The sequence below is a fragment of the Meleagris gallopavo genome, chromosome 2 (assembly GCF_905368555.1).
Source record: "Meleagris gallopavo chromosome 2, MGAL_WU_HG_1.1, whole genome shotgun sequence".
Taxonomy (NCBI): Eukaryota; Metazoa; Chordata; class Aves; order Galliformes; family Phasianidae; genus Meleagris; species Meleagris gallopavo.
The window spans coordinates 49,288,293-49,394,039 of NC_139405.1; the positions used below are offsets into that span (position 1 = coordinate 49,288,293).

The 105,747-nt window shown below is 37.9% G+C and overlaps 2 protein-coding genes across 8 annotated transcripts in view; one reads left to right on the top strand and one right to left on the bottom strand.

Moving 5' to 3' along the window:
- Nucleotides 1-12,698, top strand: part of OPRM1 (opioid receptor mu 1) — a 23,745-nt gene extending 11,047 nt beyond the window's left edge. The window contains exons 2-4 of one of the 2 annotated variants that reach the window (XM_085217065.1): nt 2,951-3,303; nt 4,360-4,880; nt 10,850-12,698. In XM_085217065.1, coding sequence (XP_085073191.1) covers nt 2,951-3,303; nt 4,360-4,880; nt 10,850-10,987 — 1,012 coding nt within the window. In that variant the 3' untranslated portion in view covers nt 10,988-12,698. Of the gene's footprint in view, nt 1-2,950; nt 3,304-4,359; nt 4,881-10,338 lie in introns of both variants that reach the window. The other variant, XM_010707220.4, reaches the window with a different exon arrangement.
- A 10,507-nt stretch (nt 12,699-23,205) lies between these two features.
- IPCEF1 (interaction protein for cytohesin exchange factors 1) lies at nt 23,206-95,844 on the bottom strand. 6 transcript variants are annotated; one of them, XM_085217061.1, is made up of 13 exons: nt 94,145-95,844; nt 91,059-91,796; nt 64,024-64,074; nt 60,609-60,645; nt 59,769-59,938; nt 52,864-52,937; nt 50,190-50,261; nt 47,304-47,365; nt 45,445-45,533; nt 40,593-40,658; nt 39,971-40,322; nt 29,368-29,558; nt 23,206-26,332 (listed from the first exon to the last, which is right to left on the bottom strand). In XM_085217061.1, exons 3-13 carry the CDS (start codon nt 64,045-64,047, stop codon nt 26,132-26,134), a joined length of 1,338 nt encoding a protein of 445 aa, XP_085073187.1. In that variant the 5' UTR covers nt 64,048-64,074; nt 91,059-91,796; nt 94,145-95,844; the 3' UTR covers nt 23,206-26,131. The 6 variants fall into 6 exon arrangements, with proteins under 6 accessions (XP_085073187.1, XP_085073189.1, XP_085073188.1 ...); XM_085217063.1 differs by lacking the exon at nt 64,024-64,074 and having other exon boundaries at nt 94,145-95,843; XM_085217062.1 differs by lacking the exons at nt 64,024-64,074; nt 91,059-91,796; nt 94,145-95,844 and adding an exon at nt 84,139-84,522.
- Nucleotides 95,845-105,747: the final 9,903 nt, after the last annotated feature.

A 105,747-nucleotide genomic window follows, 5' to 3' on the forward strand; every position in this document is an offset into this window, starting at 1 on the left:
CCTGAAGTATATTTCATCACATACACAGCTGTGTTCATATGATGGAAATGTTTGCTCTGCTTCTTTAAATAGATAGACTGATAACTTAGCAAAAGGTAAAATAAAAGCTAAGATCAAGACTTTGAAGAGCTTCATTTTCAGGACTGTTATTTTTCATGCTGTTAAAACCAGTTCTGTCAATATTTATTTTTTCATAAAAAAGAAAAAAATCCTAGTGACACTAATAATCTACTTATTTGGAGAAATACACCTTCAACAAAATGTACTTTTTAGCAATAATGTCTTTATAAAATCTTGAAATATTTAGTACAGAGAAATACCCAGGTCCCATAAAAGTCACTGAAAAGAATATTGTGAACTTCAATAGGCTTTTGTTCATGAAGCAATTGTGGAGGTAAATACTTTGTAGCACCACAAAAGCTCTACTTCCTTTCTCTGTAAGAAGAGAAAAGATGATTATAAATATGTAGGTTACAAGAGTACATCAAGCAGGATTTTTCATTAATAGTCTCCAGAGCCTATTATGTGAAATTACTACATGATACTTCTAAGCTTAAATTTGTGTAGCCATTAAGTGGAGCCCATGGTAGTATCAGCGAAGAAATGCTATTCCATTTTTTCAGAGCTTTTCTCTGCCTTTCCTCTAGCACGCTAAACTGAAAGTGATTTACCTATTGGCTGATGTATTTTATTTATTTTTTTTGCTATGTCAAGCATTGTCTTTAAAGCATTGAAATGGCTTTAATTGCAGATAAAAAATCATTCTTATGAGTTGATGATGATGTGCTTTCTAGACAGAATTTCTACTGAATCAGATATGATGGCAGTGACACTGAGCTGCATACCTAAGCTTGTATATTCTTCTCCAGCCGTGAAGACAGTGATCACTACAGAGCTCAGAATGGTCCAGTAGCATGGGTGAGGGTGCTGAGTCTGTATTTGTCTTTTCTCAGCTTCTGAGGGTTCAGAGCCATTGCCAGTCCTCAGCCATCCTTGCTATTGCTGTCTGAGCCGATCAGGCTGGAGGAAGCGTGTCTGCTCACACTGGCATCAAACATCCAAGTATACTCTCTGGATGGAGCATTAGCTAATCTAGGAACTGTTGTAAGACCTGTAGAGAACACATTCGTTTTTGATAAACAGCAAGAGAGATAACAGGGCTTAGTGCATCTTTTTTTTTTCCTTAGTAAAGTCACTATTGAAATATTCATATTTTCATTATCCTCTCCAAGATTCTTCAACAGATTGCCCACCAAATATTTTCTCCACCTTCCTAAATCACTTTTAGAGCTGTAGCTCATTGTGCCTCTCCCACACTGCAATCCTTTGCATTTTTTTTCTAAATCATTCCCAGCAAATAGAGGCACAGATGCTTGTAGCAACTATGTCTTCCTAAATTGCTGTTACAGTCTGTTGGATAAAGGGAGTAGTCCCCTAAGAAAAGTTTTCAAGGTACATTAACTTCAAAGAATAGATTTGATTTAAACTTGTAAGATCATAGTTCTCAACACAGCAGTCAAGTAGCAGATCAGGTCTACTCAAAAAATGTTTAAAAGAACACCTTGGTTGTTATTTGTATCCTCATGCACAGTGCGATGAGAGAATAAAAACAGTATGAACTTAATCAGATGTTCATTATAAAAGTTATCTAGTTGTATTCAGGATGAAATCTGCATTCCTCCACTCCTGACAAAAGTTCCAAAGATGTGCTCCATTTGTAGCCCTGTCATGAGCTCTTTGCAGCTGACTTGCGTTCTGAAGAGATCAGAGAGAAAAAAAAAAAAAAGTTTTAAATACTGTATTTTACACTTTGTCTTCTCCAACAAATTGCCCAAAAGGTCTTTTTAAAGGACTGTTCCACTTGCAAATCTGTCTATACAATATAAAATGTCTGATCAAATATTGTACTTGTTACTTTGCAGAATCTAAGAGGAATTTCATCAAAAGAGCAAACCATCTAACCCCCCAAATTCTGGCCTCAGTGCCTAGCAACTTCAGCAGCAATCAGGACAAACTAGCCAGGAGTGATTACTTGGAATGAAATGTTCATAGTGCCACTGGAAAATATATCATCCTCACAAATAGTGGATGTCAGGTGCTACTGATGTGACAAGGGCTTGAAATTGTAAAGGACTCTTGAAAAGAAAAAATGGATGAAACAAAGGAATAATTTTAATTCCATGTTTAGGAATGCAAACACAGAGCATATAAAGTTTCCCTGCTCAGCTGTGGTTGGTGTGACATATTTAAAGTTCAGAAAGTGTTTTTTGTGTTAGTGCCACAGACTTAAGAAAAGAAGGGAGTTCAAAATAGTTTGAAGTCTCACCTGTCAAAATCAACACTGTGGAGCAGAGCATTGCATGCATACCTACTTTAAGCAACGAGGCTAAGTATCCACACAGGGCTGGTGGTTTTGTTGATATGCTTAGTTCATGTGGTCGATAGCATCTGTCTTCTCATTCAGTTGGAATATCTATCCAATTTGTAGGGGACCCTGAGATTGGTAATAGTAGTAACCATAATAGTCGTAATCGTAACTGTAGACTACAGTTCTGATTCTTGACATGTCATGAGAAGATGCACAAAATCTGTTCATTTAGTACAGTGACCAGTGTGTACAAACATTTTTTCCCAGCTTCATTAGTGGTTCTTTAGCAATCATAATATTGTTTCTTCTATGTATGTCCTTTCTGCACAAATTAATTTAGTGTTTTCTTATCCTTCTTATACCTGTTAGGTAATGTCTGACTGATTTATAAAACATAAACATTATTGTAGATAAGCCAGAGCAAGGTAATTTGATTTAAAGGTGAACAGTAGAAGAGATGATCTTTAATACCATTTAGCATGTTATTTCATGGAAGTAACTTATAGATGGTGCACTGGCCTCAATTTTGTTTAATGTTGTTAGTTGTAGTCATTCACTTTCTTTGCTGATTTTTTTTTCTAGATACACAAAAATGAAGACTGCCACCAATATCTATATTTTCAATCTTGCATTGGCAGATGCACTAGCAACAAGTACTTTGCCATTCCAGAGTGTGAATTACTTGATGGGAACATGGCCATTTGGTACGATCCTTTGTAAGATTGTTATATCCATAGACTACTACAATATGTTCACCAGTATCTTTACGCTCTGCACGATGAGTGTGGATCGCTACGTAGCTGTTTGCCACCCAGTCAAGGCCCTTGATTTCCGTACCCCCAGAAATGCCAAAATTGTCAATATCTGCAACTGGATTCTTTCTTCTGCCATTGGTCTCCCAGTTATGTTTATGGCAACAACTAAATACAGGCATGGTAAGTCTTGTTTTTCATTCTCAAATTGAATATTTCAATGTTTTAAGTCCTTTCTGCATTGTTTCTTTTTATTGTAGAGGTGTTGAACTAATTTCATACCTGCAGGCTGTATAAAGTTATGCCAAAAGCCATCTTTAACAATTTTGCAGCTAGCCCTACTTGACCAGACACAGCATTGCATGTGATCAGTCTTTGATGACTGGCAGGTCCAGCAGGATCCATGAGGCTCCTGCTCCACACAATTACTTCAGTGTTTGGAAAAGCATCTGTGCCCACCCTTCTGGACAAGAGGGCCAGTGGTATCCTGGCATGCGTTAAAAAAAGTGTGGCCAGTGGATCAAGAGATCCTCTTCCTCTCCTCTTCCTTGGTATGGCTGCATCTGGAGTACTATATCAGTACTGCACAGAAGGCATTGTTTTACCCAAATTCCTGCTGAATTTGGCAGTCGCAGATAATGGTTATATGTTTTCAACTTTTCCTGGCAGGGTATAATACAGAACTCAGAGCATGTTCTGGAGTTCTAGTGCTCAGAGATCTTCCTTTAAATGACAGCATTTCAACGTGTATCAAAAACACTCCATAGTGCATGGTTACCAAGTGTCGTACCATCTTCTTCCCCTTTGCCCTGAAATGCCCAAATTTGCTGCAGATATGGTGGTTAAATCATCACCACGTTATATATCAGAAGTGAGCCAAAGTTTAGACATTTATGACAATTCAGCTCTTTTTCTTCTGAAATTCTACACAGAATTCCAAGCGATATAATGCAAAGGAGAGCATGTTACTTTTCAGGTTTTTTTTCTAACGGAAGCTTCCTACATGTTTTGCAACACTGTGTCCTATCACTGTTTGTCCCAATGACAGATATCAAATTGTTTTGTTTTAGTTATTTACATAATAAAAATGTAATAATTAATAATAATAATACATAAAAATAATGTAATAAAATAATAATAAAAAATTACATAAATAAAAATCTATTTGCTTACAGTATTTAAAGGAAAGCAAATATAAAACTGACCGTCTTGTTCTCTGCTGTTTTCTTCTTTCCCTAGGCTCTATTGACTGCACGCTTACATTCTCTCACCCTGCTTGGTACTGGGAAAACCTCCTGAAAATCTGTGTGTTCATCTTTGCCTTCATCATGCCAGTCCTGATCATTACTGTGTGCTATGGGCTGATGATTTTACGCCTAAAGAGTGTCCGCATGTTATCTGGCTCTAAAGAGAAGGACAGGAACCTGCGGAGGATCACAAGGATGGTTCTTGTAGTGGTGGCAGTGTTCATCATCTGCTGGACTCCTATCCACATTTATGTCATCATTAAAGCCCTGGTCAACATCCCAGAAACTACTTTCCAGACTGTGTCCTGGCACTTTTGTATTGCTCTAGGGTATATAAATAGCTGCCTCAATCCAGTCCTGTATGCATTTCTAGATGAGAATTTCAAAAGGTGTTTCAGAGAGTTCTGCATCCCCACCTCCTCAACCATTGAGCAGCAAAACTCCACAAGGGTCCGACAAAATACTCGTGACCATGCTTCCACTGCCAACACTGTGGACAGGACTAACCATCAGGTATGACTAGCAGTGGAGATGTCATCTCTGGATCCGGGCCTCCCGCTTGGAGATGACATGTATTCTGAAGTTACGGTTTATACTGATTTGTAGCTATTTAAAGGCCTGAACACCTTCGAGGCTACATTTGAAGCCAGTGTATTCATACACAGAGACCCCAGTCATGCATTGTGTTGGTTCCTTTCTAGTCTAGCTGATGTCCAGAAACTGAGCATTTTGCTTTCAAAGGTACTTTGCGTGGTTGGGTCCAGTGTGCATGTGTACACACAACATCCAAAACAGAGTGTTTCATTTGCAGAATGTTTACAACAGGTGAATGTTTTGAACAAGTTAGAGAATAATCACAGATTTCTCTATTCATAGTTGTTTGCTTCTATAAGATGGCTACGTCTGTGTCCTGCTGTTTCATCAGTGAATTGAAAAGAGAAAAAGCTGTGCATATACATTTTTTGATTGATACAGAAGGAAGGCCTACAAGGCCCTATTTCTGCTGGAAAGATATAAGAAGTAGACAAAAGTCTTCTGCATGCAGTTCTTTTGCTAGATCATTATCTGTGTTGACTAGTGTGGGTTTTGATATATATCTATATATATACATATATATAAAAATATGCATTCATGTTAAGGAGTGTTGTACCATTTTGCCATTTAAGGTGTACAGAGCATTCCTTTTCTATGTAGAAAAAGCCGTTGAGGAGTGGACATTTTGTAGCACAGCAGATACCAAGAGAAAAATATCAAAAATCTCATTTTAATTCAAACTGCATTTTCTTAGCTTTTGCAAAAATGTTCTGTTGTTACATATTTATCATCCATGATCCTGTGATGATTCCCAAGTTGCCAAACCACATTCTTCAGTGAACATCAAGCAAAACATAAAAGCAAATTATAGCATTCTATCAAAGCATGTACTAGAAAGTGTTTTAATCTTCTCTGGAATTCACTGAAGAGAAGAAAGGCACAAGCCTAGTTCATTCCTTGCCACATCACCTTTTTCTTGGAACATCAGCAATATACTTCAGTTGCTCCTACATGAGCTTCTTGTTTGCCCCTTCAGCCACAAGCTAAGCACCTTTTTGAGGTGCAGAAGTCAGTGGCTTCTTGTATGAGAAATAGCTTATTTACCAAACACGGGCCATCGGGAAGCCAGTAATCCAGTAGTAATTACACCAGAAAAGAGGAAGAAGCAGGCTGTAGGGAGAAGGATAAGGTGTATTAAGCATCTGCAGTTGTTGATGTCATTCACAAGCACCTGATTCGTACATGCTAAGCTGTGGCCTGTGAAGTCAGTTAGCACCTGCTTGGTCTTTCACAGAAAATATTAAGACTTCACCTTCATCATCCAAAGAACTGATCCAGTTTCAGACTTGTGCTTTTTCTCACACAGAACAGGTTATCACTTGGAAATGGGGGTGATCTCACAAGGGAAAGCTGTGATTGTGTTATCAGTCTTACCCACACTTCAGTGCTAGAGCAGTATGGCCAAATATGTCATGGGCCAATACATGTATGTATGTATGTACATAGTATTCATTATATGAAGCAAAAGTTTATTTGATAGATTCAGCTCTCAGTAGTGCATACGTGATCCTCAGTGGAGTCAATTTTGTGCACGTCTGACAACAGAATTCAGACTTTACCTAGTAAGTGTCCATCATTCTACAGTGCAGGTTAGAGGCATGTATCTTCAACGTTTACATAGAAATCTTTCTATAGATTTTAGAAGAGCTGTAACCTTCTAATTTTCTACCCTTAGCAAAAATTATTATGGTACTGGCAAAGGCTGATTAAAATAAAGCCTATTTTTCTGTGCACAGAGCAAACACAGAACAGGAGATGATCCTTCCCAGAAAAATATTACAATCTACACCAGGGAAGGGTGACACCTGAGGTAGGGACAGAAGTTAGCTTTTTAATGGCAATAGGAAGCAAGCTAATCACACAGTTGGAATTTTGGCTGATTGGTTTTACTCATTTGCTTCAGTGAGTAGCGGTGGAATTAGTTAAGAAGAGATAAAACATATGGAAGAGAAGTGAAAGGGAAGGTGCTGAAGGGAAATGGAGCTGACAGGAAGAACGCAGAAGAGAAAGGGGAACGTCAGGAATAACATCAGAGGCAGAGAAGAAGGAAACTGAGGCAAAGAGATAATGTTCATGTAACAAAAGTGTGCTTGCAACGTAAGAAACCATGTGACTTCACAGCTTTCACTGCCTCTCTAACCCTTCCTAGAAACTTGCTAGCAGGTTTCACTGAGGCCATGAAGAAGAAGACTTACTTGGAAACTCCTGTCCTCATAGATTTGTTTGCACAGTCTCGTATTTGAGAGAATTTGAAGTGGCCATAAACGGGCCCAATCATTCCCCTCACTACCACCCAGCAGTTCTTGCTTTGGCAGATGCTGCCACTGATTTCTTTCTGCCACACACACTCTCTGGATCGGACCTGAATCTTCTTACTGTGGTATTCCCTGAGCAGCACACCAGCTAGCAGCAGCAATATTTCTCATCCTCCACAGAGGCGATGGAATACATTCACAGCAAGCCATGTTCACAGCTGAATATAAAACTTCATTTTTATATTTTCTTCCATAACGAACTTTTAAATAAGAGACAAAATTTTTGGTGTCTCTTATCATCAAAATGACAGAAAGATTGTAGGACTTCTATTATGAGGAGATTCTCTGAGTAGTACTGACAAATGTGACATTGTATTTATTTATTTCAGACAGAAAAAGCACTAGGGTGAATGCAGCTTTTTCTCTCAGAAAATGTAAAAAAGCACTTTGCTCAAACAGTTGGTGAGCTTCTGTAAATTCTATTGACAGGACATTCTTTTCACAGGTAAGTGCTTTCTGTATAGGCAAGCCTAGCCAGCATATCTGTATTGATCTAAGTATACTGACAAGCTCTCTCTTGTATATATAAGGCCTTGGAGAGCATTTGCTATGAATTCTATTTGTACAACTGTATAGTTGTGGACACAGTTCAAGTTATTTTCAAAGAAACAGCTGTTCTGCAAGCTGCTTTTTTTGCCAAGTGAGAATTCTTACTCTTGCTAAAGGTAATGAGAATTGCAGGCACTCAATTGCAGAAAAGCTTGGGGCCTCACACTCTTAAAGCACTTAAAATAAGCATTCACTTGTGGAAATAACAGTTGTGTTTTCTATCAGTGCAAAAGCAGGAACAGCAAACACAAATGTTCATATTACTCTGAGTTTAGATATTTTCCTTTGACTTATTTCATGGGTCTTTTAGATTGCTGAAAGATTTTTCTGGATCAAGAATTTCATTACTGTTTTATCAGCATTTAGGGAAAGTACAAAACAAGTTCTGACATCCTCCAGAAACACAGCACTGATGGTATGAGCATTTATGAAAATTGTACGTGCTCAGTGGAGCAACTTGTTCGTGAGGGAGAAAAGACTGGTGGCTAGTCAAACATTTAGATATAGAAATATAAAGGATATTGGGGTAAAGAAAAACTATTTCTAGATTGAAACAAGAAAAAATTAAAAGCTGGTTTAACTAACTGAAAAAAAAGGACTCACTTACACGTTAGTTTTCTTAGCATTCAGTGACAGCTTACAAACAAATAAGGGGAGTACTGGTGAGTCCTGTGCAGAAACCTGGTAAAAGCTGTACAGATTCTATAACTTCAATCTTTATCAGGTTTCACATCTACCTGTTTTAATGAAGGACATTTCTATGTGTTATTAGAAAGTTGGCATATGTCCATTGTATATAATATGGTGCTCAGTGATAAAACACTGATTTCTTATAAAAAACATTTCTGTCAAGAATTCTACAAGGTTGTATTAATTTAGCAGATTCTTAAAAACTAGGCATTCTTTCATATCTGATTTGCACTGGCATGGGACCCTTAAAAATCTTCTACGTAGCAGAGAAAAAAGAATGTTTTCCACACAATTTAATTAAAGGAGTTTACAAGTATAAACAATGCTATGAGGACTGAAACCAATTAAGTCAATCCTAAGGCTGCATATTTTTGTGATGCATTCCTTGAACTGAAAGTCAGAATAAATGGACAGCACAACATTTCATTTTTTCCATAAGAGCTGAATATTTTATTACAGTATCACAGAATTGTAGTGGTTGGAAGGCATCACTGGACATCACCTAGTCCTCCAGCCCCCTACTAAAGCAAGGTCACACAGAAAAGCATCCAAGAAGGTTTTGAATGTCTCCAGAGGAGACTCCACAATATCTCTGGACAACCTGTTCCAGTACTCTATCACCATCACAGTAAAGAAGTTCTTCCTCATGTTCATATGAAACTTCCTGTGTTCCAGTTTGTGCCCTTTGCCCCTTGTCCTATCACTGGGCAATTAAAAGTCTGGCCCCATCCACTTGACTCCCACCCATTAGATATTTATAAGCATTTATAAGATCCCATCTCAGGGCTTTTCCAGACTGAACAGTCCCAGCTTCTTAGCCTTTCCTCATATTGGATTCAAAATCAAGTCATTTTCTAAAGTTGATGAGGAAGAACATTCTCAATGTAGAATAAAGAAAGCCCCTAAGTATATTATGCTGAATTGAACAAGAATTTAAGTTATGTTTTGGCTTTGGATAAATTTATCTCCAATTAGTATTCCTAACAGATGTCACTTCTGAAAGTGCCTGGAAAACAGAGCAGTTAGAAAATAAACTCTCCTCACTCCAAAATCCCTAAGCAGATGCAACACGTTGCCCTCTCTTCACAGTTCATCTGTGAGTCTGCTTCCCATAAATAAACACCTTACTTACAATATCTCCCTATTTTTGACAATTTCTGATTGCTGAGCAGTAAAAAGGGTTGCAGGTTTTCAGGATGTGATGTATAGTAAGCAGATTTTCTTGGTGAAAATTTCTGTATTGATATCATGCCTGTACATGAATAGGCATGGATACTATGGGCACCAAGGGCAGAGGGACGGTTGTGATTAATTCCTGATGTAACTCCATCTCACAGAGAATGTAAACTGGATTTTTAAATTCAAATCCAGGAGTTAACCAATTCACTGATGTGAAAACAGAAAGCATGCTAACATAGCATCTAAAATACCAGCTTCCCTGCAATTGCTACAAAAGAATACAGGGAGTGAATAAAATCCTTCTCTACAAGTGAAGCTCACAGAGCGTTCCCATCTAGAAGGAAAACAGCTATGAAACAGACTCTCATGCAAACATGACAGCACTGAAGATCAGTTTCTGTGTCGTTAAAGGTCAGACACAAAATTTTTCTCTTACCATTCTCTCTACCTTGGTGTATTATGACAAAGACTCATCCTCACCCTGCTGCCTGGGCTACTAGCTCAGCTTTATAGGGCAGGGTAATAGCTGCAAATGAGATGTAAACACCTCTTAAAAAAATACACACTGTAAACACAAACTGGTGGGGGGTCGGGGGCATAAATCAAGTAATTGCTCATTGTATTTGCAATTTCTTTCCTTTCAGTTGGAACTCCAAGAAGCTGAAACCACTCCACTGCCGTGACAGGGTCTGCTGCAGTATAGCTCTCAAAGCAATTACAAACCAGTGTTTCTGTGCAGTCCGCTATGGGAAGGTATAGGATACGCTTTCCCTCAAAAAAGAAATAAAAACAATGATAAAAGAATTAACATAGAGGAAAGTGCCTGCTTTTCCAGTCTGTCAAAAACTGCTTCTGCAGCACTTCTACATTGCTCGTAACAGAAGCATGAAACTCAGTGGCAAGCAGAGCCAAGAGGTATGGGGGCTTTCCAAGCTCCATTGTTCAAAACAGTCATATTAACCAGGAATACGTCTGTTAATCTAAAAGCAAAGCTATCTGATATGCTCTGGCAAGTTACAATGGCATTAAACAGGTCGGAAACAAAAGTTCAAAAGACAGACAACTTTTGGAAAAAAAAGTTGTCAAACTTTTAAGGAGAGAATATAATGGGAAATGAAGTTGGGTACTTGATTTACACATAAAAATTTTTTCTAGAGGTGTTTTCTATGTAGGTTGTTTGTGTGCCAAAGTCTCACAGGATCATCTAGAACAACACGTCGGAAATTCAGGAGTTCTTCACTTATAAAGATTGCATGTTCCATAAATTCAAAGGGAAAATATTTCCTTCAGTGATCATTTACAGAAAAAAAAAAAACTACCTTTCTCTTCTACTTCTCACATAAGAACTAGACTTTTATAATCAAAACGATGAGGTATCGGTTCACCTAATAGAGTAAATGAAAGTATCCCATGCTGTTATTGGTAGAATTATCCCCAAAAAAGCATTGACTCTATTATTGTAAACTCCAGTGCAAATAGATGTACAGCCACAAGCTTGTCAGAGCTGGCACAGGCAACCAATGAATTCTCTTTAGATTCCCAAATTTCAACTGCCCCGTCAGCAATATCTCAAACTTGGAAGTCAACAACAGTCCTTGTGTGAAGCGTTTGGAAGAGTTAGGACATCAGAGCTGCTTTAAAAAAAAAGAGTTACATTTTGATAGAAATAATTTTTTTCTTAACCAAACACATATATTTGTTTTTCTAACTAACTTAATAGAGTCTGCATTTCCATTTTGTGTTACCTAGTAAAACACATGAAGATTTATGAAAGAAACATCATACTGAAGTAAATATCGTCCTAGTAAATGTCATCCTATCTGGTTTTTTAGTATGGAAAATAGAGATATCCATGTAGATAACTTGTGGTGCAATAGTATTTCCTAGCCATTGTTTGTTACTTGCTTTGTAAATAAACCATCAGTAGTTAAGTGGGGGGTGGGGCAGTATACTTAAGTGTACTCTAAAATACAACTCTATGGAACAGGGTTTTCTTCTTTTTATTTCTTATTTATTTCTTACTTTCACTGTTAAAATCTGTGTAATGGAATATGCTTTTAGTGTGAAATCATTTGTCTCTACCTTGGACTATGTAATAAAGACTGAAGGCGAAATCCTTGTGAGTTGTAAATTGAAGTAATACTACTCTTGTCTCATTAGTGTGATCTGGCTAAATATGTATATCAGCATAATATGAAACTAGACATAGCAGAAGTGCCTTTTTTCCATTTTCTGTTGAAAATTTTGCCATGCTGTCATAGAGATTCCATATTTAATTTTGTATTAGTCTAACAAGATTTCCTCATGGTCATTATTAAAGTTTAAACCAGATCTGTCATCATCTAACTTTAAAAAAGCATGGGATAGGAACTTGAAAAAAAATTGGATGTGTTCTTTTGCACTACACAGCAGTATTATTTAACTAATAAGAACATAAACTGAAGAAGAGATGCAGATTAATTAGAACTGTCCAACAGCACTGATTCTAGCAAGATCTGAACAGTCTATCATGCTAACATACAGTAAGCTGAAATACAGTGAACAAGTATTGGAAAAGCCTTTAGCAGTAAATCAGGAAGAAAACTAAGGTCATAGTTTAATGTCTAGTTTGAAGTACCTTAGCTGTTACAGAATTTGCATAATGAGCTGAAAACATTTCTGTATTAGGAATGTAACAGCTCATGGGTAAAATCCCTTGACTTGCCAAAAGCCTAAAATTTGAAAAGATATTTTAGGTTCTACAGTCCAATAATTAATTGAGCAACCTGACTGTAAATATTTTTAGTAGGACTAATGTTGTTGTAGGCATAATGGTCTAAGGATATGAGGAAGCAAATTTTATTAGCAGAACATTAGCAAAAATAAGTTAAATGCCCTGTTTATTTATCAAAAGACATGGATGTTCGCTGGCAGTGCTGTGGAGAAAGTATCAAGTTGTTACGCAATCTGTGTATCTTCATTGTAATCCTTTAATAAAAATGCTTGTGTTTCTTGTGTACTTGCACATACTGTATTCACATCACAGTACACGTTGATCATCATGCCCTTTTTTAATAGCTCAACTCTAGAAAATGCTGTGCTATCAACCAATACCAACACATCACCTTGGAGTTTCTCAGATTAATTATGTGACTGCATTAAAGAACACCTACCTAAAAAAAGGAACACATGCAGATAGTTCATTTCTTTTTAATAAGAGGCATACATATCCATTCCTATGATTCTGTAATGCATGCACACAGAATGCATAGTACGCACACAGGGCTCAGTGAAGTTTTACATGTAGAAAAAAGCAAATAAATCTTCAATGTTAATGGCCCTTCTGTGTGTCCCTTATGCATACAAATTTCTTGATGAGCCAGTAGCTGTTCCCAGCCTAGGCAAGTCCCTAGAAAACTCTGTTGTCCTCAAGGAATGTATCTGCTGCCACCAGTAGTCCTACTAGCCCAATGACACAAGGCAACAGAATCCCAAAGCAATCCCCATGTTCCACTTGTCTCATAGACACCATCAAGCCACAAAAGAATTGAGCTTAGCAAAACACAAGTTGATGTCAGGAAAAGACTGGGAGGTAATGTGAGCATACCACAGTACGTTCACTTCCCAATGACATATTTGGTTGTAGAAGACATTCTTAATAAGTCAGTTCACTGTGTCTGAACTGTGGAGGCTGACCTGAACTGTGATGGACAGTACTGGCAACTCAGCCAGCTTTCAATCTTGCTGTGATTTTGTCTGCTAGGAAGAAAAATGAAACCTCACAATACCAACTTAGAACTTCCCTGATGCACTATTTACATCTCAGACAGACAGCAGGGCTAATTCTACTTATGATCCTAGATACAGTGTAAGAGCACTGCACGGATCCCCAGTAAGACATAGCTGACCTCTGGGATGTAGAGACCACATGCAGTCCCCAAAATGCCACAGCAAAATGACTCATCAGATTAAGGGCAGGACCTGATGTTTTTCTAAGCACAGGAATCTTTGCAGCCATTCCATACTCCTACTCTCTTTGTTATACTTCGCAGTAAGGATCAGCACAACTATAGTTAGACCTGCATTCAGCTTCTGGATTCAACATCAAAATAATTTCTCAGAAACAAATGCAGTTTTGGAGTGATGTGAATTGGCAAATTAAATCCCTAAATACTGCCTCTGTGAGAACTATAAATGTAGCATGAAGATAAAAGAAAGACATTTATTGTGCATTACTCCAATTAATCACTTCTAATTCAACATCCTTTTCTGGAGTGCACACAAATTTGCACATACCCACAGATGCTTGAATGAAAGTGCATTATTGAATGTTTACAGTATCTTTTGCTGTATGATACTTTTTAGATAATGTTTTACTTCACTGTTATTTTCATCATTGTTACAAAGGGAAAAACAATACTTCTCTTTTCACTTATCGAAATCCCAAAAATGAGCATCAGCTACATTAGTAGAAACCATGCATTTAAGAAGAATAATCTGGAAAAAAACACAAATGGGAAAAAAAAAAAAAAGATTATGCAATAAGCAGAAGATTGTTGTTATGTTGGGCAAGAAAGAGCAGTAGGGTCACTGAGTTTTCACCAGACAGCAGGTAATACAGCAACTACAAAGCAAAGGCAGAAATTTTAAAGAAAAAAACAGGGAGAACATAGGAAGTGTTGGAGGAGAGGGAGGAACTTAGTTACAGCAGCCTGTGGAGGTAACCCCATACATGACTGCTAAAAATTTCCATGATGGGTTTTATTCAATTGTAGGTATTTCTGAATTTCCATACACTGCTCTGGTTGTTCTGTGGGTTTCTGTGGTTTTGTTTTGTTTCTTTTAATTTATTTTGGTTTTTGTTTGTTTGTTTGTTTGTTGTTTGTTTGCTTGTTTTGTCTTTTTTTCCCAGTCACTTCTAAGTTATATCATACCGTTGATGTTTATTTGTTCAGGACCTGTAAGAGATTTGCTGAAGTTTTACATGATTATATAAAATTTACCTGCTATTAGTACTATTTCCTTAAAACAAAAACACTCTGAAGATTTTTCAAGCAGGGTTTTGCTCATCCGTTACAGGTAGATTCATCAATCCATAGATGTGAAGGCAAAAAACAAATGCTATGATCTTCTGTTATGACTTTTTACATAACCACTCTGCTAGATGATATAATCTAGATGATATAATCTAGATCACTGTGTAATGTAATGAAAACAAGCAAATGATGTAGTCTTGCTAATTTTATTTATTTTTTTAAATTTTATATTTTATTCTAGGGATAGGAGGGGTGGTGTTCCTGGTTTAATGAGTTTAAAGTTCAAAAATCCTATTACATCCTCATGATACTTTGGTTCAAAACATATATCTGCTACATATGTTTTAAAACGGAAGCTGCTTGAACTAGGCAGTTCTTCACTTCCTATCTGTTCTGACAATTTTTGTGGGAGTTCAAGGACTGTTAGAAACCACTTCCATGCATATGGGATTTTTTTTTTTAGTTTGAGCTTGTAAAATACAGTTCTTACAGGGATTAATTTGATCTTTTTCCTTGAGCAAAGTCAAGGCAGAGAGGCAGTCTCCTTCAGGGCAATCCAGAGCATTTACCAGCTGGGTACTTCATCTGAATCAGGATGACATTCAACATCATTAGGAAAAAAAGAGATCATATCAAAACCTCCCTAATTCTCTGAAGAAATTAAATGAGACATTTTGAATTTCTCAGTATTGTCCATATAAGGCACAGTTTTCACATTTCTACTCATGGTCCATTAATTACTGCCAGCTAGCCATCTTTTCAGTGTTGGTGTAGAGAACCAAAGTTCCAGACACATGAATGTTATTTCACTAATGTATTCATATACTGACCACTATCCTTCCTGAAAAACACATATTTATGGGGGCAATGTTCATCCAAGGGTCATATTCTCCAAGGGCTTTATTTACATTACCAGCATAATCCCAGTAGCTCCTACTCATTTAATTGTTTGCTGTTATCTATGAAGGTGTCACAGTTACCTTCCTTAAGCATATATTTTTGTTCCCAAATCCATGACTTGGTATCTATATATGTTAAGACATACACAGATGAATTCAAGGAGCATTCAAACATGAGTTTGAACATGAAGTTGAAACAAACTCTCCAATCTCTTTAAAACTATCCTACTATTAAATAGTAAGAAGATATATATTTTAATAAAAAACACCTCCGTTAGCTATTCACACTCAAATTTAAAACTTCCACCGCAGCACATCTAGTAGACAAAAACACAGACAGTGTGTCTGTGAATGTGTAATTATGCAGCTAATTCTCCTAAAGATACATTATACAGTGAACACAGACGGTCTATACCACCTTTACAGCATAGTTTGTTTAGGAGATAGCCTAAACAAAGCCTTCCCACATCTGAATTTCCAATGACAGAGATAATGATGGCAATATTAAAGACAATGTAAATGCTATATCAAGTACTTAAAAAAAATTAGTCTTGCATTGCTTTGTAATGAGCTGTATTATTCCAGAGGCCATAAACACAGAGGGAGATTACAGTTATTAGTGTCAGCAATAGAAGGGCTCCTGTTCAGAATTCATTTATGTCCTCTCTATTAACAAGAAATTCACGTTAATACATGAAATTCTGATCCATCACAAGTTAATGCCATCATTCCCCATTCCTTAATTTGTACATCTTTCAGAGCATGAGAGTTTGACTGTCCTAGACACCAGACACCCGACAGATGTTGATCCACCAAGACCTTCTTATCCCTGGGAGGAACTGAGAGGAATGTTTTTTTCAAATGCTTCTTACTAACAGCACTACAATAGAAAAGTAGAGATTTACACAAAAAGAGACAGAGAAAACAGAAATGCAGAAACAAATGTGAATTAGTGCATACCTTGAACCCTCTTGTTTCATATTCTTTTATCTTCTGCGTCTTTGAAAAGACAGCTAAAAGAAAATACTCCAAATAAAGCATACAAACAATTAAATTTTAAGAGCATGCATCATGTCTGCACTATTGACAAAGCCAAGCAAATATTCAGTAAGAAGGTTTAGTATGTAAGTTCATAAACCCGTTGAACAATTATATAGAATTGCAAGAAAACTCAAGGAGGAGGGGAGTTGAAAATTATGGTTCTGTACTTGGTTAAAATTCAGTGAAAACATATGAAAGTACAAGTAGTTTCACCTTCATTCTATTTGCAAGAAACAGATTGAAAAAGAAAATATTTTGATGTTTGATGATGATGAAATAATTGAGTCAAATTAGAAGCTGCATACCAAAGGAGGGTATATTGTTCACCTTGTTTTCTTGATTGGAGACTTCAGTGTTGACAATGTCATATATAATACAGTATAGTATGTAATGCATTTTCCAATCAGTTGTCAGTCTTGCCACAAGAGCAATCAGTTTGATCCTAGATAATGTAGGTAAAAGTTTTTTTTAATAAAAAACAAATATTGAAAGGAAGCTTGTTAGCTTGTAGGAGAAGGCTCTCAAGAGAACTCAGCGGAACATTAATATCACAGTTCTGAGAAAATCAAATAACTTAGATGTGAGTCACCAGTAAAATTATTGAATTGCCTTTGGATAACTTTTCATATTATTTTTTTAAAACACAGGCCCTGTTTTAAAAAACTAAATTTTTTGTTGTTGTTCAAAAAGCAATAGATGACAAGTAGCAAGAGGGACAGAAATACCCCTTAGGGGACTGTGGCTGCAGGCAACCTCCATTTGGGCAAAGAAACAACCAAGGTTACCAAGGTCCAAGAGTATTTGGACCACTGTGGTTGTAGATTATTTCCAGAAAACCTGAATCCCAGTGGGTAAATTTGCAATGAAGTAAGCAAAGTATTCCTGAGACTGGACTGGTTTACGTTCATATGGTTGCATGGTTTGTGCAAATTCATCTCTGATTGCACACAGCTATATTTTGGTTTGAGAAAAGACAAAGTCATTCAAGCAATATCTGGTTTATGGAATCTAACTCTTCAGTTAGTAAACGGTGGTTATCATCATGTCTAGGATGAAATTCCTCTTGACAGAAGGGATGCTTGAAAAGGAAATTTCTATCTTTCCTCTTGCTGTAGACACTTTTCCCCAGCAAATCATCATCAGTCCTCAAAATATGAAATATCACCAATGTCACCATTGGTTGTCACAGTCTACACTGGCAACCCCATGTCATCACCTGTTTGATTAGTAGAGTGGAATGCTGGAATTAATTCACAAAGAAGCTCTCAGCAGTAAGAACTTCTCATCACCATGTTACAAATGGGGTTGAATCACTGGATAGGAATGATTTAATCAAAATTGTATTATCATCTGTGAATGGAAAACAAGTTAGGTACCTCAAATGTACATTCAAACTACCTCTAAACTTTGTCATAGGATAATAATATAGATCAAGGATAAGAAGGATATTAAGAGGATAATAATACAGATAAAGATACAGATAATAATCTGCACCTTTAGCTCTCATTATGCCAAACCAAAACCAACTGTAGGGACAAATTTCACTCTACTCTGGACTTCCTACCTGGAATTGACCCCATTTAGTCATGGAGGACCTATAATAGAGATCCTAAATTATTTTTCTCCTGAATCCTGATATTTTGTAAGCCTGCATTCAATCACAAGTGCCTTCTTAGTAGACACCAAGTTTTGCTAGAAGCATAGAAGCAAAGGAAAGATAGGTGCACGATGCAGTACTTTCTGACATCTGTGACCTCTTATACATCCATTATTAACTCAAACATTCTCATCTTAACTTTAAAACTGTCGCCAAAACCAGCCAACATGAGGTACCTGATATATTTCTATATCTGGACTTTGTTCCCAGGGGTTATTTCGTGCTCAAATTTTTATATGGTTAGTGCTGCCACACAAATTCTATCTTCATCACTCCTCTGAATCCCCAGGTTCAAGAACAAAGAAAGGGTTCTTTGTTTAATAAGTGGGATGTCTGCCCCTATTTTCAAGACACTTGTGCCTCCAAAGTGCAGATGTTTTCTTTCTGCGTCAGCCCTGAGTACTCTCACCTGCTTCTTCCAGCCAGTGTCAGCATCATAATTCATACTTTTTCTTGTATTAGAAACCTATTTTGGAACATAAGGTGTAGCCACCTGCAATTCTTCAATTTGTCATCAACGAGTTTACTAGAATAAATAATTTCACAGCAAATAAATAATGCTCTTGATGAAATATCACATCAATCTGGAAAGGTGATATTTGTGTTTTACAGCAGTATGGAATTTTATTCATGGCTCCTTCTGGCATTTGTAGAGTGAAATTCTTAAATCACACAGAAAAGAACACCACCACCTGGGCCATTTTCACCACTGCTATAATTTATGAACTTAAGTGCTAGCCAAGAATTTACTGCCTGTATTATAAATAGGAGTTAAGAAAATGCACACCTTAGAAATGTACCCTATACTTTAGCAGCAGATCGTAAGAACACAAATAATCCAGTAGATGATTGGAAGATGGTTTCCTTTGCAAGGACAATGACAGTGGAGATGCCTCTAAATTTTAATCTGTCTTTGTGTGCCATATCATCATGGCTACGGTTTTGGGTTTTACAAGACTGCACAGATATTATATGCCATTGTCCTTAACATCACCATATGAACATTTTTTGACAAAGCAACCTATGACTTTTCAACTCTGATTTTTTAGGGTGGTCTACAGAGCTAGCTGAAATTCACTGAAGTTAAATAACTAGATAATAAAAATCATCCACTCTGAGATATGACTTTAATGACATGTTTTGTCTCCCATTCTGAACGCAATCATTTCCTTTCCCCACCCAGAAATATCTTCCCTCTCTTTCTGACATCCACTTCTGCATGAAACGTTTAGACTGCACTTTGCTTGAATTTACTGCTATTATTTCAGATCTACAGTGGGCTGGTATGCCAGACAGCATCTCCACTTTCCCACCTGCAGTAACCACTCCCACCTCATCTAGAACTTGCTCTACAGGAAAGTGAGACCATCACACCTACAACAGTAATACAATCACTTCCCCTCTCATGTGTAATTGTGTACATTTATATTTTGCTTGCTGTCTCACTGACAGCCAGCAGGCTGTGCCAAGAGATCACTTTTCTCTATCAGAAAAAAATGCTGAGAACTGTTTGCAGGGCAACGTATTTTCCCAAAGGCGCAGGAGAGAACCTGCATGTCTACCAGAGGAAGGCACCTGTCTGCCCAGGATTGAGAAGAGGAAAGATGTACATTTCCACACAAAATAAAAGAGCAGCTTGTTACCATGGACATTATTCCATGTACTATCAGAATTTGTATCACAAAATTTTATATACCTCTAGTAGCAACAACTAAAAAATTTCTTGAACACAAAATGATAATATAGATATTTTCCCCTTAATAGCCAGCAGTAAGTACTTACTTATTTCTAGCCTATGATAATGTCAGAAGAATTACAAGCCCTTTCCAAAAAATGAAATGATCAAACGCGACAAGTCAGATGCCAGGAATGGAACTAGATGGCCACGTCCTCTCTTTGTCACTGGTAAACATATCAACTTCAATCCCACTGAGAAAGTCTGAATGCCAAAAAAAGCCCAGTTTTTATATTTTTAAGCTGATATAAAACAAGTACCTGAATCATAATGAGAAATTTTATTTCTCTTTTTATAAAGCTTCAGAAACTATTATATATTTTGTGCTACAAGAGAAGGGTTCTCTCATATGCCTGCATATCAGAATTCCTCTCATATCAGAATTCCTGCAGCAAGTATGCAAGGAAAGATCCTAAGGAAACAGTACTAGTTTTTGTAGGATTTTGGCTTACATACCCAGAAATAAAAGAGGTAGCAGAAACACTTGGCTCTGTGTGAAGCAGGGAAGGTAAAAGTACAGGCTGACATCATATTAAATCTCACTTGGAATTTGGTGCCTTGGGTTGTTTTCACAACCACATGTTGCAAAGTAAAAGAAAAACAAAGTTGTCACTTGGTGAAAGTAAAGCTTTGTGGGAGGTAGCATCAAGATAATGCTCTCCTTCTAAGAGGAAGAGGTCCCCTTCTTTTCTCCCACTTACTCAGCTCCCTCTTCCTTCTTCGCCTGCCCACACAATACATCTTCCTTCCTTATAACAGCTCTGGTAGGTACTGAACTTCTCTGTAAGTCAATGTTACTCAGTATTGCCATAGAATATTTTCCATCTTGCTGAGTCTGTTCCTTGCTGCCTGACACTACTGAGCTAACAGAGGTGCCAAGAGATGAGCAGAGCAACATGAGGCAAAAAATGGGAGCATGCAGGATGCTGCAGGAAGAGAAGGACAGGGTGCACTTCTTTCTGTGCAGCTGTAGAGATGAGCTCACTTCGTAGGAAACACACCTCTGTGGTGTTCTGTCTGCTTGGCCTGGCCAGCTAAACTGAAACTTTTGACAAAGATCCTAGTTCCTTCTTAATTGAAACTGGCTGCACTAAAAGTTGAAAAAATCCAACCATGTCTCACACCCTTCAGAAGAAAGCATAAAGCATGAAATATCCTTCCTTAGTGGTAGTTACAGCAAGCAATGGAAGAGAATTAGCTAATTTAAAAACAGAACTCCCAAAACTGCATTGCCAGCCAGTGGAAAGCATTTCTCACTCAAACCACTCCTTGATTCTTCCTGGCTCCAAATTACTCAGTTAACTATTAATAATAGTCCCAAGGAGAATTTACTTGTTTTTAGGTACCAGCAGGTCCTATCTTATTGTGTAGCAACAAATTGAAAAATCTGAAGTGAAAAAAAATAGGCAAAGGAAAATACTCCCTCATTTCAACTTTAATTGACAAGTGCAAACATAAGGCTCTCGTTCCCCAAGCTGTGAGCATCGCTACATTAAAATCAAGTCACACATGTGGGCAACAAGCAGTAAAAAGACAGTGCTGAGTTCAAACACTGTGTCTTGAGTTTGCAACTAGTGAATAAAATAGATTTAGAAGATAGAGTATTAAATTAGTACCTTCTTACTGCTGCAGGCCCTGTCCCTGCATAGTTGATATCCTTGCGGATATTCCTTTAGGTATGGCTATCCCTGTCTACACTGAGTTTAATGGAGTAGGCTCATCAATTCCTCTTTTTAGCTGTTCCTCAACACTGAAAGCTTTACACGACAGCACTGCCATTATTACACACACATGGCATTTCATCAGGAGAGTAATTATGCTAAGCATTCAGGAGTAAAGTACCTAAATATTTCCTAGATTAGCATTAGTCTGTTTTCATATGATAGTTGGAGAAATGTTTTCCAATCTTCTTTTCCTTATATTAAGGTGGGATAAGGAAAAAAATCATAAGCAACTTCAAGATCCAAAATAATGTGTGCAGGTTCTAAGGCATTATCTAGAACCCAGGGAGCACTAGAATTCATACAATTCCTAAGATACAATCTAATTGTATAAGCAGTATGCCCTTTAGAAATGCAACAAACCTGTATTCTCAAAATGGACCTTGTATGTACCAGGTGGGATGGATAAGCCCCTGACACTGTGGTAGCTAGAATGGTTTCCCATGGAAGTGAATTTTCAGTGTTAAAGGCTGAGTAACCTGAAATCAGTCATTTCATGGTAATGCATTAAGGATGATGAACTTTCAAGGAATTATGTGCATAGTCTATTTTTAAGTTTCTGCCAGTTCATAAGTCACTCCCCTAGATTTTTACCACAAAGAAATAAAATAGAAAAACAATCATTTTTCCAGAGCTGACAGATTTTGCATCTTTACTCACAGCAAATTTCAAGATATTTAGTACTCTCTTTAACACCTATCAACCTTTTTTTCCATGTTGGATTGCCTAGCTTTTGGCAAGTTTAATTCATGTCACTCTTATGCACAGAAACAAGAATTTCATAGATCATGGCTGAGAGAATTTTGGTCCTGTTTGCCACCTCAATTTTTATTTAATTTAGTAGAGGACCTTCATTTAGTAGAGAAAAAGAAAGAACATGGAAGCTTGGAGCAGATCAAAATAGAATAAGTCAAATGTTCAAGGAAATGCTGAATGACATCTTAAGATGTCTGCTGCTTCAAAATGTCTCACACGAAACAGGAAATACCATTCTGGCATTATTACTACAAGAAAACCACTTTGGTTTCCTGCTAACAGAAAGACATTTCTTATATAAATAAGGCTAGCACAGACTCTCAATGCAATTAGTCACTCCTGTGTCACCAAAATATATAGGGAGGCAGGGAGGGGAAATTTCCACCACAGCTCTAGAATTTTCCTTACACAGATTTCCTCGATACTTTAAGAGACAGAAAATACAATTTTTTATATTAAGTTTGTAGTAAAGTAAGCTCACATGCTTCCGTATGAGACACAGCATGCCTGTACTTTTTTTTCTAGTTATAACTGATTTAAAATTCCCACATTCTACATAGTTTTAAGCCAAATATCACCTCTTTTTTTTTTCCCCCACATTCCCGACTGACATAAAGCAATTTATTTTTTTTTTTTTCCCCATGCGAAGGTTTCCTCCAAAAAGAAAATTATCTCCAGAAAAGGAGGTTGTATTACATAATTTATTCCTGTTTCCACTGGAGCCCAGTATTGAGTAAATCATCAGAATTATATGCAGAAATAGTTCTCAAACCCAGCATGATGCTTTTCCTATCTTAGGCAAAGAAATGTGATCTCAACTCACTCTGGTAGCTCATGAGATCTATAGCCCCAAAACAGAGAGATTTGATTTCCAGAAAAGCTACCAGAGACAGACATAACACCTCCCCACAGTATGAGTCAGTAATGCAGTCCTTCCAAACTGAGACCAACAAAATTTATGCTCAGGTACCAGTTATTCTAAATACGACTGAGCAGAGCAAACAGTTGTCCAAGCTTCTCCTGCCGACAGTGGTTTCCTATCACATCCACCAGTTGCAGCCGTTGTTCCATGCATTGTTCTTCTCCATCTGTGTCTCTCACATTGCTGAATGGATGAATTGATTGATGAATCCAGATGAAAAATGTTGCATTAATTAATAATGCTAGAAAATTAATCCCATTTTATTAACATTTTCACTTCTTATTTCCCATGCTTTCCATTTGTTTGGGGTCTAAAAAGCAGCTGAAGAGAATGGAGAGAACACTGCACTTGCATAACACCCATATATTTTTCTTGAACACACAGGAATTCTCTAAAATAATATCTGAATTAGAAGCAACTCTGATCAATAATTTTCTGCTCTTTTCTAAGAGGGTGATATAACCCATCCTGAGATTTCCAAAAACTCAGTAGCTCAACAATAATTACCTACTGACCACTGGAAAGAGCGTAATTTAAAGTTATTTTAGGCTATTTTATCTAATGAAAACAAATACCAGAATTCAGGCAGTCTGAGGACATTTGTCTCTGCATTTAAGAAACCTGTTTTGCATATCATGGTATAAACTGTGTGAAAAACGTTGTATAGGCTCCCTACTTCTTTCCGTAGTGTGATTCAAACCTACTTCAGCAAATGGAGTTGGCTAGGATTTTATGCAGAACTGCAGGGCACTGACTAGTCCAGTGTAGTTCAACAGAACAGTTAAGCATGTATTTGTTCTTAAGATCTAACTATTGAAGATGCCTTTGAAGAGAAATTGTATTTACATGCCTTGCTTCTGCATGGTCAGAAATTATCACTTATACGATGGTTTCTTAGTAATATTAGCTTCTGAACAACCTCAGGTTTTTACCTGCTTCCCCATTTAGTCATAGCTACCCACACTCCACATATCATCTAATTTCTGATCCCCACCGGCAAATTAACTAACTCCAGTTATTAAGTCCTATGCCAACATGGGTTTCTGACCCCTCACACTCCTAAAACCTTTTATAATTGAGGCAATGATGCAATCCCGAGTGCAGCTCTGCATTCAACCAGCTACCATCTGCTCAACCCTTCTCCAGTAATGTCTGTATCAAAGGAAATCTGCTGACTGTTAACACTGCAATATCAACAATTGGAAGTACTGCTTAGTAAGCAGAAAATATTTCATGTTACTAATATTTGTTTTCTTGATCACGATACAATAAAATATATCTCTAATAAGAACAGGTGAATATGCTGTATTTTGCTTTAAAAAATTAACCCTGTTAAAAACTAATGACAGTATCTTTACAAGATAGCAAACAGAAGAGCAGATTCCCACAGTGCTTGTAGTGGCATCAATTGGAGTATGGTGGGTTAATTCTTGCTTTTCAAAACTCTAAAATGCAAAAATGCTTGCATTAATGCTGAATATGGAAAGGCAAAAAACAAACCCCTGCCTTAAAATACACAGATTTTCTTCATCTGAATCACAAAGCTAGGTTGAAAACAGAATAAGCTGTTACAGTAGAAGTATCAAGGTACTCTCCATTCAAGAGCCCTTATAGTGATTCATACTGGAACAAAGAGGCATTTCAAGTCAACATGCAAGCACTCTCACCTAAGTGAGTCTGGTCCATGTCATCCTATCAACATTAGGAAATTCAGCATATATAAATATATAAATAAAACATATATACAGTACATAGTCACATTCATAAGCCATAAAATGACATATATTTACAAAAACATTTGCAGTATGCTTTATGTTTTCAGTTCCACATCAGGAACTTCAGTTTTTAGCTTCTGCCTTGCAGACTATATCATCTTGCTTGATTTGAGAGTTTGGTATGAACTCGTACCCCACCTACTCATACTTCTTTAAAATATGAAAGAAGCAAGTAGCCTTCCAGGAAGTTCTGCCAAATCCATAGGAGAAGTTGAAATATGTTGAGGCATTATTTACCTCACTGAAGAGCGATTTACATGTTACCAAACACAGAAAGACCTTCTTGAAGAATGGCAGTACTTTGGTCTGGCCCATAAATAAATGTAAATGTCATACAACATCAGGCATAACAAAACTGGGTACCTGACAGTGGTGTGTAGTAAAAATTTATGCATAATTTCTACTCAATTTGTCTTGGTTTAGACTTGTAGAGCAGTCAAAGTGAATGAACGTAGAGATGAAAAAAATATATAAATTTTAATTACCATACAGGGTCAAAAGGTAGATAGAAGACTACATACAGTTGGCATTGTTGTAGCTTCTTTTATCAGTAAGTTCGATGATTAATATAATCCCAAGGATCTGACATTCATACAGTCCATATTATACAGCACTTTGACTTCCAGGAATTGCACATATGCCAGTTACTTCTCCCAATATGGAAAAAATATTTGTTCACTGCTTCATAAAATATTTTTCTTAACCCAGATTCAGACATCCTTTTTTTGATTTAGAGGAATTTACAAAAGGAAATAAAGTTTTGGAGAAGGGACTGTTTAAATTATGAAGAACACTTGAAGAAGACTTGACAAAAAACCAACTTCACAATGCAGCAGTTTAAAGTGTCTGTATGTGAAGACTCTTGGGGAAAAAAATCTTGCAATCAAATCTTGCAGTCAACTGTCAATCCATGGCTTCATATAGCACTTTCAGTGACAGGCAGTGGAGTTGTCTCTTGCTCCTCGCTGTTCTCTGTAGACACATCCTGGACCTCCTGTTGCTGATAGATGTCTTGAACTAGCATGATGTTTGTGTTCCTCCACTCCCTGTATTTCATCGCCGTCAACTTTGGGTCCTCTAACAACTGGTTAATTGTAGCCAAGTCATGTTCTTTACACTAGAAAGAGATCAAGAAGTTATTTCTCATGAATGCTGTCAAGATAACACTCCATAAAAAATCATCCTTGGAACATTAAGAACCATGTCACAGGGAGATGGGCAATGATCCATTCTCTTGGCAATTTGTTCTAATTTTTATAATCAAGGTTATTGAAATCCACAGCAAAAATTCCTCCTGGTGAAGGGGAGATTATAATTTTATGCAGTTTTTTGTTTTGTTTTGCTTTGCTTTTATAGGATTCTTAGCAAAACTTTATGAATGAAAAGTTGAGAAAATCAGACACTGGACATTAATTAATTTATATGCAGGCAGTGTAGCCTGTAAGTAGTTAGTGTACATGTGGGTGCTAATACATTAGTCACCAGATGTTAACAAATCTGGCCTCTACTTCCAGACAGGAGCAGCTTAGACTGTATAATGTGAATACCCTGGTTCAGTTGAAAGACAGGGGCAGTCATGTCAAGATACAGGGAGACTAAGAAACCTGATGTTACAGAATCACAGAATAGTTGAGGTTGACAGAGACCTCCAGACGTCATTTGGTTCAACTCCTACTCAAGCAGGGCTGCCCAGAACCACATTCAGGCAGCTTTTGAATAACACCAGGGATGGAAAGTCTACCATCAGTACGGGTAACCTGTGCCAGTGCTGTTACCCAAAAAGCGCTTATGTTCACGTGGAACTTCCTGTGCTTCCTTTTATGTCCACTGTCCCTTGTTCTCTCACTGGGTACCACTGAAAATAGTCTGGTTCTATCCTCTTTACACTTTTCTTTCTTCTCTACTGCCAAGTGTTTCATCATACCTGAAGACACTGTGCCTGCAATTGGCTTCAAAACACCTTGTCAACACACACACATTCAGAATACTTCCTGATTGTAGCAATGGGCTGCCATCACATCCATATCCCACTGCTATTCTAATCAATTGTCACCAACTCTAACTCCTCTGAACTTTTCAAGCAGAAAAAATTATTGAACTTTTGGTTTATATTCATCCTATCTTCAAGACCAGTCCTTGTATGATGGCTTCTGGCATCAGTGTGTAGATACACTGGTAGACTAAGAGTTAAAGAATAAATAAGAAAAAAGAAAGGAGGAGTATTTATGATGCACAGACACGGTGGCAAAAAGCCATACTGTGGATTTTTTCTGCAGCACTAAATTGTTTCCCACATTCATTAAGATTGTGACGTATTTGCACACAACTTCTCTCTCTTCTTAACAATCCAAAGTATGTCTTGTTCATGACATATCATGGCAGGAACATTTATCTGTTGTTTACAAAATTGTGTCAAAAGACCAAAATTAAGATCACACTGAATGTTGCATTAATCTTTTGCCTTAAAACTAAGAGGTTTCTGTCTAAAGCACTGTAAATACAAATCAGATGCAAAACTTCTCTGATCTTGAAATTTCCAATAGATCGTTTCAAATTATCTCATATCTCACATTTTATGTTAATATGATTGACTTTAAAAGCACATCATCCTACTGATGCAAAGTATATAGCATATTCCTACTACAAGCATTTGCTTTTCACACAGGCAAACACTGCTGTGCATAGAACTCTGTGTCTGTCAGATACTGCACTATATTTGTCTTGTCAATATTCCAATCCCTTAACTTGAAGAAAGAAAAGAAATCAACACATTTTATGCATTGTGAACAGTCCAAAAATGATTTTTCCATACTAAATACAAATGTTAGACAAGTCTAAGTTTGTAGACACTGCTAATGACAGTTTATATGATACTCCCAGGTTAAATCATTGTAAAGCTATTCTCCTTACTCATGTCTGACTGAAAGGCTTCTAGGTTTGCATTCAGATCCAAACTAATAAAATAGATTACTGCACAGCATACTACTCCATTGTGTACTAACTAGTTCTTAGATTTATTAGGGAGGTTCATATTAGGTTCATATTAGATACTTGCTTCCATATTTGTTTTCCTGTGTAATAAAATAGGTGTGTTTTTTAAATTTTCTGTTTTATAATAAGCTGAACTGCATTACTGATGCAGAAAGATAATATGGTTGTACCACGTCATAGGAGACCCATTTATCCTGAGGAGAAACTTCACCAGGTCTCATATGGAGCCTGGAAGTCCTGAAGAAGACAGGACAGCTGCACTCCAAGTTGTCTTTTAGACTGCGTTTTCAGAAAGTTTAAGACAAGCCTGGTTGCCAAAGCCAAGCCTCTTGTTGCAAGCAATCACTGATTGTGATGATCAGAGAAGTTTTTACATGAACTTCTTCAGGATGCTATGTCTGAAGCCAAATACACTTACCAAAAATATGATAATCAAATCCTGTTTCTGGTGATGCCCTTGGTTGGCATTTATTCTTTCTCTTTAGAACTTAAATGTAATGGCTATGCTTTCTGCTTGATTTAATAACATTCAGAAGCAGGTTTTGAATTCCCATAGCATTCAAAATGATACTGGGTAAGCAGTCTCATAAATCTTCATATTCCAGATAAATTTATTGGCCTTTTCATGGAATGTTCCCCGAATTCCTCTACCCCTTCAGTCCTCAGTATGTTTGCAACATAAAAGCAGGATGCTTTTTTATTAAATATATTTGTTATAGGAGGTCTTTACAAAAGCTTTGGCACACCCTGTACATTCCCCAGTAACCACAAAGAAAACTTTTCTGGCTCATGGTCATTTCTGTGTTCTTTATCATCAAGGTACTTTTTCTGCTCTTCCTTTTTTAAGGCTCCCTTGTTTAGGGCATTCAGCTGAGCTTGCAGGCTTCCCAGCTAACTAAGAGAGATGTTCTTTATTAAATTCTCCAACTGAGCTGGAATTTATACAAAAAGGTCCCTTCTGAACTATTGCCTCTGCTCCCAGATCAAGTTTAACAACAAAACACAGACCACAATTCTGACTAAAAGAGAAAACAATTTTGGAAACCTAACAAACTCTCTGGAGCTTAAAGTAAATCTGTAATTAGAGTTTAGCTTTATTCTTTTTTCAGCCAAACTATTTCTTTCTCTCATGCCTTTCCTTGGCTCAGTCTGTAATCTCACCTTTAATGTGCTGTTCAGCATTCGAATTTTGTGGAGTTTCTCATTAATGGAGGGGTTTTTGCTGCGTTTGATAAACGACTTCCTAAGCTCCTTCTTGGTTGACAGCCGACGATCACCAATGGGAGACAGACTTGCTTGTTCTAATGACTTGTAAAGTCTCTCCATCTCATCATCATCACATTTTTCATGATCTGCAAAGTAAAAAATAAAGTGTGTATGAGAATATGAATATGGCAGCAGATAACAAAACATTATGTTCAGCCATCAGGAAGACTCAGCCAAGTCAAAAAGTAATGGTATTATAATCAAAACCAAGGGCAGTTCTTAGGGTAATTATGCAGATGAGAATGACATACAACCAAACTCAAATGTTTTTAACAATCAAGTTATGATCCATACAGATATGAGCATATGTTTTCACTGTTCAGGTGTTTCTTTAATGCTCTAAACATATCACAGACTTTGAATAACTGTCAGTAATGCTACACTTAAATAACAAGCTAATTTGATATAACAATATACAGGCCAGATTCTGTTTGGTGTACCAACTTCTTGTCAGGTATTGATAATTATTGAAAACACAGCAAAGAAATGAAACAGAAATATGTCAGAGGCTACAAGAGAAGATATCTAGGAAATAGATTAAAACAGGACACTTTGGGTCACCTAATGCCTAAATCTCAAGCTTCACAGTGCACAGCACAAAATTTGCTTGTGGTGCCTCAGAGTAAAGCCTTAATTACCCCCTGCTCAATTCCTTTGACAGTACTGAAGCTGCAGCACCATCTTCTATGTCAGAGAGGACACGAAAGGAAAAGTTAGCAAGCAGCTGAGAACTGAAGAGGATAAAATAAGATATAAAAAAATGAAGCAAAGACATTTTTTTCAGAATGAAACAACTTAAGAATGAACAATCAGGAGCTCAAAATGTGCCAAGCACTGACTGGGGCTTTTGACAGAAGGCCATTTTCAGCAAAAGGCTGTACCACTTCTTCCTCAGAGCACACTGAAGTCTTTTCTATTTCAATATTTGCTCAAGGAAAATCTTAATGGTATTGGTGTTCTCAGGATGCCATTGAGTCCCTCAAAAGCCACTGGGATGATTTTCATGTTTATTACATTGGAGACAGCGGTTTCAGCTCTTCTTAAATGCAGCCCTCCATGTGCCAGCTGAACTGGCAGCATGTTTTTTCTTTTAATTGAAAGTTAAACATTGACTTTTCTAAACCATCCTTAGTCAGCAAACATAAAGAAAATGTCCTCTTGCTCTCTCCTATTGCAGCAAAAATACTTCTCCAGCTTCCAGTGCACTCAGAAAGAAGTCTGCTTCTTATCTTTTCCATGTTTTAAAAAGTACAGCATCCTCTTACATTCCTCTTTTTTCTAAATATTTAGGTTACAAGAAAGGTTTATGACATGCTACAAATATTTGCCTTCACTCTGTTGCTGGCCTTTTTTTCACCACTTTGTAATTGTAAAAAGGCTGCTGTAATTTGACAAGGACTAAATATAACTTCAATCACCGGTACAGTGCAGAGAGAGGAAAAAGAGAACTGTTGTATATTTAACAAGCTGTAGGGGAAAAAAAAAAAGAAAAAAAAAAAAAAAAAGCAAGTGTAAGTCATAATACACTGCAGTAGTATTTCCTGAAAACTGTTGGCTCATACCATGAGGCTCGTAATTATAACTAGCTTCCTGCCTACTTACTTGGGATGAAGCAGCTGTTTGTTCCATTAGCCAGTTCCTGCACAGCACTGGCTCAGTCATGTTGCAGACCTCACCCATCAGGACTGCACACAGTATCATTTGCAGATATAAGCTGTTCTTTATCAGATATCCAAGAAAGAGCATACAACAGAAAATAATTTATTGATCAGACAAATAAGAAGTCAATGCTCCATTTATTTTTTGAGTCTAACTCACAGTGCTAACCCTAAAAATGTTACAAAGCAGCAACCATGAGAAAACACCTCTCTGAACATGTTTCTTCTGTGTTAAATACTCTTATATCTTCTGTGCATTTGTGGGTGAAGGTAAGGAGGACAGGACACTCAGCACAGAAAAAGAAGCAGGAACTAGTGTAAGAAGAACCTAGCAGAAGGCTCCCTGGTCATGCACATGATCAGTACTGTGCACTTAGCTCCTGTATTTTACAAGTTTGCAGCCTCAAACTCCTCTCCTACTACTTATTCTTCCACTACTCCCATTCCCAGAAGGAATCAGGTAATTTCAGAGCGAGAGGAAACTCTGGATTCTTCAGATAAAGTGTGGATAAAAGGTATAACAGTGAAGCAGCCAAACAGAATTTCAGGAAACAGCTGGAAAAAATGGTGAGTAAAATCTACAGGCAGAGTGGAACCAGGCATGAGCCATACAATGATTCGGTCTCCACCTTCATTTATACCGGTGGGTAAAAAGCTTCTTCTGTAACAAGTGAAGAATAACAAAATAGTATCTTAAAACTGTGCTTTTGTAAAGATACTGTTGCTATTGACAGAGAGTACATCTGTCAATAAACTGAGGCCAGACTGTCTGGCACATGCATTTAACTACGCTGCCCTGAGTTCCCCTGAGCTAAGTTCAGAAAGCAAACACTCATCTTTTGCAGACTTGAAGCCGTTAGTGAGTGTACTAGTTTCATGGTGCAAATTTCAGGGGACGAGGGCCAATGGAGAATGAAGAGAGGCATTATGTCCAGCAATCAATTAACGAAATCAATAGAATGATCAGTGATTAAAAACATCAAAAAAATCATATTTCTTCTTACTCATAGAACTGTGCAGTGCAGTACTTTACAATCCTCTTAATGGAAGGAAAGTTAGCAATGCACTACCTGTAGATTGTCCCACAAAACATCTGAAATAAAATTAATGCTTGATAACAGAAATAAAGTAATGTGACTCAAGGCTTAACATGGACTGGGATTTTTTCTCTAGATTCAGACATTCACACCACACTTGCTTAGAATTCTGTTTCTTATTTCCCTCTGCATCTCAAAACAGACTAACCTGTCCATCAGCAAGTCTAAGAGAAAGCTCAGGCATTCCTGTACCTGGTCTGTATTTCTAGTCATAAGTGATTCAGATTCCTATGAAATCTGGCCTGTCTAGACCTACTATTGAATTGTTACAAAATATTTGCTTTCCATCACAAAGTGAAAATTCATGCAAAAAGCACATAGCACTCGAGCTCAGACATCAGTGTAAAAACAGATTTCTGTGTCAGGCTCACAAAGAAAAATGAGCTGCCCCTTTGCTGAGTTTTATTAAGCTCATAAGATTTATGATGATGGATATATATAGTCTGCTAAACAAGAACTTATGTTGCTGTGAAAGTAATGCTTCCAGTTTATTTCCATGGAAACAACAGCAGATACAAAGAGCACAATTAAGCTATTTGATTGATTCTCAGCTACAAAACACTGTTTTTTCACACTGCCACCACCACTAACATTTTTACCAGGAATGAGCAAGAGCTAGTATCCCATGCTTATAAAAATCTTAATGGCTGTCTGGAAAGTGGCTAGTCTTTCATCTTACTGTCACCATTGATGAAACGCAACACTCACCACCTCACTGTGCTCACATCCACTGTTCTATCTCCAGAAACATTCAGTAAGCGTCAGTGGATTTCAGTAGCTGTCAATTTTTTTCCTCATGGAGGAGTTCAGTTCCACATCTTTGCTTCACATGCATTTCCATGGCAGATACCATTCTGTCATAATGTCCCTCTGCTGCCATCTGTTCCATGGCAACAAAATTTAATGGAATGTTGGCTAGAAGGTTCAACCTCTACTGCCATACCATCTACCTCTGATGTGATGGGCCAACATAATAAGATAGGAGGCATTACTTTCAGAGCAGTCTTCATTAAATGGGCAAGTTGGTCCCCACTAGTACTGCTCTGAAATGATGTGCTGGAGCAGGTCCAAAGAAGGTCAATAAGACTTGTGAAGGACTAGGAGAATATGCCCTACCAGGAGAGACTGAAGGAACTGGGGCTGTTTAGTCTGGGGAAACTGAGGCTGAGGGGAGACCTTATTGCTCTCTTCCAATATCTGAAAGGTGCTTACAGCGAGAGTGGGGTTGGTCTCTTCTCACTGATGACAGGTGGCAGGACGAGGGGAAATGGCCTCAAATTGTGCCAGGGTAAGTTTAGGTTGGATATCAGGAAAAACTTTTTTACAGAAAGGGTTATTAAGCACTGGAATAGGCTCCCCAGAGAGGTGGTTGAGTCACCATCCCTGGATGTGTTTAAACATCATTTGGATGTGGTGCTCAGGGACATGATTTAGTGGAAGGCTGTTAGAGTTAGGGTAGTACGGTTAGGTTGTGGTTGGACTCGATGATCTTTAAGGTCTTTTCCAACCTGAGCGATTCAATGATTCTATGATATAGCTCTCTTAACTATGTTGAACTCCACAGTGGGGAAAGTGGAAAGGAAGCAGGAGTGACCCAAAAAAAGAGAAGTCCTGCCCCGAAGTATTTTAACATTACAGAGAAAGAGACTGTTTATGATGGGACAATGAAAATGAAGTGACATTTTAGGCTGGCCAGAACTTTTTACGAACTCCATTTCAAGAGGAGTAAAACACATCTTTGTGGTTCAGTGCCACATAGGAATTTTCACCAATTTGGAGTTTCCCTCTACCCAACAGGAGATATCACAGATAAGAGCATGTTGCCAGAGGCACAGCACATCAGTTTTGCACACCTCAGCTTTCAGCTTCCGCATCCATGTCAGTCAACTTGCCACAGGTGGGCAATATTACAGTATAGAGACTCTCCACTCTGCAGCATCAACACGGGAGCCTGCCTGAAAACTTTCAGATATAAGAATATTTAAGCCCAAAAAATGAAATTATCCAGAAGTTTTCAGGCAGCAGCTGTGAAAAATCAAGCTGATTGCTTCCCAGTGGTGAAGAAATAGAAATTGGCAATGATTTGCATGAAGAATATTTTGCATTGAAAATCATCCCCAACAGAGTATATATTACTAACTCTAAACTGAACCCCAGAAATGTAAGTACTTATTCTTCCATTCTCTAACTGGGATGTCATAGCTCTCCAGCTGTGCATTAATCCCAGGAAAAAAAATCTTCTTTCTCCTGTCTTTGCTATGCTTACAAGCTTCTCGTGGTGTGCCAACTCTCCTGTTTCTGAACCTGCCAAAACTTTTGATACCAAGGGAGCACTGTATAGACCCAGGCTGGAGAGAGGAGATGAAAGAATTATAACCCACTAATTATAATTATAGTATATATAATTATAGTATATATAATTATATTATATATTATATATTATATATTATATATATAATTATATTATATGCAGATTATAATCCCCGATATACTCCCTATCCATTCTCCATATTAGTAATGGTCTTTCCAAAGGGAAATGACATGTTAGGGAAATCACATTTCTGAAAGAGCTACAGACCAGGAAATACACAAATTAAAAGGATCTATCTTTGAGAAACTTCTCGCTGGCTAATGCAGAACTACAAAACCAAGAGACACGAGAGAGTGGGAGAAATAATGGAAAAATTACATTACCACTAAGAGTCAAAGGCTTTTGATTACAACAATACAAAAAACAATACAAAAAGTGAGTTCAGCAAAGAGGGGTGACATTTTTAATAGACTCCAACTAAACTGGAAACAGCACAAACAAGTATCTCTATTTTCAAAGTCAGAAAAGTATAACAGCATAACTTTCACTGTGATTCCTAAAGTCTTTATAATCTGAAGCAAAATAATCATTCAAATACAGCTGTTCTTCCACACAGTTATGCTCAATATAGGCGTGTCTCTTGGATAGTCTCAGTCACAATATAGCATTTACTATAGCTTACGCAGAGGGAACAAAGAGGCCAGAGTACACCAGAAGATCTGTTCTGGCTATTACTGGCACAGGCAGACTTAAGAGGGGAAAAGGATGTCAGTTCTGGGAAAAGAAGGAATTGACCACATCCAGTTCCTATGTAACCAACTCCTTCTCACAAAAACAACCCACATAAAATTCAAATTGTTTTCAGGGAGCTTTCCAGGTTTCCCAAAATATCAGTGCACACCAGCTCTTTCACCAGCTACTATGAATGAGCCAGAGTGAAATAAATAAACCAGAGGTGGTACCATAAAGTTTTCTTGCCAGGATACATTAAGATCATGTGACGGTGATTATAAAACCCTCAGGAACCACAAGGAAGAAGGATATTATTGCTACAGTGAGAGATACCCAAATAAATAAAAACACACATTCCTGTTGACTTACAGTGACCTCTCAATTTCTACAGCTTCCTTTTGTTATTGTTGTTTTTGATGATGGTGGTGGTGCTGTGTCACGGTCTGATACTTTCTGTTCCAGTGGTTGCCAGAAGAAACACAAAAGATGGAGTTTGGCTGCAGAGTGTGTCTAGCCATCCTGGATGGGGCAAGAACAGCTTCTATACACAGAGCACGTAGTCACTTACTTGTTTGTATTCTTTACTGTTTCTTGTTTACCTATCAGCTTCTTTGTGTCAGCACTGAATCTGCTGTCACTGTTCACATAAAAGGCTGTAACACTGAAGTATTAAATATTTCCATTAAGTAAATGGGAGTAAATACAATCCTTTTTTTCTATACTTTTGTGCCACCCTCTGGTATGTAACCTCTCCCCAGTAATCAGATCTGAGCAGTAAGTCTGAGACTGGTCATAACACTGAGAGCTGCTGTAAAGTTTTTTAAAATATTATTTGGTACATCTCCTCATCAAGATATGCACAATTGCTTAGCAGATCTCCTTAAATAATTTTCATTGAGAGAAAAAAAAAAAAGCCTATAATCAGTTAGCTGAACCTGTTGTTTCCTTTACAGAGTTTCACCATTTTTCTCTTCGAGAAACTTCTATTTGATTACTACAGGTTCTTTATTCACAGAATGGCCTGGGTTAGAAGGGACCTCAAGGATCATGAATCTCCAACCCCCCCCACCACATGCAGGGCCACCAACCTCCACATTTAATATTAGACCAGGTTTCCCAGGGCCTCATCCAATCTGCCTTGAACACCTCCAGGGACAGGGCATCCACAGCCTCTCTGGGCAGCCTGTTCCAGCACCTCACCACTCTCTCTGTAAAGAACTTTCCCCTGACATCAAACCTAAATTGTCCCTCCCTCAACTTAAAACCATTTCCTCTTGTTCTGCTGTTATCTACCCTTGTAAAGAGTTGACTCCCCTCCTGTTTGTAGGCTCCCTTTAGATATTGAAAGGCTGCACTGAGGTCACCCTGCAGCCTTCTTTTCTCCAGGCTGAACAAACCCATCTCCCTAAGCTTGTCTTTGAAGGGGAGGTGCTCCAGTCCCCTGATCATCTTTGTGGCCCTACTCTGGACTCTCTCCAACAGCTCTCTGTCTTTCTTGTACTGGGGGTTCCAGATCTGGACGCAGTACTCCATATGGGGCCTCACAAGAGCAGAGTAGAAAGGGACAATCACCTCCCTCCTTACTTTACTTGTATTTACATGATAAGCTCTTCCCACTGGAGGCACAGCTATTCGTTCTTCTTTCAAGGTAACATCTTTTCTATCAGCCTCCATGCCTGACTTTTGCCAGGAAAAACACTCTTTGGTTCTTAAAAAACTTCTCCCCCAGGTCTTGGCTGCTAACAGCTACAGCTAAAACTTCCTCATGGGATTTTTCTAAGCAGAGCATAGCTGCTGCGAAGCAGAGTGCATGACAGGAGATTTTCTATTCTCGTAAGGAAAAGGAAAGTATATATATGTGCAAAGGCTCTGTGTGAAGAGAGTTCAGAGACCGAAGGATTGTTCTGATACATCCAGGGGACATGCACTTTTAGAACATGCACTAATGCAAGGTGTACCCAGCTCCTTCTGGATGTAATCCCATTATATTGAAACACGAAGAGCTGTAGACAACATACTGTTCAGAAGCACTAAAAAATAAATAAGATGGACTACACTAGCAAATCACCAAAGTATGACCTCTTGTTCCAAATCAGATAACAATTCTGTTCTTGCTAGATACTGTAAATCATGAGGTTTTGCAGATAGATATCTCCCAATTTGAAATTATCTCACAGTATTTGTGCATGTCCTTATCAACTAGATGCAGAGGGAAATTCTTGAGGTATAAGCCACAGATAGAGAATTATGTTCTTTTTGATAATTTCCATTTGGAATTGAATTGCTATTTTAATTAATCCTTTTTTCACCTCAATTCCAAATTGAAATAACTTAAGTAATCTCCTTACAAATTACTTCATTTAGTATGTCAGCATCCATTACAAGAAAAAAAGATTACCAACATTCTCCATCTTCTCATACTGTGCAGAGTGATAAAGAAAAACAAATGTATGGTATACATCTTACTTGCTCAACAACAGTTATCATGCAGATAGTAACTTGTGAGGTTATACAGTTTCTATAGTGACTGTCTCACTAAAATAATCTATTTCTGGAATTCCATCACAGATTAGCAGCATGGTTAAAACTGATGTGTTCTGCAATCAGAGCTGGCTTAGCAGTGAACAGTGAATGAATTTTTTTCCCCAGGAATATTTTTGGAACAATTAAGCTATCTTGCAAATGGCAGAAACATACCGAAATATGCCTTGATTTACATTTTAATCCTGCTTTACTGGTAAGTATTACTACATCATCATACAGACCTATAAAATTCTTCTTTAAATGATTACGATTGCATCACACTAAATCTGTCAGCATCCATAAAACTACCAGTCACCCTTACAGTTATGATAGAAAGCATTAGCCTGAGCATTATTGCAGAAGTGTTGACAATATCAGAGTATCATATTCTGAGCAAAGACTGAAGTTTATACTACTAAAAAGCAACCACTGAATCTTTCTCAGTGGGATCAAGAAGCCACCGTACTCTCTACAGCTTACAATCCAACAATCCACCTGAATGCAATCAAATATAAACTCCTGTGTACACATATAACCTGAGACACTCACATAAACAGTGTGTCTCTCGGTCCATTCTAAGAATACTTTCCAAAGGGATTAATTGGTCAGATTTAAACCTAATATTCAAATTACAGAACATTTGGTATATATTTGTCACAAATCTTTTTAGGGACCAAAGTACAGCCTTTTCACTACTTTCAGTGCCAAGACACAGAAATTGGGTAATCAGACTTCTCAAGAGCTCCTCTAAAACATTTATTTTCTTCAACAGCATTGAAATAAGACATTTTCTCACTCTCAGTTTTAATTCTTACTGATTTTCACTGCCTCAGAAATCTCTAGTAGGGCAGCTTCATTTTCTATGGATAATTAAGCTGAGTGAAAAATACTCTGACACTAATTTTCACTTTGTCTAAAGCTTCTACTTAGATCCATTTTCAATATCTTTGTGGGTTGTTTTTTTTGTTTGTTTTGGTTTTGCTTTTGCTTTTTTTTTTTTTTTAAATCAGAAAATCATATAACAAAACAAAGGTGTGCTAACTGTTGATACTTGTAAAACAATTGGAAGAGTGACAATGTAACTGATGTGCCTCACACTACCATTTAAGTGATTCAGCTCCTTGCTTTCTGTTCACCTACAGAGAAAATCCCTAAATTCCCCTGAGCCCAGTGCCATTAGTTTTCACCTTTACATTTTCTTCAGTCTAGGTTTTTGGAAACTTTTTTGTTTTGAACTGGACTGCGACAACATTGCACTCTGCAATAGAATACTTTCTTCAATTCTTTACAAAGATTTTGATTCACGGGTAGAGCCAGTGCACAAGAACATCATTCTTTCCTTATATGTTACCTTTTCTAGGTAATGGACTGAGCATCTTCTCATTTCAGTATGTTGTATGCAAGAAATATACTTTTATATATTACTTATATATTTTATACTTCAACAGTTCTTAAAGCATGGAGAGAAGCTTTGTTCAAAAGACAAGTAATACAGCCTTGCTATGGCTGTGTTAATACTAACAACAAACAAATTTTGTTACCATACCACTTTTGTTGTTGTTGTTGTTGTTTGTTTGTTTAGCAGTACATTTCAATAGAAGACATCTATGCAGATACTCACACTCTTAAACAAAATCCAGTCTCTAAGGACTTTTTGATTCAGGACTGCACTTGTTTTCTCTAGTTTACAATGAAGTTCAATTAAATGCATAATGCATACATAGCAGAAGTGAACACAACTGTCGACATTTTTATAGGTAAGCTGATCTAACCTCACATTTACCAATTCTCACATACAGCATTTTGCTCATAGTGTCAGTTTTGTGGCGCCACATATATTGTGATTCCACCTTCATGTCATGAAACTTTCTTAACACTTGGATTCAATTCTAATTAATAAATGACAGCTACACTGAAACAAATGAAGTTAGTAAAAGCACATCTATATTAGGATTTTATACAGAGGCTATGATCTTAACCTATATATAAAACTTGAGAAAAATTCTAAATGTACTTATCAATTCAATATTGAGTTTTACATTCAAGGCACAATAAAGCAAATATTTGTCATTTTAAAAAAATGCCATTTTAAAACTCTTCAACAGAAATATGATGAAAAAGAGAGGAAAGGAAGTTGTGGAAAATCCCAGACAAAACTTCCACTCTCATTAGCTCACCTTTGGCAAGTGATATCTGTCCTGCTGCATCTGGCACAGTTAGGCAATGTGTATCCAGACCTAAGAAAGTGTTTTCGGGTCCACCAGGAGGACAGATCTGACTTTCTGCTTTTTCTTCACAGTCTACTTCTGGCTGCTCATCAGATTGAATCTGTACACAGAAAGTTAAAGGCTGATCACTCTCTTCCATGGCAGAGTTGTTAACGAAGTCAAGTAGAGACTGCCTCTCAGAATAAACCTTGGACGTTAAGGAAGATGATGATTCTTGGGAACTGAAAGTGCTTTCGGGAGAGGAAAGAGAACAAGATGCTTCACTCAACAGAGTTGATGTCAAAGAGGATTTCTGTTGATCCTGCTTTCCAGAAACAAACAAGAAAGAAAAAAGAAAAGAAAAAATTTTTTTTCCAACTTGTTATTTTTCCCAGGCTCTACACCTTATAGATATGCAACTGAAATGACAACTAACCAAAAACTAACATAATATGGTTGATTATCCATCCAAACAAGCTTAAAGCAAGGCAACCAATCTCTCACAATTTCAGAAACTAAGTCACAAGGAAACTAGAAATAAAAAATAAAAAAGTTTTGAAGGCCTAGAAACAACAGAGCAAGAAAATAATACCATGTTGAATGCATCCTTTTGTGTCTCATAGTCATTTTCACTGTTTTTTCCATTCACTTTATTTCTCTAATCAAGGGTACAGAAGAAAAACCCTGAATTAGGCATTGAACCATAGAACATAAAGCTGTTTTGAAGTATTCAGTAAATCCATCAATGTCATAACCACAGATAGCACAAGGAATGTTAAAGCAGAATTATAATGGTAAACCAAATAGTAAACTAATGGCAACCAAAACCATTTTACCCGATCCATTCTAGGGACTAAATATTTGCCAAGGCTGATAAGTAATGATGGAAAGAAAAAACAGGCAGCATGAAGCAGATGGCATGAAAATTGGAATGGTACAAGATTTGTGCTGTTCATTCACCTGCCAAGATTTATATTTGAGGAAATGAATCTGAAAAGGGATCCAGATTTCACTAGAGATACATCAAAATTAAGCGCATCTTAGGGTTCTTCATATTGTACTCATCACTCTGCCTCACAACTAATGAGGGCTCAGAGACAGCTAACCTACAGGAGCTGTAAATGAGAGAGACATGTAAATAATAGATACGTGATTCCACATAAGGAAAAGTTAGAGAAGAAAAAGTTTTGAGAAATATGTAGTTTCCCAAACAAGCAAATATATATTTGCTCACAAAGCTTACAAGCTTTGTCTACAACTCTGTCTACAGTATGCATTTGCATTGACTGATTTGTACTATTATCTGTTAATGAAAATCAACAAGAACTAGCACTGCTCTGCTTTCTAGCTATCGAAAACCACTAGCGTATAAGCCAAGATACGCAACTGCACAAGTAACACACAGGCAAGCACATAAATATATGCACAAATTAACTAAAAGATGATCTATTAACAAATAAAGCAATTGAAGGCATAAGGAGACAAAGATTCAGATAGCAACCCTTAGTGGAAACCACAAGGAGGTATAATACAAAAGCCAAATATCTTCTATCTGCTACTTTAGAAATTCATTCTTCCTGCAGATGATCCACTACTAGCCAGAACAGAATACAAAACTTGATGGAGAGTTTTATGTTCGCCACACAGATGCAGAATAAATCTCTTTAAGTATTAAAATAGATGATAACTAAAATGAATGTACTGATAATTAGCAAAATGGTGTTGCTAGGGAAACCCAAACAAGCTGCAAACACAATAAAGGAGCAAGCCTGGAATATCTATCAATAACTCACTGGTAAATTAGAAATAAAATGAATTCATATAAAATAAACCAAGAGGGCTTTTTTTTAGATTATGCTATAAAACCTTCTGCAATTCATTGTTGCTGTAAGGTATACTAATTCCTTTCTACATTAAGAAATGCGAGAGCATTTCCCTGTGTTTCCAGTCTAGTAGTCTCATGTAGCTATTAATCACTTCACAAGATGAGATGACTGTGGCTCGCCATTTGTTTGTAGCACTTTCTTCATTTCTCTAAATTTTCAAAGTTATTCTTCCAGACTGTTGTAAACTCTGCAGGACTACATCTTATTTACATCCCTATTACAATAAGTGTAACACTGTGTGTTAGTTGCATGTTTGATTTTAAAAAGGAATTCTTCACGTACTCACCCTAAAGCAATGGGCAAGAAGGCATTTTCTTGAACTACACACATGATGTAGTTCAAGATGCCCTTGTGAGCACAAGTGACCTGTTCATCTATCCAAGAGTTCATATTGAAAAAACAAATTGTTGAATCATAGAATCATAGAATTTTTCTGTTGGAAAAGACCTTAAGGATCATCAAATCCAACCACAACCTAACCATACTACCCTAACAACCCACTGCTTAATCATGTCTCTTAGCACCACATAGAGCATTCATACAGTCAAATAGAACAAAAATTAAAAGCTGTTGTTCGTATGGTGTTGATAGTCTGTCTAATTTCAGTTATTTAAAGTCTTAAGAGCAAGATGTTAGATCCCACCTCTATTTTTTCTGGCATTCTTACATTAGAAGAAAAAGAAAGTGATGCTGAAATGAAAACTGCCTCAATGAACGGAATTTCTTGTTTCTGTTATATATTTTTGTTTTCATTTTCATTTTTTATTAAATAAAAAAATGTGAAAGAATAAAGCAGACTACCACAACATATTTCCCTTTTTCAACACACATTGTGCATATATGTTTTTCTTGGCATGACAAATGTTTACCTGAGTGACAGTGTCATTCCTTTGAATCACAGTTTTGTAATCATATATGTAATAATAAAACTCTACATGGGAACACTTTCAAAAGCAGATACCTGAGCTGGCAGATCATAAGGATTCCACTGCAGATCAGTTTGCCTCTAGGCATTTATTTAGAGAAAAAAAATTATCACCATGAAACACCTCAACTGCTATTTTGGAACTGCTGCAATCTATTTACTCAATAGAGCTGCTGATTTTTGAGCCATTCTCATGCAGAGAAATTAACACAGATGATCAGTTAAACTTTTGCCTACAGATGTTTAAATGTATTTGTTCTTCCCTTGCTTTTTTCTTTCACAATACCCACAAAAACACATAAAACTAGAAAGCTTATAATCACTACTTTTGCTTTTAAAGTTTCAAAACAATTTTATCAGCAGAGAACTGAAAAGCAGCTGAAGCTTTTTTCAGGAAGTACAAAGTATTTACTGCTCTAAAACGTAACAGAATCTGCACCTGGGTGGCTGTTCCAGACTAACAGCTTCCAAGCTGGAGTGAATCTCAAGAAGCTTGGATACCCTTCTATTTCAGACATTATAGATTTGATTTTCCAAAATGTCCATAGCCTCTATATTGCAAAACGCCTTTGGCATTTGGAAGGCAGAATTATAACTTTAAAAAAAAAAAAAAAAAAAAAAAAAAAGGATATTTCCAGTCTGAGTTTCCAGCGTAGATGTGCCTGCCAGCAGCAAAGAGCTGCCAGAACATAGAGTAGAGCAGTGGCAACTGGAGCTCTTTCCACTTTCCTTTCCTTGGGGTAAAAATTTGACTGATTTGCTGAGGAGACACCAACATTCATCCATAGGTGTGAGAAGAAGGGAAATCAGCAGCTAGACGTAATGACTGTACAAAAGATGACCTTCAAGAGGAAGGGCGGAGGAAACAGCACCCCTCAAGCACCTTCACTGTTGCCTGCCTCCCACATGTTCCATGCTAAAACATTGAAGGCAGCTCTTAAGAGGAGCATACAGGAGGAAGACAACCAGAGATCACCTCTGCAGCTACAGGCTGACAAGTAGCAGGAAGCCAGAAAAACAGCAAACTGAAAAATAGCACCTGCTTAGAACTCATCATTTGGAAAAATGCCTGTGTTCACTCTGAGGTGAGCAGATGGGAAAGTCATCTACTGTCTCCTGAAGCTGAGCCATTGAGGTATAAATTTCAAGATGCTTCATTATCGGCCTTCAGCCCAGACTAACTCTTGAAGATATATTGTCAAGTTTCCTGTATTCTCCAATATTTATAGCCACTTGGCCACATTTAACTTTCAGTTAATACAGGCAATAAAGAATCCTATTATATAGAGCATCCTCTGAGTGCCAGGTGAACTGTTTTACAGTGATTCATGCAGCACAAGTGTTTAAGGAGAGGAAGTGAAGACTGACTTAACTGACAGAAACAGACAGGGTAAATAGATGACAATATGACATAGACACCAAGCTTAATGTTAGCTATCTAAAGATTATCAGATAGTCAGATCTGTGCATTTATTATAGACCGTGTTCATGCAAGCTTCTCCAGCTCATCTACGTTTTTCAGATTTGCTCTTTCTTCACTGCCTACATGACCGCCCAAACCAATGGATGTCATTTTAAGGTCCCATTTCAAGAACTTCTACTACACCAACAGGGTAGCTACTACATTTTTTTTCATCCATGAGGTGCAATTATCACAGAATCACAGATTCTAATCAATAAGATCATTTGATAACAAGTATATTACTGAATATGCCTAGATTTAACTTTCAGCTGGGAGAGGGAAAGGCTTGAATTCAAGATTCTTCATTTCAGCTGTATTACCCTCCCAAACTGAATTACTCATGTCCTAATATAGAATTAGCTAAATCTTGTACCTTGAAGAGGTACCTCCATATGAGAAGAAATGAGATCACTCATGAGCATCAATAGTAATCAATCAATAGTAATAGTAATACAAGACTAACAGATCAATAACTGGTTAATAAATAGGAGAAGCACTTGATTACACAAAAGAGGGTTCATGCTACTTATTCTAATTAATGTAAAAAAGCTACATAGTAGTGAATATTCTGGACATGCTCCACAACAGGGTAGAAGGACAGCATAGATTTTGGGAGTATAAATACTTTCTTTTTTCTAATCTCTTTTTCAGAGGTATAGAAGGAAAGAACTGATATAATCCCTGTTGGAAGACACCTCTTGCCTTTCACCTCTCCTCTTTGACATAAAAGCATTTTCAAATTAAGCCTTCTAAAGAACAGCTCAGTCAAATACAGAAATCTGTTGTATAATGCTACCAGCATCACAAAACAAAGGATTTTGGATTGAATTAAGAAATATAAATATTGTGAAGACTAAGTTACAATTGTGTGTTAAAAAATCTCATAAAGAAAAGACACGACACACTCATGAAACAGAGTAACACCTTCCATTCTCAAACAAAGCAAATATGCTTTCCTCTGAAGGAGGTATTCTTGCCAGTGTGAAGCTCTGAGCAGCGTTGGTTACAATACTTGCATGAACCATCACTGGGCAGAGGTGAGAGGAAACAGTGCATTCATATCTCACAGGCACACAGAGAGAAAGTCTCCAGTCTAACTTGTAGCTCACCACCTGAAGAATGAGTTGTTTCAACCATTGAGCAAGTAAAATCTAATTATGGTAACACTTACCAATTGAGAAGGTGGTGGCTGGGCCACGTATGAGGGAGGCAGTGTGTCTGTTATGTCTGGGTCATCATGTTCACTTTCACTATAGCATTCTAGGCAGACATGGAAAATGAGCGAATATAAAGTGTTAAGCCAAAACTCATTTCTTCCTCACAGTGCTGTGCTCACCAAAGTTCCCCAAGCAGAATGTTGTGGAGTATAAGATGTTAGTGTCTCCTATGCTGAAAATTAACCCACTCTTGATAATGCTCTGCTGCTTCATAGCAACATTTTCTTCTTTTTTATTATTTTTTAAATAAACTTGCTATAGTTGACAACACTAGATGTCGCTGCTCTAGATAGCTTTACCACTAAGAAGTGGTTCTTTTTTTGTCCCTTCGCAGCCTTTAAATGAAATGCTACACCATCTGTGACAGAACTTGCAGAGACCTGTTGCATGTAGCAGATGCTGCCTCTTAATCTCTGTAACCAGTAAATTCTTCTGAAGCTGGCAACCAGCAACGGAGTTTTGGCTACAATTTTGAAAAAAATAGATTGCTCACATGATGCTTCGGAAACCGTAAGACACCCTCAGGAGACCTTTGTCACCACAGGGTAACTTGCTATACCACATGGCACAGTGGTACAGTTGCAGAGCTAGCAATAAAAGTAGACACAGTACTCTCAGACTAAGCATACCATAAGGAAAAAAAAAAAAAAAAAAAAAAAAAAAAAAAAAAAAAAAAAGAAAAAAAAAGAAAAAAAGAAAGAAAGAAAGAGAAAAAAAAACTGGCAGAGACCCAGAATCTCTTGAGAGGTGGCAGAGAGGCAGTCACATTACTTAATTCCATGTGTAGCAGAGGGAGGTATCTTCCAGCACTTCTTAGCTACTTTTTAACAGTGGATTACATGAAGTGCTAATCATTGATAAAATGAAACACACACAAGAAAGGGAGGTCACAAGTTAGGCATTCTATTCCAAGGGCCTGGTTGTAGCCACTGAAAAAGATCACTTCCCTCTGTGAAATCTCCCAGCACACACTAGCCATTCAGACCCATAATATTATCCAGTCAGATGTAATTACTGTATCTTCTAATTTAATTATTGTTGGCATGCATGTAATTTTAGGGTTATAATAGCCATAATGTGAGGGGAAAAAATAACTTGTGAGAGAAAAAAAAATTATACATTGGAGAGAAGTTTCTAAGATGTTAACAAAATGAAACTTTCTCTCAGTACTGCTTGGAGAACCATAGGATTTTTAACAGCAAGGCTGTAGTTTTGTTTACTGAAAGTGCTGGAACATCTTAGCATCAAGGACTGAGAATGGCTACACTACAGCTTATATCAAATTCTAAGGCTCTGTGAATGACGTATTCTTTAGGAACCCTTGGTAACAGCTGTTTCTGATACACTAGAGAGCACCCCAAAGAGTTACAGTGTGTGACACAGAGGAGATAATCAGGTTGCTGGGAGCAGAGAAATGGCTGTGTGTAACAGGAGTGCTTCTGCAAGGGTGCATCCACACAAATGTGTCTGTGGGTTTCTGAAACCCTCTCATGACAGATCCTGGAGCATCTGTGACAAAACATCTGTCATATTTTGCTTCTATTAATATTTTTTGGCTCTCTTATTTTAAGTCAGGTTTAATGACTCTCAACTCAGTCAATACAGCTCAAAAGATCAGTGGGCCCCTTTCAGTGATACCATATCTCACCAGTGTTTCTAAAGCTCGTCTTCACTGCATCAGTGTATCAGTGGGCTCTGTCTCCAGACAGACTCAAGGTGACAGTTAAAGAAAAGATCTGACAAAGATTTGGCACATCAAAAACTGTAAAGGATATCATCTGGTTAGACACAAAAACTATTATTAATAACATACCTTCTTCGCTCTTCCCATTGGGTGCCTGAGGATCTACAGCGATCCCCAGCTTGCTTAACCACCTGTGTTTGAAGCAGGGAGGATATATTATTAGCGATATTTACATGCTATTTTGACTATTTCTTCCCTTTCAACATGTATATTCATTAACCCAAAGTCTGAATGTTAGAGTTTCCTTCTATATCTCGATATTTCCTAGGAAAGCACCTATGACCTGATTACTGACATTCCCATTCCTTTTAACAACTGTGTAGGATTAAGTTGCCAGTAGAAGGAGAAATGCACTGAGGATCTCATAGGCCCACCTTGTAATATGTAATAGACTACCAAGAGCTTTCTTTTTCTATATATGGATTTCTGTCCATCAAATAGTATAGCAAGCTGTGTAGTTCTGTTTTACAGCCCTTGTGCTCTTCTCAGACTGGACCTGATGAGCAGGATTAGTTGCCTGGGACATTTTTTCCTCTTCATGTTAAGAAAAAACACTACTGATGACCAAAGAGCTGCATTTCTGGAAGCTACAGAAAACAATTAATGTTATAATAGAATATCAGTGACTTATTATCTTTCATCCAAGGTTATGCAAAAGGCAAAGGAGCCATAGAATATGATGTCTGCTCCCTTGACAATACCCTTTGTGCACTGTGTTTGCTTTTAAGTCATTTGGAACTACCCATGTTTTAAACTAACAATTAAAAAAGCTCAAATCTTTCAGATTAAACTCAAGGCCTAAATAGGGAATGTAAGAAAGGCAGCAATTAAAATTCATAACTTGGAGAAAATATGGTGCTGGATCTTGATTATATTGAAGTACTGGAATATCAAAAAAATTTCTAGTTAGAACAATGGTAATGTAACTGGGTTTTTAGACTGTCATATAAACAATTGAGCTGCATAAAAATTTCAGAAAAAAAATGTGCAATCTCTGTAAAAATTAATTACTTTCTTTTAACAGAAAATTTTTAACAGAATGTGTTTTTTTTTTTAATTTAAGCAAAATAAAAATGCTGCTAATACAAGATTTCAATAAGAGCAAGGTAAGACAGACCACTAGTAATCGTGTGCATTTAAGAAAACAAATTTGATTTTCATATTTGCATTACTATGACAAATAAATGCTGAATTAATGAAGTAAACTACTAAATTAATAAACTCACTGTGTCTTAATAGATATACATGCATGGGGAGTTGCAAAAGGTCGTGATCTACTAAGTATTTAAGTACACAAGTAACTCAACATACAGGAATGCCCCAGCAACTTCAGTGGAACCACTCACATACATATGTATGCGTGGGAATGGAGCCAAGCAAACAGATGTCTTTTAGTCTGTTTTGACATATGCGTGAGTATGCATGTACTTTACGTATTAAATCCATGTATTTTATACTTTGCCAAGGAAAACATAATCAGTTACAACAGTAAGGAATTAGGAGTAGTAAACTATAATATAAGCTGCTCCAGTGCTAGGCTACTTAGCTTTCAGCCAATATGAAATTTACTGTAGAAGTGGAGTTTGAAGAAAATCATTCTGGAGCATAAGAGAGGAGACACCTGTGTAGATTTCAATCACTCACTTACATGAGACTAAACATTTCCAAAATGTCATTAAGACACTGACAATTTCCAGCTGGGCTCCAAACTAGCTGTTAATGTTCACATGTCCTCCATTAGCTCTCTTTTTTTTTTTTTTTCCTCCCTACATCCATCCTTCTCTCAGTCAGTCAGTTTCTCTATGGAATTATTTCTGGCCATTTTCAGTCTTCCTCAGCCCTTCTTTCCCTCAACTGTGTTGAGGAACTCTGGTAAGAAATGCAGCCATACAGAAATAGACAGTCATTGCCCCAACTGCAAGCTCTAGGCTTCTCCAAGTTTCAAAGGGCAACAGGTTCTTACATCTATATTTACATGTATCTATACAGTCCAGTATAAATGGATGCGTACAGTTTTTTTCTGTCTCTGAAGTTACTTCAGAAGGTCTCACATATTCTCTCAACATTTCTCATTTCTCCTTTCCATTGTGCTGAAGAGCTATGAGGTCTCTAGGATGAAAAGTCAACTCTTTATCAAGAATCTCACCAGTATATCCAAGATTAAAATCTGGCCTTATATATCTGTCTTCCTATTTCAACTATACTGATTTGTATCTGTTTTTTTGGCCATTTAATGAAAAAGCATTGTGAACAGAATATATTCTGAAGTAATAAATATAAAGAAGACATGAGATGTATACAAATCAGTCCAATCTGGATCAATTGCAAGTAATATCCGATTCTAATAACTCAATAGTTCCTAAAATGGCACTATTAGGTACCCATTTTTACTGTTCTCATTAAAAAAAAAACAGTATGAGTGAATTGTTGTTCCTATAGACATTTGTGGAAAGAAAATGTCTACTCTGGCATAAAGATTGCTTAACTGCAACATAGTTTGGCAGTGAAGTAAATGTTTAGTTAAAATAAAAAACAGTTATTTATATCTTTCTAACTATCTTTGTTAACTGGCATGCTATTTTGAAAGCAAATAATATTATATTCAAGCACTAGATCATTTCTGAAGCAAAGCTAAGTAATTTTTTCCTCCCTTTCCTCTCTTCCCTTGCTTCTTCCAAGAAGATGAACTTGCTAGAAAACCTTTAGTGGAAAGGAATTCCTTCAAATATTTGCAGTCTAGTAACAAAATTATACCAATTATCAGATACTGACTTCAACTCTATTAGTGAACAAATAGTAGTATATTCCTTCTATTTAGTGATGCGGAAAAAATATATATTTTTAGTAATACCCTGAAGAACTTCATCAACAACTGCTCAACAGTGAGAGAATGAACTTTCAAAGTGTTTTCAGATGCAAGACAGGATGAAACAGGACCAGTCACTCTCTACTCACGTGTTCATTTCCAGAACATTTTCTGCTGCAAAATAAAACGTCTTGATCTGTGGGTGGCTGATCTTAATAGCACTTGAAGGAAAAAAAAAAAAAAAAAAAAAAAAAAAAAAAAAAAAGAGAGAGAGAGAGAGATGAGGAAAACTTCTTTACATAAGAAAAAGTAGCTGAATGAATGATTTTAATATATTAAATATTTATTCATTCCACTATATTAATCCAGACCAATTTATCCATTCATACAGTTATTTCCTTAAAATTCAAGATTATTTTTAGCTCATTTCCTAGTCCACATAGTATTCAGTATGAAATGTATGAATAAAAAATGAAGAAATAAGGAATAAAACAAAGGCTTTCATTATGCCACCCCATACTTCCATAGTGTGCCAATATCTTGAATATATGTATTCCAACTCAAAAATAAAACAAACTTGAAAAAGTTTCAGCAAAAGTGCAAAGGATAACCCAAGATACAGAATATATTCCGTGCATAACTAATCAGCTAAGAACCCACAACATATAGAACTAATGGTAAAAAGAAGGGATGTATGATACAATAACGTCACTCATGGCACACAGCAGTTAAAACAGGAACTGACACTTTGCTGTTTTTTTCCATTATAGGTTGTAGGAGTCACCAAAGTGGCAATTAGGTGGAAGATTTAAAAAAATTAAAATGGAGGTACTGACTTGGATCTTTCTCCTATGAATACTGTTAAATCAACCTTAATGAATTCAACCTGGTGGAAATTACCAGAAGTTAATAAATACACTAACCCACTTCTGACTCAGGAAGCTTCCAATTAGTAAATTGTTTGGAGGATGGAGGAGCATTTTAAGGAAATAGCATTATAAGTTTTCTCTTTTCCTTTAATCTTTGCTAGGCACCTGCTTTAGGCCAATTCAGAAGGCAAGATATCAAGTTGGACTGCTTTGGTCTGATCCAGCATACTCATTCTTAAAGCTGCCCTGAGAAGAAAGCACGAACTCAGAAAAAAACATTTTTACATATACCTCTTACATATTGTTCTAACATATTGTATTTTGATGCTGACTCCTTCAAGAAAAGGAGAAAGAAAAAGGAAATTTACTCCTGATATCAATTGCTCCATAGTTCACCAGCTACGGAACATACTTAGAACAATACCTTGACAGTCATAATAGACATGTTAGGGGAAATAAATTAAATAAATAAACTTTAAAAAGCAGGACTGATTTCCATTAGGAATTCCTAAATCATAGGAACCCAACCCTTCATCCCTGTATCTTTTTGCCACAGCACTCAAGCTTCTACTGAAGTGCAAGAGTAGCCCTCTTAAGTGAAAGACAACAGGATCCATGGTGATAGGGATGCCTTAAGCAACTGACAGTTAATATAACCAATTATATATTGCAGCACACAAAATTAGTGATCTCTGACTCCCTATTGCATCCACATAAATTTAAAAAAAAAAAAAATCATCAACAATGTAACAGAGAATGATGAAGGAGGGTAGAAAAGGGGCTAGCCAACTGAAACATTTTAGCAGTGTAAAATGAAAGAAAAGTCTTCAACATTTCTTATTTTCACTGGCACATTTCCAGCAGGGCATGATCTGTTCCGATCATATATAGTGTCCCTTAAACAAACACTGCTTGTGAATTACATGTGCCATACCCATTTGTAACACTCATTTGTCTCAGCATCCAACCATGCTTTAGTTGAATATCCATCAGTACGACCTTCCAGAGTCATTTTCTTTGTAAAACATTGTCTCTGGCTCTGAGACTGCATAGTTTTCTTCTTATGTTCCTTGTGACATGACATTCTCCTGTGGAAGTACATACTGTTTGGCAGGGCCCCAACTGACCAAGCAATCCGGTCCTCACAGTCCTCTCCTAATTTATTCCATACCCAGAAAGCAACAAACGTATTTTCATCTCAGTCACAGAGAGCTGGCAGCTACAGAAGTGAAAGAAAACAATCTCTTTTGGTCCTGTGTTTTATGATTCAACCATCTTCCTTCTGACAAAACAAAATGGAGCTCCAAGTATTCCAAATTGTTAACTCCTTTCCTTGGGGGACTCCTTTAATCTCAGGAACACATGCAGCTCAGCAGAGCATGTGACCAGAACAAAAAAGGCTTTGGACAACAGCAATACTCCTCTAAACACTTGAAGTGTACTCATAAGCAGCTGGAAGTTGCAAATGGAGTTTGGAGGGAATATTTTTAGTTGCGCTCACTGCTCAACAAAGTTTTCATTCTCTGCACAAACTGAGACTTTAAGTACATCCCAAAGTTGTACCACAGCAATCTCACAAAAAGTCTCCACTGAAATGTAAGCATCATTATTTGAATCACTGTTGAACTCTCCACTCAAGAGAAGGCATTTAAGACAGATTGTCATTTATTCATGAGCAGTGAACAAAGAAGAAAACAATAATAATAGTAATAATAAATTGGCATACTGTTTTACTTTTTAATTGCAGTTTTAGTAGAGCACATCTGCCAGAGAATTTTCAAAAATGTATTTGTTATATGTGTTGGGTTTTTTTCAGCAACACATTCAACATCTCATTATTTATACAACACAGAAGAGCTCCCCATAGTTTCAGTGGCAGGCTGAAATACTGAAATACAGTACTTTGCATCAATGTAAAAAAACATGCAAAACTAGTGTTAAGAGGTAAACTTACTGCTTTTTTTTGCACTCCGTTGCTCTGTCCACACTGAAGTCTGGAAGTCTGATAAATCCTTCTGCTTTTTCAGCCTGCAGTAAATAAACAAATAAAGACAGATCAACCAATTGGTAAACTACCAGACTCCAATGTTTAATGTTATTTAACATGCAAGTGCTTGTTTTTAGCTTTTTTATATTATAAAAATACATTCTCATCACCATGGGGATACATTAACACCCTATGTTTTAGCTATATTTGAGGAAAGAAGCTGTTCCTACACCAGCTACCCTTCGTGCAAGTCTTGTGTACTGGAAAACCACCATTCTTGTCTGTGTAAGAGTGTTTGTTGTACACCTCCAAATATCAAATAATCTGAAGAAGAAAGAATCTTCAACTCATATAACAATTCTAAAGTAGATTGGCCCACTTCCTGATGACAGGGTATTTTTTGTTGGTTTATTATAGAGCACCCTTCCCTAAGACATATGATTATGCTGTAAGTCTAGCCCAGAGCCTGAAACTGCAATGGGCAAAATCTAGGTTTTGATCAAACCAGGACCAAAAGCAACAGTTAGAGGAACCAAATCCTTTGCAGCGATTCATAATCCCACAATATGGTTCAACAAAGAGACCAGCCAGGCACTGTGAAAATATGGAAAATGAAACACTAGCACCTCTGTTACCACCTGTCAGCCAGACTCTGTCAGAGCAGTATCAGCAATCCTGAAGGTATTTGTAGGCCTCAAATCCATATTCTTGCTGCCTACAGCTGAAATATCCTCTTTTACTACATCTATCTACATTCACCTAATCAGCCACAAGAGACAAACTGCTCCTAAGAGGGGTACAAATAAACAAACAAACAAACAACAAAAAAAGTACATTTTAAAATACAGAAAACATTCACTCCTAAATCAGTTCTTTACTACTCTCAGCCTTTATCCTTGGCCACATTACAATTCTGAAAATGTACACTGAGTTAACAGAGGTAAAATATACACAACAATTACAAAGACAGAGGATAAATGGAGATGATTGACAGCAACTGAAGTCAGACTATGCATGAATATGAAAAGACTATAAAAAGATGTTCATCAAGACAAGCCTTTGATTTTTAACTCTTGAAAGTATAAATCTCTAAGAAGATTTACCATAAGGTAAATCAAAATATAACAATCATTCATCTCGTTTACATGCATTAAGTATTCATAACAGAGATTTATATTTTACATCTTCACCAGTAAATAGCTTAGCCTGCACCAGGCTAAACAGACATTCATGAAGAGAATAAGTCCACACACTATATAAGCATTTATACAAGAATTAGAGCATTCAGATTATGTATCCGGCCATTAAATCAGCTGCACTGAGTAACTCAATGTGGGGAGACATCTGGGGTGCTCCCATTCATGCAGAGATGGGTCTTTAACTTGAATCACTGCCACTTTAAATGAGCATCTAATTTAGAAGAATACTCTCTTAAATTTTTCATGGGAATAGACATGTAGGCTTTGATTTCATTTACCAGTATTACTACAGAGAACTCTCCATTCTTATGTAGCATCTAGCATGTTCCAATGGCAAAAAATAGATGACGTTCAATGCATCACATTTATGCTTGGTGTTAATTCTACCCATGATTTCACATTTATTTATAAGAAAATTTTCATGTTTCATTTTATATATAAGAGAAAGAAAGGTAACAGCATGAATTGTAGGAACCACTTTTTTTTTTTCACTACTGGTTGCACCTCAGGTGTGCCTAGGTGTTTGATGTAGCTCCATTATTATCAGACAAAAGGAAGGAGAGGGAAAAAAAATGGATGTAAGTGTTATGGATTTCTTTTCTTGTGTGTCATTACACTCAGAAAATAAAATTTCTAATAAACATTAGGAAACCTTCTTCTTGATCAACTTTGGGATAAACATAACATTTTAAAACACTGAAAGTGCAGAGAATATTTACTTTTATCCAACATGTTATCTTTAACGTGATTTTAAGTATACTGTATTTAACTCACACATTTCAGTCAAGCTTCCTTAGGATTTTGTTTCCAGGCTGTAAAAAAACCTAAAAGTCGAGATTAAAATAAAATTAACCTGTTTGCTATTCCATCAGGATTTTAAAAAGAATAAGCTGTTACATGCTGTATTGTTGTTGTTCGTTTGTTACACATTTGCTTCACATACAAAGCTAGACTTTTTGCTGTGCTCCACTGTAGAAAGCAAAATTTCTGCAATAAAAACTGCCTTTGTAAATTCTCGGGACAGAAAGAGGAAAAAACTCACACTTTTTCAGTACTTAAAAAAAAAAATAATTATCTTAATAAAACATAATGAGGGAACCCAATGAAAGAGACAAACGACATTTTTAGTTTGCTTCTAAATATATTGTATGCATTTTTGTTTATTTATGAGGTTTGGTAAATCATTTAATAGACGTGATTCAATATTTGAAGTGAATATAAAGATGCAAAACATTTTAAAAAATAAATAGTGCTGAAAAGTGAAAATTCCTAATTACTGCAAAACAGCTCTGATCTGCAATTCAAGGCACAGTGTTTCAGCACTGACCACAGAAGACCTCGTGGTTGCTGGAGGAATAGTTCAGTCCTCAACATATTTAGCCTTTTTTTTTTTCTCTGCCAAGTGAGACAACCTACAGAGCTGTGAATAATTTGTGCAATATGTTGGATCAGAGGCCCACTAAGCTCTCAGCACTATTTGCTGACATCAATGGCTTTGTATCATGCATGCAAGCAGTTACTGTGACTCCAAGGTGAAAGGTTCCTGTTTTTAAAGATTGCAATTATACAGTTCCTGGCAAAGCTCTGTGAGTGGGGACCAATTTAAACTCAGTGAATACAGAGAGAAAAACAAAGAGAAGTAGTGACAGCAGATCACAGCCTGCAACCCTTTGATTTCATATTTATATTTCTTTTCAGTTGTATCCCCATGACAACCATCATTAACACATCTTACAAAACTGTGTTCAACCTCATTTGGAAAACCAGTCAAGTTGTCCTAGAAACACATGGATCAGAGGAGTTTGGTCCTCTGTCCCTTTCCAGCCAGCATTATTCAGGTAGCTGCAACAAACACAAGATCAGCCAGGAACACAGGATTATATTGGCTAAACTTCACCCTTTGTCTCTTTCCATATGCAGAAGTACCAATTCCTTCAAGGTTTTCAGTATGAGTCAACAGGAAAGAACTAAAACCACTGAAGAGTGGACAAGATCACACATCATTCTTTTTAAACCCATTTCCAAGACATATACAACTATGGAGAGCAGTAGTGAAAATAGGGAAGTAAACACTAAGAAAGCAGCTCTCCAAGGAGTCTGGTTTTCCTGAATGCATCCAGAAAATCTGACTGCTCAAATTCATTTTCTGATGTTTTTCTATATCTCCCTTGCAAATTGAGACCTTCCTTGTTTTCTCCTACACCATACAGCTTTCCTTGCCTAGACTGTGGAAATATCCACACTGCAAATAAATGACAGTATGGGCTTATCTATCTCATATGATATCTGTGCATCATAAAAAGATCAAGTTTGTGTGGGAACATGTTTCAGAGCAGTCTACTCAGCTCTGCTGAGCCTACAGATGGAGGCAATACTCAATACTCTCAATACATCAGATGGAGAGTGAAAAGGTTTTTTGGATTTATCTATGTGCTCACTTTCCCTTCAATAGATTAGAAGGTTGACCCTAGTGTCTGATTTCTGGCCCTTCTCAGCATTTTATTATTTGGGCTCTGGCCTTTTTTTTTTTTTTTTTTTTTTTTTTTTGTTACGTTATTCTGAAAGAGCTATTGTCTGCAAATGTCACCCAAAGTGTCCTATATTGACTCCATCAGTCTGCCTAACATGGAAGATCCAGGACCAGTACGAACCTAAGGCAGATTAAACCCAGGCAACAGAAACTCTTGAAGTTTCAGAGATTGCCTCAAGACAGATTTCACCAAGAACATGATGTCAGCTGAGGTTATCCACCCAAATCTGCGATAGCATGCATTCAGTTAAAAATTCCACCCACTCCTTATTTTCTCCAACTCCATCAGAAAAAAAAGGTTAAGTCCAGCACCCTGTTGCTATGCTACAGTTGCTAGTGTCTGGTTGACTGCAGTTTCTGCACAGGCACTTACAAAATATTCCTGTTTCTCACAGGAGCAAAACTGGTCAGGCAGAGCTACTAGCAGTCAGCATAACCCAGTTCACTTGACCTCAGCCCCATCCTCCATCACTGCCTTTCACTTCAGACTGAGAGGACAACCACGGGGAAGTCTGAAGTGTGTGAGAAGCAGGGATCCTTCTTCAGCACACCTAGGTGTTCTGTGTTGGTTGCTCTGCTGTGACCGAGGATTAGCTCCACTGAAGATGAAGGTACAAAATGTAGACCAGGTACAGAAGTAAAAAGAAATAACAAGCAAGCCAGTGAGAATGTCACATTATTTTTCTTTCATAATTCTGGAGGGAAAAATATTTATGAAAATACAATGTGTCAAATTCATCTGTCAAATTCATTTCTGTGATTTTGTGATCTCAGATGTAACTCCTGCAGTGGTACTAAGCATGGTTCTGGTCTCATCAATTTAAGCAAGTATGTTTTAGCAAAGGACACCTCCCTTACTTTCAGCACCCTACAGTTACTGTGATTCTGCAAATGTTGCCTGAATCTAAATTTATGCAGAGGCTGTACTTTAAGTTGTCCTTTAGGTTTTTAACAAAAAATAGTGTGCGAGAGTCAGTAGAAGTTGAAAGCAAAGAGGTACTACCAGCTAGCACGCTTCCAAGAAGTACTGTGATAGGTGAGAAGTCAGAAGTACTTTGCAGCTGTGTGAGCTTTTCAGAGTGAATGTAACTGCTTGGAATCAGGCTGTCACCTGCTCTTCAACCTTGTTTATTTTGAGGCAGTCAGCGACAACAGGGAAGGAGGCATGGACTAAAAAGATGAGTTCACTTAAGTGTCAAACACAGCCTTGGAGCACTGGGGTCTGCACAATCCTGGCTTCTCTGTGTCCTGAGAGAAATTTACTAAAAGAAAAGAAAGAAGAGAACTTTGCACTCTCCTCTTATCACCTTTCTCCTCCAAAACGGAATATTTGCCGTATATTGTCTCATCATTTTATTTATTCCCATCTTGATTACTCCTCAGAATCATTTCTGTCCAGTCCAACACTTCTCACATCTAACAGGCCTGCCAGTCAGCCAGCTCACCTTTCTGTTACAATTGCACTTGGGCTTGAAAGCAAGCTCATTCAGACTACCAAACACCACAAAAAAATAAAAACAACCCACAATCAGTAGAGTTGCTTTCACTTTACTCCAAAAAAGAATACTTCATATCAATTTTAAATGCTATTTTTTTTAAATGTCTGTTAAAATTTTTATCATGATAAAGTTGCAGCTAAAGGGAAAATAGGAAATACTCTTCATCAGAGAAAATATTTTTTTTTCTATTTTACTTGTACCTTGAATGAGATATGTTGCGAGATGGGGATTATTGCTACAGGAATAAACTTGTGGAAAAATCCATACAGTGTTTAACTTGTTAAAATGCTCTAGGATTAATGCAGGTGTCTTTAATCTTTCATCCTTTGTAAAATGAGGGACATCCTCATCTTCAGTGTAGCCTTTTTGCATTTAAGAAATCTGAAGACCGTTCATAATCCTGCACTGAATCTTCTCATTTTCAACCAGTGATTTTAGCATCCCCCTAACATTCTGCACACTTCAGTTCTGGGCTCTGCCAGCCCATCCTTAGAATATGATGAGAGATTTTTTAAAAGTAACAGTGCAAATGAATAACAATATTGAATCTTCCTAGGGCACATAAGACACCATATGTGCTCAGGCAAGCTGAGCTATAGCAAACAGCCTGGAATAAAATCAGCTAATCCCTAGGACCCCCTGGGTCTTACACTCAGCTATAACTTTCCATTGAATACCCATCTGAAACCCATGTGAAACACATCTGCAAAGTGCCCTGAGTGCTGCAGCCAGGCGTAGAACACAGCCATCTACAGAGGGGACTCCAGAGTTACTCTGAGTTTCTCACTGTGACTTTTTTCCCCCTTTTAGTTTTTAACTCCTAGTTTCTTTAATTGATCACATAAATTCAGGGCCTAGTATTCTTTGTCTCAGACTATTTTCCACTCACACTGTAAGTGGAGTAGGCTGTTCAGGCTCTGTTAACAGGAAGAGAAATGCTATCTATGCAAGTTATCCTGAGAAAAGCTCATCCCTTGAACCGAAAGATGGACCTTTTGTTCAAAATACTGTTTCTTCTTGTTCATTTGACTTTTAACATTGACTCATTAGAGCAAGACATTAAAAAGCAGCAGAACATGAGAGCCTTTAATTACAGTGTTCCGAATGAGACATCAGTCAGATGAGATGTAAAGTCACTACAAAGTGCCTGTGCAAATACCTGCAACCCTACCAGCTCAAGCAGACAAACAAACAAATAAAAGCAATAACAAACAAACAAAAAAAGGCAAGCAAAAAATAAAACAACAAATAGACAAATGAATCTCACATGGAAGCAAATGCAGAAAGCAGGAGATAGACTTCTGAAAATCAAGCTAGCTAGTAGTCAGGAAACATTCCTGCTCTGAGTCTTGGTAGCAAGTGTCTACAAACTGCACGATTCAGGAAAACCTTTCCAGATTCAGATGCAAGCAGTTCCTGCAAAGATCAGTTCTTCAAAGAGCAGACCAAGCTGCAAATTAACAGCTCTCAAGTACTCGCTGTACTAGAAAATGCAGTTTTCTGAAAGTTTCACATTTATATAGACACTTCCTAGACGTCAGGCCTGAGAAACAAAGTATTTAAACTGTGACCCCAGCACCCCTAGTCTTGGTCCCTCCAGATTCCTCGTGTCTATCCCCAGAGCTGGGTAGACACAGTACTCACCAGCTGACTGCTGTACCAATACAGCGATGACTCCTTCAGGACACACCAGAACTTTTTCCATTTGTTACCAATGAAAGCTCCTTTTTCCTTCTTTTTGTAGAGCCATCCTTGGCAATCAGCTTGCCCCAGTTCTTTACACGATATCCTCCGTCGGCTCATTATAAAGAACCCTGTGTCAGTAAAAATACAGTATTATGTTTGTTTAAAAGTAAATTACCAGGAAAAATGCTGCTGACAATTAAAGATACTAGCCTTATTTAGTGATCTCAACAAGTCATCCAAGTGTATCTTAAAATATACTTAGAAGTCTTTCTGTTTTGTAACAGCTGTGACAGTGATACACATGCATTTGAAAAGGCATTCTGATATGCATTAAAAAAAAAAATAATAAGCCGTAGATAATGCAGATACTAATTAATGTTAAGGTAACCATACACAAGTTTTTGTAAATCATATATATACCCCTTGATCCTTTTAAGAGAAACATGCATGCATTTCTCTTCATGCAGCTGTGCTGAAAAGCAGTACATCTATTTAAGTCAGGAGAGAAAACTATTATGCCAAGTACATAAAAACCGCTGGTGTGTGTGCATGCATCTGCCTGGTTCTACCTTGTCAATTTCCAGCTTTGAATCAATTAACATACCACAAGGATTTCGTCCAAAATAGCATGCTGTCATTTTTCTTTTTCTTTTTCCAGAATTGGTTCAAGAAATAGTAGTTAAAAAGCAGCCTTCTACCAGCCAAGTAGCAGTATAAAATCCTCACCCTCCCAAGATAAAGACATATTAAGAAAATAACAAAAGAGGACGAGAATAGAAAAAAAAAATCTCTAATTACCTTGACTTTTCTTTTTTGCCTTCTGACGCAAGGGAACCTGTAAGAAATGCAGGAAGGAAAGAAAAGAGGAAACATCAGATTGTGTTGCAACATTTGTCTAGAAAGGGGAGGGGGATGCTAGAGAAGGATGTGGTGGTGATGCTGGTGGTGCATGCAGGATGGAAATACATTATTCGCTTGCTGCTGAGGGGATGTTAGTAGCTGAAGCAGAAAATGTGTTAATTAGAATTGATGTATGTGTAGTTGAACAAGAGCAAATGTAACTCTATTATACATGTGTCTGTCTGCTAGTGCTTCCTGCTTCACACCCACAGGCAGCTTCTTTGCTATGTTCTTGCTGAATTGCATTCTATGCAAAGTTAAAAAATAAAAGTTAGGACTCCAGCATTTTAATGCTACTAGGAGGGGAATTTACAAATATGCAGTGATAAAAAAATACATGGCCAAGCTTGATTGTCTTTTAGCACATTCTAAGCAGTCCTGAAAAAGAAAATCATTTTTCACTCCTCTTTACTTTGTCATATATATTTTTAGTACAAAGACTGTATTTCTCCATACACAAGTAAGAGTTTAATAAATTTCAAAAAGAAAAGTAAATAAATCATACGAATTTGGCAGATTATCCAAAACATAATGCGTAAATACACCAGTCTTGCCATACTGTACATGAAAATATTACTCACTGCAAAAATAGCATAATCAAATTACATTTACTCATTTGTAGTGTACAGAAAATGAAATTAAAACAGGAGACCAGAGACCGAGAAAGAGGTCATCAGATATCTAGGATCTGGGTTTTAGAGCAAGTCCTCTACTAGCAGACTGTCCGACTATAGATAAAACACTTCTCTTGATTTCAACTTTTCCATCTCCAGCATGGAAACAAAAATATTCACACTGTTTATTTTCTCAGAAAGGTTTTGAAACCTCCGGATGATGAACACTAGATAAGGTGATGCACGGTTTAATATGCTCGGCCACAACGTTGCTATGCAAAGCTGGTAACTACCTGATCCGCTGCAGAGCTACGCTAGAAACATTCCTAATGCAGTCTCCCAGAGTTAACAAGCAGCCTTAGAGCAAACAAAAGCCTTTTTCATACTATTCTTGAAGGATTTGATAGCTCTTCTCACAGGTGAATTAAAAATGAGTAAGGCTACAGCATCCAGAAACAATATCACAAGAAACCACTGCTATCAGTACTTACAAGAGCTGGAGTATTCTCTAACCAGTTATCCTTGCAGCATATATTAGAGAGCAGAACTGCATATCGCAAAGTCCTGTGCTTATCTGGTGCTTATTTGAGATGACCTGAGGCTTAACCAGGAATAAATAATCTCAGATTCCTGTTTAATCATCATATATTCTTCTCCCGGCTTGCCTATTTTTTTCCTAATTCTACCATGATCTCTCAATGTCTCCAACTTCTCCATGACAACAGATGAAGAAAAGCAGCAAGAAAACACATCAGTTGTATTGGAACCTCCATTATTTTCCCATCCTATATGGGCCAACTTTCATATCTTCAATTCAAAAAAAAATAATGCTTTATTTTAGGGCCCATGGAAATAACACGTATTCTCAGTGAATCAATACGTCATGCAGTCACACTAATCACTTATTCCTTTAGTGTGACCAAAGTGGCATTAAGAAAAGCAAATAAGAATTAATTATCTTTAAGCAAAAGCTACGAAGCAGAGTGACATTGCACCTTTGTCAATAACTACAGAGAGGTCAGTTCATCTTTAACCAACATAAAATTGTACAATGATAAGAGAAACCCTGACACAGGATGTGGCTCTCTACAAGCAACTGAGGAAGAAGTAGGTCTTTCTGCTAGACTTACTGATGATCTAACACAACATAGCCTGGCCTATGGATCATTCATAAAGAGAAGGTTAACATCCATATTACCTAAATCTCTGCTAGAGTCTGCTTTATATATAGGCTGAGGAGGAAAATGATTACCCAGTAAGAGATTGGAATAGCAAAAAGAAAAAAGAATTCACACATCTATTGCATTTATTATTCAGTGGTGATGATTGTTTCCTCCTGACAGTTGACAGGGGGTGATAGATTTCCATCTCTTTATATTTCACTGGAGGAACTGGGAGACTAATCAGAGGAGGAAGGGCTGTTTCTCAAGACAGCATTACATTTAGTTTGCCTGCATAAAATCAGTGACAAATCCATAATAAAATCATTGCTCAGTGAAATTTCATGAATTAAGTTCAATTTATCCTCTTTTTCACAGGATTCCTGTAAAGCTCAATTTCCTGATTGCAAAAAATATTCACTATCACAGGTTGAGCAGAGCAAAATAGAAATAAGAAAAAATCTATTTCTATCTGCAGAACATGTCTGAAAACAGTAATCCTCATACAGGTGTGAAATAAATGCAAAATATTAGATTTAGTGTAACTTTAGTTGTAATTTTTATGCACGGTTGTCAATACTGGATATCTTTATTTATTTATTTTTCTCCTTTGTAGGTTTGAGATTGTTCATCTGTTTAGTAATATCCAAAGGTTGGAACAAAATAGGATATTGATGCTGCATGAAAATACAGGCTTTAAGCTCACTGCCCATTGCTTCTCCACTTGGTAAATACACCCATGGGCCAGCTGCAAAAACTGAGTTTTGTTCTCAACCAGTTCTGTGCGAGGTTGGCTCCATCAGTAAGCAAAAAATGTACAAGAGAAGTGATATCTTAAATGACAGATTTTGCTTGTTTAGAGGTCCTATATTTGATTTGAAACATCAAAATATTTGAAGTATGTAACACCTCTGTCACGTATTCCTAGCCCAAATAGGAGGTCTTGAGCAATTACCCCTGCAAATGAAAGGCAGCATCCCTGTGGGAAACTGCCAAGAAGCAGTCAGTTCTTGCTCTGGTGATGCTTCTTCTTGGAGACTGTGTGGGTTCCAGCTTGCAAATGCTCCAGAAGAAAGCAGTGGAGTGAAATTGGTGCGTGAAGCTGTTTGTGGGGGAAATAAAAGTTTGTTCAATGACCAAAAGCAGGAGTAGTGCTCTAATACTGAAGACCAGGCTTCGTGTCTCCTGAAGTTCATTAATTATGTGTCTGAGAAGATAAAAAAAAGGCCGTGATTAACAGATATCTTCTACAGAGCCATACTTTCCTAAAACCTCAAGGGTCCTACAGGTGCATGTCTAAGAAAAATCATTTTCTAAGCTCATGTGTGCTAAGTTATTGTTTCCTCATCCTTTAAAGGGCAGGACTTGGAAGATAAGGCTTCAGGTCTATGCAACAGACTCCATTTCATCTGAAGAGTAGAACTGGAACAGCCTGTGACAGTCTCACCACTTGGCCCATTAGCAAGATACTATTCAAATATTGATGTTCTATGACCACTTCAACTGATCAGTAACTGGCATCACTTCAGATATACTTACAAGGGCATTCCCATCAGCTTCCATGAATGGTTTCAAAGTTTAGAGAGAAAGCTGTAAAAAGAGAAGGGTTGTTTACTTTAGTTCCTCATTATATTTTCATCTAATATTAGTCTTGGCAACAGAGTGAAAAAAGGTTTAATATGACTTGTCTTGCCAGCTTCATCCTTCCTCATTCTCTCACTCTCTCAAAAATAGATCTTTCCTTAAAGTAACATTATGTTATGTGAAACAATTGTACTGATATAGAAGTCAACTATCAATAAGAACCACTAAATATTATCCAAGTTTTCTATTAAATAAGCATACTAAAACTCATCAATATGGTTTGATGGGAGCTGGTTTTTGTTAGTTTATTTGTTTTCAGAGCCTTTTGAATGGTTGTTTAGGGTGTTTTTTTTAGGAGATGAATAAATAAGTAAATATTGGAGTGTTTTTCACCCCCTTCTCAATGCGACAGACATCAATAGAATTTTTATTTCCACTTCAGCTGAGTTATTCTCAGTGTTTTCTGAGAATTTTAATCAATTAGTCTGCTGTCTTTCCTGAATGCAGAGGATTTAATAGTTCACTACCTTACAATAACTTGTAGCTTTCCAATCTGGAGAGCAAAATCTATGTAGTCCAATAGCATACGCTAGGGGTTTTATTCCAAGGATAAAAAGGTAACAAGTAGCTTTGTGTATACAATTTCATTTAGTACATTGATTACAATCAATAATCTATTCTCTACATTATTTTCCTTATGTTGGTAAAATGAATATATAACAAAAGAATCTGTGTAGCAGAGATAGTAAAGGAAAACATGCCAACTTCTTTGATGCAAGCAAAGTTCCTATAGAACTCATCTCTCTGTGTATCTAAGAATCACTCAATGAAAAAGGAGAGAGTAGAAGACTTTGCTGAGGTGAGCAAGAAGGGATTTCTAGAAATAGAGACACTTCAGAAGAATTTCTAACAAGAACATTTTCTTGTTATTAAAACAAAAAATTTAAGATATGTGCTATTCCTCCTACATAATAAATGTTTTATTATGAAAATAAAATATTGGGAAATAAAAACTTACTACTGGCTTCCAGCAGTGTCAAACCAAAAATAGAAATGCAAACAAGTTCACATTTTTCTGACTCTCAGCTTCTTCTATTCAAAAATAGAAGGACACACTTTCTAAAAGTGGCTCTAACTAAAGTATTATGAAGATGAGGAAAGATTTTATAGCAAATAATTTCAAGGATGTTTAGAAATAATAACTATTATAAACAAGCAGAGGAAACACCTTTACTTATACAAGCAAATTAACATTGACTTCAAATTCTGTGCCAAAAAGTAATGGAATAACAGACCAAATTATACTAATTATTGTGACATGTGGCCCTTTTTCCTGTCATTCTTCAGTTCATGTATGCTTTGAGGTTTTGGGGGCGAGGAGAGTGTGTGTAATTACACAAACTGCACAAATTTGAATCTGTCACTATACAAGAAATGAGAGGAGAAGCATTATTTAATTGGCAAGGAAATGTTTCCGCCTGCGTGACTTGTGCCAAAAGAGTTGCAATGGCTTCCAGCAGGTCTTTCTCAGTGATTTTAACTCAAACTTTTGTTTGGTTTCCAGAAACCAGCTAAGCAGTCTTTGAACCAGCATCCAGATTTCAAAAGCAGTATTGACTTCTGTCTCAGCCTAAGTAAGCATAAAATTTATTATTCCCTGTGTATGGAAAGGTGTAAAAATATGTTCACTAAAGACTGGCTCTTACACAGATAACCTAAACTTATTTCCCTTAAATAAACCTATTCTGAGTGAGATAAGTTACACTGTGAAATAACATTAATTTTTATGCTTACTCATGTTACTCAACTGCTGCCAAACCAACACTTAGGAAGGGCATGCCTTGTTTATCTCTGAACTATAGTGAAGTGCTTCATTTCAATTCTTCACAGTTGTTTCATGGGAGAAGCACCTATCCTTTCTGAATATATGAATGGATTAAGAGAAGGAGTTGGATAAATATAGTCACTAAAGAGGAGCTAGGCTATATCCACCCTACTGGATGGTCCACCGTGAGCCTACCAGGGCTGCCTCTAGCAACGGTAGTCCACCAGCAAAATTCCCTCCCACATACTATAGTTAGGATCTCCTGCTGAACCATGTCCATTCCATGCCTATGATCTGAGGTGGTCACACCATTCCTCAGGCTTTGCAGTAGTCCAGAAGCATGCCAGTATTTGGTGGTTTTGCTTTTAGAAGGTCTTTCCATAGCACTAAAGCTACATCTGATCCCAGGAGTTTAACAAGCCAGCAGGAGACAAGGCTGAGTTCACATCACAGGCTGTCTGTCCTGATTCCTAACTGGAAAAGATGCAGCAGGAGAACAAGTGGCCCAGACCACCTCATTTCATAGCACTCATTAAAGACTGCAGACATACATGTGCATATCTTTGCCCTGACTCAGGAAGACATTAAATCTGAAGTGGGGTATCACCTGCAAGAGGGTACCCTAACCACCAAGGTGAGGATGTGGTGTTCCAGTCCTCCCCTTAAGACTCCAAGATTGCAGTTAGCTGTGGTGGATGCTGATGGAAAATGGAGCAAGTCAGAGAGAGAGAGAAAAAAAATAAAACTAAACACAGTAAAAGTTCTTCCACTTCAGGGGTCTTTATAATGGAGAGAACAAACCTCAATCTCCCACATCCCACAGGATAAAACGTAATTAATCTACTGGATTAAATCCAAATAGAATGCTTTGACATTATCAGTTTGTAAACCTACATTTATTTAGCTTTATTTAGAGATGTCATTTAATTTCTATCTGAATTGAATAAATTATGCCGAAAGCGGTTTCAGGTAGAAGATTTCCAATTCAATTTTCTGAGGGTTTTTTGTTTTGATTCAACAGCTGAACTATAAATATCAGATTGCATATCTTTATTTATTAGTACAGCTTTAATCCTGCGCTTTCAAGAGTAGTAAACAAGTAGGTACATCAGAAATAGATGTTGCAATGAATGTGGAAACAAAGTAAGTGAGTTAACAGAAATATCTTGCAATCATTTCCATTTGACTGCATCATCTATTCTGAAATAAATCGAAATATCTCTGTTAAAGATCAAAGGCAAAGTTAAGTGGGGAAAAAGAATGAGAAAAAAAAGTTTGAAAAATAACCCACTGAATTTCCAATGATTGTCATTTGGGGAAAACAAGAAAAAAAAAAAGTTATCTTAATCCATAAGTAATACTCCTCTCGTGGAAGTTAAAATCTACATGGCCTGACACTGTCTTATTATGATGACATTGGAGTAAATCCGCCAGACATGCCTTCCAACCATCCCTCAGATGACATCCAGTGCGGGCATATGCTTTTCTGTTTTTGAGCAAAATATTTGAGCTATGCAATATGAGTCAAACTATTTGTATTGTAGAAGCACCCAATATGTGCATAGCTCAGTTTCTATTCAGATGGCATTGACACAAACTATTTAGAAAAATTCTATTTTTTCCAAGAACCAAGTAAAGGTCATAGGAAAACCTGGAAAATAAATGTTTTGCCTTCCATTTCTCACACTGGTCACTGTCTTTAACATATCTGCTAACTTTCTCTTTGGCTGCCTACCACAATCTGCACTTCAATGGGCAAGGAATTGACAGGCAATATGAAATTAGCAATAGCACTACAAAAATGTGCCTAGAAAATCAATGATTACTTAATCACTGATCTCACTCAGAAGCATTAGGAAAAACATTGCCTCAAATTAATTATAGCAGTGCTCGAAGCACTGTCCTGTGTCAAGGAGACAGCCTTATATAATAGTCCTAAATTATTGCATTACTTCTAACTGAGGTTGTTGTAACAATGCAGGGGAAAAGTTATCACAACGATTAGTAATTGCCCTGAGGGTTACTAGAGATCAATTTAATCTGTCAGAACCTTATCATTAGCTACTAATTAAACAGATCTAGTCAGTTATTTAACTAGTTAATTAAATGTCTAAATCAACTGTCCTACTTGCACAATCGATTTGTGATCTGCAGATTTTTTTCATTTCCCAGCTCACGAGGAAAGTCAGGTATTGAGCTGGTGACATGCAATAGGGCAAACAGGAAATGAAGCACTTTACACAAAAGCTCGTGGACAGTGCCACCTCAGCTGAGTCTCCATTACTCCGTATTTCCAAATGTAGATGAAACTACACCTTTGGTATTGAAAAGAACAAGTCTATTAAAGTATAATTATTAAAAAATCAGTCATAATTGTCAGAGAATACTTTCAGCATTGACCACAATAAATAAATTTAAGCGTATTAAGTAGAAAATAACCTTTGAAAAGCTGCAGAATTTCTTATAGCAGGCCTAGCAGCAAGGAAATTCATCTGCCACATTATAACAATATCAGTTATAACATTATTTTTAAAGGTATTTGGAAATGATTCACTCCCCCCACCTGCAAGCAATTCAAAAAGACAACTTTTGGGTCTGTTTGGGTGAGAGCCAGGATAAACTGGAACAAAGTTCACTGCTCCTGCCTCTGAGACAAAGAGGGTTTCCCATCGGCCTGAGGGGATGGTGGCCAGCCCTGGTAAGCTCGGCCAGGGAGCCAAGAGTGAGTGGTGGGGGACAGGCACTGAATGCTCCGAGAAAGCAGCTGCCTTCTAAAGGAAAGTGGCTGGAAAGAAAGACAAGTTTCAACAGAAGAGAGGAGCTCCAGATGCCACTGGGGCCTCCCAGGTGAAAAAAAGGACAATGCAGAAATTAGCAAAGCATTTCTGACCCGAACATGAATTTGCATGCAGACTCCTTACAACATTGAGCTGATTCCCAATGCTGTTCTGCTCTTGGAAAGTCATGCAAATCTCAAACAAAAACAAATGACAGAAGAGAGTGCATCATTCTATTCTCTGTTTTTCAGATCAGCTTTTCAGCAAACACAGCTTTGATGGAACATGGCAAGATCCAACACCTAAAGAGCAAACAAGAGGGATGTCTCCTCAGCATAAAGGACCAGAACTACATTAATGCTAAATGCAAACGGTGGCAGTGGCAGGAACCTGAGCAATCCTGACTGGAAGTCTGCTCTGAAAAACATTTGCTATGAAGGCATTGCAGAAGGTTTTATGCACTTGTTAGTTATGAAAAGTAAAAAATTTTAAAATATTAGGAATGACAGCAATAGCCTACTGCAAAACATTTTGTAAATGTGGAGGTCAAGATTCAGAGGAAAAAGTGGAAAAAAAGTAAAGGTATTTTCATCAAAATGAACCCAATTTAAATCAGAGATAATTAAAAAAATACCTTCCAGGTGGACCAGTTCATTTGGTGTGCCCCTATCATTCCTCAGCATCCTTTCACGAAGGACAGGAGCTTGCTTTGCACATCCTAGCTTCCTGCTCTGCCCCATGCCACCCCAAAGACAAAGCAACTTCAGGGCCTCCCCCTAGAACACAGTAGGATATTCTTTTTGGATAATTTTTAATTCTCCTCCTCCTCCCAAGTCACCATGCAAATGTAAATTGCCCTCAGAGAGAAGTGCTGTGGAGAGGGTTCAGATGCCTGTAGCTGTTCCTGCCATGACTGCAGAGCTGCCTCGAGGACACCACAGCCTCACACTAGTCCCAGCGGAGCCAGCGTGTGGGCAGCCATCATTTGACATAAGGACACGGAACCAAGACTGGAGTAGAAGCCAACTGGCCCATTCTATGCATGCAGCTCCTCTCTCTCTAAGGCACCATGGATGGAGTTTTCTCCTATGCTCCTATTTGAACAGTATGATCAGCCCTGATGAGAGGTGAAACAAGAACATTCAGTCCCATTACAGCTGTATGCAGTGAAATACATCAGCATAACAGAAGCACATTTCTGACTCCCATGGTTGAGGAAAAAAAGGCTAAAAAATTGCTGCTGTTTGCATACTCTGAAGTTTGGGTATGAATCTTCTTCCTTTCACCCAGGCAATGCTGGCTGTACCTATACAAAATGCCAACTATTCACACCTTCAGATAAACGTCAAGAGATCAGCTTTTTAAAAAGCAAAGCAAAATCATTATACTGATCCTTACGAGGATGAAACAATAAATAGCTTCTTCTTCCCTCAAAGACTTCCACTCCATGTATACAGTTCACAAACAAACAAACAGATACCACGAAAACTGCCTGATTTTTCATTAAGGGTTCAGGAGCACTGAAGAATTTATATTCTTTCCACCCTTCATAGTACGCAAAATACGCAAGTGATACTCAAGTCACTCAAGTGCAACAGAGCGATCCCAGTGGGAGGTATAGTGATGGCAAAGTGTCCTGACAGACTGCAATGTAGGAGGATGAAACTGCTTCTGGACTACAAAGAAGACTGGTTGGCTATAGAAATGTGCATGATCTCTTCTTCCTCCAGGAATAAGAGATTGAGGAATATGTGGACTGCTCACATCCATGCTTTACCAGAGAAATTTGAGTGTTATTTATTCCTAAATTCAAACCCAGGTCCACGTGCTAGCTAGTAACATGGAGTTTCTAAGACAGGGAGGCCAGCAAGTTGGGTGTGAGGCTGCGAGCCAGTGTAGTACTTCTAAGTTAGATCAAATATGGACTGCTGAGAGGTGAAAAAATCACTGCTGGGATAAAAGTTCACAAATATGACAAGAATAATGCTCTTATAAACTCTTTGTCCTTCAAATCCAACTTAATTAGCAAGGGCTTCCCTGTCTCTAGATGAATTCAGCAATAGATTTCATTTTCTGTTAATCACGTGAACTTCCTCTATAGACTCAGAATACTATCAGCTCTTCTTTACTTAAATTACATTTGCAGTGAGCAATAGGAGAAATCCACATAAGAAGAGCATAGTAATAAATATCTCCAAAATATCCTCCCACCAGCATAAAAAAAGGTCTTGTCCAACATGAGTAGTACAACCAGGCGGCCCAAGGCAATGAAATAAAATTTAGAAAAATACAATACTGGTTGCAAATATTTGCTACAATCTTTTCTGCAGACATCAGCACCTCAAGGCATCCAGGATTTGCTATCACTCTTGCTTCTTCAACACTATAGCCCTTGCCAGAACATCTACACAGAAATAAATCATTAAAAATGACAGTTTGATACTCCCTTAAATGTAAGCTCGACTATATTAGACACTTGCATCAGTTTCTTGAAACTTACACAAGTGAACACTCCCTCATTTTCTAAGAGGCTGTCTTCATTGCAGTAAAGTCTGAAAGTAAAGGAGGGAACGTTTCTCTAAAGGAAAGGTTATTGCAACAGAACTGTTTGCAGCAAACCAAAAATTGAATTTTTCACAAGAATGTTTTTTAGGTTTTCTCAGAAGATTTTAAATTTTAGATGTCACAAACTATACTTCGCCAGAATTTTTCCCTCCCAATTCCACAACACTGCAGTTCTCCCAATACTTTAGACAATTTGAAGTCCCAGTCTCTTTCTCCTGTTTTTATGATGAACTAGTACTATGCGGTTTGTCTCCTTTTGTTTGGATGAGTGTAGGCTGATGTAAAGTACCTCCATTTTTTAACTTAACTCCGTTACATATATATTTCAAGTTTTACAGAAGAAAAGTAAACAGCCTAAAAAACTACTAGACTTTCCACTGATAACAAATGTTAATAAATTCAAAATAAAATTAGCATCATCAAATGATCAATTTGAGGGTGACGGAGCACTGGAACAGGCTGCCCAGGGAGGTTGTGGAGTCTCCTTCTCTGGAGATATTCAAGTCTCGCCTGGACGCCTACCTGTGCGACCTGGTGTAGGGAACCTGCTTTGGCAGGGGGGTTGGTCTCGATGATCTCTAGAGGTCCCTTCCAACCCCTACAATTCTGTGATTCTGTGAAATATTTAGTGACAGTTTATGGCTTATAGTAATTGCAGCCTCAATAGTTAATCTTACTTTTATGATCTTCTTTCAAGAAATAATTTTTAATTTTTACTTGAATTTTCCTTCCCATGCCACGCTGGCAACAAAACCAACCAGATTAGGATACTAATTAATAAGCAGTAAATGCCTGGATAAAAGCTACCCCATGCTTAGTATTTCCCTTTGCAGAGCTATAATTTATACCAGTTGAAGAGTTAGAGACTAATACGAGGATTTGAAAAGTCCATAATTTGTCTCATTTGAAATCAGCTCACTTGATGACACAACTTTCAACACACACTTTTTCTGATCTCTCACTTGAGCTTTCCTCAAGTGCCACGACACATCCTGTTTGTGCTCGCAGCTAAATAGCTTTTTGTGCCTTCTTACCAGATGTTACAATTTAGGACATCAATTTTGCAATCATTATCAAGACCAACATGGTTATAATTCTCCTGCCCTGCTAAAGTCTTTGAAAAGTTTTGAAAAAAAATCAAGAAGTCTCTGAAAGATTTGGATACAACTCCTCTATGCATATCACTGGCAGAATACAACCGAGTTACTACTTCAAAATGAGTGATGATGCTTTTCAAATACATGGGCACAATCAGAAACACCTCAGCAAGGATACACAGCTCAAACGGAAGTATCTGAATGTAAAATCTTACACAATACCAGTAAGCACCCAATTTCTTGAGAAATCCATTACTCCCCATTCCTTAAAATCTGAACTTATATCCAGTACACCACATTCAGTAATGAGAATTAACTTGAAAGAAGTCTAAATATGAGCAAGATAAGCCCCAAACTCAAGCAAACTTAACATGCCAAAATGACAACTTTAAACCCTATTGACTAGTGTGAAAGTTTTGTTAAACTAAGAGGTTGACACTGTAACAATGACAACAGAAGATTTTTCATCTTCAAGGTATTGTTAGTCCTGCTCTGTACTTCTCTTTCACAGTTTCAGAGAATACAGTGTTTTTGTTGAATAAACCTGAAATCTTGAAAAAAATAAGCTTAATAAACTTTCTTAAGAGAATACACAGAAAAAACAAGGACGGGTGGTTTTATCCAGAAACATAGACTAGATTAAATGGTCTAATGTCTAAATGACTAATTAAACAAAAATAAACATTTCCAACTTGTGCATTTCCTTTTCTTCCTTTTTTTCCCATTTATCTTCCTTTTTGTCAAAATCTGTACCCCAACATAGGGTGACAAAAAACATTAAGTGGAATAAATTTTAATAATAGAATCTTAGAATGGTTTAGGTTGGAAGGGACTTTAGAGATCATCTAGTTCCAATCCCCCTGCTATAGACAGTGACACCTCCCCCTAGACCAGGTTGCTCAAAGCCCCATCCAGCCTGGCCTTGAATGCTTCCAGGCAGGGGGCATTCATAACCTCACTGGGCAACCTGTTCCAGTGTCTCACCATCCTCACAGTAAAGAATTTCTTCCTAACATCTGGTCTAAATCTATCCTCTTTCAGTTTAAAGCTATTTCCCCTTGTTCTCTCACGCTGTCCCTATTAAAAGACCCTCCCCAGCTTTCCAGTAGGGTCTCTTTGAGCACTGAAAGGCCACTGTAAGGTCCTCCCCACCACGGAGCCTTTTCTTCTCCAGGCTGAATAATGATGCCATAACTAAATTTTATTATGTCCTTGTTTAAAAATATTTGTATTTCAAAATCTACTGAAGCATTTAAATATTAATTTTGTAACTTGAAAACAACTCAGCAATAATGTAAAACAAACATTTGCAAGGTTAGAATAGGAAACCCACCTCTCGTGATGTAGATGGGGCTTTTATCCTCAGTACATGATTTGTTGAGATTTATGAGGAAGAAAATATCCAAACTATTCCAGCAAGAAAATCAAAGTACTCCAAAGAAAAGGACTTTTAATTTTATCTTAAATGTCTGCTACTTCAGAGTTTAAACTCCAGTTCTTAGCAGAAGAAAGTGAACTGACCACAAGTATTAGGACAAAGGAATGCTGAAATGTTGAACCCAAAGTAGCCAAGGCTGAAACTCTACAGGGTTTTGTAAGTCAGGTCAGTAGTTGTAATAGCTCTATAAACTGGATGTCAGTCAAGGTTTTGGCACATTTCCTAAAGCGTTGCACATGCAACCAGTATGTTCATACTGTATGAGTTCTTTGAAAGTAAAAGAATGCATGAGAAACAGTGGAGGAAAGGTAGAGATTTTAACTGAGCAACTAGTATTCTCACACATCAGCAAGCAGCCGTAAAGGGCCCAAACGTACCGCAATGGAATATTTTATAAAGTGATGTAATGGACCAAAACAGGATGAAAATAATTTGGTGTGCTGAGTAGCTATCTCTAAAGCACTGCAAATGTTTCCATCAGGAGGCGAGCAGGCTATCATGCAACCATCATCTGAAAGTTGATCTTGTCAGAAATCTTCGATATAGGAAAAAACCCTATGGACTCAGGAATTAGATGACAGAAGAACAAGATCTCTCTTCTGTTGTTGCAGAAACCTAAGACCAGAGTTCAATTGCTGTCATCCACTCTTCTAGAACTGTATCTCCACAATGCATCTTTGTTGGCAACTCAGTTTATTCCACATACAGACAACGTATTCAGAATACAGACAACTAACGGTGAGCCTTGCATCCCCCTGCAATAGAGTATGCTATGTGGCACTTAAGAGAACAGCTTCAATCTTAGTCTCAGCAGGAGGGAAAGTGCTTTAAATGTGCTGATTGTATACCTGGGTGCAATCCGCAAGACTCTACATAGAGACACAAGACAAAAATCACCCCTGAAAAGAACCCCTCCAGTGCACTAAATTGCCAGTACATAATAATAATACTTTCTGCTTCTCCACTCCACCCCCTTTACCTCCTTTCCCAATTTCCTATTTGCTCTTAACTGAAAAGATATTCAACAGCAAATTCTGGAAATGCAGTTTCCTCCTTAACACAAACATTTTCACAATGTTGCTTTCGGAGAAATTCTGACTATTTGACATCATCTTTGCTCTCCTTGAGCTTTACGAGATTCACACAAATAATTTGATTGTACTAGGGAGATACAGAAAGCTCAGGCACGCAAGCAAATTAGTATCTGTCTGCTAAGACATATTAAACTATGGTAGAGATTTAAGCTAAACTAAATTACCTAGCAGCAGCATTTGCTTTAGATTAGGAGAAAATGAGCATAATTAATATGACTCAGCTCATGCAATACTTTGATAGCGATTTTACCAAAAAGCTATACCGAGAGGAAACACATAGACTTCGATGCACTGAAGAATAAAAGCATGAGTTCTCTTGAGACCTTGCAAGAAGAAATGTGGATAACAAAGCAGCTACACAATGTACCAGAGAAGAGAACTATGTAAAATTATTTACAGTTTTACCACCCAAAATATTGTTAGTTTTTTGGTGAAAAGTTAGTAATGAGGATTGCAACATATTTATTTCCATTATAATAGACTGTGTGTGACGTACTGTAAGAGTACAGAAGAGAAGCAGAATTCTACTCTCAACAGTATCCAGTTTAAGACAGGTTACAAGAAAAGGTTATAGACAAAAGCCAGAATTCCAAGATAGCGATGAGACTATAGTCACCAGAATCATGTGTTAGGTTTCAGATAGTGTCAAGTTTCATGTCAGTGCCTTAGCAAGGAGCTTAGAAAAATAATAATGGAAGAGTTTTAGGAGCATATGAAAGCACTGTAAGAGGGGAAAGGAGGGAATTCAAAATGAGAGTAAAAAATCAGTTTATGTAAGATAGTGTCCAGAAGTGTAAATAGGCTGGGAGACTTCAACAAAGAAGCAGAGAAGAAAATTATACCACTGCAGTGAGTTTCTAAGTTTATATGAGGAGATGAAACTGTTTTTGTCAAGATCAGAGAATTGGAGATTTCAGTAAACAGAACATGAAATAATGACAACCTATATGACAGTTTATTCGTGTGCATGGAGAGTGAAAACAGTTGAAAGAATGTGCAAAATTAACCATAGCTTGGAAACAAAGATAGAAAACTGAAGAAGGTGCTTGAAACATAATTTCACCATCAAAAGTGAGAGGGGATGATTTAGCAGTTGGTCATGCTCAGTCCAGCTAAAGTCTGAGCCACAGCATATTGGAGAGATAGGCTAAACTCTGCCAGAAAAAAAGATAGCTTTTATGTTATAGGAGTAGACCTTCTGTTTATGAATGGAGAATCCAAGCTGATGTATGTAAACAAAATCACTCAAAGGGCAGAGAAGAAATGGATCAGAAAACAGGATCCTTTAGCAGACAAAATACAATATTTTGGGATATACCAGCATCTCCTGAAAGATTATTAATTTGTCTCAAAAAACAGATGGAGAACCACTGGCAGTCAGAGTCACAGAAAGTAAGATTTTAAGTAGAGATTCTCAGAAAAAGAGTCAAATATAAGTGCCAGGATTAAATGATGGCAGAAAGCAGAAGTTTTTGTTGATCAATTGCACTTAATTAAAGAAATTAATATACTAGTTGAGAAAATGGAGAAAGATTAAAGAAGGTTCTAGGGAAAAGGAATCCTCATCCTCCAAATGAAGAAGCCATATCTGCAGGTGAAGCAGGTGAAGAGGTGCTAGTAGGTGGGACAAGGCTATGCCACTTCGTTGATTTTTTCTTCTTGGAAACAATCAGCAAGACCTGTTTAGAGATGAAAAAGACAAGAACATGGGGACAATTGAAGTATGACTTGGCTATGCCAGAGGCAGGGGATGAAGCTCAAGGAGGACAGACAAGCTTCCATCAGAGGAATTTAGTCTATTCATGGGACATTTCCAGAGATGCCCCACAGCAAAAGCAAAAGAAGCAGACACTGGAGGGCATTCAGACTGAAACTTGATGAGAGGAGAGAAGGGAACAATTAGAGAGTAGAGGAGGCTGCAGAAGAGAAATATTTTTAGAAATGAATGTCACTAAGGCATAAACACATATAGATACTTTGAGAATGACAGCTAAATGAGCTGTCTTTAACTGCGTGCATTGCTTTTCAGAAAAATCCTTAAAATACAGAAACATGGCTCTGCTTCAACTGAGAGAGAAACTGAAATGCAGAAAGGGGTAATATAAGTGTATTACCTCAGTGCCCACCTCCCAGCTCAGTGATTGTGTAACCACACACATCATTATTTCATTAGCAGTAAGAGATGCAGCAGGCAGGACCCTTTGTCCAGGCCCATAAATAGTACTAGCTACATTAGCCATAAATCGTACCAGGTACCTTAGCAGATGGCTCAGTGATCCTTTGAAGATATATCTTTGCACAAAATAATGTAACTATTGAACCTGTCATTTAGCAGCACAGCCCTCTGCAAAACACTCTGCATTACTGCTTCTATGTCCAGAGCCAACAGCATCTGAGAATCTGCCCAAACCTCACCATGACAAGCTGATTTGCAGCATGTTCCATGTCTATACTATTTATTACAGGGAGTGTACAATACTACTTCTACACAGTTTCTTCATGTGTTACCACTGCGCCTTTTTCCAAACGTATCTTCATCCCATTTTTCCCACAATTGAGTCATGATTTTTTTTTTTTTTTTTGCTAGGGTACATACAGGCATGCAGGAGGGATGGGCAAGAGGGTCAAGTGGGATCACTTTGCCACCTGGAATTAACAAGGATAAAATAGACCAGAACAGTTTAACCTTCACTGAAGATCTCTAACCCATGCCAGCTTAATACCTTCCCCAGTAGACTTTGCAGCAAACACACAGACGTAGGAGTGCCTGCCCTGCTGGGCATGCAGTACCCTGCTGCTACATCCAATTGGGGAAACACACTCAAAACCGAGAAGCAAATTTTGCTTTCTGACCACTGGACAGCCTCAGAAGAAATCAGATCTCCCAGTACGCAGGAGAACAAGCAGCAGGCAGCTTGCACAAGAAACTCACGAGGACATTAGAAGCCCGGTATAACTGGTTCTTGTCATTTACAGAACAAAACAGAGTTTTCTGTCACCCTATTTCTTCCAGGATCCCATGCAGGTGCAGTCCTGGAGCACACGCTTACAGACAGTATATACTTTAATGTGCTATTTCACCTTCCCATGCTATTAAATTGGGATAACTTGTAAACAAAAAACAAATGCTGCAGCACTGTGAGTACCCGCTCCTCCTGCTTTGAGGAGTAAACTGCTCTCTCTTAGGTGCAGTGAGACAGAAAGCTGGGAGAAGTCAAAATGGTGAAGCCTCTGAAAGCAGAGAGCTTCAAAACCTCTGACTTGAGGCACAACACAGGACTGCATCCTGCTCAAAGGGTGTGCACCCATGTCACCAGAGTCAGCACCTAGAGAGGGGCACAGTTTCCTTACCAGAAGGAGGCATTTTGCCTCTAGAAACTGTAAAAAAGTCACCACAGGGGAAGGTACAGAAAGAACATTTGATGAGAAGATACCAGAAAAATTCCTCTCCCATTTATGAGTTGTTGAAAATCATGAAAAAAATGGTGTAACTAGCAGACAAGGAAATCCTATTGAATTAAATTGCAGCTCCTGAGCAGAGACAATGAGCCTTCTGAGGACTGCAATTAATATAACTGACCTCAGTTAAAAAAAAAAAAAAAGTTTTAACTCTACACCCTAAAAAGGACTTACTGAAAGCAAACAGGTAAGGAAAAGATTAAACAAAGTGTTAACCTCAGCTTCCACCAGAGGAGCATCCTTTGCAGGAAAACTGGAGTCCAGACATATAGTCAGTATTTTGGGTTTTGTGTTTCAGGGCAAAGGACAGAAGATAGTAATTCCAGATGTCCTATTTTTCATAGTGAGAGTGAACCTATTCACATAGTACTTTCTCTGCATCTTTACTGCATCTATTCACGTCTATGACAAAAAGATTAAAATTAATGTATTCCAAGATCTTTTCATATTGAAAACAGAAGTCAATCTACCCAGCACTGTCACCACAAAACATTACATTCTACCATCGTATTACACAGTACATACTCTACAAATGATACTAGCTTTGTACAGTTCTAAGAACCTAATATCAATAAAGGGACTGCTAGTTCCATATTGAATGCTTCTCTTCACAAAGATCCTATTTGCCTGATGCAGTGATGAGTACGCTGTCACCCTGACCTTTGCTGGATCTTATTGAAACATAACTGAATTGAACTTGTTCAAAGTAGAAGTTGTTCATACGCATCCTGATACTTGTCCTCACTCCACAAACAAGCTTCACTATTCCTGATGAATTCATTATTTTTAGTTGACCCATTTGCTTTTTTAAACTATAGCAGAGGAAAAGGGGAAGCATAAGATCTTTTACACAGCCATTTATAAAGAACAGCAATTTCGTGCCAGTGTGAACTTCCCTTATTGCACCAACTAAATGTTACTTCTCATTGACTAAAACTAGTCTTTTTGCTTTAAGAAGGAAAAAAAAAGAAAATATATGTCACTAGGCAGAAACAACTACGTCCGTCACTTAAAATCAAAGAAAGAAGCCACAGCCTTACCAACAGGGAATTCTGTCGGAGAGCCACACTTGTCCTGTCAACTCCCATCCCTCACGAAGCAGAGAGGAAACTCTTACAGGAATTGGTTGCAAAGCTGAAGTTGCCCAAGAGGAAACTGGTGTGTCTTTTACAAGTCATGACTATGCAAACCACAAGCCAGGCATCAAAGTAAGTGCTAAAAGCCATGCCTATCAGAGCAATTAACACTGGAACCACGCTAGGTAGAAGTAAAATTGAGCATGGAACAGAAAAATAAGAAATATTTTCAGATAGATAGTTTTAAACATTTTGTTTCACAAATAGAAATTGGTTAAAAACTTAGAATCAAATACATCTGAAAAAAGGCTCTGAGTGCATTGTGGAAGACAGCAGAGCATGGGATAGGTTCTCTGTAACAAATCCCACTGTGCAAGTCTCAGCACAGTCTCAGTTGCTGACCCATTCTTCAGGGGCCCCTTCAGCTTCGCTCTCCCAGGGGTCCTCCAGGGAAGAACCCTGCACCCAGAGGTGCTGAGGGCGCAGGGCAGCCCAAGCCCAGACATGCTGAGGAAACCCCTTGGGACAAAAGGAAGGATGGGCATGAAGCACAACCGGTTCTTTTTTTCTGGGTCACCTACAAGGTGTGTCCCAGGAAACAACATCCAAATAGGGATGGGGCTGACAGCAAGGTCTGCAGAGGAGCACATGCTTCTAACAGTTTTGCACCATTTTTATTTCCCATTTTTCCTTTTTGAATACCTGATGTACTGACAAATCAAAATGAACAGTTCTATCAAAAAAATATGGGGCAGGTGCCTCAGTAAGTTACATTTTGATTAGTCCTAGGAGATAAAGAAAATAATCAGGACCTGTAGCTTTGGGTACTTTTCTGGCCTATGCATTCAATAGTATCAGTCATGCGTATATAGACTTACAGAACAAATCAACAGTTAACAGTAGCATAAAAAAATAAATTTTAATTATGCTCTTTATACTGTTCTTTACCTATTTCACATATTGAATTAGTCTAGAATAGACTGAATGTGCACTGTTAAATCTTCTTCAAAGTGACAAACATTGTTAGAAATAAGGTAGATTGTCTCATGCTTTGAAGTGAACTTCCCTTTCTACTCTGAAATATTACAGACATGTTTCTTCAAAGCAGCACAGAGTTGTGCTGTCTAGGGATGCTCAGGATTTCCTCAGATCTCTCTCTGCTGTGGTACGCAAATTCCAGAGTCCACAGGGAGATACAGGAACCACCCAGAGGTCTGACTGCTTTACTATTCAACACGATGAAATTATAGTGCCACCTGTAGGACACCCCGAAGAAATTTAATTTGGGCCTTGCTAATGCCACAAATGCCAGTTGTCATAATTATAAGGCTTTCTAGTAGTCTTGGCAGAAGCATAAGTACATAGAAAACAGGTGAGTCACATCAGTCTATAGGGAGTATCTGGAACACCTGGTTCACACTGAGTAACACGCACTGTTTTCTGTATATCAGAGCACACAGACAAAGATATTTTGCCACTGAGATGAATTTTTTGTAGGATGAGAATATACTAGAGCAAGGAGTTCATTGGCTATCCATATTGTGCCTCTATAGCCAGGAGAGAATTACCGTATTTTCAGTAACACCCAAGCCAATGAACCAATCACTCTCAAACACACAAATCTGAGGAGCGCTTCCACCAAGGCTGCAAGCATTCTCTCTTTTTTTAATCTCCTTTACAAAGCACAAGTAAATCATTTTGCTTTAAATCTACTTTTTAGCTGTCAATCGCATAACCACATGCATTATACTTTTGTGACTGGTATTTGTGTGTTCCGTGCATGTAGTATTTTGCTTCAACTTTGGGAAGTGCTAGTTAATCCTTCAGAATACAATAATAAACTCTCTTTTTTTTTTCCTGTTTACCACTCATTTTCCACCTTCTCTAACACAAAACAGCTAAGATGATGCCTGTAAAAACTTCTCTCCAATGTATCATCTGAAGATGAGCAGTAAGACAAAGTTAAGTGTATGAATTTTTGTTGTTAAATTTCCATTAATAACATTTGAAGTGGAAAATATTCAACTGATTAACTTAATGGCTCTATTGCTGAAAACATCAACTTAAAAGAGAAGAACACGTTCAAAGACATCTTCTCCTTAAGGTGCAGCTGTAGTCAAAAAAAAACAGAACAAAATATTCAGACAAATGGGGCAGGGAATGGTGAATAATATAATAGGTGTAGGAATGCTTTTGTGTGAATCAATGATACAGCCCTGTGTAGAAGATAGTGTAAAATAATCATCACCAATATATAATGGAAAGAATACTGTGAGACTAAATATCAGTGAAGACAATGATCAAGAATTGACAGAAAAAGGTCTTGAATCAAAATGAATTTAAATATAAACAGCTTTGTAATGTGAAATAACTGATAAGAGATTCAACATAAGTATTTTAAAACTATTATTTAGACTGGGAAATACATCTCTTTTCTAGTTGTATAAAAATAAAAGCAAGGCAGGCAGGGGAAACAAACAGTTAAAGGTGACAAAAAAGACAGACTGAAGGAAGGGAAATTTTGGCACATTGTTTGGAAATCACCACTCCAGTAAAAGTGAGTGTGAAAGTCTGTGCAAAGTTGAAATTATTACTCTGTGAAACAGAGCAAATAGTGAATAACTGTGCACAGAGAGCAGCAAATAAAGTTTTTTCCAGGAACATTAGGTTGACATATACATAGCACAGGATAATTTTATTGTTATTACTATTAGCTTCTCAAAGACACGGTAGAGATGAAGAGTAAGAAACTGTCACTAGCTTCTGAGTGATGATGCACATCACAGGAAGAAAAAGTTCAATAGGGTGAGTGATGTAAGGAGTTAAAAAGTGATGCTGAAAATTGTGCGTAAGTATGTTGAAGAAATCACTAAGCTCCTGTCTGAGGGAGTGAGTGGGGGAGACCGGGGCAGAAGGGAGATGTCTGGAATCCTGGAGCCCACAGGGAGTCTCATGCTAATACAACTACAAGAACACACAAAAACTTGAAAAGCGCATTATGTAGGAATTCCCAATGCTCATTAATCTGACAAGCTTCTTGCGAAGAAACAAATGATTGAAGAACCAGAATAACCAGAGCTGTATATGCCAGGAACATGAGGGCAGCACACAGATTAATCTACCTCTCTAACATATTCCTACAGCAGATTTCATACTTGTTTCATAAGGATACTGCATAGGGGAAACATCTGCTGGGTTGAGAATTTGAGACGTGGTACTTTTATTTTTTCCTTTAGGACGAGAAGCACAGGAATCAGGAAAAAAAAAAAAAAAAAGTGATCCAAGTCACAGATTTGCAATAGAATCTCATTAGATACTGTGCCTTTTTAATTAAAATTACTCTATTAATCTCTGTTTCTTAGTAAGTGGGAAAATAAGGTATCATTTTAGCCTTCCTCTGCCTATTCAGCCATGTAAGTATCCGATGAAGATACACAAAGGTATCGGAAAGTCACAGACAGCAGATTATATATCACTTATTAAAATGTATATGTATATATCGGTTGTGTGATGTCTGTCTCAGGCTTGAGACCACAAGTGGAAGAGTTGTATCTCTGTCAAGTAGTATGATTCATACTTGCCATACCCGACTGTTACCTGCAAACCAGTTGTTGCTGGCACTTGATATCTATGATAGAAAGCTACCAACTCTCACTACCAAAATGCTTTCCTCCTAAGCAATAAACTTCTGTGAAGATTTTTTCTGTTTTAACTCGCTTTATAACTAGGTGAATTTGAAGCTGAGAGAACTAGGAAGACCTTGAGCACTCTGGTGCTGAGAGAATAGTGAGATGTCATATCCATATCACTCCAGCTTTGTATTCTTCTCTCCCCAGGACCACATCAACCTTGTGGGAGTATGATTTTGCAGAATTACAGGGAAATCAGCTGTGTATTTACCTCTAACTTTGAGAATAAAATGCTGATGGACTGGCTGCATGGGGGGGGGGGGAAGGAACAAGCACTAAGGGGCTCCCACCCAGCTCTGGCACTGACTCACCTCTTGATTGGAACTGACACATCCATGGCTCAACCTCCACACTTTTAAAGGAGGCATATAGTAATCACCTGTGTTAGAGGAATGTGAAGAAAATTCACTGATAACTCTATTTTGGAGTTCTTCAAAATAAACATTTCACAGGAGGGCAGTATATTAGCTGTCTTTTCAATTACACTGTTATCGGAAAAGAGAAATGAAACAGTTTCCAGAAAAGTGACTTGAAAACAGATGATTGCCAAAGTTAAACATTATGCAGTGGTTTTACTGCAGCACTATACTAACGGAGGAGTTCGGTGTATGTATGGAATTCTAAATCCTACTATTTACTTAGAAGTCATTTCTTGCAGAACTTTATGCCACCCTTTCCTTTCATCTTAGATAAAAAGCCTTCTGCAGTTCCAGTTGTATTAATATTGTTGCTGCACAGAAAGAAAAAGGAACAAGGATCTTTATACAAATTTTTATATAAAAAAAATCTTGGGGATAAGATGGGATTTGTTGAATGTAATGCTTTTCTTGAGAGGGAAAAATTAACCAGTAGAATATACTCTATAAAGTTGAACTCTGAAATTCCTAAGGCTAGCACACCTATATACTTGTAAAGAACCAAAATAAGTATGTTTCAACCCAAGTGTAAGATTAATAAATAGATAAAAAGCCAGTGCAACTATTTATCATCACATTTAACAGTTTGCCAAAAATTTATCAGTAAGTAATAAGCAACTTGGAGGTAACTCACCGAAAAAGCACTGAATTTCGTCATCCACTGGGGTCTGCTGCATTTAAAAGAAAATTCTGTCCTTAAACAGTCATATGAAATGTAGAATGTATTGATTGCCTTCAAGATTTTAACTTGAAAAAAGTCCTTTTATGAAATAGCAGCAAGAAAAGGCTGACCTATTGCCGTATTTTTGCTTGCACACTTATTTCCCAAGTAATGGCTTTTAGAAATGGTACTGTCCCTAGGTGTAAACACACCATCTCTACCATTTAGATCGACTGAATTAAATTCCTTCCTGACACACTTTTTGTGTGAGTTGTTATGAGGAGAGCAGCCAGCTGCTGAGCCCCCAGGCCCTCAGGCAAAATGTGTCATGCAGCAATGCCAACATGTTTACCAGGAAGTGCTCCGACCTCAGCTGCGTGCTTGCTTCTCACCGGCATTTTGTGCTGAGGTTGCAGAGCAGTAGCATTTTCTACTTCCTCTTTCTCGCTTTTTCACCACAGCAGTCATCCTCAGCACAGCAACCCATCTATCAGCATGAGAAGGATGAATGTTGCTCCCTAGTCATTCTTTCTATCTAGCTACAATTTTTAATAATTCCCCCACTCTCTCACCATATCTGAGCTTTTCATCATCAGCAGCCAGTCATACTAAGGTGAGATAAGAAAATTAAAGCATTTTGTGATACATCATCATAAACGTTTGAGTCATTGTGGTCTAGTGATTAAAGTCTCCCTCTCTATTTTACATAGGCTTCTTATACTAGTATTAAGCACTAAGATTTAAGAAATCTTGGTAATTTTTTTTTTCCAAGTAATTTTTCTCTAGTTTAACATGAACTCAATATGGCACTTCACTGTGGTACTACATCTGCAGATCTCCAAACAACTTGAGGAACACAGCTTAGTGTTGAGCCAATTCTATGAAGGAAAGTGAGAAGTTAGGACAAGATTGTATGCTGGTGGTTAAACTGAACAAGTAAGGAAAAAAACCAAGAGCTTCTGTTAAAACTCTATCAGCACTTTCACGCTGCTAAATATAGCAAGTCTGTACAAAAGCGCAGAAAGCTTCCCATTCAGGCACACTGAGGATATCTTATTGGTTTTTGCATAGTGACTGGGGAGCAACTGCTTAGTTAAGTCTCAAAAATCCCTCCAAGTCTTCCTTGATTAAGGAGGCAGTGTTTTCTACACTATTGTCAAGCCGCTGATTTTCAAGTTCATTACCACCAGCAGAAATTTATTTTCCTTTTATACCAGAATGGACAATTCATTTGGCAAGCTCATCTGAAAGCAGATTCAAAGAGAAGACAAAGAGCCTATCCACTGCTGTCCACCCGCGCAGCCATCATGACTCAGTGCTGTTCCTACGCACTGTCCCCGACATTTCAAGCAGGGCTCAAATCTCCTCCATCCCACCATCACTCCTACAGAGCTGTTCTGCTACTAGAAACAACTGCTGAGACCCAAACGCCTCATGACACAAGGCTTTGGGCATAACAGCACTTCGGCAAACACTTTCAGATCATCTCACACATTTCAGAATTGGTAGTTCCTGTTAAGTTTTTTGTCTGATCAGAAAAGAGACAATAGGATCAAAAGAGACACCATGAGCAATACACATGATGCAGCCGGATGCTACAGCAAGGCTCTGCAAGGGAGATTACAAGCAGAATAGGAAGGCAGAGGCCCTTTTGAAAGTCTTCACAGCATCAGAAAGAGCTCCACAATTAAAACAAATTTTCTTGAACACTACAAAGCCCGTGTTAGTCTATGCTGACTGAGAAGAGGATAGATGTACAGATTTCATTCCCAGCACTTTCTGTTACAGAAGCTTGGTTGTTATGTAAAAAGTATGGATAATCTGAAGGCCTCAAAAAGATGAAGGAGGTGAAGTATCTATCTTTGACAATGAAGAAAATAGATCCTATAGGTTTGAGTTTTTACATGTGTTTTGGTTTTTGGATTTTTTTTTTCCTTCCTTCCTAAATTACTTATATGCCAGGTTTGAAAAGGAAATAAAAACATATTTTTAGCCTGATCTCTGAATTGGATGAGAGTCAAAGTAATCCCAAACCCACTCTTTGACAGTGGCCAACAGCAGGAGCCAAAGTAGAGTGCAAAGGAACAAAGAAAAACATGAAGTGAGGACCTGCATGAGCATATTTGGCCTTCCATAGTTTGGGGACATCCTGAAGAAAATTTAGCACAGCTTTGTCTGGTGCAACAACTCTTAACTGCCCCTCTTTTCATTAAATTATGCTACTTGCTTTTTAGAACGATTTTTACTTTCAGCAAAAGAAAACCCATACCAAGTCACCATATTTAATTTTGTGGTATGTGAAAAAGTATTTACATTTTATTTAAACATGCTGTTTTTGTTTTGTTTTGTTTTTTTTAATTAGGTGGCACATTTTAATTTTTGTATCAGGAAAAGTGAGCATTCATATCCAGGTAACCATCTCTGTGCCTGCCATAACAGGCAGTCCTTTATCACATTACATCTCAGTCCTCTTTTTGAAACCGAGTAGCCCAATGCAATAAAACTCTAGCTCCAACTTTCTGTACCTTGTTTCTGATCTTTGTTTTCAATATTTTAATTAGTTGTTAAACCACAAAAGACACTTGTCTTATCTTGTGGCTGCATAGCCACCACAAGACTTTGTAATATCTCTGCCAGACGATGTCCAGAAATCCACGTCCAATCTATTTATGTGTAAATAGCAAGTAGTGCAAGAGCAAGTAGTGCAGTAGGCCAGTGAATCTGTAAAGCAAAATGAAAGCTGAGGATCTGACAAGTACTGCCAGTGAGTAGTAGCTATAGTCTCATCGACTGATCAACACTGCACTTCTGGATACTAACATTGTGTAAAGTCAGGCTGATCTATTGTGTGAACCATACCAAGGCAAGTGGGGATAATCAGAAGATGTGCTTCCTAAATGCACTTCTCTTGGAATCATAGAATGGCTTGGGTTGAAAGGGACCTCAAGGATCAAGTTCCGACCTTCCTGTTCAGGCAGGGGCACAAACCTCCAGATCTGTTACTAGACCAGATTGCCCAGGGACACATTCAACCTAGTCTTGAGCACCTCCAGGGACAGAGCATCCACAGCCTCTCTGGGCAGCCTGTTCCAGCACCTCACCACTTTCTCTGTGAAGAACTTCTCCCTGACATCCAATCTAATCCTTCCCTCCTTGAGCTTAAAACCATTCCCCCTTGTCCTGTCAGTGTCTATCCTTGTAAAAAGTTGATTCCTCTCCTTGTTTATAATATTGGAAAGCTGCAATGAGGTCACCCTGCAACCTTCTTTTATCCAGGCTGAAGAAGCCCAGATCCCTCAGCCTTTCTTTGTAAGGGAGGTGCTCACCCCCTGATCATCTTTGTGGCCCTCCACTGGACCCTCTCCAACAGCTTTACATCTTTCCTATATTGGTGGCCCCAGATCTGGATGCAGTACTCCAGATGGGGCCTCACGAAGGCAGAGTAGAGAGACAATCACCTCCCTATTTCTGCTGGCCACCTCTCTTCTGATGGAGACCAGGATACCACCAGCTTTCTGAACTGCAAGAGTACGCTGCTGTTCATGTTCAGTTTTTCATCCATGAGGACACCCATATCCTTCTCCACAGGGCTTCTCTCGAGGAATTCTTCTCCCAGTCTGTATATACATCTGGGATTACTCCGACCTAAGTGTAATACCTTGCACTTTGCTCTGTTGAATCTCACTATTTTCACACGAGCCCAACTTTTCAGTTTGCACAGGTTCTTCTGGATAGCATCCCTTCCTTCTAATGTGCCAACTCAGCTTCGCATCACTGGCAAACTTGCTGAGAATGCACTTGAGCCCATCATTAGATGAAGATGCTGGAGAGCACTGGTCCCAAGACAGACCACTGGGGGACACTACTCATCACCAGCCTCCACCTGAACATAGCACCATTCATTATGTATATTCACCACCATAATAGTACTAATAATATTCACTATTCACGTTTTTGATCTGATATAACCCACCTACAGCACCACATACTCCTTTACTGGATGCACCTTCACTTTAGGTTTGTTCACAAATCCAAGGAATTCTGGGTTTGTGAAGAATGTCTTCTTCACCCCAGAAAAACAAAGTTAGGATTACTTTTCCATGATGAGTATGAATACATGAATACAGCTAGTTATTAATTTGCCACTGTCTATTCTCTTGGTGTAACTTAAATATATAATTAATAACTTTGTAATTAATTCAGTAAACAGATTACATACTACAGTATGTAATTCAGTATTTCTTATTCTTACTTGCTTTAAGACCTCGAATGAATGCTGCCAAGACCTAGTGATCTATCAGCCTCTTTTACTTTGTTTTAAAAGATCCTTTATAGTAGTATTTCAGTTTAAGACAGTTCCACCAATTTCTCACACACAAAAAAAATTCTCCTCAAGAAAAATTTACTACAAGGGTTCATTTAACATCGTTTCTTATGGCCTGGTGATCTCCTTTCCCTTCCCTACAGTCCTCAGAAGGAAAATATTGATTAAGCACTGTTTGGTCTCTCAGAAATCCCAAACTAGAAGATTAATGAATAATAATAATAATGAAAACGAGAGCAACAATGACATGATCTTGGGTCAAGGCTTGGAGCATGGCTCGCTGCAGCAGGTGAGGGTCTGGGCTCTACTCATCTGGGAAGGACTGTCATGCCCCAGCTATATGCACAACAGCTGTTATCTTCTCCTGCTATTCAGAGCTACTTGTTTAATAAATATTTTGCATGCATGTACATATTAAACATATACTTGTGCAGTGGTGTTTTAACAAAAATCTTTCTGCTCCTTCCCTTGGGCTGTCTGCCAGAAATACACAATTGCAGCAGTTCAAGATTTCTCTCTAGTCTAAGCCCACATTAAAATTTGAACCAGCATATGACCTGGTCTCCTCCAACTATACAGTGCTTAACTACTAGCTCCTCCCCTGCACTATGGAAGATATACATTGATGGCACACATTCTGTTCCAGCCACTGTGTCCTGTGCCATTAATCCAGCCATGGCTGGATTAAGTACCATTTTAAAGAAGTCACTTCTCAGGACATGACAGCTGGCAGAGCGACCTCCTAGAGAGGACAAAAAGGGACATATGCTTGTGTGCAATGCTCACACTGTGGAGAGCTCAGGTTTCAGTGGGAGGTTCCCTTGAAGCTTTGATACTCCGGACATAGGTAAGGACTGTAAAGCCCCAATGAGACATCTAGCTTCTGTGCACACATCCATAAACTCCAGCAATCAAAGCAGATAGAAGATAATCAGGCTGGAACATCATTCAGTTGTGTAAAATGCTCTATTAACAGTAGTCAGCCTAGTTATTTAGATGTTCTTTACCAATGTTGACTTACTACATACAGAGAAAAACAAAAGTAATATACAAAAAAACATCTTTTCAGAAGTAAGTAGAAAGAAGTGCCACAAAGAAGTCAAAGACCATACAAAAATCTGTAGAAGAGGACAGGCTTGTCTCAGCATTACAATCCAGCAGAGCCTCCACCTCCTGCAGCAGTCTGCTCAGCCTTCTATAGCAGCAGAAGACAACTGTAAATTTACCTTTCCTTCAGAGAGACCACATGCAATGGAGGAAGGCAGGGGAAACACTGAAAACAACTAATCTTGCACCTCTTTTTACACAACTTATCTGTACCACAGATTAAACCATTTACTTCCTCTTCTTCAGTAAGGCATTATAATCCAAAAACTAAACAGAAATAAGATTAAGACCTTGACTGTTTCTTTTACTGTAAAAAGAAAATTGAATCACTCTAACAGATAAATGTAGTGACTAAAAACCTTGAAAGAAAATTAGAAGTCATTTTGGACAGAGAAATATCCAACCAGATGTTTTTCTCAGTAATAACCGCAGACTTATGTTTTTAGTATTCTTCATTAAATAGAATTTTGATGAGTTTTCTGCAGGTATAAGAACCAAATCAAACAAAGGTAACTTCATTGACCACATAAGTGGTAAATGTCCCACCATGTACAACTGAATGAAAATCAGTCACTGAACAGTTCAGAGATTGTCAGCAGAGAAGATGGACCACAGGGAGGAGAGCATTTTTTACAGTTCAGGAGCTTCCATTCCTGAACTTGCTTTGCAATTCTGAGCACACTCAGCTGACCTCCATTTCAGTTCCCTTTATCACCCAGTGAAAGTAACAGAGGTTCCCTCCCATATATGGAAACACTGTGAAGAACAAACGTAAATCCACTAAATAATATGAGGAACTTGGGCTCCCCAGCTGTTGTGACTACAGTCTCCAGGCACCACGAAAAGCAAGTATGTGTTATTAGACCCAAATAAAGGTCAAGCCACCTGAGTATCAGCAGTTAACCTTTCAACCAGATACACTACAAAGATGCAAAGGCTACTAATTGCTGACCAAAGTCTCACGATTTTAAGTTAGTAAAGATCACAGTGTCACAGTTGCAATTACACAGAAGGGAGCTCTCAGTGTGAGACCAGAAGGCATCTTCCAAAAGAAGTCCTTTTGGTCCAGGTGACACCTGTGCTTCAGTTGCCAGGAGCTGCTATATAACAGTGTTAATGCAAACATATTCTTGACAGCAATTTGCCTTAGGGTTTTATGCAGTGTCCACTTTTACAACCCCTAGCAGCAGAGCCCAAGGACAGACGTAAACTTCCCAAATGCACTGATTTGTCTTCTTTAACAAAAGAGTTTCCCACACCAAGTCTACATCTTCCAATCCTTTGCAGAATGAACTTATGTTCCCTTTCCAGAGAAGCTGGGTGGCATAGCCCAATCCGCATGTTCAAATTCTACTTTCAAAACACGCTGTCTCAAGAAAACGTTTGCATTTCTCCCCCTCCACAACCACCCATTTAGTAATTTCAGACATTGTTAGATAATAAGGAAGTTTCCCCAACTCACCTACTGCTTTCCCTTCTCCTCTTCCCTTACATCCTCCAAGTCGATGAAGCAGGGGATGTGGATGAAGCCCCAGGAAGCCTATATGAGGAAGAGCAGCAGTCCTTGCTCTGTGTTTGCCAACAGTGATGCAGAGCTCCCAGACTCAGCAGAAAGATGAGGCAAGAGCCAGTCTGCCTCTACTGCCTGGGGATGCTCCACACCATGGGCAATTATACCTCCGCTTGGCTATTCTCTTCAGAGAGACGGAAAGAAAAGGCAACTCCAGATAGACACAGATGGTGCTGTGTTTTCTCTCCTCAGACCTAGTGGCATTCCCTTTCAAACTCCTCGGAGTAAAGGATTGTGTTTTATTTGCTGTCCTTCTTCCAGAGTCACGAAATCCTTGATCTTAGAACCGATCAACTTCTTCCAAGCCCAGACAGTTCAGTCCAAGTTGCAAGCATGACAGATAAGCAGGGAGTTTGCACTAGGAGTTTGCTCTGTCGTAGGCCAAGAGTGGGAGGACTGGAAGAGAACTGACGTAACTATGACTGTATAAGAGCTAGTGACAAGTGGCGAATGTCTGGGTGGCTTTATAAGTATCAGTTTATTTACTCTAGCTCAAGTGTTGCAGAGTGCATTAGAAATTTCTTATGGCTGCTTCCCAATTCAGCATTCATCAAACAGCCAGCACTCTCAGCCAGGATCAAGGCCTCATCATGATAGGTACAAAAGGTGACATCAACCCATCCCAAAGACCTGGCAAAGATAAAGAGGGAGTTAGATGATAGCATTGTTCCTGGAAGGGAAATAAACAAATCTAACCATTCCCCCTTTTGGCCTCTATCAAAATAATGATTATGTGAAAGGGAATGCTTAAAGCCTTGACTGTGTGCAACATGTAAATAAAAATCAAGACTCGGAACAGGAAGATGTTTAGCTAAGTCTAAGCTCCTGCATGTAATAATTTTCCTGCCTTCTGATTAGAGCCAAGAAAATGGCTTAGCATTTTTCTTCTTCTCTAATCTAATAGCCTTTTAAAATGTTTTTCCTTCCTCCTATCTTTCCAGTTGGTTTTATTTATGTAGACAAACCAGTGTGGTACATTTCAGATCTGTAATATGTGGCTTTCTGATTTGGGGATTATTCTGAAGGAGTTCTCATGTGGCTGTTACTCCAGCTAGATATTTACACACACATACCCTGTGAATAGCTTTTACTTATGTGCATGGGCAAGGGCTCTGCATAGTTCACATAATTTTTCAGAGTCAACATGTGTTTCCGATCATTACAGCACATTGAAAATATGTGCCTACCAAACACATTTTAAATGTATTTATACAAAACAGTATGTGGTTACCCTTGAGGTGTTTTCTATATATAGAAAAACTGAAGCTTAAATTTCCTGTTCCCATTTTCTCCCTTCGGAATCTCCTCTCATTATTCATTGTATCCAGGTTTCCATTACAATTCAGATGTACGTTATTTTTCACTGGCATTAAATCAACTCAGATGTGAATTCTGATAATACGCATATGTATGATAAAACAAAAGACTATCCCCTAAAGAGACATCTGGACTCTCATTTCTTACTTGGTTCAACAGAATTGGTTGTGCAGGAGTGAGCATCATGCTTCTGCTCAATGTCTTACTGAGAGATCACAGCTGAAAGTTGTTCAGTGTATCAAAAAGTGTAACTATACATGACTATCAAAGTTTGTTACCATTATATTTATCATACCATAAATTTATTTAATTTTTTTTCTCAGGAAAAAAAAAAAGAATAAATAAATTTAATCTTGTCCACCAAAGTGTTTTTAAAAATCATTTTTATACAAAGTCCTCCTTATAATTTTGTTTTAGCTCATGGATGAGGCCAAAAAGCCTTTCTAAAAGTTATTCCTGATGGGAATCCCAAAGCTATTTCTTTATAACACGTTTCACACCCTAACTGTGCAATGAGCTACATGCACTCTGACAAAGGTCAGTCAAACTACTAAACTAAGAAGATGAAGAGTCATGGCAATTCTTAATTACTCCACAGCATTGAAGGTGTTATTCTGGTAAGTCAGTATAACTAACAGTTAACATTACTATCTCTACCAAGATCTTGCTTTTCTTAGTGCTGGGATACCTGATGGCACAGGCAGGTGGCAGCAGCCCTAGGTCCTGTGCTCAGAGCTCATAAATTCCCAGTTAACAGATACCAAACTCTGGGATATCCTTCCTCTTCTTAGGAAATACAAAGTATGTATGACCACAGCCTGAGGATACAAACACATTAAAAATAGACGAGATTTAACTATCTCTTGTTACAGTCTTTGGACTAAGCTAATGAACTCTATCTAGCTATCCTCTAGAAGTCAATAATGCTACATAAATGGATTTACACACTTACAAAAACTTGCAGGACCAACTCCTCAATTAAGTAGATGCCACAAGTCTTGCTATTATCCAGATTTACAGAAGATGATCTAATCAACTTCACATGGTAATGTTTTTTCTCATCGTTACTATCAAGTGGATTTTTACTGACATCCTTTGTATGAATACAATACAATAAATCATCTTTCAACAGTAGTATAAGTATGTCAGAGAGCAGAGAGAGACACACACAGCTTAGCCAGGCAATCAAACACCAAGAAAAATTAAAAAAAAAAAAAAAAAAAAAAAACAAAACAAAACAAAACAAAAAAAACAGTGGAACTAGATGTTGCTGAAGGACTTGTAAATCAGGCATACAGACAAGATAATTCAAGATTCAGAAATTTTTTGCAATCTATTTGAGATAAAATACAAGAGAGGGCTGAGCAGGCCAGTAAATCCAAGCTGCTAGTGACCACTCACACTTTCTGAAAAACTGAGCTAACTCAGTAGTTATTATTGTGTTCTCTTACAGCAGTCCATAAAAGACTAACCATCAAAACAGTCAAATGGCAAACATCATCTGCTCACATGGTGATATTTCATGAAATGTTAAATAATATAGCAACAAAACATTGTCAGAAATTCCCAGTGAGATATGAGGATGCATAGATCCATCTGAAATAAACTTACAGGAATTAGAGCGTGCTGTATGAACAATATACATTTGTGTTGTCACTGACCTTATGCTCTCATTAAAACTCTCATCTTGGTCAAAACCAACAGGAGTTCATGTAGGGTTACTGGCAAAGGTTACAAACAGGAGATTCTCTTCAACTAGGCCATCAGTGTCTTCACACAGTCTCTTTTATGGGGTCACAGAAAGGATGCAAGCATTTGGGAGAAAAAAAAAAGAAAAAAAAAAGATATTGCACCTAACAGAAAGATTCTCCCCTTCTCCAACCTACTGAATCTTCAGACTAACATTATAGGCACAGTGTCTGAGGGCACCAGTGCTGAAAATATCAATCAGTGTCAACCTCAGAAGTGAAGAGGCCTGAGTTTCAGCCTCTGTGCTGGCTTCCCATGCATTAATAAGGTGTTGCACGGATTAACCTTGCAGACATCAAACATGTTTCGATGTGGGGAGTCTTCTTTACTCTAATTTACAGAACTCGTAAAGGATCTTCAGCAACAGCCAGTGCTGAATTACCCAACAAACACTCCAGCTCCTCCAGTCACAGACCATTCCCTGTCATAGCTTAAAGGAGGTACTACAAACAATAAGGCAACTAAGATGATGCAGGGAGCAGAGCAACTCTATGAGAAAAAGGCTGAAAGAGCTAGGCCTTTTTAGCCTAAAGAGGAGGCTTAGGAGATTCTTATGTACATAAGCAGATACCTGAAGGAAAGGTGAGATGAAGACAGAGTCAGGCTCATTTCAGTGGTTCCTAGTGCTAGGACGAAAGCACTAGGCTTAATGAACACAAACTGGAATACAGGAAGTTCTCTCTGAGAAACAGGAAACGCTTCTGTATTGTGTGGGTGATAGAGCAACGGCAGAGGTTTCTCGGAGAGACTGTAGAGTATCCTCCTTGGAGATCTTCATAAGCCAGAGGGGGACTGGACTAGATAGACCCAATAATTCCTTCCAACCTCAACCAGTCTGTGACCAGTCTTGCTCTACCTCCAGCTATGCAAACAGGGCCCGTCAGCTGCTGCAGCCATTTCCTGGAAAGGGAAAAGCCCACCAAGGTCCATGGATACTGGGAGGACAACCAACTAACTGAGTAGTCCTGAAGCCAAACTCTGGAATATCACAGAATCACAGAATCGTAGGGGTTGGAAGGGACCTCTAGAGATCATCGAGTCCAACCCCCATGCCAAAACAGGAATAGACCCTCTCTCACCCATTGACTCACCACAGACTCAAACAAGGACTTGTTTGCAGTGAGAGTTTTATTATCTTAAATACTTACCATGTTTGAGACTTGTTTTAAGTTTAAACTGGAAAAATCAAAACATTTATGTGAATTTTTATCCAAATCTGTAAATTAAATGGAAAAATACGCAGGAATTCTAAGTCAAATTCACAGCTAACAAAACTGAACTCAACTGTGTCTAGTTCAACCCATTCTTGCAAGTCCGTAATTTTCTTGCTGCCTGGTGTTACAATTTTAATCCATAATAATCATTTTTTTCCTATTCATTCTGATTAGGATTTCTTGAGATTGTGAATGTATTGTTAAGACAGAAGGAATTGAAATGAAAGATTTTTCTTTAAAGGGTTAAATGGCGCCAGATAGTCTGCAATCTGTCAAGGTAGGCAAACAAGAGGGAAAAAAAAAAAGAAACTCCACCTTGTAAATAAGGTAATTGCAAATCCAGTTTCTACAATCTGGAACAGAGCCAGGACCTAAGAGAGAAGGATTAAGAGGAAAATAAGTTGTAAATTCTTTCAAGGTAAAATTCCTGTTTAAAATGCAAAGAAGACCGGTTTTAGGAAGGTCATGAAGTCACAACAGGTTTTCTTTGAAGTTCAACTTTAAATGTCAATTTGACCCCTTTTTAAAAGGGGAAACAGACACAGCTGCACTCCAAGTGCAAGAAAAAGAATAGCAATGATTACCATTATGCTTTGCACTAAAAGTTGTTAGACAGGCAATGGGGCAGTGGAGGAAACCACTTTACTGGCATCATAATCTCAAAGACTGAAAATTTATTGCACTTTCTCACTTAAAGGGGGAAAAAAACATCAAGAGAAATATACCTCTCATATAGGCATAAAGTTGCATTTCGTGTAACCTGCATCAAGAGTTTGACTTGAGCCAGACTTTTTTCCTTTCCGTGTTGAGGGGACTTGCTGTGCTGTCAGGGAAATGTGGCAATTGGCAGATCTATGCTTTGACTTCTCAACTATATGCTCTGCTGAAGAGGTGTAGCAAGAGCTAACAAGTCCTGCAATTTCATCTCTGAAAATTCTTATTGAAGAGTAGTTTAAATTTGAGTAGAATTAGAAATGAATGTGTATACAAACATATACCCACGAATATACACGTGTAAATGCATTCGTATTGCTCAGCAAGTTCCACTAAAACTAGGAAGATAGACTAGAAGATTCACTTGATTCTTCACATTTTATTGATAAATTAAGTAGACCGTGGGTATTCTGACTAGCAGATGGTGAACTGAGGCACAACATGCTGTTGATAAACCAAGAAGCAAACCGTTCCTTCTCATGATTTTTAATTGAAGGTTAGTTGAACTCTGGCACACTCCACTTTCAACAACTACTAGCACCAGAAACAAAAAGACAAGGCATAATTTCATTAATGTATTACTGTAGTCCATCAAATATTCATCATTGCATTGCCCAGATATACTGCCAAAGGTAAAGAACATGCATGTATCAATAATAATACACTGATGCTCCACTCCATTGCCCAGACACAGAAGAAGTGTCTGATCCTGCTCTCCAAGGGAAGTAGAAATTACCAACATATTCAAAAACATTAAAGATCTGGCTCTAATTCTCCAAAGCTTTTTGTTTGTAGCAGAACAAAGTCTTAGTCTTAGCACTTTATTTCTTCTCACCTTTCACATAACTGTATACAGGTATGTATATTGTAAAAGTGACCGTTGAGTGTCAAATCTTGCCAAGCGTAAAGGGTTTCTACCACTTTCTGTTACTCACAGTCAGAAAGGTGGCAAATCATCCACACAGTCTTTTCAAGAAAGATCTTGGCAGAAAAGCGGTGGTAAATCCTAACACAAAACTACCACAGCACCATAGATCATAACTCAAACCAGCCAGCAAAGCTGCCATGTTTCAGGCAGTACATGTCTGAGAATCCCCAAGATACTTTTAGTTGTAGTGTGGCTCAAGCAGTGATGAGAAGATACAACTATCTTGTTCGTAGTTCTCAAAATGTTTGAAAAACAGATCATTAATTATTGGTTTTTGCTTAGATTATTATTCTCTTGCACTGGTACTTTGCTGTGTATTAATACTCTCTAAAAAATTTAAAACTCAACTCCCCTAATCAAAGGTTGTTCCCACTAATAAATTGCCTATTCCATATTTTTATACAGGTTCTTTTCCACAGTATGAGTCATATCGAAATTGCTCCAATTTAAATACTTACATTTATTTGCATGACTAATCATTGTTTATCAGTAACTTGACACTTCACATCTTCAAACATTTTAATTGCATATACATCAGTTGTCTGAAAACGTACCCAGGAACTAATCTTGGAATCATATGCACAGACTCATCTATTGCTTCCTGAAATAACTGATGCTTTCCCATGTGCAATGAATCACAGTCAAGTTAACAGTCATAGGCCTGAAGAAGCATGCGTTACTTATGGAAAAAAACGTATGGTCCAGAGAGGAGATAAAGACAGCCAACTAGACTGATTTGTGAGAACTTCCTGTGCTTCAATTTGTGGCCATTTTCCCTCGTCCTTTTGCCATGCGTAGTCCCTTTGCCTCCTGCACCCTAGATGTTTATATACATTGAACAGATCCCCTCTGAATCTTCTTTTCTCAAGGCTGAACAGATCTAGGTTGCTCAGCCTTTCCTCATAAGTGAGGCACTCCAGACCCTTTATCATCTTCATGGGCATCTGCTAGACCCTTTCCAGGAGATACCTGTCTTTTTTGTACCAGGGAGCCCAAAACTGGATGCAATACTCCAAGTGATGCCTTTCCAGAGCAGAGGATGAGGAACACCTCCCTTGACTCCAGGATGCAATTGGCATTCTTGGCCACCAGGGCACACTTCTGGCTCCCGGACATCCTGTATAAAGCCACCAAAATGGAGGCTTTTATCCACGGGCTTTATGTGCAAATCTGGAAAAAGACTGAGGGATTATTAAGTCTGTCTCTCCCATCAGGTCAATTACACTTGGAGTATTCCTGACAGGGCCATCTAATCTGTTTTTTAATGGCAGTAAGTAATAGAGGCATCACAACATCCTTCAGATCTCTAACTCAGTGCTTAATTCTCATAGTAAATAGATTTTTCTACTAACTTTCAGTTCCATGCTCCATTTAAACCCATTGCCTCTTGTTCTATGAAAATCTGCCCTATAATTTTTATTTATTTACAGAAATCTTTATCATGTTTGTTCTTATGACAACAAATCAGTCACTTAAGACTATTCAACATCAACTTATTCAATATTTCTGAGGGGCCAACACTCCCTGAGCAAAGAGTCTTTAAAATGCCATTGCCCCTTCTTGTAAAAATTATCTGCTGTGGCAAGTACTCCATCTTCAGTGATGGGCACTGCCAGCCCTAAAATGATGGTAACCAAAAGGAACGGAAATTCTCCACTAGTTTGGTCAATAAGAAACATTCTGGAAGAACCTACTGAAAACAAGAGCCCCAAATCTTTTCACTGTTCTTTGCTGAGAAGTATACATACATACACACACACACACACGTGTGTATATATACACACAACACGTATACAAACAATATATATACAGGTATGTATATATCAAGCCAGCGTGTTCTCTGAGCAGAGCACCTCTGCATTGTTTTTTCTATTCCAAACATGCAGGGACACTTAACTTTCGCCATTTATACCGTCTAAATTTTTACTTTTTTTTTTTTTTTTTAATGAACTTGTCTAGAAACTAATTAAATCATGGATCCAGTGTGCCATAGACATTTACAGCTGTATGATTCTGCTTGTTACAAAATGTGCATGATCTAAATAAGTAAGAGAGAGCCGTAAGAAAGGGACAGAGCATAAAAAAAAAATCATAGCAAGCTTGCTTGCCAATATCAACAAAATAACCAGAGAAAACTAATGCATCCTATTATCTGGAAAACTAAAGATGTCTGATGCATAGGAAAGAGAGTATCTGCAAAACTACTGTCTCCCCTAGCCCCTACTACCTCAAAAAAAAAAAAAAAAAAAACCACCCAAACAATTATCTCTGTGTTTGTCTCACTATTAATTCTCTCATTAGCTCTTCCTGTATTAAACAACCCTTCTCTACTATCAAGATTAGGTTCTTGAACACATACAATTAAGGCTGCACAAGACAGAGGCTGAGTTTCCATTTCACAGCCAGTGCTAAATCTCCTGACTTTGGGATGGGAGCAGCAGACAGAATCCATCCCATCTGAGCAATCTCCTGCCTTTGCACAACTCCCACATCTTCCTCAGGAAGCACTGCATGAAACATAACTTAAACTAAGCATCTGAAAAAATGTATAAAACATTACTACTTTAAAACAAAATAACTTGCATAACTTGGTTGTAATGTACATTGTTTCTTCAATCCTCTGAATACAGTTTTAACTTACCATAAGTCTAGAAATCACTCGTAAAGTTTGCATATGTGAACCAAGAGGGTTGCCCAGGCACCTGAGACTCCTTCCCCCTCTTCCTTTTCTTACCACCCCCTCAAAACTGCCCCAAGAATACAGGAAGAGAGATCACCAGCTGCCTGCTGAAGAAAACAGCCCCTGAATAGTATGCATCATTCAGATGATTTGGATGATTCAGTGTTTCCACATGAACTTTGCTGAAGATGCACACAAATGGTGCTTTGTGCATTTCTGAATCGAAAGCATAATTAATAGTCCAAGTACATATCAAAACAACTTCTATTTGAAGAATAACTTTCCATCTAAAATGCAGCACTATATCTGTTACCTTACAATGGAGTTCCAGTTCTCAAACCTATTAACAGCTAGATTCACTTGTGTTTACATACTCCAGCATCTCCAGCCTTTATATACCTATATAAAAATTGTTTTTAAAAGTTGCAGTGAACAGGCAATGACAAGAGGATCTAGTGGCAAGCTCATCATTTTGAAAGCCACCTGATGTGATGTGCGTTGGTTTTAGACTGAAGGCTGGGAAGGAACAGAAAAGCCAGATGTTGCTTTCTCAGATACCGCAACACAATAAGCAGCTGCTTGTTCCTAAGTATTTCACAGTTAAACTGCAGCTGCATTTTGAAAGTTCAAGATGCTCTCACTGTCTAGTAACTGGTAGAATACCATTACAAATTTTCAGATATAGGCTGAGAGCAAATGAACACACAAAAGCAAAATTAATACTTAGTGTATTGCTCAAAGATGAATAAATAGTTCCTGTTTTTACTGCTCTAGTTTTCCTTTCTTATTTGTTCAGAAGTTCACTTCATCCCTCTTTATCAACAAGATCCTATTTTTATTTCACCCCTGTAGCCATAAATCAAGAATGGCTCTATTAAACAGATCAGATTTGACATAATAATAATAATAATAATAATAATAATAATAATAATAATAAAAAGAAGAATGAGAAGAATCAGACCTTGTGCTGACTGGGAAAGAACCTCTTATCAGATCTGCCCTGTTAACTTTGCAGGAGAAATGCTTGTTTGTGCTAGAGAACAAAAGCAGCATGAGCATGTAGAACACAGTACTGCCTTCCAAAACATAGAACTAGCCCAAGGTGCTCTCCAGGGGACATGCAGTTAGTTGTTGCCTGAACACATGTGCAGTACCGATGCCATGACAGGCCACTGTGCTTCAGAAAGGGAGAAGGTGGCAAGGGATTTAAGGTTGCAATGTAGGTAGTAATAACAGAATGCTAACAGAGAACCATGCATATCTTTTTCCACCAATGGTTTGTGACCCATACTTTTCTTTTTTATTGTCCTCATAACTGATTTTTGCTTCATCTTAGGATGCAGACATTATACATATGCAACCTGAAGAGCTTGTGTCAAACTCGTTAGTCTGGTGCAACTCGCATCTTGCAGTTCCTGCCCTGAACCAAGATTGTCAGACTGATCCACCCTTGCCAAAACATCTCCCACCTCACCCAGCTACCCGAGCAGCAAGCTGTGTGAGACCAGAGTGTCCCAAAATCTTCTGAAATTTGAAAATGTGCCAAATATTTCCCTAGAAACAGTGAAATTCACATTTGCAGGAGTGAACTCAGAAGATTTCCCGTCAGTGAGAAGAGCTAGTTCAGGATTTCTGAAATTCTGGTGGTTGTTTTTTCGTTCCCTACCATTTCTTGAAGTATTTTTCATGTCAGCTTCCCACCATACTCCCTCCTTTGGTCAACTACTGGGGAAATGAATCATGATACTGAAATTTGAGACTCTTCCATATCCTGCTAGAGGATTCCCCCACACACAGATCATATTCATTGTGAGCACAACTGCAAACGTTAATCAGAAGCAACTCAAGCACTTAACCTGTGGCCAGGTTCATTCACACGAGTACCCTCTGGTGTTTGTGCCTCGCCTTGCAACATCTTGCTGCCCATCCAACCCTAGCTTCCTTGTCTTCTTTTCCATTGACAAAAGCCTTTTTGCTTCATATTAGTTGAATTAAGCACCCTCTGTACTAGGAGCCAAACTCACAGACTGCCAAGTCTATTTTTTTTTTTTTTTTAAATAGTGTCTCCCTCACATTGCCTTTGTTAATGCTGTGATACAGAATATATTCCAAACTGCTTTCAATTCTTCCACAGTTCATGTTTCTTTACCATGTTAGCACCACTGAGATCACCACTGCTTTTTTAAGGGTTAATGCCCAGCTATGTTTTGGCAGCACCCAAGCAAGCATTCCCCACCGGGAAATAATTAGATGGGCTTGATCCTAGATATTTGTACCTCCTGTTTCTTCCGCAACCAAAAACTTTCTAGACCTGTATTTGGGGAGCTGAGCCAAGTCCATTCTCAGCTCCTGAGAGGGAGGAGAAGAGTCTGCTGCTGCAATTGGTAGGTTCCTGCTCGCCACTTCTTCTCTCCATGCTGCCAAGGAAATCAATAGGCAACAGGAAAGGAACAGGCTGGAAAAGGGAGGGGGCCTGTGCAGCAGGTCCCCACCCATCTTCCCAACACAACTTACAGAACTCAAGAGCTAGGAAAAAAAATCAGACCTTATTTGCTCTCCAGTGATAAAAGGCCAGTTTGTTTATAGTTTGAGGGCCAGCTACTGCTAGGGGTGGTGTACGCAGCTTCAAAGCAGAGTCTAAGCTGGCAGCTGAGTAAGCAGAGTGGAATTCTTAGATGAACCAAGAGCTTGGAAATACTGCCTTGCAGGCAGTGCTATTTTTACCAGAGTTCAGACAATTAAACAAACTAGATCATGTTATAAATATTAAAAGTTTTATAGCTGTTTGTGTGATAAATTCCTGTAAAGTCCTTTGGCCTTAATTTAAGGAAGCGAAGGGTAGACAGGAAAATGGAAGGGAAATATAAATTTTGGATATCAGTTATTTTTCCTGGATACTCAGCTGAGTACCTAGATACTCAGCTATACCAACTCCCTTAAAACAAACAAACAAACTGACGACACACACAAAATATTTTTAAATTTCCACATCTTCAATGGGTCATTCAGTCAGCTTGGAGCAGACTGTCTGAGCAACAACCACCTTATGTGTAAGCCCTTGTTCGTGTTTTGTAGACATTTAAGACCCCCGCAGTTGCTCTACAAGAACCTACAATACATCTGAACTACTGATCTTGCAATAAAACAACCACTGAAGATGCAGGTGCTAAAGTTTGGTTGATCATTTCAGAGGGGTGAAAATCTTTAGTTTCATTATTATTCAGTATTCTCTGTAAGGTTATTATCCATAACATAGAAGAAGGGGTTTCTTTAAAGTTGCTGTTTTTACCCATCTACAGATAAAGCTTTATGGATTGTTCATGACCACATACTTTTATTAACTTTCACTGAAAACAAGTGAAGACTTCTTTAGAAATATTTGCACTGGAAGCAGCTAGTGGCAGAAGGAAGAGGGAAATAAGTAGCGCTAAGAAGCATGTAGCTACTTGGAAAAGCCATTAAACACACATATAACTTAAAGCTATGGTATTTTCTATGGCTTTTAGTAATTATTTTCCAAACCAAAAAACCTCTAAGCAAAAGGTAGCAAGGCTCTGCCAAAGGAGCTTCAAAGATTTGGGGATGAATAGCAAACACAGCCCACTGCTTCCTTGGGATCTCCTCTGTGGGTTGGACTCAGCAGCTCCCACACTGACCCATTCACCTCGAGAGACAGTTCACTTGCTGCAAGAAAAATAATAAGGAACTAAGTCATCTTGCTTACAGTGGCACTGTACAATGGAGATGGTTACCTTTGATTCCTTGGCTGTGGCCTAGCTGCCAAACTGCAACACTGCCAGGGGAGCTTCCATCCTCACCAGAGGCCAAGGAACAAGCAGGAACTGCAGTCACAAATCAAACTAGGGATTTTCCCTGAAAATCAGCTCTGTACCTCACTTGTTCTGTGGTTACTTCTTCCATCTCCATACCCAGTTTAACAAAACATCTAAGCATCAAAAGATATAATCTTTGCCCTCTCCCAAAAATGTGCAAAAGATTAATTCCACTTCAGGGGAAAAGCCAGTGGTTTACATTACCCGAAGTAACAACTGAGGTGGCCACACAAGGAGGCTTAAAAATAAATGTTTACATCCATTCCATGTCTTGCTAAAACAAACACATCTCTCCCACCAGCAGGAACTGGAGGACACCCAAGGGTCTGGATTTTCCCCCTCACAGAGTATTTAATTCTCATTTTTCTTCCTATTGGCAAAATACATGCAACAGCCAGCCTTTGCTTGTTTCATATTTCACACGTATAATAAAAAAAAAAAAAAAAAATCACAACTTCTTAAAATTACACTGACCCAACAACATGATTTTCAAACCTGACCTATACTTCTGGACCAAGTCCAGCAAAATCCAATCTAGCTAATCTTTTGGACTGCTGCGTGAGGCCCAGCAGGAGATGATACAATGCTGCTAGCAGTTACCAACTACCGCAAAAGGCAACAAAACCGCTGGCTACATACACAAGAGAGCTGGGTTCATACTGTGCAGGTATAGGATGAACAAGGCTTACTATTTTAAACTAATGCTGCAGCAACATGGGCAGCGGAATTTGGGAAACTATGTAGACAGCGGCTTGACTGCTTATGTCATGCATCTAACAGCTCAAGTGCCACGTGTGGAGCTATATATATATCTACACTGAGTAACTGCCCTTGTCTCATACTCCAGCATCATGCACATGTAGCAGTAGAAACAAACGGGCACAGAAGAAACTTGTGTGGGCTGTCTTTTCCATAGAGCTGCTGCTATGCTGCTGACAGGGTGTTTGACAAGGACACCCATCCACACATCCAATTTAGCCCTGTTCCTCTCTCTTCCTTCTCTGAACGGAGCCTTTTTGGACTGCTCTTTCTGCATTTTAATTTAAGGCTTTAAGAGCTCCTGACCTTTAAAAAACTTTACAGCTTGCAATACAACAAAAGCATCAGTATGTGAAGGCCCAAATCTTAAAAGCATGTGTAAAGGAAAATTTAAACTAAAGAGAAGAAGCCACATGACCTTCTCAGTTCTACAGATCAACAAAATCAGTTTACTTCAATAGACCCATAAGGCATAAGCCTTTCTAATTCATGCTACAAGATGTAGCAAGAAGATCCTAGTTACAGCCTGATGAAAAGGTTTAAGTTGGCCTATTTAGGATGAGGCTACATGTACAGACTAGTTTGTGAAGATCACCTGTGGTAAAACAGGAAATAAGATTTGCACACAAGTAGTTTTCATACAGAAAAAATTCTTCACCATCTCCAACTCTGAAGGAAGTCAACTTCACCATCTGTTTCCTGGCTTGGAAAAGTTCAGATTTTTTTTTTTCCTTCTTCTTTCAGCTCAGTGAACATTCAGCTTATATTAATTGTTTTTAAAACTACCTGCTTATGAGAAGGAAAACAGAATCCATTCACCAATTAATATAAACTCAACACTCTTTTCACCTCTACTGGTCATTCAGAATCCATACAAGTTAATTTCATTATCCATAGTAGTAGAGGAAACACGTGGCTTTAAGAATTGCCCTAAACTCTCTCCACAAGCCATTAGAATTAATTTTTTTTTTATCTTATTTCCTCTTCCACATTACTATCTAGAACAATATTTTCTCATAATGTTTATATATGGGAACACCCAGGATATTGGCTTGCAAATACCCTGCAGGCTAAGCCCACTCAATATTTTTGAAGTGCACATTCCTGAAACAGTGTATCACTATACACATAGCAGAAGTATCAAACACTTTCATTTCTGTGGTGCTTTTATATATAAATATACTTTTATAAATATATACTTTTTTTTTCCCCCCAATGAATCATGTCATTCTGCCACCATACCAGAGCACACAGAGCAGAATACTTGTGTGTGGTACTGTACTAAATATGTATCTGGCTACACATGTTGCACTCATTAGGAAAGTGAATCTAGGCATAGCTTTTATTATCACACATACACATACTTATCTTCATTACCAAGAGACGA

Bases quoted from the DNA above. Each gene is read 5' to 3' on its own strand.
- IPCEF1 (XM_085217061.1), bottom strand. From the start codon at position 64,047: ATGGAAGCTGATGGGAATGCCCTT. The intron at 47,366-50,189 runs GTGAGTAGAGAG...CTTCAAACACAG, and splicing joins AATGTTCTGGAAATGAACAC to GTGGTTAAGCAAGCTGGGGA. The intron at 40,659-45,444 runs GTAAGTGTTACC...ACCCTTGATTAG, and splicing joins AGCCACCACCTTCTCAATTG to AGAAATAAAGTGAATGGAAA.